At 39.1% G+C, this 123,896-nt stretch overlaps 2 protein-coding genes and 1 long non-coding RNA gene across 5 annotated transcripts; all 3 read left to right on the forward strand.

Annotated features, from left to right (window-relative positions):
- Nucleotides 1-17,120: 17,120 nt before the first annotated feature.
- CCDC112 (coiled-coil domain containing 112) lies at nucleotides 17,121-38,847 on the forward strand. 2 transcript variants are annotated; one of them, XM_008144462.3, is made up of 10 exons: nucleotides 17,121-17,268; nucleotides 20,933-21,054; nucleotides 24,651-24,772; nucleotides 27,239-27,328; nucleotides 30,632-30,707; nucleotides 31,724-32,114; nucleotides 35,248-35,655; nucleotides 36,896-36,991; nucleotides 37,525-37,643; nucleotides 38,234-38,847. In XM_008144462.3, the coding sequence occupies exons 1-10, from the start codon at nucleotides 17,152-17,154 to the stop codon at nucleotides 38,262-38,264; spliced, it is 1,572 nt and encodes a 523-aa protein (XP_008142684.2). In that variant the 5' UTR covers nucleotides 17,121-17,151; the 3' UTR covers nucleotides 38,265-38,847. The 2 variants fall into 2 exon arrangements, with proteins under 2 accessions (XP_008142684.2, XP_054570968.1); XM_054714993.1 differs by lacking the exon at nucleotides 37,525-37,643.
- Nucleotides 38,848-42,229: 3,382 nt separating this feature from the next.
- On the forward strand, nucleotides 42,230-90,168 carry PGGT1B (protein geranylgeranyltransferase type I subunit beta). 2 transcript variants are annotated; one of them, XM_054714994.1, is made up of 10 exons: nucleotides 42,230-42,404; nucleotides 51,271-51,389; nucleotides 57,761-57,828; nucleotides 60,096-60,247; nucleotides 61,740-61,872; nucleotides 67,832-67,877; nucleotides 77,614-77,798; nucleotides 79,854-79,962; nucleotides 84,077-84,159; nucleotides 89,931-90,168. In XM_054714994.1, exons 1-10 carry the CDS (start codon nucleotides 42,265-42,267, stop codon nucleotides 90,009-90,011), a joined length of 1,116 nt encoding a protein of 371 aa, XP_054570969.1. In that variant the 5' UTR covers nucleotides 42,230-42,264; the 3' UTR covers nucleotides 90,012-90,168. The 2 variants fall into 2 exon arrangements, with proteins under 2 accessions (XP_054570969.1, XP_008142685.2); XM_008144463.3 differs by lacking the exon at nucleotides 89,931-90,168 and having other exon boundaries at nucleotides 42,232-42,404; nucleotides 84,077-85,313.
- A 5,325-nt stretch (nucleotides 90,169-95,493) lies between these two features.
- LOC129148841 (uncharacterized) lies at nucleotides 95,494-98,495 on the forward strand. The gene is made up of 4 exons (XR_008555821.1): nucleotides 95,494-95,555; nucleotides 96,926-97,064; nucleotides 98,118-98,310; nucleotides 98,407-98,495. It is a non-coding gene; the product is annotated as an uncharacterized LOC129148841 (long non-coding RNA).
- The last annotated feature ends 25,401 nt before the right edge of the window (nucleotides 98,496-123,896 follow it).

A 123,896-nucleotide genomic window follows, 5' to 3' on the forward strand; every position in this document is an offset into this window, starting at 1 on the left:
GTCATTGAAGTCAGGGGGGCATCAAGATATGTCCTGTGGACTACATCCAGCCGCCCCGCCTGTTTTGAAAAATAAAGTTTCATTGGACCACAGCCACACTCATTCCTTACCTACTACCTGTGGCTGCTTTCTCACTACAACAGCAAAATTAAGTACTTGCTACAAGACCAGACAGCCTACCAGCCTAACACATTTATTTTCTGGCCCTTTACAGGAGAGGTTTGCCAACACCTGGTTTAGATTAATGCTTGGCAAAAACTGAGTTCTCAATAAGTACTGACTATCGTTGTCGCTGTTATTGTTAACGTTCACATTGAGGTTTTGGGGAACAGACTTGCCCCGTCTTTTTGAGGCCCTGGTACAATTGATACTTCAAATAGTTTATCCTTTAATCATAATTCTGGAGTCTCTCACCTAGAAACTCTATTAATTTTTTAGGCCTGTGTAATGAGAGCAGCAACCTGGCAAAACAGGTTTCCTTCTCTCTGAGAAAACTAGAGTCATTTTAGTGAATCAAGTACAACTGACCTGTCAAAAGCTCCTGGGTTTTGGCATAGTTGCAGCTTGGCTTTTCCAGGTCAAACAAATATATTTGCTAGGAAAGCATGAGGCAATAGACTAATTTTTACCCTTATACTAGGTCATCTGGCCAGAAAAAAGGGAGTCCATGGAAAGTAACCTCACAGGGTGGTCTGATCATAAATTCCTAACTGGGCAGGTCATGGTGGTTGGTCATGCCCCAGGCATATAACTTTTTAGTGAAAGGTCTTTTGCCAGCCCTGACCATTGTTCTTGTGCATCTAGGTTAACACATCTTTTAAAAAATATATACATATATTTTTTTCCTTTTCATTGAATTTATTGGGGGTGACACTGGTTAATAAAATTATATAGGTTTCAGGTGCACAATTCTACAACACATCTGTACATTGTATTGTGTGTTCACCACCCCAAGTCAAGTCTCCATCCATCACCATTTATTACCCCCAATACTGTTCTCTAACTTCCTTCCTTCCTCCACCAATCACCATGCTGTTGTTCCTGTCCCTTAGTTCTCTCTCTCTCTCTTTTTTTCTCAATCCCTCCACTCCCCCACCCCACCAAGTCCTCCACCCCCAATAGCTATCAGCCTGCTCTCTATCTTTGAGTTAATTTAATGAATGAAATGAACTAACAAGCCAAATAGAGACAGACTCACAGACTAACACAGCTTTGAAATGCCAGAAGTAATAATACCCCTTGAGGCCGGTTTTAACCCTCTGGAGAGCACATAATCTTAACTATCCTATAACCCACTCCCTACCTTGCTTCCTCCAATCTTCCTTACATCCCCTATTTAATTTCAAATGTGTAAAAGAGTCTGCAAAACTGTTATTCTTCAAAGCATTTGAGATCTTGCTCCCTTGTATATGTCATAAGTTTGGCTCAAATAAACTCTTATAAAAATTCACTATAGGTTTGGACGTTTCTTATGTAGGCAGTCATTATGGTCATGTTCTCTGGGGATAGGAAAGGTTATTACCCAAAGGCTCTACTATTGCTGGAGGTCACATCTAAAGATGAGGAAGAATAAGGGGAGGGATCATAAACTAATCTGGATTTGAAAATAACAAAAACAGAACAAAACAAAACATAATTTTTTTACTGATCTAGGTAGAATTCCTGGATTAATTGAAATAATTATAAAGCTAAAATAGAGCCATTCTTCACATAGCATGCAGAGTGATTTTTGAAAACACAGTCCCTCCTTTGAGTAAAATGTTCTGCCAACTTCTCGTTTTGGCATAAATTCCAAGATTTTTCTCTACCTACTTCTCTGACCTCCATCTGCCACCATTCTCTCCTTGCTCACTGAGGCCCACCACATACGCTTTCTTTTGTTCCAAGCTCATGCCTTAGGTGTTTACACCTGCCTTCCCCTCACTTCTCTCTGCCTGAAAGAGTGTCCCCACTTCTTCATGGGGCTGGTTCTTGCTCAGGAGTTGGGGTCTCAGCTCAAATGGCACTTTCCCAACCAACTTTCTCTTAAGATCACCCACTCACATTCTCCATCACATCTTCCTGTTTTAGTTTATTTGTAGCCCTCATCAGTAACTGAAATTATCTTGTTTACTTATTTGCTTAGTTGACAATGTCTGTGTTCCTCCACTAGTACATAAGCTTTGTGAGAGCCTAGAATTTCCTCTGTACATATTGGTAGTTAATGAATGAACTGGCAAGGTTTCTACCCCACAACTTAAAAAAAAAGAAAAGAAATAAAAAGCCTGAGGTAGAAAATAAGAACTGTTTTTGGAAAGTTAATTTAGGTCAGGGAGCAGTATGTCACTGGAGTGCAGTCAGGAGACACAGAAAGACTGTCAAACAGCTATTTAGAATGTGCTTTCAAAATGCATTCTTTTGATACTTGCATTCTATTTCCTGTCATTTAGGCAGGACTTTCCTACTTGGAAAGTCTATGGAAGTGTCTTTTAATTAGCAATTACAGTCCTCCTTGTTAATTTTTATCAAACTGCCTTTCAGGCCAGAAGACAAATGGAATTCCCTTCACTGTCTCTGGGATCATGGTGAAAGGCCAAGTCCGTCTTTCAGAAGAGAACAAAAATCACATCAGCACTCTTTGAACTTTCTGTCTATGGTTCCATTTCCAGGTGTGTGTTTTTTTAATATGAAAAGTTATCATCTAAAAGCCAATTAAGGAAAATAATGTTGCACCTGAGAGTGGTTCTTTAACATTTTCACAAAAAGTAAAAATAGACTTGTCATATGGAATAAATTATGTCACTAACCCTTGGAAAGACCTCTAGCAGAAGTTCTTTTGTACTAGAACTAAAATTACACACTCTACACAGAATGAGAAATCGAAGCAGCCCTTGAATTACCTATACTGGTGAGCCAAGGTTGCCGTGAAAGCAGGCCTCCAGTTCGTCAGGAGTCTCTCCTAGGACCAAACATGTCCAGTTCATTTGTCAATAGCACGTGAATATTATCATTTAAAATTTATTTAATTTAAATTTGCGTACAACATAAAATGCACTCAGTTCATACATGGGAAAGATTCCAGATCAATTTCATAAATAAAAAAGAGGGGAGAATGAAAAATAATTCTGTGAGTTTAGAGAAAAACTAAATTCAGTGCATTTAGATGAAAGAGGCTTAGCCTATGTACACATCTTATTTTCTAGCTCAGACTTTCTTTTTTTAGTTGTGTGGTTAAAAAACCTTGTTGGTTTGTTCATATATTCATTCATTCATTCATTCATCCAACAGTGACTTATTAAGTTCTTATTATATAGCAGGTGAAGTTTCAGATTCTCACAGAACTTATGTACTAGGGAAAGAAGACAGATACTTATCAAATAAAAAAAAAAATTTAATGTCATATTTAAATCTGGAAGTTCTAAATGTCAAGCAAAATATCTGAAAGAGTTGTCTTGACCAAGCTTTAATATTCTTCATATAAATTATTTAACATCAATCTAGACAGACCAAGAGAACATTAATTCTTGCAAAATTTCAGAATTTCATATAGACACAGATTTGAGTGAGAAATTCCAAATGGGACAGATGAAGAACATGGCTTTCCAGTAGGATTATATTTTTATTTAACTGAAAGAGGATTGGCCCAGATCTTACTGAAGCAAATTAAATATTGAACATTTGGTCTAATACCATAAAAATGCACTAAATGAAGTTTATAAAATAAAATAGCTTTTTATCTATTTGGTGGATTAGAAATATTAGTTTCTCATGGAGTTTCACATTTTGTCATTCTCACAAGATCGCTCTCTGAGATGGGTCTCTGAAGCAGAGCCCACGTGGACCCTGCTTGCTAACTGCTGGGTCTCTGCCAGGTGAAGGGACCTCACTAAGGACTTTGGACTCATGGCCTCGCTTAAACCTTACAAACAACCTGACCAGGCAGGGTAGGAAATGGACAGAAACAGAGAGTTGAGTAATTTGCCCTAGGTTGACTCAGCTAGTAGGTTAGTAGGTCTAGATTCGGATTAAGGTCCAACTCTAGAGTCCATAAACACTCAATCACTTCACTGGGGCCGCTCTCTCAGTTGAGAAATGTCATTTAAACTTGAATCTGAATCAAGAGTGTTATGGTCCATTTGGCTGTTATCCCTAAAGCAAAGTGCTCAGGTCCTCTGGACAAACTCCAGGGCATTTGAAGGGCTCCTTTTGAGCGTGCCCATTTTTCTTCAGAATGAGCAATGCTATAATTGATACATTTAGGTATATGTTTCTTTGTGCAAGAGTTTTTCTATGGTATATATATCTATCTATGTGAGTTAATAAATGCTAATTGATGTAACCCAAGTTCAGATAGATGCTGAAACCGCTATGGCTTACATAATGAAAGTTTATTTCTTGCTTATGTAAAGTCCAAGTACATGTATGAGGTAGGGGTGAGTAAGGGGGTAAACAGCTCTGTCCCACAGAACCTTTCAGAGACCCAGGCTGCAGGCGATCCTGCCTCCTGTCAAGGTTAGCCTCAACCTCAACATCCAGCTGGTAATGGAGAAAGAGAGAGTGCAGAAGGTATACTAGCTTTTCAAGCTCTTTGGCCCAGAAATTACACACATTATGTCCACTCAACTTCCATTGGTGATAATCAGTGCACCTAAATGCATCCTGGCTAGGAAATATTGCCCCTCGTTAGGCAGCCTCATCCCCCACACTACTCTATCTTCGGAAGTTGAAATAAATGTTTGGAGGATGGCGCTGACCATCTCTCCTACAACACCTAAAAGTGGTGTTGCTGGTTCTTTCAAAAAAGAGGTTTGGGTTTTTTCCCCCCTTTCATTCAAGTAATATTTATTGACGGTCTACACTGACTCAGACATAATGCTAGGGATGAGGGATGCCAGTGAGAGTAAAATTAACATAACCCTGTTCTTTCTGGAAATTTAATGTAGTAAATGAGACATATACCAAACAATGCCATTATGATACAGTGTGAAAATATTACAATAAGAGGATTTTAAGATGCAAAATTAAGATCACATAAAAGGGTCAAATCAGACTTGGGAGGTTTGGAAGGTTTAGGATGAATCCTCAAGTTTTGAGTGGCATTAGTCTGCTGAAGTACAGATTGGGGAAAAGGGAGGGCGGAGAGGACAAAGAAAGCGTGAACAGTATTACAGATGCTGGAAGGCAGGAGAAAGCATGGAGTCAGAGAACCTGTAGAAGCCCAAAGGACTCAACACCTGATTGGATTTTGAGATAAGTGTGAAAATGAAAGCAGCAGTACTGATACTTTGTTTGTAGCTTGGATAAATGGCGGTTTGAGGATAAAGATGACAGATTTGATCTTAAACAATTTGAATTTGTGGTATATGTTTAACATCCAAGTGGAGATGTCTAAGAATTTTGTGGCTATATGGGTCTTAAACATGGGGAAAAGATAGAAGTTAAATCTAATATATAGGTATGGAAATAATAAACACCACAATGATATTCTGAACCTGTGATGTGATGATATTGCACAGAACAAGAAGAGAATAAGACAGGAAGAACCCAAAGTAACAGCAATATGAAAAGAAAAGGCAGAAGTAAAGGAGGTAAAAGGATTTTGTGTTTGCCAGAACTTTGGATTTCTTAGCAGAAATAACCTTCTGATCTGGTTAGGGCTATTAAAAACTATCTATAATTACACGAAGTATTCCCTTTCATTGCCATCTTTCCTTCTGCACCTCTCATCAAAAAAAGAGAGTTATTTACTCTAAGGTTTTTATTCTCTAGACTTTTCTTTGTACTAAGGACGGTATTATAGGCTCATGAGTCTTGGTAGCAGCTGAAATACATAGAATTACAGGTAACTTTTCTCTCTTGCCATCATATTTGGTAGCATGATGAAAGAGAACCATTGTTAGTTGTAAATTATTGGTAGCTGGTCTTGGGAGGGAGGGGGAGGAAACGGGTGACACAGCAGATATCATTCATTGTCACTTTCCTGAACTTTGAGACTTTGAGAGATCCTTTGATTACAGCCGTGCTTAATAACTACATCAGGAAGAATTTTTTATAAACTTTAAAGGAATGGACGAGAAGACCAGATTGTACCAAATGTTAGGCCAGCAGGCATTCCAAGGACATGTGTTCTGAGGCCAGGAAAGCTAAAGAACCACTTGGGGCAAGGCAGAGAGGGAGCTTGGCTGCCACACCATCCTTCAAAAATTCTAGGCTACTTTCACGAACCCTGGTCACGAACCCTGATTGAAAATAGGAAATAGAATTCTATCAAAGGTACTTGGGAATAACATAAAACCAACCCTGCACGTATTTAGGATCAATAAGTAAAGGATCGGTGCCAAGAGGAGAGAAAGTATTTGGGAAAAGCAAAGCATATAGTCTTTCTTTTAAAACCAGGTTTTAAATACACAAAAGAAAACACCAACAAAAATATGTCACGTTTAGCAAAGTACCCTTCCCTCACCTAAATGGTATTTTCTATAGAAAGGTAAAACTGTTGGCTAATAGAAAATGCTGCTACATTACCTAATTACTTTAGAGTTGACAGTGAGATGAGACTGGGGGAAATAGAGTAATTTAGAGTATAGTTGAGAAATTATCAGGTTCTCTGTTACAGTCCATATTCTGCAGCCATCAAATAGAGTAATCATTTGTGCTGATATAGAATAACCTTTAAGATGTATAAACAGTGTAAATAGCATATAAATATTTGTGTAGCAATAGGAGAAAAAACATAAGTTCACACACAGGTATTTTCTTGTATAAGAAAGAATATTTCTGTTTTTAAAAATAAACTACCCTGCCTTGGCCAGATGGCTCAGTTGATTGGAGCATTGTGCTGTATACCAAAAGGTTGCAAGTTCCATCCCCAGGTGCTTATGGGAGGCAACCGATCAATGTTTCTCTCACATCTTTCTCCACCCCCTTTCTCTCTCTCTCTAAAAATAATAAAAATTAATGCCCTGACCGGCAGCTCAGTGGTTAGAGCGTTGGCCCTCACACAGAAGGGTTTCGGGTTTGATTCCCGACTAAGGGCACGACCCTGGGTTGCAGGTTCAATCCCTGACCCTGGTCGGGGCACAACCGACCCATGTGTCTCTCTCACATCAATATTTCTCTCTTCCTCTCTCTCTCCCTCCCTTCTCTCCTTCCCTTCCACTTTTTCTAAAAATCAATGGAAAAAATATCCATGGGTGAGGATTACCAAAAAATAAATTAATTAATAAAAACATATCCTCGGATGTGGGTTAAAAAATAATAATAAATAAGTATATTTCTAGGTGTTCTATTTGGGGCACAGTTCTCTGCACTGCCTAGGGCATCTTGCCAGCTTTACAGAGCTGTGTTTCTTTGCCATCCTCACCTAAAGGGCAGCATATGAGAACCATGGGGGAGGAGAGTGGTGGCAGTGTCCTCTAGTGATTCTGAGACGTACCCCAATCTGCCACCCAAACTCCCTCCCTCAGCCATCCTTGGGGAACAAATAGTTCTAAGGACCAAAATCAGTGCCCATTGGCCATTATAACCTTCCACTCAAGAGAGAAATCAAAACAAATCGAAAGTTTCATCAGATTTTTTTTGATGTCCTAAAAGGAAGAACGTTGCCATAATAATTCTTATAATTTATGATCCTAGTATAATACAGCTGTGACATACCTGGTTCATAGATGGCTACCTTATGGAGTGACACTTTCCAAAAATTCCTGAGGGTTTTGCCTTAAATTTTTGGTTTTCCTACAAATTTACTAATCAACTTTATCAAAAGGAAATTCGTGACAGAGCTAAATGCTAAGAGACCAGGGAACAAAATTAGGGCTGGAAATAGTGACCTGGTTTCACTAGATAGTGCAGGGAAAGTGCTGATTTATAGGTCACTGCTTTTTTTCTACCAGGAGTATCTGACTAAATTGGGTTACAGCCTGCAGGTTCTTCACCTGTCTGTCACATAAATAAAATGTCCCAAGAGTGTCCTTGCAGCCCTACTCACTGACTGACTGGCACAAGGACATTTCAGCCCGTGTAAACTTCTGTTGGTTTGTTTCAGGAGAAACTCGTTTCCGTCAAATGGATGTGGTATGAAAGTTTGTTCAAAGCCAAAGGTGAGTGAGAAAATCGTCTCTAAAAGGATCTCTCTATGTCTAAGATTCTAGAATTCTATGATTGTAGGTTACAGAATAGAAATTAATGAGATGTGTCCCACATAAATGAGCAGATCTAGGATTAGAAGTATGTCATAACTGGAAGACAATCCAGAATTTATTTTTAGGGAACATGAATCTTTATAGGTTCTTGATTTCAGAAACAAAACCCACTCTAGCTAGTTTAAGGGAAAGAAAATAATTTTATTAAAGGTTTTAAGTAGTTCTAAGAATCTCCGTGAGGGCCAGAGAATCAACCTCAACCACGGATGTTCTGAGACCAGGAGCCACATCCAGTTACACGCAGGATGGCTCCCGGGACACTGCGCTGTCCCTAGGCGCAGACACCCCGCTCTGACCACCAGAGGTGGGCCCTCTGGCGGTGGTCTCTGGAAGGTGCCTCTACCTGCCACGATGGATTCTTTGAGGTACCTCACTCCCTTCTGCATGGAGATCTGAGTCAGGTGGGTACTGATGGGCAGGACCTGGACGCTCTATACTCAAATCTAAGATGTCAAGAGAGTGTCTGACTTCTTTGGGGAGCAGACTCTCTGAAATTAGGACATTGTCCAAATAAAAAAATGAAGCCAAGGGTAAAGGGTGGCCAAAAAACATCTGACAAATGCCACTTCAATGCCATTGGAGTAGTATAACCTCAGCTTCCTCTAGGTGCCTGGAGAGACCAGTCACGCCTTTCCTGGGGCATTAACGCCCCATGGGGCAGACTCTGGACCAGTGGGAGGCCGGGAGTGGAAAAGAGCTGGCCGATAGAGTCCTTTCCCTTCCTCTCCCCTGGGCTACCTTGAGAAGCAGTACTTTATTTGGTCTGACTGAACGCACCCCATGAGCTGGAGTATTAACCACACTTGCTGCCAATAGCAGACTGACTCAAGCCTCCCTCACGCAGGTCCGGCCTCACGCTGGCCTCAGGCTTGCTTCTCTGGGATTGCACAGCCCTGAAAAGTGGCAGCTCAGCAACGTCTCCTTTAGGCTCTGGTTTCTCACAGAACCCAGGCTGCAGGAGCATCTTATTACAGATGCAGCATAATCTCACCAGATCTTTGCCTGGTTTCTAGGACCAGCTTCCATTATTTTCCCTAGAAATCTAGTAATGAAAACTCATGCAGATTTATAAACCTGCACTTGCCACGACTGTGACTCATGTTGAAAACAACTTTTCTACTGTCTCTAATTTTTTGCCTCATGTTAAAAAAATAAATACAATTATTTAATGGAGGATTGGGCTGTGAGAGTGAAGGTGAAGGAACTAACTTGTCAATTCTCAGGATCACTAAGAGTCTCCTAGCTTCTAGTTGAACTGGCCCCACGCTATGTGAGAGCATGCTGACATTTTTCTAGTTCCCCAAACAAGATTTTGTGTCCATTTCTCTGTGCCCTCCCTCAGGTTATTTTCTCTTCTAAGCAACTGTTTGACCCGCCCTTATTACTACAATTAAATGCTTCTTGTCCTTGAAAACCAAGCTCTGGTGTCTCCTCTTAAAGCTCTCCTGAGGACGCCGAGCCCCAACTCTAATTTTTAAAAAAATATTTTATTGATTTTTTACAGAGAGAAGGGAGAGGGAGAGAGAGTTAGAAACATCGATGAGAGAGAAACATCAGTCAGCTGCCTCCTGCACACCCTCTACTGGGGATGTGCCTGCAACCAAGGTACTTGCCCTTGACCGGAATCGAACCTGGGACCCTTGAGTCTGCAGGCTGATGCTCTATCCACTGAGCCAAACCGGTTAGGGCCCCAACTCTAATTTATGTTGAGCTGTGCATTCCTGTAACACCCTGTGCATTGTATTTATATGCGCCACACTGGGCTTCAGTTATTAGTCCACTGGCATGTCTCATTTGGTTTTACAGCCCTGGCTTTAAGCAGCGTAACTGGTACATAATGATTATTCAATAGAAAGCTATTGAATGAGTGAATGAATGGATGAATGAATGATAGTTGTGAAATAGCTGACAATTCCAGCTAGGGTCCCTGTGCCGTGTTGTGGCAGTACCTGGAAAAATCCCCTCTGCAAACGGTTTCTTGGGTGGAAAAGCTGTTCCACCCTTCTACCCACCTGTGAGATAATCAGTAATGGCACTGAAAAATATGCAACATATGCAAAGGGATGTTGCTACATTTGGGGATCTGAAAGAAGCCCAGGGTAGCTGGAGAACCAAGAGAGGAAGTGAAGGAGGCAAGAAAGGTGGTCAGGGCCAGATCGTACATGGTTTGTTGGTCATTTAAGGAGTCTTAAGGACACATTATGGAACAATAGGTTACAGAAGTCTGAATGAGATTGTTGGTAAAAATTGGTTCATGAATTAGAAGTTACTCATCTTTATGATTTTGGTTTACATTCTGGTAAGTAGTTGAGGTTTGTTATTTTAACTGTTTATATTATATAGAAATTGATAGTATTAAAATATTCTAACAACTTGAACTATGAGGAACTCTTAGATTTAGTTTAAAATTTAGGAAACAATCTACTTAAAAGACTGAATGTCAGTTGACTATATTTGAGAGTTTGACTCTGAGAATAAATGTTTTTATTTATCTGCCAAGGATTCAACTGGTATATGCTTTCTTACCCCTACTGCTGATATAACAAGAACTTCTAATTTTCATGCATAAAATATCAAAATTATTTTATTTTGCAAAAATATCAAATATAGACTGTACAGTTGTTTATTGTTTCTCAGATGACATCTGGTGGATAAAAATAGAAATGCAGTTTTATGTAGTTTACGAAAAGTGAGGTTCTCAAATTCCATGGTAGAAAATCATTTAAAAATATGAGATGAGTTGGTTGGAGATTAATTTTGCTTATCATTTTGGAATTATGGCATTATGGTGATAGAGAGAACACTCCAGTGCTCTCCTGGATTTGGCAGGCTTTGAGTTCTGCTCAAATCTCTGACAGTAAAGAGCTAAATGACTTGATTAGCTACAGACAAACAACAATCAGATGATATTGGACTTCTCAGTAGCAATACTAAAAAAAAAAAAAAAAGAGACAACAGAACAATATGTTCAGCATTCTGAGGGAAATTTTCTTTCTATCTTGAGTTTTCTACTGAGTCAAACTGTCCTGTTGTGAGCTAAATAATTTTAGACATGCATGAAACGTAACCTTTCAGAAGTCCTCTTTGGGTTGCTAATTTATTTTGTATTTATTTTTTTATATTTTTATTGATTTTTAGAGAGAGAGGAAGGGAAATGGAGAAAGAGAAACATCAATAAGAGATTGTGAGAGATTGATTAGCTGCCTTCTGCCTGCACCCTACCAAATACTGAGCCTGAAACCCACATATGCCCTGACTGGGAATCCAACCAGCAACCTTTTGGTACATGGGATGATGCCCAACCAACTGAGCCACATCGGCCAGGACTGGGTTGCTAACTTAAAATTTTATCTTTGTCAAATACTAGGTTTCAGTTTATTTGTAAGTATTTTCATTTTTGCTATTGCAATATGGGCCTTTATTTCTTTTCTTTTTTTTTTTTAATTAAGGTATAATTGACAAATAGTCATTATGTTTTCTAACTGGTTGTTCGTATAGATGAAGGCAATTGATTTTTACACACTAATTTGATACCATCCATCTCAAGTTATAATTGAGTTCCTTGGTTTTCCAGGTACACAATTATCTGTAAGCAGTAATAAATGTCCTCCTCTTCCAGTGTTTATACCTCTTATGTCTTTCTCTTGCCTAATTCCATTGGAAAAACCTCCAGAACTATGCTAAATAATACATAATTGTCTTGCTGTCGATTTTAATGGGAATGTGTCTAGGGTTTCCTCATTAAACATACTAGTAATGCTTTTAAAAACTACCTATCTTCCCTACTTTATGAAGACTTTCTAAAGTCAAATATGGATGTTGAAACTTATCAAATGTCTTTCCAGCATATTTGGATAAAATCACACAATTTTTTTTCTTGTAATCTATTTTATCAGCCAGGGTTCAATTGCAGAAAACAGAAAGGGATTTAATGCCGGGAATGAAAATCAGTGAAGAGCTGGAGGAGGAGGCTAACTCCCAGAATAACTCCCAGAGCCACACTGCAGCACTGGCCTATAAGAGACCCGCTCCCTCCCTCTGCTACAGTCAAGAAGTCAGACTCACACCCATCCCTTAGCTCCACGAGCACACCCATCCGTTAGCTCCACGAGCACACCATCTTTTTTTTTTTTTTTTTAATATATTTTATTGATTCTTTACAGAGATGAAGAGAGAGGGATAGAGAGTTAGAAACATCGATGAGAGAGAATCATCGATCAGCTGCCTCTTGCACACCCCTTACTAGGGATGTGCCCGCAACCAAGGTACATGCCCTTGACCGGAATCGAACCTGGGACCTTTCAGTCCGCAGGCCGATGCTCTATCCACTGAGCCAAACCGGTTTTGGCGAGCACACCATCTTGATGTGATCTAGGAATGAGAAGTTGCCACCAGAATTCTTAGCTCCAGCCGAAACCAGTTTGGCTCAGTGGATAGAGCATTGGCCTGTGGACTCAAGGGTCCCAGGTTCGATTCTGGTCAAGGGCATGTACCTTGGTTGTGGGCACATCCCCAGTAGGGGGTGTGCAAGAGGCAGCTGATCGATGTTTCTCTCTCATTGATGTTTCTAACTCTCTATCCCTCTCTCTTCCTCTCTGTAAAAAATCAATAAAATATATTTAAAAAATAAAAATAAAAAAAAAACACTGTCACATCATCTCATTTAAAAAAAAAAAAAGAATTCTTAGCTCCAGAAGAATACTCCTTCTTACCTATCACCTCTGGATCAGGAAACTGGTGCTTGAACTGTCAGCTCCAGAGTTTCATCGTGTCTGCTACAGCCCCGCAAAAGGTATGCCTCAGGCATCACCTTTTCTCCTATTTAATTGAGTTTGAAATCAAGTTTCACAGGAGTGCATTCTATTGGCAAAACGTATTTTACATCGAGGGCCCTAGCTGCAAGGGAGCTTGGGAAACGAGAATCCTGAGTTTCCCAGCCTATGTAGTGTAGGATGGCACGCTAAAAAGAGATAGGAATAGATGCTGGATGAGCCAACTGACTGTACCCAACCACTTCCCAACATAGTGAATAATATTGAATCATTCTTATGATCCTATGGAGAAAAGTATTTTTCTTTTCATTCCTCAGAGATGCTGCTAGATTTCATTTGCTAAAACTTTAGTAAACGTTTTTTGCATCAATATTCATAATTGATTTTTGTCAGGTATTTTGTGTGCAATTGCTGTTAGTTTTGAGTAAGAAGCATATGTCACTTTTATTATTAGAATTTGGAATTTTCTTTGTTTTGTCTCTGTTCTGGAACAATTTAAAAAACATTAGAGCCTACTCATTCCAAAATATTTGGTAAAATTAACCTGTGAAGCCCTCTGGGCCTGGTGGTCTTTGGGAGCCTATCGTTTTGACAACATTTTCTTTTTCTTAGGTTTTTAATGTTTAATGTTTGAATTTTTAATTTATCAATTTTAGAAAATTGTCTTTTCTTAGAAAAATTATTTTTTATTTAGATTTTCAAATTTATTTGCAGATAATTGAACAAAGTAGTCTTATAAATTCTCTTTTGTGTTTTTTTAATGTTATTTGTGCTGTCTTAATTTTAATTCTTCATCAGGTTAGCTAGTGGGTTTATCTATCTTAATTTGTTAAATTTATTCATTGGAATCACCATTTATCTGTTTTTTATTTTATTATTTTCTGCTTTAACACTTCTTAATTCATTTTTTCTTCGTTCCTTTTTTTGTTTGTTGATTTCCTCCTAAGCTGGGTAGTTAATTCATTTATTTTTATTCTTTCTTATTTATTAATATAATTATTGAAATGCTAATTTTCTTGTGAGGATTGCTTTAGCTATAATCCATGGATACTAATATGTAATGTCACCAATGTTTTCTAATTCATTTGCAGTTTTATTTTTTATATCCACTTTGACTCTAGAGCTTTAAAATTCCAGGTAACTCGGTCTTTTTGTCTTCTCAGTTAGTTTGATTGTGACCAGAGAATTATATCTGCATTATTTCTGCTCTTTGGCATTTACTGAGGATTTGTGGCCTAAATAAATGGCCATTTTTTGTGAATGTTAAAAAAGAAGATATAGTTCCTGTTTTCAATGAATAGAGTTCAATATGTTAGATCTATCTTATAAATTTAGATTTACCTTATAAAATATGTCATTTAAGCCACTCTATATTGAGAGCCCCCTCCTCCCCTTATTATGCTCTTCTCCGGGTAGTCTCCCCATGGCTTGGCAGCCTTAGAGCAGTTCTGCAATCTGTCTGAAAGCTATGATCCCGAGCTCTGCCAAGAGAGTGAACATCCCTGCCTCCGAAACTAAGAACCAGTCCTTGCAGAAATATTGATAGGAAATAGATCTACAAGAACTATTCATTATCTCTCACTCATTTACACCAGCAGTCACATCAAACACACACTTGAATTTACAAATTTGACAAAATCAAAACCTTTCTTTTCTTGTTTTTCCTTTCATTTTTTATCCCACCAAAGTTTCTACCAGATACTTCCCTCTGACTGCTCTATAACACCATCTGTGCAGTCTCTCAATACTGCCTACTTCCAAGCTCAAATCAGAGTGGTATTTCCACTTCCATGTACTTCCCTGTCCTTGGCAACTGGTTTGCTATCTACAGTCTCTCCCTGGTAATGGTTCTAATACTTGTTGATTTTTTTGTCAACGTGAGTAAGCCATAAAATATTTCTGTGCTCCAAATTATGCCAATCACTAGGCATTTACTATTTGTTATATTTTATAGGTATCAGTTAATGTTAAGCTGGCAGTGGCAGGATTATCTCAGCAAAAATACAAAAAGCAGTGCTTTTAAAGAATTGCTGGTTGTTTTTCTCAAATAAAAAGAAGCCCAGAGGTAGCCAGTATAGCTGCTCAAATCTATATATATTAAAGCCTAAGTGACCATACAACCAAACAACTTGAATGACTGGAACAACTGGTTGACCAGTAATATGACACCCACAGCCAACCCCAATTAGGGGGACAGCTGGCCAACCTCCCGTGGTCCCTCCCCTCTGCTGGCCGGGCCCCCATAGGTCTCGATCTCCAGCCAGGCTGAGGGACCCCACCCATCACCCATGCATGAATTCATGCACCGGGTCTCTAGTTAATACATAATAATTGTAAATAAATAAATAAATAAATAAATAACAACAACAAAAAACTCCAACATTACACAAGTCCCAACCACTCATTGTTTTCTTTATTGGTTCTTGATGTATAACTTGTTAACTTGTACGTTTATGTATAGGGATATTTTTTTTTTTATTTTAAATTCTCAAGCAAGAATCAATACTGAATTGAAAAGTTATTTTGTTCTTATGAATATGTAGATAATATGACAGTTTAATTTTCTATTTAACTATAAAAGAATGACCTTCTGATAACTTTTTCTGAAATTAATTTTTAAATGATAGGTTCATGTTCATCCAATGAGTTGGAATTCTCAGGGGAAAGTGCTCTATTGGGTCTAAGTGGTGTAGTCATAAAACTATCAACCACACTGAAGATTTTTCATTTTCCCAAGGCTGATCTAAGGAAGGTAAACCTGGGACTACCTACAAATGACAACAACCATTCAAACATGATTGAATGTCTTCTTTATTTTCTACTGGCACCCGGGGGCGGGGGTGGGGGTGGGGGTGGGGAATAAAAAGAGAAAACACTGAAATTGAACACAAATACAATCGAAAGAACCCAACTATATACAAATTGATTTTATAACCACACAGAGAAAAGACAGATTTCAGAAAACTTTTGAACATAACACTCTGTCTGGATATCCTGTCCAGAAGATATTCCAAGGATGAAAAGAACTGCAAAATGGTCTTAAACTTCCCTTAGTAAGTTTACTGTTAGTGGTAATATTAGAATTGTAATTTGAAACTACCTAATTGTGTGAGAAAAAGCAAATAAGTAAATATGCTGATATTCTAAGGAACCCAGAATTTCAGTGTAGGAGAAAAGAAATGCGTATAAGATATTAAGGAAAGACAAAAACCTCAAGTCCTTGATGCATTTCTGTCTCTCGCATCTGATAGTGTGAGGTATGCTCTGTTTATTTTTTCCTTCTTTTTAAAAAATATATTTTATTGATTTTACAGAGAGGAAGACAGAGGGATAGAGAGTTAGAAACATCTATGAGAGAGAAACATCCATCAGCTGCCTCCTGCACACCCCCTACTGGGGATGTACCCGCAACCAAGGTACATGCCTCTGACCAGAATCGAACCTGGGACCTTTCAGTCCAAAGGCCGAAGCTCTATCCACTGAGCCAAACCGGTTTCAGCAATGCTCTGCTTATTAAAAAGTGAAATATAGTTTTTGTTCAAGTTCATCAATAATACTTTTTCATTTAGATTCAGTCTCACCAGCACTTAGTAGGAACCTAGAAATAAGTTCTATTATGTAAACTATTTCTATATCTTAAGATAGATACAGATATTTCTATGTCAAGAATACATTTCAGTATGAGAATAAAAAACAATGAATTTTTTTGGTGGTCAGGGAACGGGTGAGGTTAGGTGTAGAAAGATTTTGCTGAGAAAGCTATACACCGCCCCCTCCCCCCGCACCCTCTCACCCCCGCAGCTCAGAGCCCCAACCCGGCCCCGCCCCGCGCTCCGGCCCCGCCCCGTATCCACGCCCGGCCCCGCCCCGCGCTCCGGCCCCGCCCCGTATCCACGCCCGGCCCCGCCCCGCGCTCCGGCCCCGCCCCGCGCTCCGGCCCCGCCCCGCCCTGCTCTCCGGCCCCGCCCCGCCCCGCGCTCCGGCCCCGCCCCGCCCCTCTCTCCGGCCCCTCCCCGCCCCGCGCTCCGGCCCCGCCCCGCGCTCCGGCCCCGCCCCGTATCCACGCCCGGCCCGGCATCCCGAAGGAGCCCCGGAACCCGGCAGCTTCGTGCAGCGTCTCCCTTTCTGGGAGCGTCCGGCGCCTGAACCCCCAGGAGGTCGAGGTGGTCGCAGCGGCCGGAGCGGCTCGGCGAGAAAAGATGGCTGCCCTGACGACGGTCGTGGTGGCGGCGGCGGCCACCGCGGTGGCCGGGGCTGTGGCGGGGGCGGGCGCGGCCGCCGGGAACGGCGTGGGAGCAGCGCAGGTGCCGCAACAGGTAAAGGGAGGAGGGCCGGAACCTGTGTGGCGGCGGCCGTGAGCCCCAAGAGTCTGAACAGGTGTCCGCAGCGCGGCCCGGGCGGTGTTCGTCTCCCGCTGCTCGAGGCCTGGCACAGCCCCGGCGTTGCGCTTTGTTCGCCTGTGCGTTTAACCGCTTTTGACTGGGAGCCACCTCCTCTCCGCGACTCGGGTTCTTCCCTAAAAAATTGCAGCTGGTGGCATGCACCTGCCCGAGCTGTGGCCACCGTGTCCGGGAGTCCCCCGGTGCAATGCCTGGCGGAGAGAGATTGTGTGCCGAGCAATTGCTTGGTGGCTGCTCTGTTACCGGACCTGACCGGGAGGGTCCGAGGCAGCCGTGTTTCCAGAGATCACTGGGGACCCCGTTCTCCACAGTGCGGACCGGAGGCTCCGTCCAGGAGCACTGCTGGTTCCCGCAGCTCCGGCCGAAGACGGGGGCCCCGCTCTTCTCTCACAGTCCGCAGCTGCAGCCTGGGCAGTCCTGCCTGTCCCACCTCCAGGATAAACCCAGAGTCCACCTCTTCTCACCACTGCCCTGGTCCACACCATCATTTCTTCCTGGCTGAAACCCTGTCCCGAGTGGTTTCTGTTCTTCCACTCTTGCCTTTCTAAAGTATTCTCCACGGCGGGGCCGTTCAGTCCAGGGAGGACGCGCTTCTGCCCAGGAGCCTCCGAGAGCGTCTGGATCTCGTTCACCATAAAAGCCAGCATCCTTACCCCGCCGATGAGCTGCCCCGCCCTCGCCCAGCTCCCTGTCGCGGCATCCCCAGTGCATCCCCTGCTGCAGCCATTCCGGCTCCCCGGTGGCCACTCAGACCTGCCAAGCACTCTCCTACCTCGGGGCTTTGGAATCGCTGTTCCCTCTGCTCAGAATGCTCTTCCCCACGCTTAGCGCTGTCACCGCCTTCAGATACCTTTGTTCAAATGCCATCGGCTCCATGGTTCTTCCTGTGCCCTCCCCAAACTGGATTCCCTTATCCAGCACGACCCGTCCCTTCTTCTGGTTTTCTTTTTCTTCATAGCACTTATTACCATGATACATTACATGTTTTATACCTATTTTTAAAATGTCTTTCTCCTTATACCATCCACCCTTAGGAATGTAAACTCTGTAAGGGCAGACATTTTTATTCACTATTGTCTTCCCAGCACCAAGAACTGTGCCTGTGTAGTCCTGGAGCGTAGTAGGTGCTCACTAAATCTTTGTGAAGGAAGGTTGTTGTGAGCTGAGGACATGTTCCGTCTTTTTCTTCCTCTAAGGGCGGGATGGGGAACGTCCAGCCCACAGCCATATAAGGCCGGAGAAATCATTTGGTCTGGCCCTGCCAAGGCATTAAGGGTGAGTTAGTTAAATGTTTGACCAAATACAGCAAGCTATTTTTTAAGTTGATAATTTTGTATGGCCCGTGAGTGATGTTATAAATATCCAAATGGCCCTTAGTAGTAAAAAAGTTTCCCACCCAGGTTCTAGGGAAATACAGTGTCTTATATAAATTCAAGAAATTCCCCCTCAAACAAATTTTCTCACACCTTTATAATTCTCTTTATTATTCTAACTCTGGCCCAAATGACTCAGGAAAAAATATAAAATATATAAAAATTCATAATCCTATATAATAAAAGGCTAATATGCAAATCGACCAAACTGGGGAACGACTGGTCGCTATGATGCGCACTGACCACCAGAGGGCAGATGCTCAATGCAGGAGCTGCCCCCTGGTGGTCAGTGCGCTCCCACAGGGGGAGCTCCACTCAGCCAGAAGCCGAGCTCACAGCTGGGGAGTGCATTGGCAGTGGCGGAAGCCTCTCCCGCCTCTGCAGCAGCACTAAGGATGTCCAACTGACAGGTCCCGGACTGCGAGAGGGCATAGGCCGGGCTGAGGGACTCCCCTCCCCGCCCCCCCCCCCAGTGCACAGATTTCATGCGCCGGGCCTCTAGTATGTAAAATATTTTTTAAACACTTTAAAAATATTTTTTTAAATGTATGACCCTTATGGTTTAGCCATCTTGCTAGCTTTCTCCATGAAACTTTTCTGTCTTACTTTGGTTCAAAGAGATTTCTTCCCTAAATTCTTACAAATATGTTTTACCTCCTGATTTGCAGTTCTCAAGTTGCTCAATATTATTATCAATGTACACTTTTATCACTTCACTACGGTAATTCTCAGAGGTTTGCCTTCCAGGCGTTTGCCTTCCAGGGTGATCAAAATCACCGTGGAGCTGTTTCAAATGTTGTATCAGTCCCTAACATTTTGCAATGTCTGAAGACATTTTTGGTTGTCACAGCTGTGGAGGGTTAGGGGGAGGTTGGTGTTCTACTAGCATCTAGTGAGTAGAGGCCAAAGAATAGCCCCTCACAGCAAAAAAATATTAATAGTGCTGAGGTTAAGACACCCTGCTTTATATCCTCTCACCACTTTAGGGGATGCAGAGCCTCATTGTTGACAGTTGCAACAGTAATGGGGTAGAACTCCTCAAGGGTGTTTGGGTTTTAAAAAAAGAATTGGAATCTCTGCTGTACTATATTGTGACTAGAGGCCCAGTGCATGATTGAATCATGCATGTGTAGGGTCCCCTACATGCTTTCGCTTTCGATCGCGGGGGAGCCGGGTGCCTGTCCGCTGGTGCACCAGGCCTTTCAGAAGCCTCTGGCTCGGTGGAGACTTCTGAAAGGCCTGGTGCTGGAGCAGACAGGCACCCAGCTCCCCCGCTTTTGATGGTCCGAGGCGGGACGTGAGCTCGCTGCCCCAGAGGCCCCTTCTGTTCTGCAGCACAGCCATGGTGCAGCCGCCGCTGGCGACGCGAGCTCAGCATCCCCCTAGCCCAATCGGCTACCCCGGCCACCCTGAGTCCCGCCCCCTGCGCCTCTTGCTGGCCCAATCGTGGGCATAGCGGAGTGATGGTAATTTACATATTACCATTTTATTGGTAGGATTTGTGAGGAGTGTATGTGTTAATCCATCTTTGTACTCCCCTCCCCCATACACACAATGATATGCTCAAATTCTATAGCCTAACAGTGAACTTGAATATTGTCATACAATTACATGAATGAATGTTCCTATGGACTCTTAACACTAAGAGCAACTAATGTTTTCTTAAGATAATTTTCTGATGACAACCTCATGATATTAGAGATATCTGCCAAAATATCTAAAGTTCCTGTTTTAGTCTTTTAGGGCTCCATAACAAAATAACACAGACTGGGTGGTTTAAAAACAGGAAAAAAAGAAAAGATATTACCTTACACTTGTTAGAATGGCTACTATCAAAGAGACAAGAAGCAACAAGTGTTGGTAAGGACGTGGAAAAAAAGAACCCTTGTGCACTATTGATGGGAATTGGTGCAGCACTATGGAAAATAATACAAAGGTTCCTCAAAAAATTAAAAATAGAACTACTATATGATCCAGTAATTCGACTTCTAGGCATTTATCTGAAGGAAACAAAAACATTAACTTGAATAGATGTATGCACCCCATGTTCATTGTAACTTTATTTACAGTAGCAATCAATAGATAAATGGATAATATTATCCCCTGAGAAACTCCATCATTGACATTTCATCTCTGAAAAAAATTCCACCTTCATCTTTTACCATTTTTATTATTGAGGATAAACTTTTTCTTTTTTTTTAATGCAGAATGATAGCTGTTTTGGTACTTCAGGTGGAATTCGTTCTTTTCACCTTCACAACTGGAAACAGAAAGTTAGTCAGCCTAAGAAAGCAGAATTCATACGCACAGCAGAAAAATTTAAAAATCTGTAAGTATAAAAACACTGTCTCCAAATAACATTACTAGCCATTTTATTATGAACAATGTATAAAGTTAATTCTACTCCACCCTGTCCAATCTCCACAGTAAGTTACAAAATTCTGGTCATTAGAGAAAGGTGGAGTGTGTACAATAGACAAATGATAAGAGACTATTTAATATAAAGTTAATTTTAAATGCAGTTACTTGAATTTTATTTATTTTTACCATTTGAACCAATGTCTTTCAAAGGAAACAATATAGTTATTTCTTTAGATCTCATATATCAAATAACAGATTGAATATATTTTCACTTACCAAGGTTAGCATTTGGTAAATATTTCTGAGTGAGTGAACAATTTTAATGAAAAGTCTCTACCTCGAGTTATTTTTTGAAATGTCCTTTTATTTGGTCTCCCTCTTATGGTCTCTGCCCCTTTCAGATCCATCCTGCACGTAATGATTAGGCTGAGAATTTTTAATTTGTGGTGTACCTGTATTTTTTCTTTGAATAACTAGTGATATGTACAGGATGTCTTCCCCCCCCCCTCCACCCCCGCTAAGTGTATACACACTTTGAGTAATAAATATATGTGTATACATTTTTATGGGACACCCTATATTGAATGTTCAGTGTTATGATATATATCATGAGGAATAATAAAAGAATTAGAACTCAGAGCAGTCAACCCTACCCTACAATTGAGAAGTTTGTCAAAACACTTCTTTGAAATTATAAAGTATCAATTTGCTTAAGAACCCAGAGAAAAGGAAACCTGTAAAAAAAAAAAAAAAATGGTCTCTGGACCAGAATTAGTGGCAGTTGTCTGTTTAGAAATTCTACCAATAAAAAAATAATACTGTTTGAAATTTGGAAAGTTGTACTATACTATAGCTTTGGGAGATTGAATTCTCAATTGCACTTATATAATACTTATATACTACTTTTAATACTCAGAATTTGAGAAAATACAGTTTTATTTTCTTTGATTTCTAAGATGTATTACCTTGGATAGCTTTAGACTCTTGGTTAGGGGTTCTGGTTTATGTTCCTCTCTAGACAGGTAATGTACCAAGCAGTTAATGTCCATATATATATACAGCAAACCAGTAGATTACGCCAGTCTTGATACTTGTCTACCAGTATGTGCTGGTTTTACAGCTCTGAGTAGGCTTTCTTCATCTGTTAAAAGGTTTTGGAAAAACTCATTGGGAGAATGTTATAAAAATCCATTGGAAGAATATTTCTATCCAGCAATTCTCATTGCATATAAAGAAAAAAACACAATTTGTAATATAACGGTTTTATTTTCAGAATAGATAAAACATTTGCATGGTTTAAAAATCAATACATATCAAAAGGTACACAGTGAAAAGTCTGTTTCGCCCATTACCCCAGCTACCCACTTCCCCTCCTCTCACACAGCCACTATTTTTAGTTTCTTGTATATCGTACCACAGATATTTTATAATCTGTGCTTATAAGGAAATAAAAGTACATATTCATAGTTTGTCTTTTTTATATAAATTTTAATATCTGTTCTGGACCTTGCATGTTGGTGTGTTTTTTTTTAAACTTAAGAGTATATCTTAGATACTAAGGGATTGTATCTTGTCAGGCATGATTGTGGCATTTTAGTGATATAAGTCAATAATCTCTAGAGATGCACACTGAAGTATGTTGGGGTGAAATTAAATAATGAAATGGGCTTAATTTAGAATACTTAAGCTAAAAGTAAAAAGAAAGATAGATGAGCCAAGAGAGAAAGAAGAGGTAAAATTGTTGAATCAGAGTGATATGAGGGGAATAATATCATTTGAAGGTATACAATTTAGCATTTTCTACTTTTGGGTATGACTAACATTGTCATATAAATTCTTTGTTATAAAAAGTGTGTGTAGTGGAGATCTTTCCTTATCAGTACATGTAACACAGTACCACTGCATTGTATTCCAGGTTAAATAAATTATAATTGTGACATAATTTATTTAACCTGCCCCTTAGTGATGGACATTTAGGTTATAGTCAACCTTTTATTATAACAAACAATGCTGCAATTAATTGCAGTATTCACATAGGTCCACATCATTTTGCATATGTGTGGGTATATTTTTAGGAAATATTCCTAGAAGTAGAAATTCTGGGTCAAAGTTATATGAATATGCACTGATATATTGCCAAATTGTCCTCCATAGACAATTTACCATTTCACCGACAATGTATGAGAGGACCTATTTTCCCACAGTTTTATCACTAGAGTTTAAACTTTTGAGATTTTTTTTGCCAGTCTGATAGGTGTACAGTGTTACCATGGTATAGTTTTAATTTTCATTTCTTCTATTGTGAGTGAGGTTGATCATCTTTTCGGCAATTTGTCTCCATTATTATCCTTTGAATGTCTTTATAGGTTAATATTTCTAATCCAGGAGTGGCAAAGCATAACTTACTGTCATAGTACATCCTGTGTCAGTGCTAGACATTTCCCCATCCCCAGTTGGAGCCTAGATGGGCTTCCCAGTCCTCAGCACAGGACTCCAGTAGCCACCATCAAGCCATTAGAGTGGACCTGCAGGCTGAAATCTATTTGACATCTCTGTTCTACTCATTGCTTCCTCTCTGAAACACACGTGCTAAGTTATGATCCCCTCAGTGTTTGGGGCAGCCAGGTAGGGCCTGCAGCAGTCTCATCTGCTTTTCCAAGTATGCCTTATAAATATCAAACTTTTCTCTATGTGTGTCAAAGTGAAAAAGATTGGGAACTCTACCTTAGATAGTTGCCCCCCACGTTATATGAAATTAAGTCAATGGCTAGAGATACTCCATCCAGGATTAGTGGAGATGTATTCTTTTTAATTTCCATCTTCTGGGAGAAAGAGAACAGGTATTAAGAAAATAAATTTTTTTGTCCAACCAAAAAAGTTTCTTGTTAGTACAATGTTTGTTTTGTTTTACCCCAGGATTCAAACTAACAGACCTTCTTACTGGCAGATGAACTAAATCAAAGAAGCTTTGAAGTAAATGTAGACAGTATCCCTTAAATACAATAAAATTTCTGTATTCATAGATTGTTTGCCTCTTGAAGTTTTAGTTGTAGTAATAATATTAATGACTTGCATTTCCATAGCACATTTTTACTGTATAAAGATCCCTCATACATATTATCTCATATAATGAAATTACAGCCCTGTTGGGTAGTGGAGAACTATTATTCACATTTTAGTGATGAAGGGTAAATGTCTCGGTTCAGGTTATAAAGTTAACAGTATCTTCTGCTGAAAGCAGCCATCACCAGTGGCAGCCACTTTCAGGCACAGTGAGATTGAGTTGGAATCAACAGTCAAAGGTTTATGTATTTTAAAAGCAAGTCTGCATTTTTTTAATTAACATTTTATAATTTAAATAATTCAAATTACTTGTGTTAGTTGAACTTAACTCTTTTCTAGCTACTATTTTGACTCCTTAGCCTTATTATTCAAGTCATTATATTTTGATTCCTTAGATGAATGAATCCAAATATAAAGTTCTGATTATAAGTGTCTTCATATTTTAAACAATTAAAAAATATATTTAAGTCATACTTATACCATTTATTTCTTTTTCTAAAGAGTTATTAACATAGAAAAAGATAAACACAGTCATTTCTACAACCAAAAAAGTGACTTCAGAATTGAGCATAGTATGCTGGAAGAATTGGAAAATAAATTGATTAACAGCAGGAAAACAGAAAGTAAGTTGAGTTCATGATGAACAAAAACTGTTGAGTGACATAAAGTTGTAGTTTTGCCCTGTGCTTTGTATCTGTGCATTGACTTATATTTTCTCTCAAGACATTTTATAGTTAGTAATGCGTTTGTCTTTTAGGGATATGTATTTATTTTGTCAGGTTACTATTTAGTGATTCTATCTGGATTGTTTTCTGTGTGTATTTATCTCAGTTTAATAGGAAAAAGAGGGTTTTGTTTTTTGGTTGACAAACTAGATAATGTTATTAAAATTTCTTAAATAGAAATTAATTCCTGGGCTATCTGGTCTTAGCTCATCATAATAATATGAAGTGATCAGGTCACATAATCCTGTAAATTTGAGTTTACTTGTCTATGATACAACACCTACCATTTCTACCTCAGGGCATTTGTTCTGTACATCCCATGAGATAATATATGAAAAAGTGCCTTATAGATTACACAGAAAATGTTTTATTGTTTGCTATGAATATCAGTCATTGTTTATAGTGTACTAAATGTTGATCTTAAAGAATTCTACAAGAATACCTTCTTTCATTGAAGAGTAGATTTTATATGTTGAAAAATTCTTAGGTTATAATAATAAAAATTGCTTAACATTGTTTAAAGGAAAAATAATGGTTATCAACTAACTAAGCTTTATAAAATATTGACTTATAAATCCCTTATAGCTAATTAAAAGAAATTCTTAATAATTTTTTTCTTTCAGAACATAAGATTGCACTATTTTAAAAGTCATCTTTTGTTGGATACTGGCAAGAATCATTCTCCCTCTTCTATTTGAATGACAACAGGACCTAATATAAAACCAGATTTTCAGTTCTCCTCTTTGATTCATAGAGAAATCTAAACATCCCTAGTTTAATATTTCTTAAATTCCCTCAGTTCTCTTATAGACACTGAGAAGCTGATCTTTATATCTGTCAGTGTTCCACTATGTATAGTGTCTCCATTCTCTGCATTTTAAGTCACTTCATTTTCTCTTTTTAAGGCAACTTTATTTTTATCTTTTTATTCTTTTCTGCTACACTTTTGCCTCTCTTTATTAACACTTTGTGTTTATCTTATCAAGGAGAGGAAGGAATGCACTTAATATAAGGATATAGAGGCTTTCCCTCCCCATTAGAGCCCAGAAGTAGTAAATTTCTTTTCCTTACCTCAAACATCATGCCACAATTTTAGCCTGCATTTATGTATTTAAGTGGTTTGTACTTTAATGGTTTGCCTAATAGAGTGGCAGTTCCAAATGAAGAAATAAAAGATTATTTGCCCTATAGAGATGTCACTATAACATCAAACTGTGGCCCAAAAAAAACCACTCTCCTAATTGCTTACATTACTAAAGAAGTTTCTTGATTTTAAGTTCCAACAGTGAATAAGACCCTTTAAAAATACAATGGATAAAGTTTCTGCTCTTCTGGAACACTTGAATTTTAATTAAGAAATAACAAGCCAAAGTCACATACACATATTTTAGGTTTGTTTTGGATATTAGCATTGGCTCCAGGCTTACTGGTAACTTTAAAAAAAAAATTATTTTAAAGACTTTTGGACATAGCTGTTTGGTTTTTCATGTGAAACATTAAAAAAATGGAGGGGCATAATAAAGTACCCAAAGATGATAAAATAATATTACTGTTATATATATTACACAAATGTAGATGTATGAATGTAAATATATGATTTTAGCCTATATAATTGAAATAAATACTAAAGTAAGATTATTACTTCAGAAAGAAAATTCAAAAGAGGAATCTAGGATTTCTGCTGCTGATACAGAACAGCTGAAAATGTCTTTGAGACCCTCCTCCATTTTACAGGCTTTTATTGCGGGCCCAACATTTTCAGGCTGATCCTTTGGATGAGCTTGGCAGCCTGTGGTGTAGATATCACTGAATGGCACCTGAAAGCACTTTGTCAAGGCTGTGACAGTCAGTCACACAGGATGTGGTTAGATGAAATTAATTCTCATTAGGAAGTTTGTCAGTATTCATAGAATTAATATTCAGTTTTAATATTCTAAAAATAGAGTTGAGATCTAGCCCAAATACTATTCCCATAAAATTATAACAAATTAAAAAAAGAAAACTCTGCTGAAGAATAAAATACGATTAAGCCTAAGCTATTGATCCATGTATTTAAAAGAGTGTCCAATAACTCAATCTCCAGAGAGTAAAGAAAAAGACATTTCCTTGGCACAGATTATAGTAAGATTTACCCCACTGTGCTTTTAAATATTGGAGGAAATTGAGAGATGCTTTATTTAGAGCAAGGGTACTTATTAAAAGGTTCAGGCTGTATTAACACTTAAGTAACCATCTTTTGTTCATTATTTAATTCCTCTTGGCTATCTTTTACCAAATGAAGATGAGCTGTCTCAGGTGTAGAATCCTGAACTGTAACCATGTTTGTCATTGAATTATTTTAAAGTACATACTTCTTCCTTATAGGATCAAAAATCCAGCAACAATTGGCCAAAATACATAATAATGTAAAGAAACTTCAGTATCAGTTAAAAGATGTGAAGCCTACACCTAGTTGTAAGTACATTTAGATTTTATATTCTTATATATTAGTGTTTTTTATTGTTCATTAGAAACATTTATACTTTTCTAATAAGAATTTTTCTCTTTAGCATTAATGGAACTAAACCCTACTTTATTGGTTAGAATACAACAAAGTACATTAATATTATTATCAATGTACACTTTTATCACTTCACTAAAGTAATTCTCAGAGGTTTACCTTCCACGGGTTTGCCTTCTGGGTGATCAAAATCACCGTGGAGCTGTTTCAAATGTTGTATCAGTCCCTAACATTTTGCAATGTCTGAAGACATTTGGAGGTTGGTGTTCTACTAGCATCTAGTGAGTAGAGGCCAAAGAATAGCCCCTCACAGCAAAAAAATATTAATGTTGCTGAGGTTAAGACACCCTGAATTAGAGAACTGTATTATCTGACGTTTACATAGCTTTTTATCTTTAAAATGCTATAAATCCTGCCCAAGCTCAGTTGGTTGGAGCATTGTCCTGTACACCAAAAGGTTGCGGGTTCGATTCCCGGTCAGAGCACATACCCAGGTTGCATATGCAGTCGATGAAGAGGAAAAAAGACTGATTTCCTTATGTTTACATAAGTAGAGAAGAAAGGATACAATTTTATTTTTTTTACAAATGACTAGTATTTGTCCTAATATTATTTAACCATTTCTTTAGGCATTTGAAATGCATCTTAAAAGGCAATTATTTCAAAAAGCAAATGATGGGAAAACCACTAGGCTAAAAATCAGGAAATCAGTCTTTTTTTCCTCTTCATTGACTGCATATGAATCTTTCTTTATACATATAGATAGATAGATAGATAGATAGATATAGATAGATATTTTTATTGATTTTTTACAGAGAGGAAGGGAGAGGAATAGAGAATTAGAAACATTGATGAGAGAGAAACATCGATCAGCTGCCTCCTGCACACCCCCTAGTGGGGATGTGCCTGCAACGAAGGTACATGCCCTTGACCGGAATCGAACCTGGGACCCTTCAGTCCGCAGGCCGACGCTCTAGCCACTGAGCCAAACCTGTTAGGGCTGCATATGAATCTTTCGTTACCACCGATTCTCCATTCTATAAATGACCCTAATATCTGTTCTGCCCACTCCATAATTTATAAAAATTTATAGCATTTTTTAAAAATCCTCACCTGAAGATATGTTTCTATTGAGAGAGAGAGAGAGAGAGAGAGAGAGAGAAAAACATCTATGTTAGAGAGAAACCATAAAGTGCTCAAGATGAATAGATTTTAAGAATCAAACAGATGTGGAGTCAAATTCTTGATCTACCAGTTATGTGGTTTTAGGCAAGTTACTTGATTTTTCTGATCTTTCATCTCTCTGCTCTAAAATGAAAATAACCACAGGACTTAACTCAGGGTTTTTGGGGGATGAAGTGAGACAGTGTACATAAAGCACTTGTGCCATGCTTAAAATTTAGGAAGCACTAAAAATGGCAAATATTAATATTATAGTTAGTTAAATTAATATAAAAAACCATAAAAATACTAGAAGAGAACATGGGCTAATCCTATATAATAAAAACGTATTTGCAAATTGTCCCCTCGACCAAGAATTGTCCAAGAGTTTGACCAGGGGGTGGGACTAGCAGGGGGAAGGGAGGAAGTACCTGGCCAGCAGCCAGCAGCTGCTAGGGACCCTTGCCAGTGCATGAATTTCATGCACTGGGCCTCTAGTATTTTTATAATTTTACTAGAGGCCCAGTGCATGAAATTTGTGCGGGGATGGGGGGGGTCTCGCAGTCCAGGACCCCTTGGGGAGTGTCCGCCTGCCAGCTTAGGGAGCAGGCCTAAGCTGGCAGTCGGACATCCCTCTCACAGTCTGGGAACGCTCACTCTTTACCACCCACCTGCTTGCTACTCCTTACTACTCAGCTGGCTGCTCCTTAGCACTACCACGGAGGTGGGAGAGGCTCCCGCACCGCTGCTGCGCTCACCAGCCGTGAGCCTCGCTCTGGCTGAGCAGCGCTCCCTCTGTGGGAGCGCACTGACCACCAGGGGGCAGCTCCTGTGTTGAGCATCTGCTCCCTGGTGGTCAGTGTGTGTCATAGTGACTGGTCGTTCCGCCAGTTGTTCTGCTGTTTGGTCAGTTTGCATATTAGGCTTTTATTATATAGGATTATAGTTTATAAGAATGACAAAGATCAGAAACCATAAAGAAAATAGTGGGCAAAACAGACTGCTTAAAAAAACATAATACCAAGAAAAGCCCACAAACCCTTATATAAGCAAAGTTGAAAGACAGGAAAATATTAGTGATATATGTAACTTAAAAAGCTAATATACATCTATATATGTAAATATATAAAAGGCTAATATGCAAAGTGTCCCCTCAGGAGTTCGACTGTGAGACGGGGAGTTCGATTGCTTGCTATGACATGCGCTGACCACCAGGGGGGCAGTGTGGAATGAAGGAAGGCCCTGGCTGATAGCTGGTAGTCAGGGAAGGGAAGCCATGGCTGGCAGCCAGAAAGTCCCAATTGGCCCTGATCTCCAGCCAGGTCTAGGGACCCTACCCATGCACTAATTTCGTACACTGGGCCTCTAGTAATATATAAAGAGTGCCTACAAATTAGAGTAACAAAGGTAAATAACCTAATAGAAAAATGGGCAAAGATAATAAGATCCATTTTACAGTGAGAGAAATACAAAACGAGAAAAGGCTTAAAAAATGTTGGTTAAATCAGGGACAATAAATGTTTGCCTTTCACATTGGAAATGATTAAAAGTACCTGGGAAGGAGCTCTCTCAGGATCTTTAAGTTGGTGGAGCTTCTTTGAAGGATAATGTGATGGTATCTAGCATATTGGAAAGTAAGCATACTTTTTTATATAGCATTTCAAGTTTTATCAGCTATCCTCTAAAAATACTTACTTGAGCATGCAAAAAAATACATGCAAAGATATTTATTACAGTACTGCATCTATTTAAAGGTTGATTATTGGAGAATTACTTAATGAATTAGGGTAGATTTAGATAATAAAATAATATGTTAGTTAACCACAACATTTTGTTAAATAAAAACTATAAGTTACAAAACAACATATGTAGTATGAAACATTTTTGGTAAATAATAATAATATTTAATGATATATGTACATAGGGAAAAATTTGTAATAAAAAATTATAATCATAAAAATTAGCTTTTTATAAGTACATTTTTTCTTATCCTTTAGGCTAAGAAATGTTTTTAAATTAAGGGAACAGTCCATTTTTCCCTAATATTTAATTCTTAGTCATACTGAAATGATATAATTTTTCTGTTTTTTTTATAGTTGTTGAAAAGCTCAGAGAAATGATGGAAGAAATCGAAAATGCAATTAACACTTTTAAGGAGGAACAGAGATTGATGTATGTTTTAAACACATTTTAATATAAAATTATTAACATATATTTCCAATAACCCTCCACTAGGTTGTTATATATAAACCATTTTATTGTTATACTTGTGTCCCGGTGCACAAAATTTGTGTGGGGGTGGGGAGGGAGAGGGGTGTTCCTCCAGCCCGGCCTGCAACCTCTCTAAACTGGCAGTTGGACATCCCTCTCGCAATCCGGGACCACTGGCTCCTAACCGCTCACCTGCCTGCCTGCCTGCCTGCCTGCTTGCCTCTAACCACTCTGCCTGCCGGCCTGCTTGCCCCCACCTGCCCCCGCTTGCTGGCCTGGTCGTCCCCAACTTCCCCCCCCCCTTGCCGGCCTGCTCGCCCCCAACTGCCCTCCCCTGCTGGCCTGATCACCCCCAACTGCCCCCCCCCCGCCAGCCTGCTCGCTCCCAACTGCCTCCTCCTGCCTGCTTGCTCACCCCCAACTGCCCCCCCTGCTAGCCTACTCGCCACCAACTGCCCCCTCCCCGCCAGCCTGCTTGCCCCCAACTGCCCCCCCTACCAGCCTGATCACCCCCAACTGCCCCCCCTGCTGGTCTGCTTGCCCCTAACTGCCCCCCACTGCCGGCCTGATTGCCCCTAACCGCCTCTGCCTCAGCCCTGCCACCATGGCTTTGTCCAGAAGGACGTCCGGAAGGTCTCCTGGTCTAATTAGCATATTACCATTTTAGTAGTATAGATATTTAACATTAGTCTTACACAAAGGCAACAACACTTTTCTAATTTTGTTTTAGGTTATAAATTGCTTTTCATGTTTAAAGTGAATGTTCATTTATATATGGATACTATAAAATCTCAGATAAGAATTTGAAAGATTGTCTTATTCTCTGAGGAAACTCAAGTCTTAGATTTATAAATGTTAATAGTGCTAAGTGGAAAAGATGACATGAAAAGAGCAATAATTTAAAGAAGAGGAAAAATAAAGGGTTAATATGGATTGATTTGTATCTTATTATTCAAACTTTATTTTTGAAATTTTAGATATGAAGAGCTTATTAAAGAAGAGAAAATAACTAATAATGAGTTGAGCGCCATATCAAGGAAGATTGACACATGGGCTTTGGGTAGTTCAGAAACAGAGAAAGCTTTCAGAGTGATGTCAAGCAAAGTTCCTGTAGACAAAGTAGCACCAAGTACTCTTCCAGAAGAAGTGGTGGATTTTGAAAAATTCCTTCAGCAAACAGGGGGGCGACAAGGGGGCTGGGATGATTATGATCACCAGAACTTTGTAAAGGTGAGAAACAGACATAAAGGGAAGCCAACATTTATGGGAGAAGTCCTAGGACACCTTCCTGGAAGAACACAGGATGAAGTTGAACAGCATGAGAAATGGTATCAAAAGTTTCTGGCCCTAGAAGAAAGGAAAAAAGAGGTAATAATTATTATTATAGCTATTATTTGTTGTATTTTTCTCTGTTCCAGCTACTGTGGTAAACTCTTTAACATTTATTAATTTTACAACTACTCCATGAGGTATATTGCAGTTTTCCCCCCATCTTACAGAAGGTGCAACAGGCATTGGGAAGTTTTAAGTAACTTAACTAAAGGAACTATAGTTGGACTTTCTGAAGGCCAAACATTTCTACCCCAAGAAATAATATAGTGGGCCAGAAAACTTCTGATTGTGGGCAAAACCCTCTATGTCCACCAAGAAATGTGGGAAATCCAGATAGACTCAGGCTTTTGATAAAAGGCAGCCTACCAGCAAAGGCCACATGGTTTTCAATAAAATATAAAGAGGCAGTAGAAAAACAATTTTCACTCTTCAAAGTTTCATTGAGGTTTGGAACTTCAGACCCATTGCTTATTTTAAAAGACTCAAAATTTTGACTACCCCAGAGAAAAGAGTAACTCCTAAGTGTAGCAATTATCTAAAAAGTTTCCTTTTCACAAAAATATTCTTCTGGCTTTGGTTTTGTTAGAACTTCTCGACCTTGGCACAGTTAACCATTTGGGCTAGGACAGTGGTCGGCAAACAGCAGCTTGCGAGCCACATGCGGCTCTTTGGCCCCTTGAGTGTGGCTCGGCGTTAGAACCACTTCTTCAAAATAGACTCGCCCAGGCCGAAAACTGACTTCTGCGCATGGGCCACGAAGTTTCAATCGCACTGTACGTGCGCGCCCGTATGTGGTATTTTGTGGAAGACCCACACTCAAGGGGCCAAAGAGCCACATGTGGCTCACGAGCCGCTGTTTGCCAACCACTGGGCTAGGTAATTCTTTGCTGTGACTGCTATTGTGTGCATTGTAGGATGATTGGCAGCATTCCTGGTTTCCACCCATTAGATGCTAGTAACACTTCATTAGTTGTGATTATCAAAAATGTCTCCATTGGGCAAACATTGCCCCGAGTTGAGAACCATGGGTTCAGATACTCGAAGTTTGAGTCACATTTTTTGTAGAAGTCAGCTGTCATAAACTTTAACTTGCTTGAGTATGACTATTCAACAGATGACATGCCCAAGGAGTATTAAAGAAATATTGACCCCATGTTTAGTCTAAATTTTTAGAGGAAATAGCTTGTGTTTATTGTTTTATTTCTCCTTAAATAAGTTAAATGTAAGAAGATTGAAATTTGGGACTTTAAGAAAAATTTTGAAACATACGGAAGTAATTTTTTAAAACTCAAAAATAACAAGCTATTAGGAATTATTTGGGCTTTTTTCTTGGATACTGAAAACATGGGGTCCCTAGACCAGCAAAATGGTTCTTGGACTAGCAAAGTCAGCATCACCTGGGAGCTTATTAGAACTTACCAGGCCCCAGCCATAGACCTAAGCCAAACTCTGGGGGTGGGGCTCAGGAATTGTGTTTTAACAAGTACTCTAGGTTATTCTGTAATAAGCTAAAGTTTAAGAACTACCTCTCCAGGGAAAAAGAGTAGACACAGTACCTCATGTAGTTAAGGTAAAGCACCTTGATTCTAGCTTGTTCCCGACCACTGTTTCCTGATATTTGATGACTGATTGATTGAAGGGGTGAGGTAGGAGGGGGTATGAAAATGGAGGTAAAATTACTGAAGTAGGACATGGAGGAGGAAGAGGAAACTTGGGAAATCAAATATAGCATCAAAATATAGTTTTAAACCGACTCAGTTTAAGATGCTGAGAAGGAGATTTACCATTTTTATTACCATTTGTCTAAAGATACTTATTTTCAGATATGCCCTGAACTTTCTGGCCTGAATACCCTTGTTTATCTTATTTCCACTTTCTGGAACCTCCATTCCTTCCCCTCAACTCCCAGTTATCAAAATCTGCCCAGGTAAGATGCTGCTTCCTTCTTGTCCTCAAACATAAGTAGTCCCTCTCAGAATTTCCTACTAACACGTTGTTTATACCTCTTTTATGGGTACTATAGCACATCATAATATATTCTAGAATATATTCTGGTACTTATGCATTTATCTTATCTCACCTAGAACAGTGCTACTCAAACGTGGTCCATGGACTGGCTGTTAGGTTGCAAACTGTTACTGGTCTTCAGTGAGATAAAGTGACTGAACTAGAATCAGCTACCCAGTAAGCAGACTAGTTCAGTTTTGACTTTTTTTTTTTTTTTTAATAGAAAACCCTCTCTTTGAAGGAAGCAATACATTGATTTACATTCTGGCATGAATCTCTGTATTGTTGTGGACTGGAACATTGAGTAGCACTGTACTAGATGACATTTGGTATTATTTTAATCATCTATGATTCCTATCACATTGCCTTGCATAGAGTACACATATGATAGGAATGTATTGAATGAATAAATGAATGATACACCATGAGGAAAAGCGAGGGAACAGTTTCCTGACTTGAGGGTAAAGGAATTCAGTGGATGTACCCTTTATGGCATACAGAAGGCTGCTAGCATTTTAAATAATCTTTACATACCTTGTGTAAAGCAATGTAGCTAATTTGCTTTTTTTTTTAAACAGTTATGAAGCACTACCTCCCAGGGACTGACTCATTTAATATTTACAATATCCCTGCTTGAGAGGTATTACCTACCAGTTGAGCAAAATGAAGACAGTAATTTAGTAACTCATCCAAGGTCACACCTAGTAGATGGTAAAGCCATGATTTGGTTCTAAATGGTCTGACTTCAGAGCCCATACTCTCAACCACACCACTCTTAATTCCTCTTCTGATATTTGAACAAAGAAGCGTCACTCAGAAAGGATTTTAAGCCTTGAAAGAGGATTTGGAAGCATAAGTAAGATGATCAGAGGAAAAGAATGTTTCTCATGAACACAAACAAATGAGGTGCAATCTTTGTGAAACTGGGGGTTAAGAGAGGACAAGAAAGGCCAAAAGAATAAATCATTATTCAGTGTTTTAAGAGACATTAATTTTTAAAAACAAAAGCAGAAAAAACTGTTCTGGTTAAAAAACAAACAAAAAAACACTTGGAAACCTAAGCATCCTGTAAACAATATTCTTTATAGAAAGATGGACTTGAGGTTGTATTTTAAAGTGCTTTTGGTTATTAACTTTTCCCTTACTATATTTTCCTCATCAGTCTATTCAGAATTGGAAAGCTAAAAAGCTGCAAAAAAAGGAGGAAATTTTCAAGGAAAAGACAGAGAACATACCTATGCTTTTTCATAACAAACAAGAAGATAATCAAAAGCAAAAAGAGGAACAAAGAAAGAAGCAGAAATTGGCAGTGGAAGCTTGGAAAAAACAGAAAAGTATAGAAATGTCAATGAAATATGCTTCCCAGTTAAAAGAAGAGGAAGAGAAAGAGAAAAGGCAACAGAAAGAGCGCCAACGCCAGTTTAAACTAAAATTACTACTAGAAAACTACACCCAGCAGAAGAAAGAACAGGAAGAATTTTTAAGACTTGAAAAGGAGATAAGGGAAAAGACAGAAAAGGCAGAAAAAAGGAAAACTGTTGCTGATGAAATTTCCAGATTTCAAGAAAGAGTGAGTAAATATGTTTTCTAAATAATTTTAGAAATTATTTAGTGGTATTACTACAAATAGAGGTACTACTTCCAGATTTAGTTCAGAAAAAATTGAGTACTTTTGTTATATTAGGCTTCTACTTACCGATGCTCCCTCTTTTTTCCCCCCTCATTTCTTGTATATTATAGTCTAGTGGGAAAGATAGATGGGCAAGTATATTTCTGTATGATGTTGTAAATAGTGTCGTGATTGAGGTGATTGTGGACAGAATTTCAGGAGATGGGTATGCAGGGAGGGGAGCTTATTACCATAGCTATTAGTGTCCGAGAGACACTAAGTGATATTTGACTCTTGAACAAGGAAGGGGAGATCTTTCCTAGCGAAGGGAACAGCATGAATGACAGCTTGCAGAAGTGTAACAGTGGTTTGTGGGGGAACCCATAAACACTTCAGTATTCTAAGGGCATCAGATGGAAGGTGGGAATCAGCAGGAGACAAGGCTGGAAAGGTAGCCACAGGCTAGACTACCTTTTCTTTGCCAAACTAACTGGCTTTTCCCCACAGATGATTTCCTTACTTGTTCACGTCCATCTCGCATCATAACAGAAGCTCCACAAGGGCAGAGATTTTGTCCTTTTGTTTATTCCTGTAACCTGTACATTGTAGATATTCAATGTATACTTAAAGGAATCAAAGTTATTGCTGAGAGGTAGGATCATAAATGATTTAAAAACAAATATATATAAGAAAATGCAATCAAAGAGATTATAATCTTATCAAAGTGGAATTCAGTCCTAAGAGTCTCAAAAAGACAAAGAAGTATATATACCTAAAAACGAAAAGGAGTGCAAATGAGATAAAACATAGCAATATCTATAAAGCAAAAAATAAGGAAGGTACAAAAAATTAGGCAAAAACACATTAGTGGAATTTTAGTCTCTATAAAAATATCTCCCCAAATAACAAAGTGCCCCAAATATGAGAGATCTAAAACCAGACATACCTATACTGAAAGTGGGCTTAACTCACCTATTAAAATAAGAAATAACCAAGTAGAAAATGATTCCAAAAGATGTGCATGTATCACACTTACTTTCAAGGAAAATAAAGCTTTTACTCTTGTTGGAAAAGGTCAGTATTGAAGGAATATTGATATTTAAGGTGATTTAATTTTACATCCAAGCAACTAAAGTTTGAAACAAATTTTAGTTGATTTTACTTTCTAATGTTATACTTTTTGTTGGCATATGTTTCTTAGGATTTGCGTAAACTTGAACTGAAAATTCTTGATAGACAGTCAAAAGAAGATGAAAAGGCAGAAAAACAAAGAAGATTGGCAAAATTTAAAAAAAAGGTACTCTGTACTGAGATTAATTTATTTTTGTTATCCTAATTCCTTGGTTTGTAAGGATACAAACATCCGTTTTCTTTATATCCAGCTTGATTTCTGTATCATCTTCTTTAAAATGTACTTATTTAGCATAGCTTAGTACAATTTAAACTATTGTTTGAATTCTACCATTTCACATTATAAACACATTGCTTAATCTCAGTTGGTGATACTAATAGCTAAGATGTAGGTGACTCTCGACAAAACAAATAACTTACTGGTGGATATTTATCCTAAATTTATTGCCTGGCTATGCCACTATTTGCTGCATCATATTTCCTTCATAATATAAACAGAATAAAATAATTGAACTAGAAAAAAGAAACTAAAGTAACAGTTTATTGATTGATGTAGTCCCAACTTTTATTTTAGCTATATGAGCACAATAAAAAGTTTACAGAAGAGGTTATTAACAATTTTTAATATCAAGTATTTTTCTTAGTAAGGATCACAAATACAATGTTAATATTTCAGATTCATTTTACTTCTGATTACAGGTTGAAAACAATGTTAGCAGAGATCCTTCTAGGCTTTACAAACCTACCAAAGGTTGGGAAGAACGGACCAAAAACTTAGGACCAACAGGCTCTGGGCCACTTCTACATATCCCACATAGGTAAAAAGGAGTTAGAATGAGTGTTAACTTTATAATAATTTAGTAACTGCATGTTTCACCTGACCAGCATGGCTCAGTGTTTGAGCACTGACCTATGAATCAGGAGGTCATGGTTTGATTCCCGGTCACAACACATGCCCGGGTTTCAGGCTCATTCCCCGTAGGGGGGTGCAGGAGGCAGCCAATCAATGATTCTCTCTCAGTATTGATGTTTCTCTCTCTCTCTCCTTCTCCCTTCCTCTCTGAAATCAATTAAAATATTTTTCAAATAACCATGTTTATATTTTGTGCAACTTTGATATGTATATTATATTTTACAGTAAAAAGTGATAAAAATAAATCTACATATATTTTTTAAAATTAACATTTAATTGGCATAATTTGAGTTGGCCCACCTCCACCTGGATGCATACTTTTCACTTGTTTCACACTGGCTCCCGCACCATGGCCTCTTACTTTTTCTCTACCTGAATAAAACTTGCTTTATAAAAAAGTTCAAGTAAAAGAAATAGAAGTTAACATCTAATCAGTTAGGATTTTTATAAAAATTTTCTGTGTATTTATAATTACTCTTCTCTTCTTCTCCTTAGGGCTATTCCAACCTGGAGACAAGGACTTTAGAAAAGAATATGAGATAATGAAATTGGTATTCAGTTGATGGGAATGTTAGCATATTCAGCTTGAATAGGACAGAGTGACTAACGGCATGTTTTTTAAATATCACTAGCTAAGACAGACTGATTATGGTGTTGTACGTGAATTGACAGATGTTAAGCTCCAAGTAGTATTGTCATTAGTATTTCCTGTTTATACCAAGAGGGTATGTAATGTGTATGTTGGCCTATTATTATGTAAAAGTTTTTTTGAATAAGTTTATGTTACAAATATTATTTCATTTAAATACTCAGAATATTTCAAAGATACTTTGTTTTTGGCATGGCATAGCAAAATAAGTTGGGACAATCACAGAATGACATTTTCAAACCAAAATTTTGTAACATTTATATTTTGGAGGTAAGTTAGCTTGAGTAACAAAAATATAAAGTTTTTTTTGGTTTGAATTATGAAATAAGTTAGTACTTTTTCTAAGTTTAACAAATTGGTAGTTTATCAGTTACTACATTTTTATGTAATAAATATTTTGTATTTGTTCGAAGCATGCTTTGTTTTATATAAAGTATTTATATTAAAAATATGCCTCACATTTCACACTTCATTTATACTCTCTTATTTGTATTATTGATAAAATCTTTTTGGTTTCCTTTAGCTTTTCCAGTTTTCCTTTCAGCTTTTCTGGACTTCACACATTTATAAAATCTTTGTGTCTTTCATATCTTCCTGCCTGATTCAATTTTCTGCTTCTGTTTGCCTCAAAACATTTGTTCAAAATAGTTACTTTTAAAATTTACAAGCTTTGGTACATGAAAACACAATGTAACAATTTGGCTCAACTTTTTATATAAAATCTTAGTTCCTAACTTTAATTAGTTCTCACCAGCTTATAGAAAAGTTACAAGAGGCAGCTGATCGATGTTTCTCTCTCATCGATGTTTTTCTCTCTCATCGATGTTTCTAACTCTCTATCCCTCTCTCTTCCTCTCTGTAAAAAATCAATAAAATATATTTAAAAAAAAAAAGTTACCATCATATCTAATGAAGAGGGAATATGCAAATTGACCATCACACCATCGCAAATATGGCATTGCCCATAGCCACAAGATGGCGGTGCCCAGTCCCCTCAACCCCGCTGAAGTCCCCCAGTCCTTTCAGCCCTGCCGGGGGTGGGGAAGGCAGGCACACGGTGCAGCCGGACCCGCCCTCAGCCCCCCAGCTGTCCAGGGCCACTTGAGGCTCAAGTAACCAGGGCCGGCCAAGGCTTGCGCTGCCAGCAGTGGCAGCAGCAGAGGTGTGATGGGGGCGTCACCTTCTCCTGATCGCCTGGTCGCCTCCCACCCCTGAGGGTTCCCAGCCTGTGAGAGGGGGCAGGCCAGGCTGAGGGACCCCCTCCTCCAAGGCATGAATTTTCTTGCACCAGGCCTCTAGTATACATAATAAACATAGGAAAGTTATTTCTTATGACTTTTATCTTAGATGTAACTTGATACATTTAGGTCAAATGACTCAAATTTACTATGAGTAATAGTAGTCAAAACTTTTTCTTATTTCACACTTATGATTCAAAGTAAATATAATTTCTAAAGGGAACTGAATTATTATTATACAGTTATTGTTGCAAAATAGGAGAATTAATGTAAAACAACCTTAATCAGGAATGCACATTTTATTTGTAGCACTCATTTTCCATGAATTTTAAAAATGACTTGAGGCAGTTTAGAATAAAATGTAGAACAGGACAAGGAAATTTAAAAACAATTGAATAACTAAGAAGATACAGAAAAGTAAAGGTTTTTATGTGCTACTTACTAACATGTTGCTTTTTTTTTTTTGCACACAAATGCAGCTTTCAATTTCCTGCATCTGAGGTAAGCATAGTGGGCAATGCTGTATGGGGGTTTTTTGTTTATTTTTATTTTGTTTGTTTTTTTAATAATAGAAAGTGTATGGAAGTTTCTTTGAACAACCAGTCCTTAATTGAATGAGGAATTTGTTATATGGCTCTTTATACAGACTATGTAAAATAAACAACATAAATGTCTTCAGTTGCAAGCTCATAGAAGAGATGTCAAGTAAACACTTCTTAAACTGGTTTAAAAAGTATGTTAACAAGAAATTTAGAAAAAAACACACACACAAATGTTATAAAGCACCAATTCAACCACCCCCGGGGTAACTTTTTCCAAAAGTATACCTACATATTTTTAAATAGCTATAGTCATAGAGTAAGTTAGTTACTATACTGTAAGCACTTTACACATATTTTTCTATCTTTCTACATAATTTAGACATCACTTAATGGCTAAATAAGATTCAATTATAATGAGGATGCTCCATCATTCTCATACTTTAAAGACTTGAGCTATTTATACTTCTTTAATTTTCTAACAAAGCAATTAAAATTATACCCAAATTTCTATTAGCTCAATTGATTATAAAACAAAACAAAACATAGCTAATAATGTTGAGTGGCATTTTAAGTAGGGGTTAGATTCTGTCATGGATATGTCAGAAACCTTGTATGATCAAAATCACCCATGAAAAGCCTTTTCTTTACCTAGAAGTACATAATATTACTTCTCACTGAGCCCATCATAGAAATATTTCCTCCTGATTTGGATCAGATTGCTGGTTCTTGAGCTGAGAATCAGATGAAATATTTGGCTTCCTTTTAAGGGCCAGGTTGAAGATTGTCTTTCAAAGCATTTATAGAGTATGCATAGTTGATTCTAGTAAGTTAAATATATTTTATATGACTCCACTTTGAACATCTTCAGATATTTGATGTGTGTGTGTGTGTGTGTGTGTGTGTGTGTGTAAGTGAGAGAGAGCGTAATTGTAATAATGTAGTGAAAACTCTCTAGATAGGGCATACCTCTCTAGATAGGGCAAGGATTATGGACTCCATAGTTGTAGAGAAGCACCAAGGACAGCCCTCTGCTTATACCCAGCCATTTGTTACTGCTGTATTTGTTGACATTCAGGAAATCTGTAAGTATACCTAAAATTGTGCAGGGCACTTTGGATTGGTGAATAAGTATGAGATAACTCCAGCCCACATGATACACTTTTTAAGAAATAAATTTTCTAACAAAGCTATTAATTAAAATTATACCCAAACTTCTATAAGCTCAATTGATTATAAAACAAAACAAAACAATCTAGTTCAGGCCTGATCGTAGGGTGCGTTTCTTTTTCTCTCAATATTTCATTATGAAGTTTTAAAGGGAAATGCTGAAGCAACTTAAATCCCTCTTTTTGAAAAAAAAAGGAGCATGTGATTTCATTTTTTAGTATATGGGTAGTTGGAGAATAGGTGGAGCTTACTTGCTGTTGCAAATTGATAAAACAGTGATGCTGAAGTCAAAACATTGATTCAAGCAAAGAGTAAAATCTTAAAAGTTGTAAAAGAAAAATGCAAGCAGTCACGTGTGTGAATATATGTTGTGCGTGCATATTGCATTTAGATATATTTAAACGTGATTTCTGGTATTCTCGAGAACTGGGAACAACTCAACTTTTGTAGTGTCAGTAATCACTTAATAAACATTTGTTTCTGTCCATAGATTGAACTGTAGGTTTAGTTAACATATCCATTCAGCTTAAAACTGTGGCCTTCCCAGCAAAATGAGTCTGTTGGAAAATTTGTACCGAGCCATTCCTGTTTTCATCTATACCATCCCATGACCTTAGGGCCTGATTTCCTCAAAGCACACTGGAAACCATTGACATTGCGCTTCCTCCCAGATACCGGAGGAGGATCCAAGTACTGGAGAGATTTGTGGGCCGAACTTGACGGCTTGCGCGGTGTTTCCGAAGCTCTGGGGTTTAGAGTAGGAAAGGTTGGGTCGTGCTCTACCTAGGAAGAAACCCGGCGATCAAGTGCGGCGCCCGATTTCCCAGTGACGGTCTCTTCAGTAAAGCCAGCCTGTCAAGCTCCTCGGGATTCCTTCGCGCCGCTCGCCAATTGCTTCCGGGTCACGGCAGGCGTCGCTTCCGCAGCAGCATGGCGGCCACGGAGGACGGGCAGCTGGCGGGGGACTGCGAAGGAGAGCGGCTGGATTTCCTGCGGGACCGGCACGTGCGGTTCTTCCAGCGCTGCCTCCAGGTTTTGCCGGAGCGCTACTCTTCGCTGGAGACCAGCAGGTAACTGGCGGCCACCGTCCACAGGGCCGGCCCGGCGTCCGGGCCCCGGCGGAACCGCGCCGCGGAGCCAGCCGGCTAACTAGGCGCCGGAGGGGGGCTGCGCCGCCGCCCACCTGGCCCTGCCCGGCGCCTCCCCTCTCCGCTGGGCCTGCGATCACTCTCTTTCCTCCGAGCTTCGGCGAGAGGGTTTGGGGGAGCTGTACGTCTAGGGCTTTGGCAATCTCCAGTTTCCGCCTTTTTCACTTCCCGACCATTTACCCTGTCAGCGCTGAGCTTTTTTACTCCGTCTTCCCGGCCTCAGTACTTTTCGAGTATAAAAGGAAAAAGACAAAGCGTTTGTCATTATATTTTAGATAAACAGCCTCTCCTGTGTTTCCCTTTCCTAATTCATTGGCTCTTTTTTTTTTTAGCCGAGGTAGCATTGGTTAATAACATTATACACATTTCAGGTGTTAAGCATTATAATTCGATATCTGTATACGCTGTTGGGTGTTCATCACGAAAAGTCTGTTTCCATCGTTTACCATGTATTGGACTCTAACTCATAACTGAATGACTGTCTTGTGTTTGATGTGTAGGAGCAGCAGAGATCCTCTCAGGTTTGAGTAGAAATTAACTTTCCAGGAACTGTAAATCTAATGACAGGAGAAGATTGGCGAAGGAGGTGCAGTGTTGCTTGAAGCAGCCTGGAAAAGTATATTTGCAATAAGTGTGATCTGGCAGAGGCTGAGAAGCTATGAATTAGTCATTCAGAGAAAAAGTCTGGGGAGGAGAAGAACGGGAGGAGGAGGCAGTCTTTGCTCTGCATTGCTGTTTTGAAGTGCGGCCCCAAAGCTGCATGAGACCGGATGGGAAGAGCAGATTGTTTTTGCTCTGATCTCGCTCCACATTTTCTGAACTCTGGGTCTTTAATGCACACTGTCTGACTGGGTCAGTTTTGGAAGTTTTATAGATTACTTCTGCATTCTGGTCGGGAAACATTTATGTTAGTTGCTGGAATACAGCTGACCAAGATAAGCAAGCAGTTTGAGTAGAGTTCTAGGCTATTAGTGTAGGTAGGATTCATGGGAGCTAATTGGGAGGGCAGGTACCTAATCCAGATGCCTTCTCTAGTCACCCTTTCCAAAAGACACCACTTCCAATCACCACCCAAAATTATATATTTATTGGCTTAGTAGCTTAATATATTTTTTCATACTGGATTGTAAACTTCATGAAGGCAGGGTCTTTGTCTATCTTGTTTATTTCTTTAACACTAGGGTTGCCCTGTTCAATATGGTGGCCATTAGCCACATTTGACTATTTAAATTTGAATTAATTAAAATTAAATTAAATTTAAAATTCAGTTCTGTTTGCAGTAGCCACTATAGTTCAAATGCTCAGTCACCACATTGGCAATGGCTTTTTGCTCCTATTTCAATACTTCTGTCATCTCAGAAAATCTTATTGGACAGCATTGTACTGGGACATTGAGCAGTTTTGGGCACACGAGAAGCATTAAGTAAATATTTATTGAATAATGTGAGCTGAGCCCTGGAAGATGAATGGATTCTTGTTCAAAAAGAGTAAAGCATTATTTTTATTCCTTTCTCTATCCATCAGTATTGATTGACTAGCAGAGCCCATGCCTAGACTTAAGATTTTCATTTATATAATATCATTAACCAATGTTACCTCAATAAATTTAATTTTTTTAAAAGAGTTCCAAAATTGTATGGTATAGGATGTTAAGAAATATTTTGATAAACACATTTATATCTTATTGGGATTAATTTTATGTGAATTCATAGCAATTGATAAAAAAAATCTTCCTATTTTGACTGTTGAACTTTGTAGCTATTATTATAGGTCTGTGGTTGTGTTTTCAAAATGAAGGTGTGTTTGATTGGTTTACCCTTTAAAATTTCAGCATGGACAAAACCACATAGACTAATGCATATTGACAGTAAATTGTGTAATCCTGGTCACAATATAAGTAAGACAATAAAAAATGTTTGGTTAAACAGCCAATTTAATACTTGATTTAATAACATTAGTATAATCTTAGGATCTACACCAGGCATTACATATTAGATAATAGATATATAATATCACGGTACATTACATTAGTTAAGAGATATTAATTATATATATTTTATGCCTTGGGTTTGTCACTTGAGTAGAATGTTTAAAAATCATTTTTCGTTTCTTATGGCTCAATTAATAATACATTTAAGATAATCTGTACAACCCTGGCAGGTGTGGCTCAGTTGATTGGGTGTCTGGTACACTGAAACATTGCTGGTTTGAGGCAGCCAGTGTTTCTCTCTCCCCCTCACTTTCTCTCTCTCTAAAAATCAATAAAAATATATATTTTTTAAAACATAATCTGTACATATCAGTTTTTGTAGTGATTTTTTTTAAAGTTTTCAGTTTTTCTGTTTCCTGATATACAGTCTTTTCTTAGTTTAGCATTAAGTCCTTTTGTGGTGTATATGATTCATATTGACTTTAAGATACTTGTGAAGCCCTGACCGGTTTGGCTCAGTGGATAGAGCATCGGCCTGTGGACTGAAGGGTCCCAGGTTCGATTCCAGTCAAGGGCATGTACCTTAGTTGCGGGCACATCCCCAGTGGGGTGTGTGCAGGAGGCAGCTGATCAATGTTTCTAACTCTCTATCCCTTCCCCTTCCTCTCTGTAAAAAAAAAATCAATAAAATATATATATTTTTAAAAGATACTTGTGAAGAAGCTCCAACCTTTTAAGCAAAGGTAATTGGTCACAAAATTTCTACTGATACTAGAGTTTTAAGATAAAACTGTGTGTTGACAAAGACGTTATTCTTATCCAGTACTGCAGTTCAATTCCACAGACATTTATTGAGTGCCTGTGTGTGCCTGGGTATGGGGATATGGTAGTAAACCAATGATTCAGGTGTTCCTGTGTTCATTCCTTTTTACTGATAGATATGAAATAGTTGACTCTAAAGAAGGCTAATATTGGACCTAGACATTTAGATTCTTATTTTCTGACCCACCATTTTGGCAGAATTGTTTCATTTCCCTGTTTCCTTTAGTCTAACAAATAAGACTAAATAATTTTTACTTTTCCAATAACAATTGCTCTATGAAAATTCAAATGTACATTGTTTGTTGTTTCACCTGAGGTTTTTCTTTTATATTAGCTTCTGAAAAGTAGTTACTAGTCAACTCAAATGGATATTAAATCTTGGATTGTGAGCTTTGTTCTTAAGCCTGAAAATTGAGATCTTTTGGAGACGTCATTTATGCTCCACTGGTGAAGCGATTTGATGTAGGGACAAAAAAATGTTACTTTTTCATTCATGTAAGATATACCTTTTATATGTATTGTTCAGTGTAGAAGAGGCAGAAAGACTTGGCTTACTTTGGTTTTTCAGACTACATACTCAGAGTTCAATTTTAGGGGAAAGAAAGAATAGAGAAAAATCCTCCAAAGAAATAATAAAATAAAAATAACCTCATTGGCCTGATTTTAGGTACTCACATGACAAGATTACCTCTCTGTATACCTGCAACAAGGCAAGTTGCACAGCAATCTATACTCCAAGTAGCAGTCATCTGGTCAACATAAAATCCTACATTATTTCTCCCAGAGGCCCACAGCCCTAAAATTCCTTTCTATTTCCTGTGACCTGTTTCATTTTCTTCCTCTCAGAGTTTTAGGACTACTTGGGAACCCTGGCATGGTCAGAAAAGGAATACTTCCCTAATCTCTCTCAGGGGAAGGCCCAGATGACTTCTTGGTCCTGTCTGCCAGCCACTGCTGAGCACTTCATTTTACAAACATAAGCTTTGCTCTGTAGCTGTTAATTCTATAAACCATAGTCGCAACTGCTATGAATTGAAAATGCTGGACATTTAGAAGCCTTTAATAATTAAGTATGCAAGATTTTAAAATAGGCTACCACCAGATGACTGATTTCTGGTATTTGTCTTCATATCCAGGAGCAAGTAAAATGAAAAACATCATTCGGGTAACACTTATAAACAGATAACAGTATGACTTTAAACAGGGTTTCTCAACGTCAGCACTGTTGACATTTTTGACCAAATATTTATTTGTTTGTTTGTTTGTTTTTAATCCTCATGTGAGGACATGCTCATTGATTTTTAAAGAGAGGGGAAAGGGAAGGAGAGGGGAGGGGAGACAGACAGACCAACAGACAGATGTGGGTGTGAAAGAGAAATATTCCTAAAGGTGCCTGACTGAGGACTAGGGACCAAACCTGCGATCTAGGTTTGTGCTCTGACCAGGAATGGAACCCGAGGCCCAAGACCTTTCAGTGTACTGGATGACACTCCTACCAACTGAGCCACACCAGCCAGGTCTCCACCAGATATTTCTTTTTTTTCTTTTTTTTTTAATTGTAAGAAATAGTTTATTGATTTTTAAAATATATATTTATTGACTTCAGAAAGGAAGGCAGAGATAGAAGCAACAATGATGAGAGAGAGTCATTGACTGGCTGCCTCTTGCACACTCCACAGTGGGGTTTGAGCCGGCAACTCCGGAATGTACCCTGACCTGGAATCGACTCATGACCACCTGGTTCATAGGTCAAAGCTCAATAACTGAGGCATGCCAGACAGGCAATTTTATTTATTTTTGGAGAGAGGAGAAGGGTGAGGGAGAGAAACACAATGCAAGAGTGCAACATAGACCAGCCATTTCCTGCACACCCCATTCTGGGAAGCTAGCCCACAACCCAGGGACACGCCAAGCAATTCACCTGGCAACCCTTCTGTACATGGGATCGCACCCAAACAACTGAACCACAACATCCATGATGGTATATTCACTTTAGACCACAGTGTACTAATCTTTGTAAATTTAAACATTCAAGTACTCAACAACTCAGATTATGCACTCACTTTTTGACAACGGTAAATAAAACATATCTATATAAAGAATTATACAGGAATGTTGACACCAACTTTATTAGAAATAACCAAATATTCGTAAAAATGGATAAGCTATTGGCGATATATTCAAAGGTAAGAATATTTATCAGAAAAGAAGATGAGTTACTAATATATCTTTAATGAAACTCTAAGTATTTATGAAACATCAGATATTTATTTAATGAGGTTGACCTGTAAACCATAGGACATTTAACAGAATCCTTGGCCTTTACCGACTGGATGCCGGTAGCATCTTCCCCTATTTGTGAGAACCAAAAATCTTCAGAATGTTCCCTGGGGGGTAATATTGCTGCCAGTGGAGAACCTCAGCTATGGGAAAGCCTGGCTGCACATTAGACTCACCTGGGAAGGTTTTTTTGTTTTGTTTTGTTTTAAATACCAGGTTCCCAATTTTCTCCCAGAATTTCTGGTTTTACTGTCATAGAGTAGGGCCCAGGCCTCTCTAGGTTTGTTTGTGGTGTTTTAGTTGCTTGTTTTTAAACTGATGGTAATGTACAGCCAGATTTGAGAAACACCCCTGTGGAGAACACCACACTGCCACTCAGAATTCCTGAATAGTTTTAGTTTTCCGGCATGGAAATCTTAAGCAAATTACTTTAATTCTTTGAACTTCATTATCTTGTGCTAGAAATTTTAAGAGATGGACTGTATTATTTCTCAAGTTCTTAACTTAGTAAAGAATACCAGCATATTTTAATCGCTCTTTCGATATGTTTTCTTAGTATGTATTTTTTTACTAATTGGAAGATGTTTATTTTATTCAGCCTCAACAGGTTGTTATCAACAATCTCGTGTTGTTCTCCATTTTTATTTCTGTCTTCCTTTTTTCTATAATAATGCTTTAATAAGCTAAATTATTAGATGTTTAATTTTATCTGATTGTGATCATTCACTTTCTGGATTGTAGTAAAACTGAAAACCCTGTGAGAGCTCTCCAGGAGGGTTAGATGTAGTATTGCAGGTCTTTTATTTGTTAGTTAATTCAATAGATATTTGAGTTCATACCAGGAATAAGGCAGACCTTATCTCGTGAAATATACTTATTACCAAGAGCAGTGATTTTCAAACTTGGCTACTGATAGGTAGAAGTTTTCCTCAAGTCTATAGTACCATTTTGTTTTAGAGAAGAGCTATTCCCTGGGGGAGAAAGGTTGCCAACCCAAATCTGGAGAAAAGACCTGTAACAGGAGACTGTGATTGTAGTCATTGCTACTCCTATCCCTTCGAAACAGAGGAAATACCAATAATAGTATCTTCCATTTATTGAGTGCTTGCTTATGGGTAGGTAAGCACAGTAACTATGTGAGGTGTAACAATAATTTACAGATAAGGACTTAGAAAGATTTAGAAAAGGTTAGGTAACCTGCCCAGGTTATATATGGCTCTAAATTGGCCAACCTAGAATTTGAACCTAACTCATTTGACTATGAAATCTGAGCTCTAAATTACAGCTTCCGATATGAAGGTGTTCCATTCCCCTCTATTTAATCCTGATCTTAACCAGATAAATCACCTCCCTAATTAAGGTGGATCTGCAGTGGGTTGTTAGAATTAAATTCAGATAGTGTATGAGAAATTTCTAGCTCAGTGTCTAATATGCAGTAATCTCAATAATGTAAGTCTCCCAAAATTTATTGTTCTTAAGTGTACCAATATCTTTGTTAGTTTTTGCCCTTAAGCTTCGATTGGGATTAAGTTCATCTTTGGTTTATCCCTCCATTAGCTAATAGATGCCAGCTTTTTTCAACCAGGAATCAGAGAGAACATTACAATCTAAAAGAAAAGTGATTATTTTCTCATTTCTCTTCAAGTTGGTAATACCATTCTAGATAATACCATTCTAGAGACAGGGAAGAAGTCTATATACAATAGGTACCTTAGGCATTAAGGCTTAATTCTCTTTTGGAATCTCTGTTAACAAGGTTACAGAATGACTCAAGTGGCTCTGTTATAAGATTTTAGACCAGATAATTTGAAGTATTAATTTATCTATATTAGTCATAGAAATTACTAGAATATGGGAATGGCCATACTCAATCAAACAGCATTGTAGAATGCATCTCAACATGAAAGGAGTCCTACCTAATAATAGACAAATATGCAAATTGACCATACCTCTGACACACCCACAAGCCACACCCACCATCCAATCAGAGCGAGTATGCAAATTAACCCATCCAAGATGGCTACAGCCACAGAGAGCAAGGTTTCCTAGGTAACAGAGGAAGCCAAGCTTTCCGCCTGCCCTTGCCAGGCCTAAGCCTCCACTCAAGCTACAAAGTTTCAATTATAGAAGGTAAACAAATTCAAACAGAAATGGCGGCAGAATGGAGCTTGAGAGAGCAGGCCAGGGTTGCCCCGGCAACAGGGGAAGCAAAGCTTTCTGCACACCCTGGCCAGGCCCAGGCCTCTGCTTAAGGCTACAAAGTATCAATTATAACCCCAACAGAAATGGCTGCCGGCCGCAGAGGGAGCCCCAGGCTTGGCTCCGCTCCAGGCTACAAAGTTTCAATTGTAGAAGGAAAATAAATTCCAGATACCAGGGCCTCCACTTTCGTTGCCAGGGGACGTGGCCCGCCTGCAAACCACCACAGGCCCCTCGCTCAGGCCGCCCCACGCCCCAAGGGAACCCCACCCTGATCAGAGACACCATTCAGGGCAAACCAGCTGGCCCCCACCCCTGTACAAGGCCTCTATCCTATCTAATAAAAGAGTAATATGCAGATTGATCATCACTGCAACACACAATATAGCTGCCCCCATGTGGTCAAAGATCCTGCCCCCATGTGGACACAAGATGGCCACCACAAGATGACCAGCAGGAGAGGGCAGTTGGGAGGCACCCTGCCTGCAAGGGAGGGCAGTTGAGAGGGACAGGCCTGCAAGGGAGGGCAGTTGGAGGTGATCAACCCTGCACGGGAGGGCAGTTAGGGGTGACCAGGCCGGCAGAGGAGGGAAGTTGGGGGCAAACAGGCTGGCAGCAGAGTGGTTAGGGGGTGATCAGGCTGGCAGGCAGAAGCGGTTAGGGGCAATCAGGAAGGCAGGCAAGCAAGCAGTTGGGAGCCAGCAGTCCTGGATTGTGAAAGGGATGTCCGACTGCCTGTTTAGGCCCGATCCCGGGAGGATCAGGCCTAAACGGGCAGTCAGACATCCCTCCAGGGTTCCCAGATTGGATAGGGTACAGGCTGGGCTGAGGGACAACCCCCCTCCGTGCACGAATTCTGTGCACTGGGCCTCTAGTTATATATAAGAAGCTCTTTATGTGAAAAGCAATCACTAAGATAGTGTTTTTATATGAAAGCATAAGGTTTAGGTTTCTGATTTAGTACACAATCTTGGAATGAGTGCTGTTTTATAGTTTTTCATTCCAAGAATGATCTCTTTGGGAGAATGAATTTGAAATGCATTTGTATTTTTTAAAGTGTTCTTTCCAAAATTCATTACAAGTTTTTTCTAAGAGGTCACATTATTTGTAAACAAATTTGAATAAAAATTGATTTATTCTAACTTTTTTTAAGATTTAAGCAGCAGCGATAAGCATAATTACTTTTGGCAAATTAGTGAAAATTGAGATTTTTATATCTTTTTCCAGGCTTTTGACTTTATTTGTACTGAACAAGTGTGGGAAATTCTTTTTTAAGTCTACTTTTAGCCTTCAGGTTACTAATATACTGGCTTCAATAAATTCAGATGAGTGGGATTAGTTTTTAACCCCAAAATATCCCTTTTTTAAAAATTGAAGCAAAGGTTTGATTGATATTACTAAATTATGAGAATATATTGGGTTTGTTTTTACTTTTGCAAGACGGGAGATTTGTTTAAATTATTGGAAAATTAGAATGAATTTATTATGTTTTTGATTCAGAAAGACTTCAGTGGTTCCCTAGTAAAGATGGAATCTTACATTTTTTTTTTCTTTTAGGTTGACAATTGCATTTTTTGCGCTCTCTGGGCTGGATATGTTGGATTCCTTAGATGTGGTGAACAAAGATGATATAATAGAGTGGATTTACTCCCTGCAGGTCCTTCCCACAGAAGACAGTGAGTGAGTTTTTAGCATTTTATTTTTAGTGTGACTAGTTGTACCTGGCATTACATGTGTTTTTGGATTAGCACATCGTCATATTTATTCATAAACTATTAATATATTTTATTCATTTATGTTTTTATTGTAATGTAACACTCCATTTTGTTCAAGTATAACACTTAACAAGTCTTATATTTACTCTTTTGGGAGAATAATTTAGAGTTGTCTAGGATTAAAAGATTCACAATTGTGGCACCATCCTGTGTTGTGCAATTCTACATTGATGACTGTTTGTTGATTATTTGTATTTGATATTGGCAGAAATAATGCTGTACATTATTTAATATTTTATAATTTTCTAAAGCATTGTCAAATACTTTATTAAATTTGATCTGCCTATCCCATAAGAGGAAAATGAGAGGCAGAGTGATTAACCAGTTAACTGTCAAGATATTTTGAATTTAATTAAAAAGGTCCACTGCTTGCGTCTATAGATGCTTATGGTGTACAAATGGTTAAGAGACCTGCCCAGAGGCCACATACATGTTAAGTAGTAGAGCCAGCATGAAATCCCAGGCTTCTGACTCAGAGTCCCAATGCTGCTTTGAAGTATATATATATATATATATATATATATATATATATATTGCCATGTATGGCACTCAAGTACATTGTGAATAATTAATCAAAATTAACCCTGACCTTCCACTTAACTCCAGAGTTGTAGTGGTATCCTAGTAATTTGTGTGTGGTCAGACCATTGGAGGATTGGGACCCTTCTTATCAACCTGTGCAAGTATTTAGAAAACACGAGGGAGCAGGCTGGGAATTGTGTGCTCCTTTTTCTGATCAGGGGCACAACTAGAGAATTTTAAGCTAGTATAAAGCAAGGTATATTAATCCATTGTTTTACAAATGAGGATATTAAGCTCCAGAGAGATTAGTCATTTGTCCACAATGTATGTAATGGCTCTATACCCAAGCAGTTAAGGCTAGAGGCAAAATTAGAATACAGTTTTCTGTTTTCTAGTCCTTTGTTATTTTCATTACTGGTATATGTCCATTAATAGATCTCATAAAATATTACGATTAAGTGTTTGGGAATGTAGATAAGGTGGTTTAATATTAAAAGGTAAATTGCTTAATGATTTTATTTTTAGTAGATTTTTCAGTCAGATTGTTGTCTTTTATTTAAAATATATATATATTTAAAAAAATAAAAAATAAAAAATAAAAAATATATATATTTTAATCCTCACCCGAGGATATTTTCCCATTGATTTTTAAAGAGAGTGGAAGGGAGGGGTAGAGGCAAAGAGAGAGAAACATCGATGTCAGAAAGACACATCAATTGGTTGCCTCCCGCACGTAATTGAGCCTGCAACTGAGGTATGTGCCCTAGACTGGAATCCAACCAAGGACGCTTCAGTCCGAGGGCTGATGCTCTATCTACTGAGCCAAACTGGCCAGGGCAGATTGTTGCCTTTTTAAAATAATATGCTTAAAATGTAAATATAATTTTCTGTGACTAACTTGAGCATGTTGCAAGTTTAAAAAATTGTAGAGCACCTTTTTAGAAGCACTGTGATCAAGAGTTTGTTGCCAAGATCCCACAGAGGTTGGTTTATGGTCCAAACTGTCCCTAGTCATAATGTCTGATGGGCCACACCACAAATCTTTTCACAGTCCAACTGTAATTCTAAATTCTCAATTTACTATTTTGTTGGATGAAACACTGTTAAATCTCTAATTTCTATGAAAGAAAGTCTTTCACCTGCCTTTTCTTTAATTGGTCTAGGTCCAATTCTAAAACTAATCTGTGAAATTTAGAAAATAGGTATTTACAAAAACATTTTTAAGCTACTGAATATTACATTTGCCTTGTCTGTGTCTCTCTTGACATCCTGAAAAAGATTGTATAAGGCAGTGGTTCTCAGCCTTTCTAATGCTGCGACCCTTTAATACAGTTCCTCATGTTGTGGTGACCCCCAACCATAAAATTATTTTCATTGCTACTTCATAACTGTAATTTTGCTACTGTTATGAATCGTAATGTAAATATCTGTGTTTTCCGATGGTCTTAGGTGACCCTGCTAGCAGTTCTCAACCTGTGGGTTGCAACCCACAGGTTGAGAACCGCTGCTGTAGAGCCTAAGACCATCGGAAAACACAAATATTTACATTATGATTCATTAAGAGTAGCAAAATTATAGTTATGAAGTAGCAACAAAAATAATTTTATGGTTGGGGGTCACCACAACATGAGGAACTGTATTAAAGGGTCGCAGCATTTAGAAAGGTTGAGAACCACTGGTATAAGGTGTGTCCTTTTACTAGGAAACCTCATGTTTCTAGAGACCTATGAAGAATTATTTCCATAGTCATAAAATATAAATGTCAAATTTCACATAAAAATTGCCATATTCTTCACTTGAATTCTGCTTGCTTAGTGCAAAAACCTAACTTTTAAAATAGGGATTAGAAAGTTAGGAAAATGACCAAATCACTTTTGAATTATATTTAAGTGGCATGACCACCATTAATAGTGTCATGGGATTGTTTTTTCTTTTTTTATATGATTGTCCAGGCCCAATTCTCAGAGCTTTGATGTGGGCTTGGGTTAGGACCTAAGAAGCATCTATTTTTTTGAAACTATACAATTGAGTCTGTTAGGCAGCTAGGCCTCATTCATTTTGCTTTGCTACTACTGAATAGGAACACTAGATGGTGCCATTTAATAATCTCCAAAAATTTTTAAACTATGCCCTATGCATCCAGTTGTAAATTTGGAGTAAATGGGAAGTTTATACTTAACATTTGCTTAGTAACAAAAAAGGACCTAGTATCCTAACTTGCCATCATCCAGTGTATATTTTGTTTATTCTCTTCTGGGCTTTGATGATAAGTACCATTTGTTTAATTATAAGCATAATGCACATATTTTTATATTTTCTCTTGGCAGTATACATTTCTCCATGTTGCTACATAGTTCCCCCTAATTATTACTTTAATAGGAGTATAGTATTCCTTTGAGTATATATAGTCTGTTATCTTTGACCTGTCCAACAATCCCTGTGTGATGCACAGTAAAAATGGAGAACCACTGATTTGGTGATCCTACACCATGGTAGAGCCATAAAGTCAAATTAGTTTATTTTGTTACATGGAAGCAGTTTAGATAGCAATATATCATAACAATCCAGATTACTTCAGAAAGTGAAATTGGGTAGATGGAAAGAAGCAGCAGCAAGAATGGGAATATGTACATGAATGTAATGTGTATATGTGAGCTTATGTGTGAGCATGTAGAGAGATGTGTTATTATAGATATATTAATAGAGAATATAAGTGTCTAGCTATCGACTGTAAGGAAAACAATCCCTTTATTTGTGTGCCTGCACCTGAAAGACAATTATGCTACAAAACTAGCTCCTGCCTGATGATTGGGTCATATCTCAGAGAAAAACTTAAAGTTTTACTATTAAACTCATAATAAATGCCAACAATATGTCAAGCATTGTAAAGACACTACATTTGGAGTCTTTAAAAAACAAAAAGTTAAAAACCAGTAAAATGTAAAACTTTTGAGAGTATTTATTTATTCTAAATTTTCACCATTATAATACTGCAGCAAGTGTTTCTGTGCACATGATGTATCATTACTGGATTGAAGGAGATATGAGCATTTTTATGGGTCCTTATATAATGGCAAGTCTTTCTTTGTGTTTTGTTGTTGTTGTTGTTGTTGTTGTTGTTGTTTTTGTAATGGCAAGTCTTAAGTTCTTACCAATTTAAAAGTCTTCAGCAAGGATAAGAGAATCATGTTCATCAAAATTATTGTCACCATTAGATAATATTTTTTTTGTTGTTGTTTAATGGGAGAAGATGCTTGGTGGAGAGTTTTAAATTTGTGGGTAAGGTTTCCTAAATTGTTCAAAGAATTAATGTATAAGGTACTATTCTATGTATTTTAGGGGATATAAAGCTGAGTAGAGAATAGTACCTGATTTAAAGAATAGAAGAGTAAAAACCAGTTATTATGAATTAGTCATGTACCAGTCATAAGAGATATGAAGCTGGTTTCCTCAGATCAGAGCCTATTTTTAAATCAACTTGATTTTTTATTAGCTATACATGTCCACCCTGTTGATACTACACTCCTACCTAATATATGTATCATGCTGATTTTCTAATAGCTATCAAAACTATAATTACTTTCCTATTGTGGGTGTGACCATTTTTTAATTTTGTATTTTTTCAATTTACTTTATTCCAGTTTTATTGAGATGTGGGTACAACTGCTGATTTTTATGCATGTATATGTTACAAAATGATTACCACGTAAGGTTAGTTAATACCTCTATCCCCTCACATAATTACCTTTTTTTGTGTCTGTGTGACAATAACACTTCAGACCTTCTCTCTTAACTTTCAAACATACAATACAGTATTGTTAACTATAGTCATAAAGCTGTATATTAGATCCCTAGAACTTGTCTTATAAGTTTGTATGCTTTGGCCAACATCTCCCTACTTCTCCCTAACTCACCTCACAGCCCCCGTGCGCGCGCGCGCGCACACACACACACACACACACACACACACACACACAGTCCCTGAAAACCACTATCTATTATTTCTACTATTTCAGCTTTTTTATATTTCACACTAGAGGCCTGGTGTACAAAATTCATGCACCGGGGGGGAGGGGGGGTGTCCCTCTGCCCAGCCTGTACCCTCTCCAATCCGGGACCCCTTGGGGGCAGTCAGATATCCCTCTCACAATCCAGGACCACTGGCTCCTAACCACTCACCTGCCTGCCTAATACCCCCAACTGCCCTCCCCTGCTGGCCTGGTCCCCCAACTGCCCTCTCCTGCTGGCCTGATCACACCTAACGCCCTGCCAGCCCAATTTCACCCCTAACTACCTCTGCCTCTGCCCCCACCACCATGGCTTTGCCCGGAAGGAAGTCAGATGTCCAGAAGATGGCCGGTCGACCCGGTCTAATTAGCATATTACCTTTTTATTAGTATAGATATAAGTGAGAACAGTATTTGTCTTTCTCTAACTTGTTTCACTTAGCACAGTGCCCTCAAGGCCCATCCATATTATTACAAAAGGCAGGATTTCCTTCTTTTTGATGACTTAATAATAGTCCTCTGCATCCGTGCGTGGCATTTTCTTTATCCATTCATCTGTTGATGGATATTTAGATGAGTTATTGTGAATAATGCTGCAGTGAACATGGGAGTACATATATCTTGTTGAGATAATGATGTCATTTTCTTTGGCTTTATACCCAAAAGTGGAATTGCTGGATCATATGGTAATTATATTTTTAAATTTTTTTAGGAACCTCCATACTGTTTTCTATAGTGGCAATACCACTTTACATTCCCACCAATGACAGTGCACAAGAGTTCTCTTTTTATGAATGTAACTATATTCTTTTTTTTTTTTTTAAATATATTTTATTGATTTTTTACAGAGAGGAAGAGAGAGGGATAGAGAGTTAGAAACATCGATGAGAGAGAAACATCGATCAGCTGCCTCTTGCACACCCCCTACTGGGGATGTGCCCACAACCAAGGTACATGCCCTTGACTTGGAATCGAACCCGGGACCCTTGAGTCCGCAGGCCGACGCTCTATCCACTGAGCCAAACCAGTTTCGGCTGAATGTAACTATATTCTTAAGTTCCCAGTTATATTCCATTGATACCTTGAAAAATGAAAAATTTTAGATAGAAAAAAATTTGTATTAGTAAACATTTTGAATGAGTAGAAAGAGACTAGTTGCTAACTTATAGTGTTCTATCTACTTCAAAGAAAAGTGGGTTATTGAACTCAGAATGAGATCTGTCTAATAATAAAATACAAAGCACATATATTTTCTGTGACTAGATCAGTTTATATCTTTAGCTTGCTCCTCTGTAAAGAGCAATGAGTTAAAGTAAAGACACTGGATGGGAAATTGGGATTCTAGATCCTTTTGTGTTACTAACCAACAGTTAAATTGAACATGTCACTTCTGGGTTTCTGCTTTCAGTTCTGTAGAATGAAGGATTGAATATGTTGATCACATGAAAATGGTCAAATAGGAAAAGTAGAAAAGCATTTTGTAATAGCGAGTTGGGTTGTAAACTAAAGGTACCTGGTAGAAAATCATTATTTTGACCTGACTGGTTTGGAAATTTCCATAAAGTACCTAGGAGAGACCAGGCACATAGTAAGCATTCAGCATTAGCTAGCATGAAAATGGAGGTAGTGACAAAGTTTTGGTACTACAATAGTCTCTTTCTGAATGATTATGTAATTGAACTGGTTTAGCATCTGTACAAAAGTAAGGGATACTTTAAATAAGCCTAAGTTTTTATTTTCTAGGGTCAAATCTAAATCGCTGTGGTTTCCGAGGCTCTTCATACCTGGGTATTCCATTCAATCCATCAAAGGTCAGTTTTCTTTGGGTCAGAAGGAAAGAGAGGAGTGGTGGGGAGATTTTAGTGAGAAAGAATACTAAGCCAGGATACAGAAAGAACTAAGCTTCCCAGTTTCAATATGGCTGAAAACTATCTAATCCTAAATAATAAAAGGGTAATATGCAAATTGACCCTAACAGTCGGAACAATCAGAACGACCGCTCAACCAGTCACCATGAGGCATACTGACCACCTCTTGGTCACTCCCCCTGGCCAGCAGGCTTCCATCACCCAATGGCAAATGGGGAGCTGGGGGTGGGTGGCAGGGGACATGGGTGGTGCTATGCCAAGGCCCCCACCCCACCGGTCGCCCCACAAACAGAGGGCAACTCGTGGCGGGGGGCGGGGCCGGCAAGTGGGTGGGAACTGCCAACCTCTTGGTCTCTCCCCCCAGCCGGCAGGCTCTGATTGCCCGATGGCAAATGGGAAACGGGGTGGGTAGTGGCGGGGGGTGGGGCCAGCAGCTGGGAAAGATGGCCCTAATCACAGGCCAGGCCTAGGGACCGTTTAATAAAAGGCTAATATGTAAATCAACCGAACGACAGAATGACCTGTCGCTATGACATGCACTGACCAACAGAGGGCAGATGCTCAATGCAGGAGCTGCCCCTGGTGGTTAGTGCGCTCCCACAGGAGGAACGGGCCTAAGCCGTCAGTCAGACCTCCCCCGAGGGCTCCCAGACTGCAAGAGGGCATAGGCTGTGCTGAGGGACTCCCTTCCCCCCCACCACCAAGTGCACAAATTTCGTGCACTGGGCCTCTAGTAATGTATATTATGAACTGAACTCTTTTTCTTTTTTAAATATATTTTATTGAGCCCTAACCGGTTTGGCTCAGTGGATAGTGCGTCGGCCTATGGACTGAAGGGTCCCAGGTTCAATTCTGGTCAAGGGCATGTACCTTGGTTGCAGGCACATCCCCAGTAGGGGGTGTGCAGGAGGCAGCTGATCGATGTTTCTAACTCTCTATTCCTCTCCCTTCCTCTCTGTAAAAAATCAATAAAATATATTTTTTTAAAATAAATATGTTTTATTGATTTCAGAGAGGATGGGAGAGGGAGAGAGAGAAACATCAATGATGAGAGAGAATAATTGATCTGCCTCCTGCATGCCCCACACTGGGGATCGAGCCCACAATCCAGGCATGTGCCCTGGACCAGAATCGAACCCAGGACTTTTTAGTCCACAGGCTGACACTCTATCCGCTGAGCCAAACCAATGAGGGCATGAACTGAATTCTTTAAGGGAAAACTATGCCCACCGTACTTACTGGAAGAATGTACAATACATATACACTGAGATTCCTGTTGTCACAAAAATTTTGTCTCACTATTTTGTGTGTGTGTATTAATTATTGATTCCTTGGAGAAAATGAAAATAAAGCACTCAGGTGCTGGATACTTGCTCGCTAAGAAGCCCATGAACTTGTATGTGTAGAGAAGGATTTTATATTTAGTTCTCACTTTTTAGTAATAAAAGAAAAACTCTTACTAAGGCAGTAATTAAAGACCTAGGTTGTGATGAATTTGTTGACCCTTGTGGCAATAGGCAAAATATCTTCAGCATTATAGCTGTAGGCTTTGGTACCAGCACATGCAGGTGTAGAAAGCAGTGAGTCCTAACAAAGTGAGAAACATTTTTCTTCAAAGAAGCAGAACCAGCCCAGGCTTTGTAGATGTTTCATCTGTGCACAAAATACCAATATTTTTCTACAGTAGGAAGCATAGCAAACATCATTTTGTCAAAAGAGGTTTCACAAAATAGAAACTATTTTCTTGCTTATATAACGGTTACAAGCTAGTATCTGGCTACACTGAGTATGCTAAGGTTTATATCCAGTTGCAATCTGAAGGTAAATGGCATGCTACTAGTTTTGCTATCATCTGCTTCAAAATTTTGGGAAAAAATAGCAGTGATTTTGTAGAAGATGATACGATGTGATAAGAGGCACTACTTCAACTTTTTTCCTCTGCCTTTGGCCATACACCAACTTGCCTATGTCACAGTCATGAATTTGCCAAGGTGTCTCCAACCATGTGTGCCCATTGCTTTTAGCAGGGAATCTAAAAACAAAGGATTCATAAACTGTGAATATATATAAAATTGATGTTTGCTTTTCTCAATCAGATGTCTACACAAATTAGTATAGACAACATTTTAATTTTACCTATTTACTGAAATTGTTTAATGAAATGAGTTTTTATTTAATTTTACTAATTAACCTATTCATTTTTAATTCAGAATCCTGGAATATCTCATCCTTATGACAGTGGCCACATAGCAATGACCTACACTGGTCTTTCATGCTTAGTTATTCTTGGAGACGATCTAAGCCGAGTAAATAAAGAAGCTTGCTTAGCAGGCTTGAGAGCTCTTCAGCTGGAAGATGGAAGGTATGGGTCATTCTTTCTTACCTTTTTTTTTTTTTTTTTTTTTAAGAAAAGTCTTTTGAAACTAAAAATGAATGTGATACTATACTAGAACTTTATAGTTTATCACAAATTATTATTAGTCTGAACTTTTATTCCTTAAGACATAGTGATAGGAGGAGAAAGGGATGAGCATTGAATATTCTAGTGGAGGTAGTTTTCTTGACATTTTTAAAGGATTAAAAAAAAAGAAGTTAATGAGTTCATTAATATTTGATAGTTCGTGTGGTGTATCTAACTAAAGAAGAATTTTCCTAGAGTTTTACGGTGAAACTTTTTTAAGCCCAGGAAGTGATAAAGCAGTAGCTATACTATCTAAAGAAAAGACTTTGCAAACAATTCCTGCTATGTTGTTATTTCTCTGTCCCATCTACTATTATCTCTATTTTCCTGTCAGTATTTTTAAAATGCTGTTCTTGATGAGGGGGAAATTAATGTCAACATGTAACATAAACTGACATTAGTTGGAAATACTATAATACTAAACATTTATCTCATCAGATACATGTGGCTAATTTCTCAATACTTTTGCATAGTCTGTTTACTGCTACCTTATCCTTATCTATATATATATAAAAGCCTAAGCAACAGTTCGACCTTCCAACAGGTAGCTATGATGTGCAATGACCACCAGGGGGCAGACACTCAGTGCAGGAGCTGCCAAGCTGTGGTGACTTGGCAGCTGCAGTTCTCGAGTGATGCACCCGGAATCAGAGAGGAGGGAGCCTGATTTCGGGGTGCATCACCTGAGAACCGCCCTCTCGCAATCCAGGATCCCTCGGGGGATGTTGGAGAGCTGGTTTCAGCCCTATCCCCACAGGTCAGGGCAAGGGACCCCACTGGTGCACGAATCCGTGCACTGGGCCTCTAGTTTATAAATAAAGGAATAGATAAGAGACAGGCGACTACCTCTTTAAAACTAATTAAATAGGTAAAAATTAAGTTCAAATACCATGATCAACAAACTAATTACTGATTATTTATATGCTAGTATATATACTGTAGTTAGAAGAAATTCTGCATGGCAAAACTTGGATTTGGGAATTTCTTACTACCCAATAGTTTTCAGGTTTTACCTGCTACTTTTTTTTCCCCCCCCCATTAATTCTCTACCATAGTGTGCCATAGCTGTTTCTGGCTGAGAGCAACTTACTCTGACTGGTGGCATCTGGGAGGAGTAACTGTGGTAGTATGTAAAACTACCCAGAAATCAGAACTTTGGAATAATGATTTAGAGATGGTTTTATATTATTCAATAAGTTAATAGACCTATTCTTTATTGAACAATGCAAGTAGTATGTGGTTTTTAAATCTGTTTTTAGATTTTTAAATCCTATTTGTGATAGGTTTTTCTGTGAAAAAAGATGTGAAGTAGGTGTTTCTAACCCCTCTGCAAAAAAATAAATAAAATTTATTGTACAATGTTAATAGTAAATCATATTGTTATTATTTCCAGTTTTTGTGCAGTACCTGAAGGCAGTGAAAATGACATGCGATTTATATACTGTGCTTCCTGTATTTGCTATATGCTCAACAATTGGTCTGGCATGGATATGAAAAAAGCCATCAACTATATTAGGAGAAGTATGGTGAGTTATGTGGCTAAATTGACTTTTTAAATGTTTTTATTAATTTTAGAGAGAGAGGAAGGGAGATAGAGAGAGAGAAAGAGAAACATCGATGAGAAAGAAACATCAGTTGGCTGCCTCCTGCACACCTCCTGCTGGTGATTGAGCCCACCACCCAGCCATATGCCTGACTGGGAATCAAACTGGGGACCTATTGATGCATGGGACGACACTCAACCAACTGAGCCATACTGGCCAGGACTAAATGGACTTTTTAAAATGTTATTATTGTTGGTATATTGGGGCTACAGTGTATTGCATACCTCATCTCTTCCAGCAAGAATTTGGAAATAAGGGTAATAGATTGCTTTTTGGGTATGTCATATATCAGACCAGTCATATAGAAATAGTCTTCAAGGACAGATTTTCTCCTTGACCATTAAAATTAAAATGTGATCTGATTGTACCTGAAGAAACATTGTCTTTTTCAGAAAGAGAATGGTCTGCCTTAGAAGCAGGAAAAATAGTAAAATCTCAAAGGCAAATAGTAATAGTCCATCCTAGCAGGGACCACTGAGGAGCCTTGGCCAAGCATAATGGGAAATTATGGCATCCTTGGTGAGATGATTCCTGTATTGCATGTGAGGTGTGAGTTCCTTAAGCCATTTTGACTTGCAAGACCCAAGTGTAACAAGATTGACTGGGCTGACAATGTTTTTGGTTTCTTAGTAATTTTTTAAAATCTAAGGTTTATTTTAAGGAGAATACCAAGTAGATATGTTTTTCTTTCACACAATACAATTTAATCTTTTTATCGATAGCTATAAGGAAATCTTAATCTCAGCTAGAATTATTTTTTGTTCTACTTTTTAGTCTCTCATATAAAACTGGATAAATGGAAGTGCTGCTTCCCACGTTTATTACTTCCCAATATTTTGATGCTCAGATTGTCCCAGATTTGGCCAGTGAGAAACCCTTCAGCAAGCTCTTTGCCTTTTTGACATATCCCTTCATTCTTTGAGTATCTCTTTGCTTTCTCTGACACAAGATATTTCTAGGTTCATCTTTTTCTTTTCCAGCCTCAGCTCTGGACTTAGTCATTTCTGCAAGGAGCCCTGGTTCTTCTTATTGGAGAGTGGGGTTTAGAAACCAGGATTTGTCCCAATATCAATGTGCTCATTGGTATTAGGACAGTATTGCTTCTAGCCCCTTTCTCAGCAAGCAGAGGTAGGAAATGTATATATGTATGCATGTATACACAGACGCTCCCTTAAACACATCTATTTCTATTTCTGTATCTGTTTATCTATATATTAAAAACCAGGAGTTCATACTGATACTTCAGATTTCAATCCAACATCACAAGATTCATTTTAATCCTCCTCTTTTCATTTGTAACTCCCTTCTCTGGCACTGACAAAACAGAGCTTCATTATCCAGGATGAGTCTTTTGGTTTAGAGCCTGAGGGTATATATTCAGATTATTATACTTCAGAAATACTTAGTTTACTTCTTTTATTTTTCCCCTTTAATTTTTGGTATTTATTGGAGAAACAAGTTTGTTTCAGTTTGGGTTCCTTTTTAGGACATACCCCCTCCCCCATCTACACACACATACACACACTCTTTGTTGACTTTATATGTTTAATATGTGAAATATTAACCTCCCCTGGCCAGGTGGCTCAGTTGGTTGGAACATCTTCCCATATACCAAAGGTTGCAGGTTTGATTCCTGGTCAGAGCACTTACCTAGGTTGAGGGTGCAATCCTCGATTGGGACGTGTATGGGAGGCAACTGATAGCTGTTTCTCACATTAATGTTTCTCCCTCTCCCCATCTCTTCCCCCCACTTCCTATCTAAAAGATTAATAAAAACATATCCTTGGGTGAGGATTTTTGTAAAAATGAAATATTAACCTAGTTCTGAAAGTCAGAACTATACAAAAACGTATATTCAGAGATTGTAACTCATGGAGGCCTCCTGTCCTTTTCATCATCCACTCCCATTTTTAACCACAATGTTTATCACCTTATTCTCATTCGCTCTGTAGGTAACCATTCTTCTGATTTTTTATTTGTCTTTCCTGTAATTCTTTTTGATGAGCATATATGTATATTTTTATCTCTCTTTCAGTTTCTTACTCAAAGGTACCATACCGTAAATACTTTATTGCAGTTTGCTTTTTTAACTTAACATAGCTTGAAAATCATTCCATATCAGGTCATAGAGATTGTCTGCATTCTTTTTTTAGGTATAATAATGGTATTCCATTGTGTACAATGGTATGCCATTGTTTCTTTCAGCTATTCTATGTGTAGAATACATATTTTCCAAATACAAACAATGTTGAAATTAATATGATTTTCTGCATATATGTTTACATATTGTTCAAGATATACCTCTAAGGTAAATTCCTAGTAGTGGAATTGCTTGATCAAAAGATAAATGCATATGTAATATTATTAGATATTCCCCATTTTCTTTACCAAAAGTACAGACTACTTTATTTCCATCACTGTATGACAGTACCTGTTTCCATACAGCCTCACCAATGAAATGTGTTATCTTACTTTGATTTTTACCAGCGGGGTTTTTTTTTAATTTGCTTTTATTACTAGAGACCTGGTGCATGAAATTTGTGCATGGGGTGGGGGGGTCCCCTCAGCAGGAGCCCTCCAGGGCTGTCCTATTGACAGTGCTGCTGCAGATGCGGGAGAGACTCCCTCCACCACCGCTGCGCTCACCAGCCATGAGCCTGGCTTCTAGCTGAGTGGTGCTCCCCCTGTGGGAGCACACTGACCACCATGGGGTAACTCCTGTGCTGCATGTCTGTCCCCTGGTGGTCAGTGCGTGTCATAGCAACCAGCCATTCGGTCAATTTGCATATTAGCCTTTTATTATATAGTATGAATAAGATTGACCATTTTCTTAACTTCAGGACTATATAAAACAGAACCACAGGCCAAATTTAGCCTGCAATCCTGGTTTGGTGACCTCTATTTCTAGTCCATTATTTGCTTTTTCTTTAGGGATTTCAAATTTGTGTATGTTTTTTTCATTGCTTATCTTTCATTTCAGCCACTTTCTCATTGGCCCTTTTTACTTCTTTATCTCATTTTTATTCGCTTGGCTATTTTTCAGTCTTTCTTTAATGTCCCTTATTGTCTTTTCATTTGAGACTATTATTCTTTAGGCATCCTGTAATTTAGTCTTCATTTCTCAATTTATTTTGTCTTTTTCTTCCCTCTCCTGAAATCATTTAACTTTTTATTTCTTTTTACTGATTATCCTTTTCTGGTTTTTATTTAAATTTTTCTCTTCACATTCTCAAATGCTTGTTTGAAGATATGTAATTGAGTTTGGGGTGCTGTAAGAGTTTTCCACTTTATCACTCTTTGCGGGGAAGGAAAGACAGATTTTCATATATAAGATGTTTTCATTTCAGTTACTGTGTTTCAGCTTAGTTACTTTGCATAGATTTGCCTTGTTTAGTCATTTAGTGGATTATGTTTTCTTTCAAGAATTCCTACTTTGATTGCCATTTTTTCAATGCAAGAAACAATGTTTGATTTTTTTTTTTTTTTATGAGTGTTGGCTGTTCTTTTCTTTTTTAGTGATAAGGAAAGGATTGTGAGTTCTATGATTTTCTGGTGGAAAATAGGTTTTTTTTTGTTTTCCAGGTCTCTAAATTTTGCTCTTTTGAGTTTTCCTTTGCACACTGCCGCCTTGACTTGCACACTCTTAACTCCCTTCCCTAAAGTTAATGCTCAGTTTTACCAGAACTCTTTTAGTTCAGGCAGTTCTTGCTTTGCATGGTAGTGCCAGACTGTAAATGATGATCATGCAAACTAAAATGATACAAAGTGATCTTTTTTGTTGTTGTTAATCCTTACCCAAGGATATTTTTCCAATTGAGTTTTAAAGAGAATGCAAGGGAAGGGGAGAGAAAGAGAGAGAGAAACATCGATGTGAGAGAGACACATGGATTGGTTGGCTCCCGAATGCACCCTAACGGGCCAGGGATCAAACCTGCTACCCATATATGTGCCCTTGACTGGAATCGAACCTGTGACCCTTCAGTCCATAGGCTAACGTTCTAACCACTGAGCAACAGGCCAGGGTGATACCAAGTGGCCTTAATCATTTATGGGGGGAAATTACAATTGTTCTGTGACCTTTGCAATTTTTTTCAAAACATTAAAAACTCCTGTCAGTTATAAATGTATAGAGAATTTTTTAATGGTAAAGCCAATATTTATTTACTACACTGTAATTTAAAATATTAGCAAGATTGAGAATTAAAGTGTTTTTTCTTGGTAAAAAATTTATCAAGAATAGTTTGGACAGTGTTTTGCTTCTTATATAAGTTACAGTGTGGAGCAAGCATCTTTTCTGTCTTGGTAAATGATCATACTTCTTTATAAGTTTGTATCAACTTCCAACATTTTATCTCTTGCATTTTCATTATATGCAGTGAATCTCTGTGTACCTCTCAGAGTTCCTTCTATGTGAAGTTTCTTGCCAGCATCACTTTTCTAGAATATCTTCATTCTTTTCAACACAACTGCTTTGTTCATCCATGTAGATATTTTGCCTTTACTTAGTTCTTCTGACTGTAGCACTGTCAGCATTCCCATGATCAGCTGTTTCTTCTATACTCTATGTTTGATCTCAGTTTCACTTCCAGTGTTTATGCTTTTCATTTCTTTACTTTCATCTTTGGTGAACACTATCATACCTCTTTTTATAAATTGTCATGTGGATTTATCACTAAGAGACACTTGCTGTATCTGCATGAACTGAATAACATGTGCAATGACAAATTACTAACAGATTTTGAAAAGGGTAATGTGATTGGTCACTTGTCATGATGCATATCTATTATTTATGTAGTGATTTGTGGACTGAGGAACTAGCAGCAAGTTTGTATTTTATGCAATTGCTCGTAGTTAATGTATAAGTGGTTACTGGAATTTGAGTCATATTGTGTTATTTAAGCCATGGAACCTTGAGTTTGTGCATATTGGAACTGTGCAAAGCCAGGACTGCCTGTATTTTGCACTTAGGGTAGACTCTCTTTCAGGTAGTGAGTTTCGATCAGTCTCAGACTTGCCACTATCTCCCCTCCTCTCACTTCCTCACTATTTTTCAGATTGCCCTTGCTCTCTGCAAAAGTGTCAGGAGTGGGAGAGATGACTTGCTAGGATTTGATGTTTCTTTTTCTATAGATAGGTAATTTAAAGCTTGAACATGTCTTCAAAACAAAAACTTAGCTTTGCTAAGGTTTTGTTTTTCTATAGTTGTATTGTTTTGATTTTGTAGGATATAGGGAGATTAAATTTTAGGCAGGCATCATTATCCTAAGCTATCTAAAAGCCTCAAAATAGTTTTATTTTGTGTTTATAATGATTTTTTAGTATAAAATCTTTACATTTTTCTTTTTCTTTTTTTTTTTTAATATATGTTTTATTGATTTTTTTTTACAGAGAGGAAGGGAGAGGGATAGAGAGCTAGAAACATTGATGATAGAGAAACATTGATCCAGCCGCCTCCTGCACACCCCCCACAGGGGATGTGCCCGCAACCAAGGTACATGCCCTTGACCGGAATCGAACCTGGGACCCTTCAGTCCGAAGGCCGACTCTCTATCCACTGAGCCAAACCAGTTTCGGCTACATTTTTCTTAAACTCGTATATTCTTGCAAGTGGGAGAGGAATAAGAGTTGGGTCTTTTTATTGAGTAGAAATTTTATATGTGGGTGCCATCTTTGAATAATCTATTTTCAGAATGTGCCTAATGTATGCATTTAGTAATTTAGTGTTGTTAGTAAGACAAAAGCAAGTACTTGAAAATGCCTACATCTATTCTTTGTGGGAAAGAATGCATATTTTGGAAGATATAAAGGAGACAAAAAAATAGCATGACAACTTATTTATTATTATTTCCCTATTAAACCAAATAATGTTTTTCTTTTTCAGTCCTATGACAATGGGTTGGCACAGGGAGCTGGACTTGAATCTCATGGTAAGGCATCTTAAAATAAATGAACATGTAGTTTCTTTTGTTTCTTCAAATAACATCATGGTATCTTCAACATGGAGGACCTCAGAAGTTTGTCTCAGCCCTTGGTGCAGCCTGACCGTCTTCCTTCCTACTTCTTTCTTTTGACACTGTTGTGCCAGTTTGAACCTCTTCTAGGTCAGTAATCATTTATAAATTACTCAGACCAGAATTTTCATGAAAATATTTTGGGGTGATTTTTTAAAACATTTTGCCTCATAACATGTTCAGTATATACACTGATCAAATCTCTCCTTCCACATTTTTTTCCTGCTTTTGGCAGAACCAGAATAGAGAGATAATAGTCACTTAGTTTGTTAGCACATCAGGAGTCAACTCTTTCAGATTGAGTATTTCCACGTAGAAGTAAACAAGCTTCCATGCTCCTTTTTAAAAAAGAAAGAGGCTAAATCAAGCAGACTCTTTGAACTCCTTGTTTCCTCTTCATCACAGCAGTTATTTTTGTACTCACCTGTTGTGTCCATCCCTCTACCAGCGTGATACCATGGAAAGAACAGGTCAGTTTTCAGGTCTCATCCCTGACCCCAGCTGTGTGATCTTGGCTCCTCACTTAGTATCTCTGAGGGCTTCCTCATCAACAGAGTAGAAATAATTGTCTTTTTATATTGTTATTAGGATTATAAGAGGTAAAGTGGGTTGTAAACTATAAAACATGTATAAAAATATTTTTTTAATATATATTCCTCGATCCCATATCCTTATACTTTCCCTGGAACCTTGTTCTATCGGCTATCTTTTTCACTCTCTCACATCTTTACTCCCTCTTTTGATGTAGGTATTTGTAGTGTGAGTCACTAGAACTGTATAGAAGACTGACTTGGATTTTCCTCTGAGGCCACATTGTAATTAGGACACCATAATTCTTGTGTGTGCCTGAGTCTATATGAGATTGGTAGTGGGGCAAGCTGGCAGTAGCAGTTCTGTCACTGGTCATCACTACTTGGTAAAGAAGGATGTACTTGTAGCCCAAATAGAAAATCTGGCATCTATAAGAATTTCTGAAAAGATATGGTCTGGTAATCATTATTATAAAGGTTGTTAATGGGCACTAGCTAAGGAGACACCTTACCAGTATAGGACACCTGTGGGACAGACACTTTTGCCAAGAAATTGGGATTACATTCTGTGGGATGTGAAGCAGAGAGGGGTCCTGTCAGGAAAAAAATCTTGCTGAGTCACACAAGTAGTGATTTTGAGTCAGTACGATTTGCCTAGGATTGTACCCATCAAGATAATCAGTGATGGACTGTGATTCATGCCAAAAAGTTTACATCCTTCTAGCTCTAAATTCACCATGGTAGGTTTGAGGCCTGAAGCCCTAGAGGAGAGCTTCCTAATCAGAGTGCTGCAGTACCATAAATGGGTTCTTGGTGTGCCAAGCTATTGCTCTATTAGCCTTTGTGGCAGCCAAGAAGAGCTGGGTGTCTAGAGCCCCTGGTAAGATGGCCTTTGGCCAGGAGCACCCTCCTCAGGACACCTCAGGATGTCCTACAAGTATCAGATACTCTTGTTCTTTTTGTGCTCTGAAGTTAGATAGGATGAGTACTATTCTAGAGGTCTTTTGTATAGCCTTCCTTCCCTGTCTCATTTTATCACTATCTATTGTGGTAAGTAAAACCTCTTCCTAAATAGTAGTCCTGCAATTTGGTCTCCCTGCAAAGTCATTGTATACTCCCTTTTTCTTCATTCTATTGTTAATCTTTTTTTTTCTTTCTTTTTTCAAATTGTAAGGGAAAGTTTATTTAGAAAATGACAGGTGTAGTAGAAGTGAGACAGCTGGGCTGCGTAGGCTCAGGAAACCAGTTACAGAGGTAGAAGACAAGCCCTTGGAGCTTAGAGAGAAAGGCAAAGGTAACGCCTGGGGAAAGTAGGGGAAACAGAAAGGCGTGGGCGTGCTCCCTAGAGGGAGAGGGAGCTCTTTCTATTGTTAATCTTTTTAGAATAGTGGTCCAAATATACTATTTGCCTTTCTACAAAAATGGCTTGTTCTTTAATTTCTGTGTGAGGCTTCGGCAACTTAGGAAGTTTCTCTTTTAAAGTTATGAGTGGTCTTTATTTCAAATCTAGTGTCTCTTTCTCATTCCTTATCTTTATTGAAGCATTTGAAGCTATTAACCTCTCCCCCTTCTTTCTTGAAATATCACATTCTTTTTGTCCCACTTCCTGACAAGTTGTTTCTGGCTCCTTCACCATTTTGTTTCTTCCTCTGATCTCTTTACCTCAGCCCAAGTTTCTTCTTTCTAAATCTCAGGGTTCTTGTACTTGCTGGGTTTTTTATAGACTCCTCCAACCCCAGCCCTAGCATACACCTGGCTTTATTTCACATCCTTTAGGTTTGGGTTTATATGATATTTTTGGATAAGCCCCCTGTTTACGGTAAAATTGCAAACTACCAACATACCGCCTATTCAGAATCACATACCAACCACATATTCATACCCTATCCCCCTTTCTGGCTTTTTCTGCATATCACTTTTTTATATTTTAGTTATTTATTCACTGTCTCCTCACATAATGTAAGCCTCATGAGAACAGAGATTTGGGCCTGTTCTATTCACTATTGTATCCCCACACCTATAACATGTGTGGCACACAGTTGAATGAACCAACAGATGGTTGTTTATCAATCATCCCTGTGTTGATGGCCTCCAAACTATGTTTCCAAACATGTGCTATTGCTTCTGAGCTGCATAACCCCCATTCTGTCTCTTCAGCATCCCAAACTGCACATGTTTAAACCATTCCTCTCCTCTTCTTCCTCCCAAGCCTGTCCTTGTTATTCAGGAATGTGAACTGCTACTACCAGAGAAGCCAGAAATCCAGAATGTTGGGTGTGTAATCTGTTCTGTCACTATTTTTTTGTAATTTGCTAGTCATACCTGTTGTCCCACATAAGTTACTACCAGTTTATAATGTTTGGTCTATAAACTAAAAGGAAAATAATGTTTTTTTATTAACTGCTACTCTGTGCCAGCTACCATTCAGTATCATTTAATCCTGACACCAGCCCTCTGAGAGTAGTCATCTTTGTATTAGATTCAGAAAAGCAAAACCCTATGGATAGGAAAGAATAAGGTTTATTATAAGAATAAGATTTTCCATCACTGTAGAAGAAGACTGAGTAGTAAGGTCCTAAAATGAGTAGTTGATGGATTGGGGGAAAGTCACTGACAAGCCCTTCTGAAGCACCGGCACAGGTGGGCAAGCGAGACCTTGCAGGGGAATCTGGGAAGCCAGGCACATCCAGCTGCAGAGTGTGACTGGTGGGGAGTCTGTGGAGGGCTTTTGCTCCTGCATCTGTTTATGGGCCTGGTGTCACAAGGGCCAGATGTAAGAAAAACTTGGATTCCAAGTGTATGGAGAGTAAGTAAGGTCAAGTAGGAATCTGCCAGCACTTCTGCCTTTGTCTCCTTCCGCCCCTAAAAACAACCAGGGCACTGGCTGCTGCTTCACTTCCATCTTACAAATCTTACAGATTTTCTCTAACTTCAGGCCAGACAGGAAGTTCTAGCGTAGCTAAGTTATTACAGTATAAAATCACTGCAATAATTATTGCCATTTTATTCAGAGAATTTATTATAGTTTGTAAAGAGAATGTATTCACTAGTGCTCCTTCATGCCTCTTCACCTCTGGACTTTGCTAGTATGTTTATTTATTTATGCATGCATGCCTGAAATGCTTCCCCTCCACCTGCCTTTTCTTGATTCCCTCTTCTTAACCTTCAGAGTTTTACCCATCTTTCTTTCTTTTTTTTTTTTTAAATTTATATTTTATTGATTTATTACAGTGAGGAAGAGAGAGGGATAGAGAGTTAGAAACATCGATGAGAAAGAAACATCGACGAGCTGCCTCTTGCACACCCCCTACTGGGGATGTGCCCGCAACCAAGGTACATGCCCTTGACCGGAATCGAACCTGGGACCTTTCAGTCCGAAGGCCGACGCTTTATCCACTGAGCCAAACCGGTTTCGGCTACCCATCTTTTTATGCCTGGTTCCAGTGTCACATTTTCTGAAAACCTTTCATCATCTGGTGTCATTCTTCCACCATCCCCCAAGCCCTGAGCAGTTTCTCCCTTGTCTATATTTCTGTAATACTTGGTTCATACCATTTTCATGGTACTTACCTCAGTTTATTTGATCTTCTCTGCTAAATTGTAAGCTGACCATGTCTTATTCATGTCTTACTCCATATGTGCTTGTATATCGTAGTTGTTCAGTAAGTATTTAATGAATAGCTTATCCGGTATTCCACTCTGCACCTCAAAGCAAAAAAGGCTGAATTTGTGCTATGTACTTCTGCTACAATTTAGTAATAATTAAGTTTCTTCATGTACTTTTCTTCCTAATTCTGCAATCTAAATGTTATTTAATACACTGTTATTTTGTTTTGTTTTATTAATTCATCTGCTCTTCTCCAACTACTGCTTAGCCTGGAGCCCATTTGTCATGAAAGCTAAACAGGCACATTATACCCTTCTAGGCCATGATCATGTAATGGTTATATTTACCTTAGTGATTCTCTCATAATAGCACAGTTCTGGTATTTGGAACGAATTGGATTTACCTGATTTGCTAGGATTAAAACTATTTTTTCTCTCTCTGGATGAATAATATAAATGTAAAAGTTCAGACAAATTTATTTGATTCCATGATTCTTTTAAAATATCTCTACTCTTAATCCAGAAGAGAAGTAGTAAACTCTCTTTGGCTTAATTTCATCTAAGCATTCAACTTCTTTGAATTTACCTCACTTGACCCTTTTCATGTGATATTGAAGTGTAAAATGGTGTTCTTCTTTACTATTAAGCTTTCTACTTTATATCTAGCTATATGTTAGTTGACCATCTTAAATTATACATTTCAGAGTACATAGATTCTTTCAGATAATTTGGTATAATAGATACTAAGAGAATGCTTAAGATTGAGCTGTAAAACCTTATGGGAGCAATAAGTTAACTTATAACTGTGTTATACTTTTAAAATATTAGTAAATCATAGCATAAAAACTAGAGTCAGGAACACCTTTAGCCTGAACCTGGAAGAACTTAAGAGGTTGTTAAAAGAGAATCTCTATGGTCCCTTCCTGTGATGTTTTTTTATGATTGAGATATTGTGCATACATTAATTATTTATACAACTGAAACATATCGCTTTAGGTGGCAAACTTTTAGCAATTTCAGGTGGGAATATTTCTCTTTTATTTGTATGTGCCTCAATATTTTTACTTTTATATGCCTCTGATAAGGAAGGTTATTTTCATACCTTCTTCAACCAAGGCATAATAAACATAATTTAACCTTTTCTTGAGGAATTCAGATCATTACCATGAGAAGCATTTCTTGTATTGTACTTTAATATAATAATGTAAAATAATATTACATTATTAGCAGAAGAACATAGCACAAATTCAGCCTTTCTTGGTTGTTGTTTTTTTAAGCTTGTGGGAATCATTGATCTAATCTAATCCTATTTAACCCCCAGAAGATAATTCTATTTGAGTTCTGTACCTGCTATTTTATAATATTTGTTAATTTACTTATTGTCAAGATGTCATTGTGTTTCTTTCTGTTTTTATGTCTTAACATAAGGCTTTTAATCCAGGTTTTTAGAACTAATTTTTTTTGGAATTTTGTGAAATAAGAATCTCTTAGGGGTAAATTTTGGCAAATGAATTTTAGCTTAAAGTATGGACTTTGTAATTACTGTTTTTGACTACTCAAAACCCAAACTTCAGACATTAATATTTTCAAAATCTGGTGATTTGAACAAAGTAAAGATTATTTTTACTTTGAGTTGTGCCGTTTGCTTTAAGAGTCCTAACAGAGTAATTTGTATAGTAACAGTTAAATGTTTCATTTTACCTTTCCGTAGTTTTAAGGATAATATACTATTAATATGTTTAATCTATATATATAAACTAGAGGCCCGGTGCACGAAATTCGTGCACAGAGGAGGTTGTCCCTCAGCCCAGCCTGTACCTTCTCCAATCTGGGACCCCTTGAGGGATGTCCGACTGCCCGTTTAGGCCCGATCCTGGTAGGATCGGGCCTAAACGGGCAGTCGGACATCCCTCTCACAATCCAGGACTGCTGGCTCCCAACTGCTCGCCTGCCTGCCTTCCTGATTGCCCCTAACCGCTTCTTCCTGCCAGCCTGATCACCCCCTAACCACTCTGCTGCCAGCCTGTTTGCCCCCAACTTCCCTCCTCTGCCGGCCTGGTCACCCCTATCTGCCCTCTCCTGCAGGGTTGATCACCTCCAACTGCCCTCCCTTACAGGCTTGGTCCCTCTCAACTGCCCCCCCTTGCAGGCCGGGTGCCTCCCAACTGCCCTCTCCTGCTGGTCACCTTGTGGTGGCCATCTTGTGTCCACATGGGGGCAGGATCTTTGACCACATGGGGGCAGCTATATTGTGTGCTGCAGTGATGATCAATCTGCATATCACTCTTTTATTAGATAGGATAGAGGCCTGGTACAGGGGTGGGGGCCAGCTGGTTTGCCCTGAAGGGCGTCCCGGATCAGGTGGGGGTTCCCTTGGGTTGTGGGGCAGCCTGAGTGAGGGGCCTGTGGTGGTTTGCAGGCCGACCACGCCCCCTGGCAACCCAAGCAGAGGCCCTGGTATCTGGAATTTATTTTCCTTCTACAATTGAAACTTTGTAGCCTGGAGCGGAGCCAAGCCTGGGGCTCCTCCGAGGCCGGCAGCCATTTGTGTTGGGGTTATAATTGAAACTTTGTTGCCTTAAGCGGGTGGGCCCCGCCAGGGTTTGCGGAAAGCTTTGCTTCCCCTGTTGCCGGCGGCAACCCTGGCCTGCTCTCTCAAGCTCCATTCTGCCGCCATTTGTTTGAATTTGTTTACCTTCTATAATTGAAACTTTGTAGCTTGAGTGGAGGCTTAGGCCTGGCCAGGGCAGGCAGAAAGCTTGGCTTCCTCTGTTACCTAGGAAACCTTGCTCTCTGTGGCTGTAGCCATCTTGGTTTGGGTTAATTTGCATACTCGTTCTGATTGGATGGTGGGCGTGGCTTGTGGGTGTGTCGGAGGTATGGTCAATTTGCATGTTTGTCTATTATTAGATAGGATGTCTAATATGCTATGTGTCCCTCCACCCATCCAACTGGTCACTATGACACGCACTGACCACCAGGGGGCAGACACTCAATGCAGGAGCTGCTGTGACACACACTGGCCATTTACAGAGAAACAGCACAGACCTTGTGCCAACAAAGCAACACTCAGCTTCCCCCAAGTGGGACACAAGCCCCACCACCACCCCGGAGTAACAGCCCACCAAATTGCAGCCAACACTGCCAAGACCCCAAGGCACAAAATGTGGCCCACAGCCCAGCCCAACCCAGAAACAGTCACTGTGGGTGCCGGGTAATGACATCATATAGCAACGCCCAACTTCCTCTCCCTAGCGACTAGCCTCCTTGGAGTTTCTTCAGCCCAGGAACCCGACTTGCTTTATAGCCAGGTGCAAGTATTTTACACTTTAACCAAATGTTTGTGAAGCGTTTTCCTGTGCCTCATGTCGTTTGATCCTCACAAGTCCTGGAGTAGGTAGATTAGGAGACTTGGTAAAATCCTATTTTCTTTTCATTAGCTGGAAAACGGAGATTTAGAAAGTTTAGAAACTTGACCCAACTGAAAAGAAGTAAGTAATGGTGGACCTTGAAAATGATTTCAGGTTTTCTCACTGCGCAAAATATAGTTAAATACTGCTGCAGTTAAATATTTTGCCCTTTGTTCTTCCTTCATGATCTACAATAATAATCTGCTTTGTGTTGATATTTACTGCTGTGTTATTGACAATTACCTGAAAGAGAAGTTGGGGTGCTTCACTGGGCTGGAAAAAGTTTAGCTACATCAGAAAGCAGTTCTAATTAAGCAAGTTTATTCTATATCTATAAAAGGCTAAGTTGACTTGCACATGTGTGACACATATAAAGCTCTCACTGGCATCAGTCACACACACGTTTCGATATGTCATTGTCCATCGTGAATTTGGTTGACACTTGTATTATAGAGAAAGGGTGAATAGCGGTATTAAAATACTTCTTCTAATTAATTTCCTTTCAGTGTGCACGAATCCGTGCACCAGGCCACTAGTGATATTATAATACCTGAGGTCATTGCCAGATTTTTATGAAAGAAAAATTGAAACTAGTGGGTTATTGAAGAGGAAATAAGATTGAGAGTTGCTTCCTAGAAATTATTCTAAAAGATTATGATAATTTTTTTACTTTTCTGTTTTAATTCACTTAGGACTAACATAGATCACCCAGCTAATTGTGGAAAATTCTAAAGATTAAATAGTTTCTACTTACAGTGATAGATGCCTTAAGTTTTCTACAGGGAATGCTCACTTTTCCTTTTCCAGAGAACATATCCAAGATTTGTAACACCAAAAGGAAAATTACAGGATGAGGAATATTAGGAACTATCATCTGTTTAAATAGCTGAAATAAAAATTACTAACTGAGGTTGTAATAAATTGGAAATACAAGGATTTTTTAATTGTTTGGAGTTGACAACAAATAGTGCCCATGGAAAGTGTTGTTTCTTTTCTTTATGAAATAATACTGATTTTTCATTTTCTGAGGAAAGTAATTACCTTTATGAGTATATTGGTTTCCTATTGCAGCTGTAACATTTTACTGCAAACTTGGGGGTGTCAAACAACAAAAATTTATTCTTATAGTTCTGGAGGCCAGAAGTCTGAACTTCATTTTATGTGGCCAAAATCAAGATGTCACCAGGGCTAGTTACTTCTGGAGGCTCCAGGGGAGAACCTGTTCTTTTACATCTTCCAGCTTCTGGTGGCTGCCAACATTCCTTGACTTATTGCCACATCTCTCCAGGCTCTGCTTCCATAGTCACATTGCCTCCTCTTTCTGTAGTTTAATCTCCCTCTGCTCTTATGGGTATATTTAGAGCCCAACCAGGTGACCCAGAATAATCTCCCCATATCAAGATCCTGAACTTAATCACATTTGCAAAGTCCTTTTTGCCATATAAGGTAACATGCACACGGTCCTGGGATTAGGACCTGGATATCATTGAGGGGTATCTATTCAGTCTACTGTAGTGAGTATGGATACTCACTGTGCATCTACTTCCAACTTCAGCTTTCTTCTCCCCTGCCCACACACACACTCCCTTGCTCAAACTTTTCTTCCTTAAATTTCTTAAGCTGACTAGATACCATATCTGCATACCAGCTTCTAGCTTGTTTATGTTATATGTTAAAATTAGTTGTAGCTTCAGGCAGATAAAACCTCAATTCATAAGTAATACACTATCTTTAAGGGAATTAAAATCAGACTCAGGTGGTAGAATCCTAGACAGGGAATAGTAGTCTGTCCTATGTTTTAGTTTCAGCTCTGCTATTAACTATATAACTTTGAACAAGTTTTTTAGTCTCCCTAAGCCTTACTTGTTTTCATAAGTAAAATGTTTCTTATAGCTTTAAATTATTTTAAATCTTGTTTCATCAAATTAATATTGAAGGCTTCAGTGTTTAGTGGCTATTTAAAATTATAGTTGTCTTGAATTTAAACGACTTTTATTTCACTATTTTCTAGAATTATTTAACCACTTTTTTTCCTCCGACCATTTTATATTATTTTCCTAGGCATCTGTTTTGAAGTATAAAGAACTATGTGGTTTTGATTAACAGGAGGCTCAACTTTTTGTGGCATTGCATCGCTGTGTCTCATGGGTAAACTAGAAGAAGTTTTTTCAGAAAAAGAATTGAACAGGATAAAGAGATGGTGTATAATGAGGCAACAAAATGGTTATCATGGAAGACCGAATAAGCCTGTAGACACCTGTTATTCTTTTTGGGTGGGAGCAACTCTAAAGGTAAGAGAAATAGTAAAAATGAGAAACCTATACTCTCTGTTAATATTAGCTGTGTTTAGAGGGTTTGGTCTTTGTACTATTCATTAAATATTGTTAGGTTTAGGCTACTGAGTTTTTCTGTTGCTCTGGCAAAGCCAGTGTCTATATGGTTTTTTGATAGAATTCAGTTATCTGTTGTACTACTTGAAAATTTCCATTCTTACAAAATTCAAGTGGCCCAGGTAAGGAAGTAGGTATAAAAAAAAACTTGTTACTGAAACTGATCGGTAGTCCATCTAGGGCACGGATCTGTCTAAGCACTCCAGTAAAGAATTTATGGGAAGATATTAATCCTAAAAGATAAACCATGGGTCATTTTTTAAAAAATCATTTAAGGTTTTCTATTTTTGTTTATTTATGTAAACCATCTGCAGTGTATTGATTGGTACGTTTTCCCCCATCTCTACAACATTTTATGTATGAGACTGACGCGCTGCCTACTGCGCTAAGGAGGCAGGTCTACAACATTTTGATACACCTAATTTCATAAGGTTGTTAGCTACCTTCAGGTTTTCTCTTTTTAAAGTATCACCTAGTTATGATATTCTAGAATCTAACAAAAGTCTCTATTCATCTTCTATATAATTTCCTAATTTTTTCTCTTAGACAAAAATTTATACATATGGTTGAAGTAAATTCAAAAAACATAATGATTTAAAATGAAGGCAAGAGCCCCCTTCCTCTCTCCTGTACCATTTTTTATTTTTATTTTTAATTATGGAAAATTTCAACATATTCAGAAGTAGAGGGAATAATTTGACGGAAATGTTTCCAGCATCAGGATTGTAAACAGTTTTTCCTTATATTCTACTAGAGGCCCGGTGCACGAAATTCTTGTACGCGTGGGGGGGTGTCCCTCAACCCAGCCTGCACCCTCTCCAATCTGGGACCCCTCAGGGGATGTCTCTCTCACAATCCGGGACTGCTGGCTCCCAACCACTCGCCTGCCTGCCTGCCTGATTGCCCCTAACTGCTTCTGTCTGCCAGCCTGATCACCCCTTAACCACTCCCCTGCCAGCCTGATTGATGCCTAACTGCTCCCCTGCCAGCCCGGTCGCCCCCAACTGCCCTCCCCTGCTGGCCTGGTTGCCCCCAATTGCCCTACCCTACTGACCTGGTTGCCCCCAACTGCCCTCCCCTGCAGGCCTGGACACCCCCAACTGCCCTCTCCTGCAGGCCTGATCGCCCCCAACTGCCCTCCCCTGTTGGCAATTAAATCAAAATGAATAAGTTTATTTTTTATTTTTACCATAACTTTTTTATTGGTTTGTTTTTATTTTTGAGAAATAGTGCTTTTTCATTGATCACTTATACCCTCTGTGCCTCTCGTGAGTCATTAATACACTTTCAGTTGCTTTGTGTCTTACAGAAATGTCTTGAACTCTCTTGCCTATTGCTTACCACTCCCTTCTCATTACACTTTGATTTATCCTTTTATTTTTTTTTCAACTTAATGGCATCTTAAGAGAGAGAACAAATAATACATGTCATAAATCTTTAAGCTACATAATTTTTAGGCTAAAATTATATTTGTCTCAATTATATTTTATTTTTCCTAAAGATCTGTAATATTTTTACTATTCTCAAAACTGTCTCTAGCATCTGGTTAATAAAGTTTTGTTGCTCTTTTATGAAATATTTTTAGTTCTAGTTACTACCAGTTTGTAACTTAATAGCAGCTCTAAAGCTTATCATAAGAGTTAAAATATGGTAGATAAAATTGCACTTTTTTAAATGACTAAAGAAGTTGAACAGATTTGGGAAGTTGTGATGCAAAGAGGTTAAGTGGGCATGGTTCAAAAGAAGGAAACATTGAATGGGTCAAGAAATCAGGAGAGTACATTTGATACGATAATATAAAAGATAATGTGGTTGACTACTTTTAAGTGCTCAACCCCCCAGAGGTTTGCTCTGAGAGCCTTAGCTTGAGAAAAGCGTATTTAAATGATATAGATCTGAAAATGGTCAATATGAAAGTTTTATGTCAGTAAATTTATATTTCTCTTGTCATTTCAGCTTCTGAAAATTTTCCAATACACTAACTTTGAGAAAAATAGAAATTACATCTTATCAACTCAAGATCGCCTTGTAGGGGGATTTGCCAAGTGGCCAGATAGTCATCCAGGTAATTTATTTTTTTGTATGAATCCAGAACTTTCCTTTTGTTTATTTCTTGACTAAACCTTCAAGCGTCTTTTTCAGAAAGGACATATAGGAAATTTAGCCTTGTTGTAAACTTACATTAAATAATATGTTTTTTAAAAGGTAAGTAAATTGTTTAAGTTTAGGGTAGATTTAGGGTGTTGGGGGTATAAAGGAAGGGTTTGATTATCAAGATATATTGGTATAGTTTACATTATTTTCTAAATATTTTACTTAGCAATGTTTTATTTCATTTGAGGCAGTAAGGCAGGTAGTCTAAATAAGCCCTGTCCATATTACAGAATCATTTGATCCATCCAAAGTCTTTAGGTTATTAGCTATCAGTTGAGCTACATAGAATAAATTGCTCTTAATCCAAAAGGAGGAACCCATTTTTGCTCTTTTCAAAAATTATTAAATCAAAAATCTCAAACCCTGAAAACAGGTGTCCCTCACTGTCCAGACTTTTCTTACCTGAATTTTGGCAGATTAACCTTTTGCACTCAGATGTCGAGTGTGACTCGACACGGTTAGCATCGAGATTAAAATTACTCTTTGAATGTATCAATAATTTGAAATATAAAAAAATCCAAATAAATAAGTTTGTATGAAAAGAAACTCCAGTTTTTTATTCTACTGCCGCGCTTTGTAAAATCTGGGGTATTTAAAAAATTAAATCCCGAGTAGAATAAAGGAATCGAGAAAAAAGCAAGCAAGTGCAACGGGTTAAGTTTCTTCTTTAGATGAATACTTTGCTGTGTTAACTCTCACCATTCACTCACTATCTAAAACTCAGGAACCCAATAGATTCAGACAGTATAATAATCTATGCTTTCCAAATTCAGGAATGATATAGATGTGAAGAGTAAAAGATTCTTGAATTTCATAAGTACTTTTAAGTGGGTTTTTTAAAAATATTGAAAACTCTGTATTAATAATGACATTTCTTCAAAATATGTGGATATTTCTGATATTTTCCAAACCTTATTATAAGCTGCATACTCTTAATATAAAACTGCTTGCTCAGCCCTAACTGGTTTGGCTCAGTGGATAGAGCGACGGCCTGCAGACTGAAGGGTCCCAGGTTCAATTCCGGTCAAGGTCATGTACCTTGGTTGCGAGCACATCCCCAGTAGGGGGTGTGTAAGGAGACAGCTGATCAATGTTTCTCTCTCATTGATGTTTCTGACTCTCTATCCCTCTACCTTCCTCTCTGTAAAAAATCAATAAAATATATATATTTTTTAAAACAAAACTGCTTGCTCAGTAACTACATGGATGCCATCTATAGGCCCTTCAGACCTCACCTGCCAATTGAACTCATTATTTGCATGCTCCACCTGGCCCAAAACTCTAGTAGCACTAAACCCAAGTCCATGCCTAGGATTCTGCAGAAGTCTTTTCATTAGTCTTCCTGCCTCTAGCCTTGTCCCCCTCATATTGACACCTTGTATGTGTGTATGTACGTGTGCTTAAAGAAGAGGAGAAGGGACCAAAGCTTTTTTCAATCTCTCAAATGGATCTCTGATGTAAAAAAAAGTTGAAAACCTCTAATCTAAACTCTTCTATTAAATCTATTTTAAAAATTCAAGACTTTCTTAGCACTTAGTCAGTTCTTTGGCATGGCACACAGGCCCTCCTGGGATTTGGCTCCTCTTCCACCTCTAGCGTCATTCTTCAGGCTACTGCTCGCGCCACCCCCCCCCCCCCCCTTATGTTATTACCTCCAGCAAAATGAATCTATTTACAGCTTTAAAAAAAAATCTCTTTGAGAGTTTGTTAAAAATAATTCAGAACACTGACATTTTTAATAAGCAAGTTGAAAAATTATTAGCTATAAATATATGAAACTAGATTCAAGAAATGATTGTTTTGCAGCATTGTAATAGAATCATGGTTTTTATTATTAGCCTAGAGCCTCTTCAGTTCATCTCCTATTATTGCTGTTGTCGGAACATGTACTTGAATCAAAATATAAATAGGGGGCTCATAAAATTATATATTTGTACCTGAAATGAGCAGGAATATGTCCTTAACATCCATACTTGTATTTTCATGCAAAATATTCTCCTTTAGAAAAAAATGTACAATGTTTTTAATTTCTAAAGCAAAATAATATTTTTAAAGTTTTGGTATCTATAACACATAGCCATAGATATGTTAGAAAAGGGACTTAAGAAAATAATTATTTTGGTCTTGATGCCATTTTTTTCAGCTAGTGCATGGTACTATTTTAACAAATAATGTACTATTTTAACAAAATGGAAATAGGGAAATGACAATCTCTTGGAAAACATTTCTTGTATAAGCATACTTGAAATACATTTGAGTATTTATAATAGCTTTTTAAAAAGAAGATTCTTGAAGCTTTTTTCTTGCAAGATCAGTTTCTATAACATTTGTGTGAATACTTCGAAGTAATACTTTTTACGGATATGTGACAATGTCTTCAGAGCCTGTACACTACAGAGCATAGAAAGTCTTTGTATGATAAATTGAACTTATGTGGATAGACCTGAGACCTTTTCCTAGAGATTTTATAAAAATTATTTTAACAAGTCTTTAAAATTATCTTATTATCTAATAACCAATTTGACAAGGAGATTTTATATACATTTATAGAGGACACTTGAGAAGAGAATGTATTTATAATGTATTCTAAGTGCTTGAATACTAAGATTTTTTTAATTATTTTTTTTTACTATTTGAGGTTTGAAACAATTAACTGCTGGTTCACTGGATTTTACAAGAATCCTTTTGAAAAAAAAATGTGTTTGTACATTAACTGTAAAGTGTAAGGCACAATTTTATGTTATTCTGGATGTATTTTATTTCTCTTTCTATTGCATTCTTTTCTGGGAAAGTTTTCTATTGTCTAGATAGTAAAAGTTAATGTTGCTCTGTGTCTTTTGTAATTTTAGAATAACTTCAAAGTACATTCTAACATATAATAGTACAGGGAAAATACAAAAAAATTTTTTATGGTTTGAAAATTAGAGGAAAATGATCCAGAAGAAACCTAAGCATTCTGTGAAAAGACAAAGAAGGGCATTAACATGGGCCTCCATTATTGAAATAACTTTTTCACAAATAAGATTGAGTAAGCACAACTATTTACCATTCTGTTTTGAAAAGTAAATTATACTTGTCTAAGTAAAACTTATTCTTTAATTCTTTGTCAAAGTTTGACTTGGTAAGATGTTTTGAACTTTAATAGCTCTTGAGGTCATAAATGATGGCCAGATCAAAAATAGAAAAAAAAATTTACTGCTACAAAAATCTATTTTTTGTAGTGTTCTCATAACTGCAGAGCTCTGAGCTCTTTAGAAGTCCATATAAGGCTCTCAGGCAGGCAACAGCCATGTGACTTCAGTGGCCACTTTAATGGAAGAGGGTTGCTGACCCCTGAAAGATGGGAAACTAGTGAGAACAGTGTAGAAGAATTGTTATGGTATGAAATCTCACATTATTATAGCCAAATAGAATGTAAGCTTGCTTTTATTTTCAGGTCAGATATTTTTAGAATGACTGACAGTACCCTATTTTGGAAAATTAAATATGGTACAGCATTCCAGAATGGATTATTTTGCTTAAGTGCCTTTCTTTTAACACACCGTTAGGATAATATATAGCTTGGGTACTATCAGAAATAAAACTTAGAGGGTAAGGGTGCTACTACCTAGGTTCAGGGGTTTATTTTTATTTTTAAGAAAATATTTACCTGTTATGATGATAGAGTTAAGCCCCTTGTTTCCATATTCTAGAGTAAGCAAAGGGGAAACCCCACTACAGTGAGAAGACTCTTACTAGTATATTACTGCTACTTTTCCTCTTTGTCCTTCAGTCCCAAAGTATGTTGGAAATGTCACTTCTTCAGCTAGGAACTGTTTTCCTTTGTTAATATTATTGTCTTGAATAAAATATCAGATTTTGATCATCTGGTTTTTTAAACATTGGTGTCTGAGACTTTGTGAAAGCAAATATTTCAAAAACTATAGAATTTTAATGTAGTGATGGGCTGATAGATATGTAGCTACAGTATTTTGTAGCATGTACAAATTAGAATGCCTATTGTGACAAAAATGCCTCATTTTCAGATGCTTTGCATGCATACTTTGGAATTTGTGGCCTGTCTCTAATGGAGGAAAGTGGAATTTGTACAGTTCATCCTGCCCTGAATGTAAGCACACGGACTTCTGAACGCCTTCGAGATCTCCATCAGAGCTGGGAAAGCAAGGACTCTAAGCAGTGCTCAGAGAATGTACACATCTCCACATGACTGACTTTAGACTGGGAGGGTGGGGGGATTTGTAGCATAACTGTAGCTCAAGGTTAAAAGCCATGTATAACCAAGTGTGCTCTTTTTTTAAGAGGTAGAGTCTTACAATCAAATCTTGTGCTGGTGTCACTTTGGAATATGGTCTTGAGCCAGTAATTTGTAATGGGTTTCAAGAAAATCTTTGAAGTTTGAACCACAATGGACTCTGTTATGGTTCTTAAATGTTTATACTGTATTTCTAAGAAGTTCTTTGAGGAAAATTAACTGTGTGTATGTAGGTTATCTTTTTTTAAACTCTTCAGTACAAATTATATCATATTATAAAATAGAAATCTTCAAGTTTACAGTTCACATAGCATTGATAATCTTTGGATGAACACTTAGTGATCATTTTAAATGCTTGATTGCTGATGGTAGAAAATTGCTTTAAGAATTAAGTATCTGGGATTATTCTTTGAAAACAATTGATCCCATAATTTTTAAAAAAGAAGAATGATTTATTTTGTCTCATTCATAAGTGTGTGCCAATTAAACTTGTGTGGGCTATACCAGTATAAGTGAAATTAACCTCATAGCAAGAATGAATAGGCTTAACTAATACAATAATTTTTGTGAAGGGAGATTGTTTTAAGAAGACTATTATGTAACTGAGGGAAAAGTAATTTAACTGTATGTGATAGTGAATGGAAAAGTTTTGTGCTGTTCAGATCATTTATTTAGATGTTGCTGGGGTAAATTAACAGTTATGTTTTACTTTAATCTCAAATTATTAGTTCCTGTTTTTTTCTTTTTCTTTATGGGGAGAAAACAGTATTATCTGGAAGAAAAGACATTTAGTAGTTTTGTTTCTTTTTCTGAGATATGTAATATCATAATTTATCCTAGTACTTTTATAACAGTTATTTTTAGCCACTTGGATTTTATTTTTAGTTTGTTGCCCCATGCTTTAGCTTTTCTAATTTCAAACTGATAATTTTCTAATTTTTTCAAATTTAATAACTAAAAATTTAATTAAAAAATAGGTCTGCTCAAGTAAATTAAATGGCTTAGCTCCATATGTGGCCATTTATGTTTTTATATTTTCAGCTAAGTTGGAGGGAAATGTACTATTTAGGGGTTAAAGACGGAGGTTTGGTTTTGTTCTTTTTGTTTTGTTTATTCTATGAACTTGCTAATTGTAAAGGACGTAGTATAAAAACTCATCTGGTCAATAATAAGTTATTCAGTAAATCACATCAATCACGATTGATGATGACGTTCAAAGATATGAAACTAGTACTGAAATGGAGAAGGAAAACGCTTCACTTAAGGGGCTGGATTTAAGTTAAAATCGTGGTGATAATAAATGTTGAATTATTGTTCTGCAAGTATCAGTATAAAAACTAAATTACTGGTATCGCTATTTAGGTATAGTAACATTTAACATTTTATTTTAATTTATTTCCTAAATTGGAGGAAAAATAGCCTTAAATTATGGTTCTTGCCAAATAAAGGGAACGCTAGTATATACTTGAAAAACTGATCATGTATTATTGGTATGGACAGTTTTAAACTTTAATTTGCCAGAGTAAATTTTTTTTACATTAGAAATAAAATCAATTTGCTGATGATGGGAAAAACATAAGTTTAACTACAGATGTCATCCTTCCATGAGTTCCTTCTGTTTAAATTCAGGCATTTTAAAATATCCACTTCTCAAACTACATAATCATTTAGCCATCGGAGTTAAAATAACATATGTAATGGCTTTAGAACTATATGCAAAGCCCAAACTGTTTTTCCTGAATCACCATTAGTCGTTGGAAGGTGGGAAAGTTAGTAACAGTAAGTGTATTCATAAATGAAAGAGAATGCCAAGGTAAAATATTTCATAAAACTATTAAGAAATATTTTCTGACTCCTTCTATAATTTAATAACATAAGATTATGGATTATAATAAGATTCTAATTTATATACTTGAGAGGGGCCTGCTTGTAAAAATCTATGGCCTGGCTGGTGTGGCTCAGTGGGTGAGCATCAACCCATGCACCAGGAGATTGCTGGTTCTATTGCTAGTCAGGTCACATGCTCCATTGTAGGCTACATCCCCAGCAGGGGGCGTGCAGGAGGCAGCCGATTGTTGATGCATTGATGTTTCTATCTTTCCCTCTTCCCTCCCTCTCTAAAATCAATAAAAACATCTTTTTAAAAAAGTTATCTATAAAAATAGAAAAAAACTTTATGAGCCAGTGATTGTCATGTTCCACAGCAGCATACTGACCAAAAAATACCAGACTAGTGTGAATTGTGGAGAAACTATTCCTAACTTTCTCTAAATAGTTATTTACAAGAAAAGTATTTATTAGGTAAATTATAAGTAATATTTTACATATATACTTTGTTTTTTAGCAATGGTGATACAATGAGAAGAGAAATATGAGCTCCAAAATCTCAAATAACTATTCCCAATGCTGTATCCCCACCTCTAATATGGTGTATTCTCTCTCTCTCTTTTAATATGGTATTTTTTAGGAGATAGTAGAAGCTTTGTTTTGAGCATCTCATAAAAACAAGGTTAATCAGGTCATACAATACAGTTCAACCTATTTATCATATAGTGTTTTAGATTTGATTGTAATTTGTGTACATTTTCATTAGATGGTTAAACAGTTATTTGTAAATATTTAAATTCAAATAGAAGTTCTGCTGGCAGTGGTACATAGTTTGAAAACTATTGGACTTGATAGGATGAGTCAGTTTAGTAAAGAGGTCCTCTCGAGTCAGATGATGGGCTTAAATCCCAGATCTGCCAGTGCAGCAGTGTGGTCTTAGACCCTGACTTCCCCACTGATAAAATTGGGGGAGGGGGCGATATCTAACTCATATGGTTGTTTGAAGATTAAATGAGGTAATACATATAAAGTACTTAGCATAGTAACTGAAGTACAGAATATTCCCAATTACAATTTCTGTCATAACTACCATAAAATTATTATTAAAACCTCTTTTCTGCAATAGAGATCTCAGTTTAAACTCAGAGAAAATGATGGCAGCAGTATAATTTTTTAATCTCCCCATATGAAATATTGTAACTAGGATAGCCACAGACCCTATTCTACAAAACTAAAGGACAAGGTTTCCCCATGAATGTGAATATCCAAGTAAGTGACAATCACTGCCCAACATGGTCTCAATATCTATGAATGGAAGGCAGGCAGCTGGTTTCTGACAGTCTTGAGAATAGAACTCTAACATTGCCCACAGTTTCTCACTAGAAGGTGCAGCGGGCCAATCTGAGAACAGAATCGGAAACTAGGAGGGGTTCTATAAGTTCCCATTTTCAGTTGAGTGTTTCAGCAATACAATAAGATGTGATGATTGTGCTAGAGCAGTCTGGGGCCTATCCTATGTAGCTCTTAAAAGTAATGAGACAGCCCTAACTGGTTTGGCTCAATGGATAGAGCGTCGGCCTGGGGACTAAAGGGTCCCAGGTTCTATTCCAGTCAAGGGCATGCACCTTCGTTGTGGGCATATCCCCAGTTGCGGGGGTGTGCAGGAGGCAGCTGATCGATGTTTCTCTCATTGATGTTTCTAACTATCTCCCTCTCTGTAAAAAATCATTAAAATATATTTTAAAAAACAAGTAATGAGACAGCATCAATTGTTTGCCTCCCATACTCACCCCTGGGGATCTAGCACCGAGGGAAAACAACTAGAATTAGAACCCAAATTGGACAGGATAAGTACAATAGGACAAAGGGAAGAGAAAGTCTAGACTCTAGGTAAATATTGGGAAGGAAGATCTATACAGACCCATATAACCTTTTAAATCACTTGGTAAAAATGAAAAGGGAGTGTTAGGACCATGGATCTAAAAAAAGGCATCACCCTCCCTCCTAAAAGTTCAGAAAACTAATTTTTTTTCTAAATGAGCAGCTGGAAAGGATTACAATCAAATCCCATTCAGAGTTATAAGAAGCAGACCAATATCACCATAGACAATGAAAGCACTCCAGAAAGACATCACCATGAGACTGATGAGAACTTAATATTTCTTATTTAAATGTTTTTTAAGTTTTTTATTTCTTAATCCTTACCCGAGGATATGTTTTTGTTGATTTTTTTTTTTTTTTTTTTTTTTTAGCAAGAGATGGGTAGGGAGAGAGAGAGCAAGAGAAACATTGATGTAAGAGAGAAGCATCAATTATTTGCCTTCCATACTTGCCCCAACCAGGGATCAAACCTAAAACCTAGGCATGTGCCCTGACTGGGAATCGTACCTGCAACCTTTGATGTATGTTACAATTCTCCAATCAACTGAGCAACACCAGCCAGGGCAAACCTAATATATTTTTAAAGCAGTTATGATAGGGAATATATAGTATTTAGAACTATATCAATAAAAATGGGGAAAGCTGAAAATTAATCTACCAAGTCTTAAAAATGAGGAAAAAGGCCAAAAGAAAGCAGAAGGAAATAATTAGTAAAAAGTGGGGGAAAGGGGAGAGAGAATAAGACAAACCACCATCTAACCTACTTAAGGAAAAAAGGGAGGAAACAAATTTAAATGACATAGAAATAACCATAAAACAGGGAAATTTTTCAAAATTATAAGACCACTTTGAATAACTGCATATAATAAATTAGAAAAGTAACTTTTTTAGAAAAATGCAAATTGCCAAAATTTACCCTAGTAAGATACAAAAATTCAGTATGAACTATTACCATAGAAACTATTACCATAGAAAAAACATAGTTAAAGGACTCCTTACAAAAAAAGCATCAGGCCCAGATTGTTTTAAGATTTCTACCAAATCTGTAAGATTAATAGTCTCAATGTTTAAAGAATCCCAGAGACTAAAAAAAGAATGTTGAACCTCAAAGTGCCAAAAAAAAAAAAAAAAAGACTCAAATTCATTTTATAAAGTGAATGTAATGGCATTGTCTCTAAAGCCTGACAAAGAGAAAATTATAGACTCTCAGGAATATTGCAAAAATTTTAATCTATTAGCAAACAATCCACTAGCACTTTCAAAAAGTAATAAATCATGACTAAGTTGAGTTTATTACAGGAATGCAAGGAAAATTCAATATTAGACAATCCATTAATATTTATATTTTAAAAGTTAATGAGAATAATCCAGGAAAGGTATTTGAAAGAATTGAGCACTAATTCATGTTAAATATAGTCAAGTAGAAACTGATGGTAATTCATTAACATTGTACCTCTGCCCAAAAACCAGCATCTTAATGTTGAAACAAAAGAGGCTTTCCAACTAAAGTCAGGAACAAGGCCCACTATCTTCTCTACTACTTAACATTGTGTTGGGATTTTAGCTAATGAGGTGTGGGAAGGAAGAGGTGAAACTATTTGCAGATATGATTTTCTATCTGGGAAACCCAAGGAATTTGTAGGAACACTCTGAGAACTTAGTAAAGTAGCAATTTATTAACAGATATATCAGTAGCCTTCACAAGACAAAATAGAGTACATACTCTGATTCCATTTAAATGAAGTTCAAAATAGGAAAAACTTACCTATGGTGTCAGAAATCAGCGCCCCCTTGCAGTCACTACCTCCCTCCCCAAAGGTAAGCACTACCCTGACGTAATCGCCAGTTCGTTTTATCTGGTTTTGAACTTGATGTAAAAGATTCATAATGTATACTTTTTTTTCAACTGTCCTCTTTAGCTCAACAAGGACTGGAGAGTACAAGGAAGCTTCCCTGGTGCTGGTAATATTCCGTCATATGATCCAGGTGCTGGTTCCTAGGTGCATTCACTTTATGAATATGAAGCTGTCCACTTACGATTTATGCACTTTTCTATATGTATAATCATAGTTCAATAAAAATGTTTACTAAGAAGAATAAAAGACTATATATATATATATATATATATATATATATATACACACACACACACACACACACACACACACACACACAAACCTAAACTAGTTAGGAAATATACTTGTAGAGAATTTACCTTTTATGATTTCAAAAAAGATGTGTAAACTTAAGACATGTCCAAAACCTACGAGGAAAGCATAAAAATAAAACACGTAAAAGACAAAAATGTCTTGAACAAAATGAAAAGATTATACCATATTTTTAGGTAAGACTCAACATCAAAACATGTTTTTCCCTTAGGTTAATTTATAAGTTTAAGCTATCCCAATAAAAATTACCATGGTGTTATTTTTGTGGGTTTTTTTTTTTTTTTTTTTTTTTGTGTGTGTGTGTGTGTGTGTGTGTGTGTGTTTTAGAGAACATATGAGAGTAACTATGAAACGCGGAGGGGGAAATAGAGGGAACTAGCCCTACCAGACATTAAAACATACTCTTAAATCCTCCCAATACCACATACATACGTAACCAAATACATATAAGTATACATATGACTATGAGATATGCTAATATATTCTGTACTATAACTTTCCGTTCAACAATATATTATGAATGTCTTTCACTATCCATACTTTGCTTTAAACAGTTGCATAGTATCTCATTGCATAAATGTACCAATTGGTGCTTTTGTAATTGTGTTTTACACAATTACAAAAATATTGCTATAAGATCTTTGAAAATGTATCACTGCCTACATGTAATTCGTTAAGCTAAATTTATATCTGTGGAGTTGCTGGGGCAAAGAATACACACATTATAAATTTTTGATAGCTTTTGCCACACTGCTTTCTAAGGTTGTACTGGTAGACAGTACTTTGATACAGATTTTAAATGTGATCAGAAAGTAGTCTTAAAATTCACTGGAAGAAATATGAGTTTAGGCTCAAAGCCAGTTTCCCTCATTTAATCCTAGATGAGCAAGTCAGGGAGTTTGGTAGAGCTATAAAAAGTCTCTAAGGAATGAAGGAAAATAATCAATTTGACAAAGTGTACATAAGTAGCTTGCTCTAGAATGTTAATGGACTTTTTTACCTTGCCATCTGAATTTCAGCAGTTGAGTACCATGCTAGAATTCTGTGCTACAAAATGTGTTTTTTTGTCTGCTGTAGGGTGTACTATAGAAAGTGATTCAGTCGTTAAATTATAGAAATATGCATATAAGAATAATTGTTCAGGCAATACCTTTTTTTCTTTTATAACTGATATTTATTTTAAAATATTTCTCATCTTAAGGTTATTTCCAACTTACAAATGTTGCTGTGAAGATCATATGTTTTTCTGTGGCTTTCCTAGAAAGAAATTTCTGGATTAAATAATGTATACTTTAAAAGTATTGGTAATAACTGTTAAATTGCCACCCAAAACCAGTATAGCTTTTCAGACACCAACAGGATTTCTTTTTTTTAAATATGTTTTTAATGATCTCAGAGAGAGCAATGGAGAGGGAGAGAGAGAGAAAAAAAAATCAGTGATGAAAGAGAATCATTGATCTACTGCCTCCTGCAGGATCCCTGCTGGGGATCAATCCCACAACCCAGGTATGTGCCCTAACTGGGAATTGAACCATGATCTGGTTCCTGGGTATATGCTCAACCACTGAGCCACACCTGCCAGGCCAACAGGGTATTAGAGTACCTCTTTCCTCATATCTTCTGCAACACTGGATGTTATCAACCTTAAAATTGTTCCCTTCTGCATGAAAAGAAGAAAAGTATTCATTTGTTGATAAACAACATTTGTAGAAAACAAGTTAAGTTTTGGGGGCAGTTTATTTTTTATGTGTTATATGAATGAATACTAATTGGGCTATGTCTGAGATAGTGAAATCAAAATAATGTCTTTATTTTTTTAATATATTTTTATTGATTTCAGAGAGGAGGGAGAGGGAAAGAGAGAGAAACATCAGTGGTGAGAAAATCATTGATTGCTGCCTCCTGCACAACCCATACTAGGGATCGAGCTGGCAAGTGGGGCATGTGCCCTGACCTGGAATGGAACCGTGACCTGGTTCATAGGTCAAGGCTCAAGCACTGAGCCGTGCCAGCCAGACAAAATAATGTCTTTATTAACATAGACTTAGCACAATAGTTTTCAAAGTGTGGTCTGCGGACAGGAGCAGTGGTGTCACCTGGGAACTTTCAGAAATGCAAACTCGCAGGTCTCACCTTAGACCAACTGAATGAGAGACTGGGGGCGGGGCCAGCCATCTGTTTTATCAAGCCCTCCAAGTGGCTCTGGTGCACACTCAAAATCTGAGGACCAATCACTGATTCAGAAAAAGCAGCTTGGGCAGGAGAGACAAGAGAGAACCCCATAAATTTTAAATGGGGGTGTTAGTTAAAGCTTAGTATGATTCAACAATGTGATCTTTACTCCTGCCCGAAATAACTAATATGATATCAGTTTATGGTAATAAATGCTCACATATGCAAAGAGAATATTAAATTTATTTTCTCAAATGGACCCAATCTTGATTTGCCTGTATTTTTTACTATCAAAGGGCAGGGCTAGGAGCGGCGCCATTTACACTGGTCAACTGACAATTTCAGTCTTTTAATATCAGTATTTTGTTTTGTTTTTTCCTCCTGCTCCTCGTGTTCTGGGTATTGGTGGAGGCCTCTGTTGCAGGTTACTGCCCTAGTTTGATTCCGGGGCTGGTGACTATGGAGGTGTCTGCTGCTGGCCTAGTGGGGCCTTTTGAGATGGGCTGCCTGCCGTTTGCCTCTGATTGCACAGTCCCAGCGCTATGGCCTCTGCCCTGATGTCAGGCCTCCAGCAATCTACCTGACCTTAGCAACTCCATATCTACACCCCTCAGCCCCCTGTACCCACACACATCCTTGGCATGTACAGAAACAACTAGCTATTAATGCCTGAAGCACTATCTCCATTTCATATACCTAGGTACTTCCCTTCCACTCCAATGCTGCTGAGCCCTCCTGGATGTAGAAGACAAGCTGACACTCCCAGGACTGCCGCCCTCCTAAGCAATGCCTGGAGAAGCAGGTCACAGGGCCATCTCACATACCACATGTCTACATGTTTGAGAGTTACAAATCAAACTAGAAAATTACGTTCTATCGTCACAGGTTGGCAAATACATCAAATAGCAGATCATACCAAATCATTGGTATAGAATAGCACAACCCATAATTAACTTCATGTTCCACCCCGATTTGGCAGTGACTGCTGCTGGGCAGGAATGAAGTGGACAAAGGGAAAAGATTTCTTGCTGGCTTGCCATTCTGGCTCCCTGCAATCATTGGGAATATCCACAGAATAAACATCCACTTTCTTTTGGAGGGAGAGAGGAAGGGGTGTTCTTTCATCCCCACTTGATCTCTCATTACCCACCTGGACCCCCTCCATCTGATCACAAGATTTCTCTTTATTCCACAGTCTGAGTCAGGTGATCTTGGCTCACAACACATGCCCAGCCTCCGTGTCCAACATCACTCAAGCACCTCAAAGGAGCCTGAGGTTTAAAGGCCAGGTTCAAATTTAGAAATCTTGGCCTCCTTGGAGTTCCTACCCTAGGCACTGTCGCACACCGTGAGGAACTCCCTCATGCTGTGACAAGCTCTGTATCACCTCTAGCTCCCACAGACAGCTGTTTGGTCTTCACACCTGTACCTAGGGATATACACCGTGGCAGCACGGACTGTAAGGGAGCCAGGCGAGAGCCCCATGCAGGCTCTGGAAGTGGGTTCAGGTTAGAATGCCAGGATCTTTGGTATGTGAGGCATGCTCTACAAGGGGCCCCACCAATTCCGCATCTTATGGGGAGCACTGGAATGGGGTCCTCTAGAGTACCTCCAGCCCCTCTGCTCTTAGGTTTTTTTTTTTCATGCCTGTCTGGACTTCACTACTCAGCAATTTGATTACGGATCAGAAATTAAATAATTATTTTAAATTTTGTTGTGATAATGGTTCGTGTTGTATAAAAATGTTTTATAGAGATACATTCAGAATTTGGATCGTCAAATTCAGAGCTTTGCTTTAAAAACATTATAGTGGCACTCACCTCCAAAACTTCTTATTCAGAAGGACAGGAATCTTGTTGTTTTAGGCTCCATGGGAATTTCTGATGAAAAGCCAGGTTTGGGGATCACTTCTTTAAATAACTCAAAAGGTCCCTTCTTACATGAGAGTACATGATCTTAAGGTGACTTCAGGCTGGTTAATGAATTTCTCATAAAAATTGTTGAAAGCCACATCTTTAGGAGGCAATTAAGTTTCTAGCAAAAATGTTTTTTTCCGGGGTGGTTCATCAGTAATTGGAAGCCTGGGGATTTGAGAAAGAAAAAAAAAAAAGTCGGCTCCATGTTAATTGACTCCTTAGTATATTGAAAATATTTCTATTTTACCTCTACATCCCTCATAGATGAAATCTAAAAGTGTAGGAAGAATTACTAAATGTAAGGCCTCTTAATATCTAAGTAGACAAATGAGTTTCAGGAAGCGCTGCTTTTAAGTTTTTTTCAATGTTTTACTGCCTACTAGGAGGGGAGGAAGCACAGATTACAGAATGTAGAGCTCCAAAATTATTTCAGCTTTCGTCTCTATAACAGGCACGTACTAACATTACTTTAGTGTCTAAATGAGTTCATAGAGCTACTCCACCTTATTAAAATGAGGTTTTACCTAAGTCATAGGAGATTGCAAACTAGCTAATAACTGTTGAATGTTTAATACTCAGTGTATCTATGGGAGGCACAATAACACTTCTGTGCTTATAAATATATAATAACATAATGGAAGTTACCCATTAAAATGTTAATATTGAATAAAGAGTATATCTGTAATGCGCTTGTCCCCAGCGTTCTGTGATGGTACATTTGGGGAGGAGAGAGAAGTTGGAGGGAGGGGCATCAGTGAAGATGCTTGACTATTAAAATGAAATGCTTTTCCCTCCATTTCCTTTTTATTTTGCAATGTTACATCTCATTTCAGTTATGTTTCACTATTGTCTGAGAAGAAGGCAGATATTGTCAACTAAGCACAGCTGCAAAATATTCTGATGACTTCTAGCAAGCCATTCCCTAAGCCAGATTTATGGGGAACTTTTTTATTTCAAAGATTTATTTCCTTATTAACAGCCTGGGTAACTTAGCAACCTGGCTTTAAACACAAGGACACCTAATGATTTTCATCTTTTCCCCCTGAACACACAGTACAAGAAGAATTTCAGACTAGATGCCCATGAGGAAAGTGATTGTCACCACCCAAACAAGTGCCTCAAGTATCGTCATACTTTTAAACCATTGATACAACAGGACAAAAGAGGTACTGTGGACAGGAAGGTCTCCCTGTCACGCCCAACCCCTCATTCCCTCGTCCTCTGCAGGAGCAACAAGTGTGGGCAGTTTGTTTTCTAGAAATGGACCTGTAGATACAACTACATATGTGTGAGTATGTTTATAATCATACACTTACATATAATAGTGACCCAAAGACCAACTGACTCTGCAGAAATTCAAATTTTCATTCATTTGACATAGCCTGGCATTTTTCTATTCCAGATATCTAGTACCAATTATTAGGAAAAATGGTGAATTTAATAATCTTTATTATATTTGAGAAAGGGCCCTTTCAAATATAATAATCTTTATTATTATTATAAGGGCTGAGGAATGACTTAATAAAATAATTTATAAAACCATAAAATAATTAAACAATAATAACTGGAAGATCACAGAACAAGATTCTTATTTTTTAATTCCACCATTCCTCAGTTGCCACTGCATTGCAAGTCTCCTGGGGACCATTAGAGTTTAGGAGAGAGACAGCAAAGATAACATGCCTGAGGAAGGAAGTGGGGGAAGGTGCAGGTGTACTCAAGAGAGAGAACATGCAGTGGGTCCTTTATCTTAAGGGTTTTGATCTGTTTTCTAAAAGTGGGAATTTTATGGGAGGTCTCAGGAATATCTCAATAGCATATTCATCAGCTTTCCCAGTGTGTCCTTTAATATGCTGATTCATCAAAATGAGCATATGGGGGGGGGGGGCGTTTAGGGTCATTCTCTGGTAAGTTTCACCTTCAAAGAATGTCATCAAAGAGGGACCGGGACCAAGGTGAGTCTGTCCCCATAGGATCCGAATGTATAAACCATTTGCTCCTAAGTATCCTTAGTTAGGGAAGATAAGACCTTGCAATTTATTACCTGGCTGTAAATTGCTCTGCTGACTTATTATCTGGCTATAAATTGCTTGGCTGTTTAACTATTTGTCTCTGTTTCCCCATTCCACTCATCAAGGAACTTTCCTAGCTTCTTACTATCCTGCCACAGTACTGGGAACGGTAAGCAAACAGGGCTCCCCACCTAGCTAAGTCCCCATTCTGATGACTTCTAGCAAGCCATTCCCTAAGCCAGATCCCAGTACTGTATGACACAGGAATCATAAAATGTGCCGCCTGGATCAGTAGAAATAGTAACAACTGATGTGTTCCTATCTCTAACACACCCAAAGCTCTTCAGAAGAGAGGAGAGGCTGTTTGGTTCAGAGTTTGTATAACTGAGAGGACATATATCAGACGGCCCAGTAGAATCTCACAAATATGATAGGACTTTGCTACATTGCCCATGTTTTTATCACCAACTTTATTTTACAGGTTTTAGATTTACAGAATAATTGCAAAGATGGGACAGAGAGTTTCCAAATGCTCAGCATCCAGTTTCCCCTATTATTAACACCTTGCATTAGTATTAATATTAATGCATGATTAACTATATTCAGATTTCCTTAGGTTTTACCTGGTGTCCTTTTTCTGCTCCAGGATCCCATCCAGACCACACCACATTCAGTCATCAAGTCTCCTCTTGGCTGTGACAGTCTCTCCGCCTTTCCTTCTTCTTGATGACTGACAGTTTTGAGGAGTCCTGGCCAGGTGTTTTGTAGAACGTCTCTCAAATGGGGTTTGTCTGATATTTTACTCATTATTAGAATGGGATTATGCGTTTTGGCAAGGAAGATAAAAGTATAGTGCATTTTTATACCTTTCTACTTTTTAAAAATTCCATGTCAGTCCCTCCCTATCTCCCCCAAACCCGTTATACTGATAGTGCCTGTTAGGATCAAGGAAATGGGGCTTCATTCTGGTACATATTACAGGAAGTCATTATTTTTTATTTTATTTTTATATTGATGAAGGTATTACATATGTGTCTATATCCCCCTGATTGGATATCACTAGTGGGAATAGACTCCTCAGAGAGAATTTCCCGGAATGAGTTGCCTTAGAGCCACAGACTTGATAGCGAGTGAACTGATAAGAGGGTCCAAGCAAAGGCAACAAGTCTGGCATAGAAAATAGAACCATCCTGGCAGCTGACCTGGGAGAAGACACTGCCTGTGGGATTTTCCTCCCCCCCCCTCCCATTCTGTTTTTTTTCTTTATTTATTGATTAAGGTATTACATATGTGTCCTTATCCCTCCATTGCCCCCCTACTACCCCCCCACCGGTTATACCCTCACCCCCCTGGTGTCTGTGTCCATTGGTTAATCTTACCTGGTATATGCATGCATGCAAGTCCTTTGGTTGATCTCCTGAGGGATTTTCTAATCCTTTGTGAGTAATAAAAGACTGGAATGTGGAATAACAAGTGATAAAAGTATGGCCACAATCAAAGGCACCTGGTCAAAGAAACACCCACGCCCTATTAGTGGAGTAAAGGCAGGAAGTGGAGAGTTTATGAATATGGCAGGTATCAGGTGGTGACTAAGATTGAAATGTAGCTAATCCTGGAAGTATCCTGAAGTTAAAATCCTAAGGCTCAGAAGGCTTCTAAATAAGCTAGCTGACAAAACAAATGTTCTGGGAAAAATCAGGAAATTTCTCTCTTAAAAAAAAAAAAAAAAAAGGCTTTATTGCCATCCGTATGCACCTGCTGGCAGGTGGAGAGGCAGATACTTAGAGTTTCTCAGGAGCGTGTCTGAGTTATACTTCCACGTGTCTTCTCCCATACAGTTTAAACTTGGAATCATGTTCAGAGAGCGATTAGCCAGGGCTAAGTATGCCTCACTGTCTAGGGCCATGAAATGGAACCATGCCAACTGGCCCTTACTGGAACAGTGAACTTGGACTCTGGCCACTCAGCCAGTCAGCTATTGACCTGTCAACACAAGCAAGCTTCAACATTCACCTTCATTTTAGAACTATGGTAAGGATTAGAGGAATTTAGTTAACACTATTGATAATCTGTAAAGTGATTTTCATTGAGAAGTATTGTCACTGTTCTGTTACGCTCTTTGCCCAGGTCTCTGTTTCTGAAGAATGTGACAGCCCTAGCTGGTTTGGCTCAGTGGATAGAGCATCTGCCTGCGGACTGAAAGGTCCTGGGTTGGATTCCAGTCAAGGACACATGCCTGGATTTCGGGCTTGATCCCCAGTAGGGGGCGTGCAGGAGGCAGCGATCAATGATTCTCTCTCATCATTGATGTTTCTATCTCTCTCTCCCTCTCCCTTCTTCTCTGTAATCAATAAAAATATATTTAAAATATAAAAAGAATGTGACAAGAAAGGAATGTGGTGATTTCTCTTCTTAATTTACCCTTTTCTTTTACATTTATACTCCTGGCATTATAGTATAGATGTTGCAAGTGAAGAATAATAACAACAGAGGATTCATTGAGCCCTCAGTGTGCTGGTTACAATTCTAAGCTCTTTACAGGTATTAATTCATTTAATCCTTATGACAGCTCTCTGTTATTATGCCATTATTACTGATGAGTAAACTGAGATACAGAGAAGTTAAATGAATTGCTAAAGGTCAAATAGCTCTAATGTGGCTATATAACAACTCAAATGACATGGTTTAAACAAATTAGAGTTTAATTTTCTCTTGAGTAAAAGAAGATGGGAGGTAGGTAGTCAAAGGCTGGAATGGCAGTCTCACCATTCTTAGGAACTCAGGCTCATCTTTCTCCTTTCTCTGGATATCTTAGCACATGGCTGTCCTCAGGTTCTCCTCAATAGTCCACGATGGGATTGGAATGCCAGGCGTCAAAACTGTTTTAGTTAGAAGAGAAGGAAGGAGAGGGCCAAAGGGCATTCCCAGAAGCCCCACCCAGCAACTTCCACGGACATTTCACTGGTTACCCCTAGCTGCAAAGAAAGCTGGGAAATGTGGTTTTCTTTGTCCTTTTTCTTTCTTTTTTCTTTTTCTTTCTTTCTTTTTTAAGTTGGACACATTTCTGAAGGTTCTGTAAAAGAAAAAAAGAGACAATAAATTTTAGACTCATGCACCACAGAATACAGTTTCTCAGAATAGAATTGTGGCTTTTGTTGGCAGGTGAAAATAAGGCTGTATTACCGTTTGTATTTCCCATTTGCAGTAGTCATTTAAAAATGCAAACAAGGTGGTGTATACAAATTTTTTTTAAGTTAGAACTTTACTTAGATTCCTAGTTTTCCCTTATCCACAACTTAGTTATAGTTGATGAGATTCTGTAACTTCGTAGTATTCAAATGAATATTGTAGACTCTTACAATGAAGAATAAAAGAAAGAAGTGGTTTTAGAAGAAATACTTTTCTTATTTTTATTCTGAAATTTTATCTGGAGGTTTTTCGGTTTTTTTCTGCAAGACATTACTCTCAGATTTCCCTTTCAAAGAGCAAATGTCCAATATTAAAGTTTTCATTTGTCTTTTTTTTTAATATATGTCATTGATTTTTTACAGAGAGGAAGGGAGAGGAATGGAGAGCTAGAAACATCGATGAGAGAGAAACATCGACCAGCTGCCTCCTACACACCCCCTACTGGGGATGTACCCGAAACCAATGTACATGCCCTTGACCGGAATCGAACCTGGGACCTTTCAGTCCGCAGGCCGAAGCTCTATCCACTGAGCCAAACCAGTTTCGGCTTCATTTGTCTTTTAAGGAAAGAAAGGAAAATAATATTGGAATTGATATTTAGACAATTACTTAGTTGGGTTATACTGTACTTGATTATGGCTAAAACCTTTCTTTTGATCTCAGTTTCTCCAGTTATAAAGTATAGTCATTCATTTATCCATTCACTAAATACTCTGGGTTTAAAAGGAGTTGGATGCTTTATATGTGATAATCATTTCTGCCTCATTGTTAACAAAATAATTGGGTAATGTGAAACAAATTTTTAAAGTTTGTACTTCAACAAGTACTTTTACAATTAAACATAAAGTATTTCTTTTCATACAGGTAAACCAAATTTGGTGTATTAAAAAAAAAGAAACCGAAAACTTTTGAAATCATGAGTTAAGAATATTTCAACTATGTAAACATTACACATAGAAAAACATATTATGAGTCTTTACATATAAGGATACTAAAAGGTAAGTATTGACAATTTTCCTTTTTAAGAGTAAACAATATATTGTGAAATGCCTTTGTGACATACAGTGCTCTCCCCTAGAGCTGGTACAACTCTAAAAAAGATATATTTGCAGAAAATATTATTCTCATTTATATTAATGTAGCCATATTGCTTCTCTAAGGAAATATTTATAAACATTGCTACTGTGTTCCAGAAATGTTTTAAGAAGGAAATCATTGTATATGAATCCTCTACAACGGAAAATATTATAATAACATTTCCCCTGATAGAATTCAAAATTGTGCATGTCACAGTAAACAAAGTGATATGAGTTCTGCATCAGAGCCTAAGGCTATTGCTGGGGTGTCATGATTTATTTTCAGTTTGTTATTAGTACTGATTGCCTTCTGACACCAGACAAGCTATTCAAACTAGAATACTTCCCTTTATTTTATTTTCTTTTCTTTTATTTATTTATTTATTTATTTATTTATTTATTTATTTATTTCTTGCCAGAGTACACAGCCAGCATTGGCTGTGGCAAGAAACTCAGAGCACCCAGCAGCTTCAGTACACCAGTTGAAGACTTGTCTAAATGAGTGAGTATTGGGGAAAAGGGCCACAAACGCCATTTGAGTCCTTCAAATAACAGAAAACACAGAACCTTCCACTTCAATTATGGATTCACATAAGAAGCAAATGAAGTAAAGCAGAGTCAATGGGCAGAAAGGAAAGCAGCAAGAAGAGTAAGATTTTGAAGGAGTGTTCTGTGCAAAGATAGTAAATATGGCATTTACAAAAAGCTGAAAATAGTTAATAAATAAAATTCTCAGCATGCTTTTCCCATTGTGCCCTTGATCTTATTTAGAATAAGATGATTTAAAAATTTTAAACATGCACCATAGCTTTATTGTATGCCTTGGCTGGCTAGTTTGGGGACAGGTGGTAATATGCCTCCCTCTTGGCCAAAAGCTTGTCCTTCCTGCTCCTCAAAGTCAATGTTATTTTTATAGTATGATGCTTATAGAATCCCTTCCTTAGCATTTTTTTTCTACTCTGCAAATTTCTTCCTAGATACTTCTCTCCTCTATAATAGAACAACAGTGCCAAGTCCTTGCAAATACTTAATAAATCAGTAGCCTATATTGGTGTTAACATTCTTAATTTAAATTCACGGGGATTTCAGCTGAGTTGTTTGTTGAGGAACACTGACATAATAAGAAAGAGATTTTAAAAGTATGCCTTGGTGGCAAAATAGAACAATAGACACACTTCATCATTTTTGCCAGAGCCAATCATCTCCTTGTTTGATAATCACATAGCAGCCAATCTTACACTACGTACTACCTCTTGCATACCCTGTTCTTCTCACTCACTGCTGTGAAAAACCATACTAAATCTGACTCTGAGATCCTGTAAATTCTTCCTCTTTCCTCCTCATATCTTCCCTCCCCCAACTCTCACCTATCAAACAACCTTCTAAAATATACAGCAGGAAGATGGCTCTTAGAGTAAGCCCATTTATTTTATTACCAGCACTAATAAGTAACTCCTTCATCTCTGGCTTATACCATCTCAAAGTAACAACGTGTTCAACATCCTTCAGGATGGTAAAACACATGGATGCTTAGCTCTAAGGTAGGAGGAATGATACAAGATGATGACTAAAGTGCTGAGGGGAGGTTCTTCAGCCTGACAAAGAGCAAACTTGTGTGGCAGAAACACAGCCAGGCTTGATGAGAGAAGCAGACCAAAGAAACTAAAAGCAGAGAATGTGGTTAAATTATTTATAATGATGCTGCAGCTGTATTGATCAGAGGGAGTTTTCTCTCTTAACCCTACCTTCCCCGAACCTTAAGAAGCTGTCCTCCCTCAAAGAATTATGCCCCAATGTGAAAGGGTGTGGGGTGGGTTACTGGTGAGGATCTTAGTTAAGAAAAGACTGGTTATCCAATATAGTTCTACCATATCTAATGACAAGCAAACTGATGATCTCTTTGCATATCTCATTTCCTAGGAAAGAAATGGTATATCATTTCACAGTGTACCCTGCAGGAAAAAGGTTCTGCCCTCCCTACCAGCATCATATTACCTCAGCATCAAAAAACCTAATACAAAATTGAAGCTTTCAAAGCATAGCATGGTATTAAAAGAGCATTTATATTTTAAGAGTCTTGTGTACTGTTGAATCTGAGCTGCCAGAACACTACCAGGCCCATAGTAGGTGGTCGGTCATATTGAATACATGAATGAATATTCTTAGCATATTTGGATTCAATGAATGGATTTGGGATTCAGCCACTAAAGGCCATGTGCTCAGCAGTGTGTTGGGGGGATGCTGGCTTCTATGCTAGCCTAAGTTGGCCATTCTAGCTTCCTCCTGGGTAGAGTCTTGCTTGCTAGAGAAATAACATGTTCTGGGGGATTAAGGATTAATTTAGAATATGTGCACACAGTTCCAACTTTGCCACTGGGAAACTCTAGGACAAGAATCCATTCTTTGCCCTTAAATAAGCCCAAAGCAGTTTGCCACCCTCTTTAGGCCAAAGATTGTGTGTATAAGCTTCTGAGGAAAACAAACTGTTAGAAGATACAGTGTCCTTTTCACCTCAGGAGAGAGGGGGCTTGAAAAGAACATGCTGCTTAATGCTTCTAAGCTCACCAGCACTTCCCTTGAAAAAAACAAAATCCTGTTCTGATGTGGAGGAGAAAAACAGTATTGGTGGCATACCACGCTGGCTCATTCCAAGAAGAAATTCTAGGCATTTGTTCCAAATGGGTGTTGAAAAGCCATCTGGGACAGGTATAATGTGACATATCTACATTACAGACAACTTTGGCTAATGTGCCACCTTCCTAATAGTTAACATTTTATGGAATTCAATCAAAAAGCACATTATTAGAAAAGGAGGAGACATTAGGTAGATGTGCCTCATTTTGTTTTGTTTTGTTTGGTGATATTTCATCAGATCAGAGAGTACTAGAAATAATCAGGTTCCAGCAGGAGCCTAAAAATGACATCAGTCTTGGATTTGGGATAAGAAGGGAGCTGGAGCCCCTGCAAAGGTTCCTGTCCCTCCATCCCAAATTCCCATGACAGATCATATGCTTTTTGCTTCTCTTTTTTTTTTTTAATTAATAGCAGTATTTGAATAAAGAAATAGATACTGTGTGAGCCAGAAATTATGATAAGGAATACTGAAATATGCAAAGCAGATGGAATAATGTTAACAGAGATAAGCTATTACCTAAAAATGGGAACAACTTCCAATGTGCTACAGGCTCAGAAAGGGCAGATTCAGGGAACAGGAAGAGTCCTAGGCCACCAGGAAGTACTGAGATGGGACAAAATGTAGGCAGTAGAGCAAAAATGCTGGAGAACGTGTTATTACATCAGACTCAGTAATGTATTAATAGAATTATATGTCATAACCGAGCAGGATTTATGCCAGAGATGTTCAAAATTGGGGAAAAATATTAATGTTATTTGCTCTATTACTAGATTAAATATGAAAACCATACAGTCATGCAAATAGATGTTTCAGAAATGCATTTGATGAAATTCAAAATGTATATCTAATTTAAATTTTTTAGCATAATATTAATAGAAAGAACCTTCTTAACCCAAATGAAGGATATTATTATTGTTTTTTTAAATATATTTTATTGACATTTTTACAGAGAGGAAGGGAGAGGGATAGAGAGCCAGAAACATTGATGGGAGAGAAACATCGATCAGCCGCCTCCTGCACACCCCCCACTGGGGATGTGCCTGCAACCAAGGTACATGCCCTTGACCGGAATCGAACCCGGGACCCTTCCGTCCACAGGCCGACGCTCTAACCACTGAGCCAAACCGGTTTCGGCTCAAATGAAGGATATTATTAATCTGAAGCCCTTATTCTCCAAAATCCTCAGGTACAAAGATAAACTATTAGAAAGATTTCCATTAAAGTCAGAAATAAGACAAGAATGACTATCACTTCTGATATCCAACATTATATTGGATATTTTAACAAATAAAAATAAGACAAGAACAAAATAATCTGTAAATATTAGCAAAGTAGGGGAAATAGCCTATATATTCAGATAATATATTTGTCCTTTTTAAAATCTCAGAAGCATCAGCTAACAAACTATTACAAACAATAATAAAATCCAACAAGGCAACCAGAAACAAGATCAACAAAAACTATAGCATTCAAACTTACTAGCAAAATACACGTGAAGGATATTACTATGGACTGTGTGTGTCTCCTCAAAAACTCATATGTTTGTGAAGACATGACCCCTATGACATGTATTTTGAATCCTAACCACAGTGGCGTCAGAAAGTGGGTGGGCCTTTGAGAGGTTATTAGGTCATGACCGTGGAGCCCTCAAGAATGAGATTAGTGCACCTGTAACGAGACCCTGGAGAGCTCTCTCACCTCTCATGCTGTGTGAGGAAACAGTGGGAAGATACGCCACTTGTTTGTGTCTAGGTGTGAACCTCTTTGTATTTGACTTCCTATGGGTTTATTGAGTTCTTGGATCTGTAGATTAATGTTCTCTATCAAATTTGGGAAGTTTTAGCCATTATTTCTCCAAATATTTTCTGTGCCTTCCTCTGTTTCTCCTCTTTCTCAACACACACACACACACACACACACACACACAAACACACACACGCACACACATTTTGTATTCTTATATGGAGTCCAAAATATGGATACAACATAAATTATTCAAGCATTTCTTAATTTGTGGAAATTAAACTGCTTCCAATTTTTTTACCATTATAAACAATGTTACAATTAACAATATGTATATATCTCTTTGAAGGATGCTTCTTCGAACAGATACTGAAAAGTGAAATTGCTGAGTCATTTAACATTTTAGACACTGTTGCCAAATTGCCCTCCAAAATAGCAATATCAATACTCAAAACCAAAAGTTCTTAAAGCTACACACATTTCCTTACACTCTTAAAAATTTGTATTATCACCCTAGCCGGTTTGGCTCAGTGGATAGAGCATTGGTCTGCGGACTGAAGAGTCCAGGGTTTGATTCTGATCAAGTGTAGGTATCTCCTTTGCAGGCTAGGTCACTTGTAGGAGGCAACCAATCAACACTGATGTTTCTCTGTTTCTCCCCCTCCCTTCCACTCTCTCTAAAAATCAATGGAAAAAATATCCTGAGGTGAGGATTAACAACAACAACAACAAAATTTGTACTATCAATTTATTTTAATTGCTGATAACCTGATGAATGAATGATGGGGTCTCAATGTTTTCATTTCCGTTTCCTTTGTTACTATTATGGTTGCCCACCGTTTCATGCTTATTGGTCATTTGTTTTCCCCCATTTTAAAATATTTTGTTTTTAACCCTTATCCATTTTTCTATTCGGTATTTGTTTTTTCCTTATTGATTTATAAGAGGTTCTTTATATATTCTTAAATGTATTCCTTATCTGTTGTATATGTTGCAAATGCTTTTTCCCAGTCTCATTTCTTTCAACATTGGTATCTTTTCATGTACAGAAATTCTCTCATCACCATTTGACCTATGCTCTCATCACTAATTGGAAATGTCACTGTTATTATTTAGTAGGTGAATATAAATCATGTAAATTCTAATCATGAGTTTTTTTTCTAGATTTTCTGTTTTAATTATTTATTTGTTCATTCTTATACCAATTTTTCTAATTATTATTGCTTCATTTTTCTATTTGCTAGAACATTGTTCTTTTATAAATTGCCTTGGGCATTTGTGTGCATTTCTCTTTTGAATTAATTTTATTTATTTATTTATTTTTAATTGAGTTTATTGGGGTGACATTGGTTCACAAAACTATATAGATTTCAATTGTACAACTCAACAAAACATCATCTAGACACTGCATCGTGCATTCATCATCCCAAGCAAAGTCTCTTTCTGTTCCCATGTCCCCATTTCCCCCCTTTGCCCATGTCCACCTACCCCCTAACTCTCTTTCCCTCTGGCTATCACCCCACTGTTGTCTGTGTCTGTGTGTTATAAATATACTAGAGGCCTGGTGCATGGATTCATGCACCAGTGGGGCCTCTCGGCCTGGCCTGTGGGGATCGGGCCAAAACCAGCTCTCTGACATCCCCCGAGGGGTCCCAGATTGCAAGAGGGCACAGGGGAGGGACTGCAGGGCTGGGGAGGGACCAGCGGAGGGCTCCAGGGCATGTCTCACCCAGTCCTGATAGGCTGGACCCCACCAGCAAGCTAACCTACCAGCCGGAGCATCTGTCCCTGGTCTAATGATCAAATGAACAATCGGACACTTAGCATATTAGGCTTTTATTATATAGGATATACAGTGTTTTATTTTTGCTTAATCCCTTCACTTGAGAGTTTTATTGCAATTGTTTTGGATTTACAGATTAATTAAAAGATTGAAGAAATTCATTGTTAACAGATTGTCTTACGAGAGATACTAAAGGAAATCTTCAGAATAAAAGGAAATGACTATCCTATCTAATAAAAGGGTAATATACAAATTGACTGTCACTCCAACACACAAGATGGCCGCCCCATGTGGACACAAGATGGCTGCCACAAGATGGCCAGCAGGGGAGGGCAGTTGTGGGTGATCAGGCCAGCAGGGGAGGGCAGTTGGGAGGGACCAGGCCTGCAAGGGAGGGCATTTGGGGGCAATCAGGCCTACAGGGGAGGGCAGTTGGGGGGAGACCAGGCCAGTAGGGGAGGGCAATTGGGGGGAACCAAGCCTGCAGGACAGAGCAGTTAGGGGCGACCAGGCCTGCAGGGGAGAGCAGTTAGGGGCGACCAGGCCAGCAGGGGAGGGCAGATTGGGGCAACTAGGCCTACAGGGGAGGGCAGTTGGGAGCGACCAGGCCTCAAAGGGAGGGTAGTTGGGGGCGACCAGGCCTGCAGGCAAGGGCAGTTAGGGGCGACCAGGCTGGCAAGGGAGGGCAGTTAGGGGTGACCAGGCCAGCAGGGGAGGGCAGTTGGGGGCAACCAGGCCAGCAGGGAGGGCAGTTAAGGTGATCAGGCCGGCAGGGGAGGGTAGTTGGGGGCAATCAGGCCAGCAGGGGAACAGTTAGGCATCGATCAGGCTGGCAGGGGATTGGTTAGGGGGTGATCAGGCTGGCAGGCAGAAGCGGTTAGGGGCAATCAGGCAGGCAGGCAGGCAAGTAGTTGGGAGCCAGCAGTCCTGGATTGTGAGAGGGATGTCCGACTTGCCTGTTTAGGCCGGATCCCACCGGGGTCCCAGATTGGAGACGGTGCAGGCTGGGCTGAGGGACACACACCCCCTCTCCCCATGCATGAATTTTGTGCACTGGGCCTCTAGTAGATAATGAGAGATGATGAGCATCAGAAATGATAAATTTATGAGTAAATAAATAAATACTATACATATATTTTTCTCTTAATTTCTTTAAAAACATGCATTTTTGTTAGATTGTGTAAAGCAATAATTATAATACTGTATTGTTGCATTTATAACATATGTAGAAGTAATATGCATGACAATGAGGGAGGAGAACTGGAACTACTACATTTTGGCAGAATTAAGTCAGTATAAATCTAAAGTAGACTGGGATCAGTTAAGAGTTATATTTTAGTCCCTAGAGTAACTATTTAAAAATAATAACTTTGTTAAAAGTCAACAAAAGAATGAAATAGATATACTAATAAGTATTTAACACAAAAGACAATAAAGGAGGAACAGAAGAACAAAGACATAAGACATGGGAAAACAACTCTAGCTAACTGGTATTCATGGAACACTCCACCCAACAGCAGAATACATGTTCTTTTTAAGCACACAGGGAGTATTACCCCCAAACAGATGATATAATAGGCCAGGGTCAGCAAACTACAGCCCAAGGGCCAGCTACATAATTTATTTTTTAATCTTCACCTAAGGATATGTGGGGTTTTTAAAAATATATTTTTATAGCTTTCAGAGAGGAGGGGAGAGGGAGAGAGAGATAGAAACATCAATGATGAGAGAGAATAATTAATCAGCTGCCTCCTGCACATCCCATACTGGGGATCAAACCTGCAACCTGGCATGGGCCCTGATTGGGTATCGAACCGTGACCTCCTGGTTCATAGGTCAACGCTCAATCACTGAACCATGCCAGCCTGGCTAAGGATATGTTTTTATTGACTCTAGAGAAAGAGGAAGGGAGGGAGAGAGAGACATCCATGGATTGCCTCCATATGCCCCAGGGCAGGGTTTTAACCCAAAACCTAGGTATATGCCCTGTCAGGGAATCAAACCCACAATCTTTTTGATGTATAGGACAACATTCCAACCACCTAAGACAAGCCACTTGTCTGGTTCCCAGCCACCCAATGTTTTTAAAACCTTTTAAACCATTAAGTGTGCAATGCAGTGGCATTAATTACATAATATTGTGCAACCATTATCTATACCCAAAACTTTTTTCATCATCCCAAGCATAAAATCTGTACCTATTAAACAATAATTCTCTATTCCTCATTCCCTTCAATCCCTTAAATCTACTTTCTGTCCCTATGAATTTACCTATTCTAGTATTTCATATAAGTAAAGTCATACAATATTTGTTCTTGTGTGTCTGGCTTATTTCACTTAAAATAATGTTTTCAAATTCCATCCATATTGTAGCATATATCAGAAGTTCAGCCCTAACCGGTTTGGCTCAGTGGATAGAGCGTCAGCCTGCGGACTGAAAGGTACCAGGTTCAATTCCAGTCAAGGGCATGTACCTGGATTGCGGGCACATCTCCAGTGGGAGGTGTGCAGGAGGCAGCTGATCGATGTTTCTCTCTCATCGATGTTTCTAACTCTCTATCCCTCTCCCTTCCTCTCTGTAAAAAAATCAGTAAAATACATTAAAAAAAAAAAGAAGAAGTTCATTCCATTTTATAGCCTAACAATATTCCATTATTTGTATATACCACATTTTTTTATCCATTCATTTATTGATCAGCACTTGGGTTGCTTATATCTTTTGGTTATCATGAAAAACGCAGCAGTGAACATTAGTGTACAAGTACCTATTTGAGTCCCTGTTTTCAATTTTTTTAGATATACTTAGAAGTGGAATTGTTGAGTCACAGAGTAATTTTATGTTTAGCTTTTGAAGGACCACTGAACTGTTTCCTACAGTGGTTGCACCATTTTATATTCCCACCAGCCATATACAAGGGTTCTAATTTCTCTCTATTGTCACCAATACATTACTTTTTTAAAAATTATAGCCATTCTAATGGGTATGTGAAATGATATCAATTGTGGTTTTGATTTGCATTTACCTAATGACTAATGATGTTGAGCATCTTTTCACATGCTTATGCAGCTGCCTATTTTTGTAAATAAATGTTTATTTATTTACCTATTCTTGATGATTGCCTTCATGCCATAACAGCAGTTGAGTAGTCAAAGACTATATGGCCGCAACTGTAAAATGTTTACTAGCTCACTGAGTCAGAATGAATTTGCTCACTCTCATGTTAGAGCATAAAAAAGCTTCAATATTATTTTTAAAACATTGAAATCATTCAAAGAATGGTCTCTGTTCAAACTAGAATTCAATTAGAAATCAACATAAAGAAATATGGGCAATCTGGAATTACTTAGAAATTTGGGATAATTTTGAAATTACAAGGGGATTTTGAATATTTCTAATTGAATGAAAACAAAAAGACAGCGTATCAAAATGTATAGAACGTAGTTAACCTAATACTTAATGGGTAAAGACTGAATACTCCCCTATGACTGGGAATAAGGCAAGAGTGTCTACTCCTGTCACTTTTATTCAGTATTATACTGGAGGTATCTAACCAGAGCAATAAGGCAAGACAAATAAATTAAAAGCATATAGATGGGAAAGGGAAAGGTAAAACTTCTTTAGTTACAGATACAGATGGTGCATGAAATGATTTGAACTTCAAATTTTGAATCTTGATATTTTCCTGGGCTAGCAATGTGTGGTATGGTACTCTCTCTTCCTGATGGGAAGTGGCAGCAAGCTCCCAGTCAGCCACCTGGTCATGAGGATAAACAGCCCATACTGTACAGTGTAGTATTAAATGCATTTTTTACCTAAGATGTTTTCAACTTACAATGGGGTTATCAGGACATAAACCCATTGTAAGTTGAGGTGTATCTGTAATATGATAAGGAATCTACAAATAAAATCTACTGGAATAAATGAATTTTGCAATACTGTAAGATATAGCTCATTATGCAATTCTTAGCGATATCCTATATAATAAAGAGGTAATATGCAAATTGACCATCACACCCTTGCCCAAGATGGTCGCCCCCATGTGGTCACAAGATGGCCACCACAAGATGGCCAGCAGGGGAGGGCAGTTAGGGGCAACCAGGCTGGCAGGAGAGGACAGTTGGGGGTGATTGGGCTGGCAGGGGAGCAGTTAGGCATCGACCAGGCTGGCAGGAGAGTGGTTAGGGGGTGATCAGGCTGGCAGGCAGAAGTGGGTAGGGGCAATCAGGCAGACAGGCAGGCGAGCGGTTGGGAGCCAGCAGTCCTGGATTGTGAGAGGATGTCTGACTGCCAGTTTAGGCCCGATCCCTGTCGGGTCCCAGATGGGAGAGGGTGCCTGCTGGGCTGAGGGACACCCCGCCCCCCAGTGCACGAATTTTGTGCACCAGGCCTCTAGTGTCTATATAAAAGCAATGAACAACCCAAAAATGAAATTAAGAAATCAGTTTCATTCACAATAATAAAATACTTAGCAACACACTTAACAAAACAAGTGTAATATATCTGATCACTAAAAGCTATACAGCAGAGCTAAGAAAATTTTTTAAAAATCTGAACAAATGGAGAGATATTCTAATGTTTTCAAACTGGATTATGAGATGATTCCACAACTCCATAATTTAATAAAAATCACTAAACTGTACACTTACAATTGGTGGGTTTAATGGAATATAAATCATACCTCAATGAAGCTGTTTAAAAAATGGTATTTTAAATTACCATTCTGGGTTCAGGTGTTAGGATGCATTTGTATCAGAAAGCTACATTTAATGTTGGTACTTTTCAAATAAAAACTACTGAAGTAAATTTGAGGGTTTATTAAAACCAAGATCTTTTTAGATTATTCTAGTCTCTAATTCTTACATTAAACTACTAAACATTGATCATTATAGATTTCAATTGCTAAACCTTCACAAACGCAATTATTGTCTGTGTCCACAGTTTTAAAAAAACTTAGAATGTGTACTTTGTTAATGTTATTTGTTGAAACTATTATGTTATGTTGATTACCATTAGATAGAGAAAACAGGGTGTTGTGGATGAAAATGAAGTCAAAAGCCGTGGATCTGGTTACAATTATTTCTATAATTGGCATGGCAGTAGAGCAGTTATATTGGAAAATTTTGTCCTTTACATAGAAGTTGGAAATTAGCAGATTTCCCACAGCAAGTGACCCTTTACTATTGCTAGTCTTTTGTAGACTGTGTGACTCAGAGGTTGAGCGTCAACCTATGAACCAGAAGATCACAGTTTCATTCCCAATCAGGGCACATGCCCAGGTTGTGGGCTCAATCCCCAGTGAGGGACATGCAGGAGGCAGCCGATCAATGATTCTCTCTCATTGATGTTTCTATCTTTCTTCTCCTCTACCTTCCTCTCTGAAATCAATTAAAATATTTTTTAAAAAATATATATTGCTGGTCTTCTCATTGTGAAAAATTCACACATGACATAATCTCTTTATTAACAATCTTTCTTCTAGGTGAGGAAGTCTTTCATGAAGCAGCTTGTGTTATGTTAATTTCATGATTTTTGAGAAATATGAATTAATCTTCTAAAAATGTTGTTTCCTTTGTGGAATGAAGTTTGACATTAATCTGTTTGATATTAATCTTATTTTGTTCTTAGAAGTAAGAGAAATAATAAAGCAACTTTTGTTTGGCACCTATTAACTGTCTTACCTGTGTCTTTGAATTCCATGCATAGAATTTCAGGGGAAATTTTTTTTTAATATATATTTTATTGATTTTAGAGAGGAAGGGAGAGGGAGAGAGAGATAGAAACATCAATGATGAGAGAGAATCACTGATTGGCTGCCTCCTGCACACACCCGACTGGGGATTGAGCCCAAAACCCAAGCACATGCCTTTGACTGGAATTGAACCTGAGACCCTTCAGTTCCCAGGCGGGGGCTCTATCCACTGAGCCAAACCAGCTAGGGCTTCAGGGGAACTTTTAATGTGGTCTTCATTTTATATGCCTGTCATCTTTGAAAGGTCTTTACTGCTCCGTAGTGCTCTTTGCACACTGACAACAATGAAGAGTGGTAAATGCCACCAGGCATCTGAGTAAATGCTCAGGACCCTATCTGGGTCCTAACTTCTGGACATGGATCTAGACTCCGACAGTTCTACTTCCTGCCACTGCAGCAGCTGATTCTAAGAGCCATTCCAATCCTCCCAACTTCGTCTTGGGTAGCAATCTAAGCAATTGATAAGGATAATTTTGCCTGGAGTATTTCCTAGTAGAAAGTGATCAAGTGGACAAAAAGAGTGGTGGCTAATGTTGTCCTATGACGGTGGTCGGCAAACTGCAGCTCGCGAGCCACATGCGGCTCTTTGGCCCCTTGAGTGTGGCTCTTCCACAAAATACCACGGCCTGGGCGAATCTATTTTGAAGAAGTGGTGTTAGAAGATGTTTAAGTTTAAAAAATTTGGCTCTCAAAAGAAATTTCAATTGTTGTACTGTTGATATTTGGCTCTGTTGACTAATGAGTTTGCCGACCACTGCCCTATGGTAAAGGGATCCTAGAGTTCTTCGAATTAAGAGTAGGAAGGTTTGGCTCAGTGAATAGAGAGTTGGCTTGAGGACTAAAGGGTCCCAGGTCCGATTCCAGTCAAGGGCACATGCCGGGTTGCAGGTCGATCCCCAGTGGGTGGCAGGCGATCAATTGTTCTCTCTCATCATTGATGTTTCTATCTCCCTCTCCCATCCTCTCTGAAATCAATAAAAATGTATTTTTTTAAAAAAGAGTAGGAAGGGTTAGATACCATTTAATTCAAACCCAGTCATTTCACAGAAGATAAAATTATCAGTTACCTACCTGATATCTCTCTTTCCTTATAAAAACCCTTGATTTTGTTTAGAGTAGCAATCAATGCTCCCAGAGTAAAATAGTCACCTTCTAGCCTTCCTTGCAGCCAAGGGTGGACATGTGACCCATTTCTCACAGGGAGGTCATTGAATGGAGTTTGGGGGGAAGTTTTTAGGGAAAACATCTGGCTTGTATGCCTCTTTGTCTCTACTTCCCTCCTCCCTGCTTGTAAAACAGGCGTAAGATTAGTTGTTCAGCTCCAACACTGTGATTTTTATCATGCCCAGAATTCTGGGCATGAAAAGTTTCACTTTTAGAGCAATCTGTCAAGTATTGCTAATATTAAAGAGGAACCCACTCAGCTACAGATCTCGTTTGGATTCTATTCGTTTTCCTTATGAAAGCAAAGAGCATGCACAAGGTTCTACAGAACTTGAGGAGAAGCAGCTTCAAAACAAAAAGCATATGATTGTGTCTTACCTCCTAATGAGGGCCCCCTCCCCCCAAAAATGAACACTCAGCACGTTAATTCTTGCTGCTTGTTCTAATAGGCTATCTGGGCCAACCCAGAAGGAAAGCAACACAGAAGAGGGGACCAAAGTTCTGGTACAACAGTCAGGGAGTGATTATTGGACATATAAGGAGAGGTGTAGCAGGAAAAAAATATCATATACTTTTAGGCTTCTGGGCCAAAGAGGAAAAAATTTTAAATGACCAGAAGAAGAGGCCAATAAGAAAAACCCCTGTCTCATCAAGCCTGCGAAATCCTATGCTCCCGTAAATTAGGTCATTTCCACACTGCACCCTGCCGCTGATGCTGAGCCCAGTGCAAACGCTGCCAACCTGCTTAAGGAGAGCGGTTCGCCCCTGTAGTCAATCTTACATTTGTGCCTCATCTCATTGTCGTTGGCAGAGATATACATTTAGTAGGAAACCTCAGCCCTTATCGCTCTCCACCTTTTCAGGAAAGGTAAGACTATAGACCAGAACCGACTTTGTCCAGCCAAGTTTTCTTTTCAAGAGCAGCAAAGAAAGTCAGGTATGAATGAAGCGGGGAGAAGGCTGAAAGGCCATTTGCTGCTGCAGCCTCCTAGGGGAGCTGCTATTTCAAAAAGAAGTGTAAAATGCGAGAGACATGCACTGAATGTTTAACTCAGTGAAATGAATGACTGGAAAGTGAGTTAGTCGCATAAGTAAGGGTGACAGTGTTTGTCCAGGAACCTTGCTGGCAGGAATGCTTTTTTTTTTTTTTAATTTAATTAAGGGAAGGTTGAGTATCAAGAGGATATAGAGATACAATCGACCTTACACACTTAGCGTGTTGAAAACACAATCCTGGTATTTGTTCTCATCTCAGAGCGCCGGGTTTGGTCTTTGTTACCTATTGGGTTTCAGGAAGGCTGACTTGAGATGCGGCGTTGCCCATTTCCTGGGCCCTCACTTATTTATTTATTTTTTCTTTTCTGTTTTTCCGGCGCTGGCAGCCGGATCCTTTGTTGTGCCTCCTCTGCATTCATTCCCTCTGCCCTCGCACCTCCAGACAGGGTGATGGGGGTTTTCCCCGGCCCTCCCGCTGGGAGCTCCGGACGGCCACCTTCCCGGGCATCGGGTACAGCACCACGTTAATCACCCAGGGGGCGGGGTCCGCTCTTTTGTGCTGGTCTTGGTCTCGGCAGCGGCCGGACCGGCGGGAGGCGTGGGCCACGACCCCCGAGGAGGCGGGGCCTGGGCGCGGGCTCCGCCTGGTGTGGATCTCGCCGCGGCCGCCCTTGTTTGTTCCGTTACCTCGCCCCGCACCGTCCGTGTCTCCGGGAGCCGGGCACAGGGCGGCCCAGCGCTGCCTTCTCCCCACCCAGTCCCGCCTTCTGCTTGCCCCGCGTCCCCCTGTTCCCTCCTCCACAGCACGCCGGCGGGGCGCTTGGCCAAACAGACGGAAGAGCAGAGGAAGAGGGGGGAAAAGAGCACAGTTGATGCACCTGCCTGGGTCTTCCGGAGTTTGCGAAGCGCCGTAACCATGTCTGACTCGGGGGAGATGAGTGAGTTTGGCTACATCATGGAGCTGCTGGCCAGGGGCAAGGTAAGTGGTGGGGCGCGCGGTGCGGCGGCCGGCCCCCCCCCCCCCCACTTCGGGCACCACCTGGCCGCCAGCTGTGGGCGCCCCGCTCCATTCCGGGGCGGGGCTGGGACCCCGCGTCCACCTTCTCAGCCCGGCGTCCCGGCCGCTGCAGAAGGCAAAGCAGTGGCTGCCTTGTCTTCATTGTGCGGCATCTCTGCAATGTGCCAACGGGGAGTTTCCAGCGTGTTGGGGGCTCGCTGGGCGACGGGAGAGGCCCCCGGGGCCCAGAGGAGCGAGCTCTCAGCCCGCGTAGGTGGGGGTCGCGGTTGGGGGTAGTGGGGGGGGGGGGGGGAGGGCCGGGCGGTGGCCAAGGGGGCGCTCCTGGAGGCACCCAGGGCTGCCCAGGCCTGGTGACTTGGAGTGCGTGACCTCGCCTGTCCAGGCGCCGAGCGCGGAGGGAGAGGGTCCGAGCAGCGAACAGGTCGGGAGGGCGGGGCAGGCTGGAGCCTGAAGTCCGCCCCGGCGGCCGGTCCACGGGGCAGAACCCCGGAGCGCCCCGCCTGGGCGCGCGCAGCCTTCCTGCCAAGTCCCCAGCGGCTGCCCAGGCCCGGGATCTTCCGAGCCGGTTTCTCTCGGTGGGGCGGCGGGGGGACACGGTGCCGAGCTGGATGTCCGCCCGGCACCTGTCCCGGGGCCGTTTCCAAATCCGGGCCAGCGCTGCCGGCGGCGCCTCGCGACCACGCCCTCGGCCGGCCGGTTGGCGCCGCGCCGGGGCGGAAAGCCTTTCGGGGAGCCGGGCCCCCACGCTGCGTGCGAGAAGCTGCCCAGAGGGGCTCCTAAGTGGTTTCCCCGAGGGCGGTGTCGGGAAGCGCAAAGGCCACCCTGTGCGCGGTCCGCCGGGGTCTGCCTGCTGGAACCGGGTCTGCGTTCTGCCCTCTGCGCCTGGAGTTTCGGGAGGAGGCGATGGCACAGAGGAAAGGGGACTCCCTGCGCCCAGGCATCAGAAAGGAGAAGGATGGTTCTGCAAGCCTGCTGTGAACACCCGAAGCTTCAGCCCCAGACCTCACCCCCGCTCCGCGGACAGAGAGTATGGAGTGGTTTTAGCGTCAGGCCAGACCGTCCTGCGGCTGGTTCACTGCACGTCCAGACTAAAGCGTCCCGGGCGAACCGCGCTCCTCCCCGAGCTCTCTCCTGTTCTGCACACAGGGAATTCACTCATCCAAGATAGAATACTTACTAACATGGGAAGGTAGGATCGCCCCTAGCAATTACAGCCCCAGACCAGAAGTACAAATGTCACACTCTGCTTACCCTGGGCTCCAGTCTGCTCCTCCAGGGGCCTCCCACTCATGTCAGTACATCCAAGCGCCTGGTCACCACCCATAGCCTCCCATTGGCCACCCCGCAGGCCTAGGGTGCATCCCATAGTCCGCTCCAGGGGGAAAAAGTCCCCAGGGAAGTGCTGGTTCTGAGCGAGGAGGCTTGCACCCAGAGGGCCAGAACCAGGCCCTCAAAAGCGCACAGCAGGACCCTGGTGCGCAGGAACCCGGGCGGGTGGGGCCGGGAGGGGGACGGAGGAAAGAGGATGCCATTTATTGATTACAAAAGAAATAGACCACTCTCACCTGAGATATGAGTTTAGGCCTGTGGTGCTCAGACGTTCTTTTTTTTTTTTAATATATTTTATTGATTTTTTACAGAGAGGAAGAGAGAGGGATAGAGAGCTAGAAACATCGATCAGCTGCCTCCTGCACACCCCCTACTGGGGATGTGCCCGCAACCAAGGTACATGCCCTTGACCCGAATCGAACCTGGGACCCTTGAGTCCGGAGGCCGACGCTCTATCCACTGAGCCAAACCGGTCTCGGTGCTCAGACGTTCTTCAAAGTAAGCCGGAATTGTATTAATACCTTCAGCAGGCAAAATTTTAAATTCTGAGAGAATAGTTTAGGGGTGGCACCCAGGGATCCCCATGTTGGCACCCCAGGTGATCATAGAAGATATGGGTAAACTTCCCATAATGGGGAAGGAAGACAGAACCATTAGTGAACCCTTAAAACTCAATCAAGTCCGGTAAACAAAAACAAACCTCTCAGAATTCGCAATGTGTTCACCACAATATGCCCACTGTAATGGAAAAAAATAATAAAAACAAAATAACCTTTGGTTCCAACCACTGAACTTCTCTGCCTCACTCTCTCCTAGGCTTCAGCAATGGGCCTGCGCAAACAGAGAGCATGCTCAGCTGACTTCCCAAGTTAGCGAGGCCCGGCCTCCCTGTGAAATCTGAGTTGGGGAGCAGGCTCTCTCAGTAAGAACTTGGGACAGTTCCTCCCTACGACTTTTTTTTTCTTCTTGGTGGTGGTGGTGTGTGTGTGTGTGTGTGTGTCAGGAGTAGCCTTCTAACCAAGCTTACTCCCACTCTCCTGACCTAACCCCCCCCCCCCCAACTCTATTTAAAACCCTCACTTTGTGTGTGATTATACAGGATTTGAACACTGAATACCTACCTCTCTGAGTATTAGCCATAGAGAAGCAGAGCTTCGAGATTTCCTTGCTTTGTTTCCTGTGAGGAGTTAGGTTCCACCTTGCAGTCCAGGTCGGTAACGTAAAGAACGATGTGAAGCTGGTCTAATTACACCAAGTTGGCTGAGTTCGTGGGGAGCAGAGGCCAGTTATCCTCTTGCCCCTTTCCTCCCTTCCTTTCCTTCAAAGCTGAGACCAGTGAGTGGGCAGTTATTAAAACTTCTTTCACTTTTCTCTGATGGCTTTACAATCTTACAAAATTAACATATGCTTCTTCAAAATAGCCAACCTTTCCAGAAAGTTTTACAGAATAAAAGGTGGAACTTCACTCCCACCTCCAATCGCCAGCGGCAGCAGTTTGCTGTGTGTCTGTTTCAAATGAAATTAGTTTATTGTTTGTTCCTTGAATGTGGGAGGTGAGCCTTTCATCTTAGGGTAACCTAAAACCCACCTGACCAACTTGGTCAGCTTATTTTACTCTATTGTGATGATTCTTTAATATTTAAAGCACAGAGTGATCTCTACCAGTGTGGTCTTTCTGCTCAGCAAAAAAAATACACTCCAAAAGTATCGCTAATACCTGAAATAATTCTCAAGAGGCTTAAAAATCAATGTAAATGGAATTCCTTATATTTCACTATCAGAGAAACTTGTATTTCTGGAAGCTGCTTTTTGTTTGTTTTTTAACTTGTCTATTTGGTCTAAAGGGGAGCTTTCCAAATCTGTGGTCAGTATTGGTCCCTAGAATGGTTTGCCTTGCTAATTTTTTTTTTTTTTTTAAAGCAAGTTCATACAGCTCTTGCCTTCACATTATTATACACTCTTCTGGAATCATACGACCAAGATTTGATGACAAAGAACATTGAAGGACTTAAATCTAGTATACCTCTTTATATTTAGAGTAATTTACATAGTTATATTTATGTATAAATAGCCAGAAAATGCTTCTTGTTTCTTACAGTTCAGTAGTTACTGTTTAGGCACTTCCAAAGAGCACCTGAATGGTTTGTCCAATGGTTTGAACAAAATAAAACAAGCTTTGGAATGTTACATTTCATTTTGATAGAGAAACAGGCAATGATTCCATTACTCAGTGAATTGTTACTTTTAACTTTGAACATCTTTTGGACACAAAAATATTCACAGACTTTTATAAATCTAAATTTTGCTTTAAAACAAGAAGGTACTTGTACACTGAAAGAATTCGGTTTAGAAAATCCTCAAATCTAGACTAATATAAAATCTTAAACATCTCGTGGGACCAAAACTAAAATAATACCAAATGGTCTATTTCAGAAGGCTCAACAGATAGCTTCGGGCACAATTGAAATCTAAACTGGGTGATAATGCTAAGGTTGTGGTCACTGCAATATAGATATTGAGATTGGGTAAAACGTGTGTATTATGGGGGTAACTGAAGGCAAACAGAAGATTTAGACTGAAGAAAATTCATTTGAAAACAGCTAGTTTCACAAATTACATTATAATTTCTCTGTGATGTTTTTACTACACAGTTCAAAAAATAATTTGGAAAACATGTACCTCAAACTACTTTGTAAAAGAATGTTTAAATGAGATCTTTTATGGAATTGTAAACTTCATGTCTTATACTTAACCTGTGGGCAGTACAGGAGGGATGCTGGAGTGAGACCCAGATCTGAACCTGGCTCTTAGGTATTTAATCATATGACCTTGAGGGAACTGCTTAATCTCTGGGTGGAGGAAGGGAGGAGTTGTGGTTGTTACATGTGCCCTTTGAAGGGAATTATACCTATTTCACAGGGTTTTTGCAAGGCTTCTGTGAATATTTTATGCAAAGCTCCTGATATTGTTATTGGCACATTAAGTATGCTCTCAATAAATGAAAGCTATTATAGCTAGCTACTATGACAACAGGGTTAGGGCTTGAGACACCCTATATCCAAACTGGAATCATTAGCAAGTAGAGACAAAATTGCCAGATAAAATACAGGAATTAGAGTTAACTTTGAATTTCTGATAAACAACATGTAATTTTTTTAGTATAAGTATGTCCCATTCAGTATCTGGGACATACTTATACTAAAAATTTTCCAGTATGTATCTGAAAATCAAATTTAACAGGGTATCTATCCTGTTTTTATTTGCCACCCTAAGTGTAGAAATAATAAGATGCGGTCAAAAGGGACCTGTTGACAACCTCTAAATATTACCAATGTTGTTCACCTCAAGGTGGCTGAGAGACCCCTTTGCTTACCAGTCATGCGGCCAGTACAAGTACACTCCTGCCACTAATGTCTGCCAGAGCAGCACTGTGTTCCTCTTCTCAAATTTCAAATTGTTGGTCTGGTGCTACCATTTAGTAGATAAATGCCTACCAGATTTTCTCTTAAAACAAACAAAAGCTTAGCCCTGGCCAAGTAGCTCAGTTGGCTGGAGCATTGACCCGATATGCCACAGTTTTGGGTTCATATAAGAGTCACATATAAGAGTCAACCAATAAATGCATAAATAAATGGAACAACAGGTCAATGGCTTTCTCTAAAAATCAATAAAAAATGTAAAGATACTTGGTAGATTTAACATAAAAAAAGGGAAAAAAAGCTTAAATGGATGGGAAGATAAGGCTTATAAAACATCGAACATTAGTGTACAAAATGAGAGAATGGAAGCATGTTAAACGGAGTGGGAAGAGTCCTAAAGGAGTTCAGAGTAAGGGGAGCTAATCCATGAAAACTGGACTAATGAGGAAGGAGGCTCTAGATCTGCCGCTTGAAAGATGATAGGATTTGGCGAGGCAATGGAAATCTGAACTTCCTGGCTCACTGGGCTCCCTCCCCTGAGGCTGTTCCCATAGAAACACTTTATGACAGGTGAGCTTGGCCTGTCAGAGGCTTGAGTCAATAATTGATAAATGCCATTTATTGTCCCTTCACCTATAACCGTCTGATACCCAGCAGCACAGGCAATGCGTGTGCCAGTCACTGTGAAGCCCTGTGATTTACTTCATTGCCAACTTCCTTCTTTCCCCTCAGTCCAGGCAGGACTCTTAAAGTTGTACCAGGTTGTTCACAGCAGGGGGCCAGGTGTAGGGGTATGTGGCCATGTCACCTTGTCACTTCTTGTTTAGGCCATACTAACAGTATGAGACCCTGGCTGTTTGATTTCAGACCGAACAGATTCAGCGGCAGTGGTGCCTAAAGCACTTATGAAATATGCACCATGGTGATTAGGACTTGACTCTGCCAGTAATTTAATCCCTTGTTGGGTATTAGGAGTCAGTATGGAAAGAGACCTGGTCAGTTTACTGAGTAGGGGATAGCCTAAAGGGTAACAGGTTTATATTTTAAGGTCAGGTAACAAACAATTATTGAACCTGCATTGTGTGTGTGTGCGTGTGTGTGTGTGTGTGTGTGTGTGTGTGTGTGTGTGTGTTTGGGGAGTGGCAGTTTTTGGCAGGTGAAGTTTTTGGCAGGTGAAGTAGGAGACAACTGATGACATCATTTCTTGACCTTTTGGACTTCCTGAAGTGGATAGATTCGAGACAGCTCATGCCTCTATGACAGACGAGCAATTAAACTACATCAACAAGCGCAAGATATCACAGTGTAGGCAAGAGTACTGAAGAGCTGTGGACTGGGTGGAGGGTGTTAGCCATGGAATAATAGGCTTCCTTGTGTTGAATTTTGACCCATATTTTAAAAGAAAGCATTGGAAAAGGAGATGCTAGGATATTCCAAACTAGAAAGGGCTGGGCAGGCACTAAGGGATAGCATATGAAATGCAAATTAGAGGAATAATGACTTAAAAAACAAAATAATACAGATCTTTAATGTCATTCCCACTTAAAAGCCTTCAAAAGCTTTCCAACATCCATGGAAAAGAAGCACTTTATTCCAGGCCCTCCATACTACAGTAGACTCATTTTGTGTTATATTACAAGTTTACCTCTCTGCCCTGCCCTGCCCTGCCTTCAAAATTCTAATATGTTCACATGCACTGAAGAGAAAGGATTTTTAAAATATAGTGATTTTGCCCTGGCTGGTTTGGCTCAGTGGTTAGAGTGTCGACCTGGGGACTGAAGGGTCCCCGGGTTCGATTCTGGTCAGGGGCACATGCCCGGGTTGTGGGCTTGGTCCCCAGTTGCAGGAGGCAGCCAATCGGTGATTCTCTCTCTTCATTGATGTTTCTCTCTCTTCCTCTCTGAAATCAATAAAAATATATTTAAAAATATATAGTGATTTTAAAAAGTACAAAACCATATTTTTAAAAGTACAAAATCCACCATATGGTTTTGCACTTTTAAAAAATCACTATTATTTTTTTAGAAATCCTTTCTCATCAGTACATTCATCTTATCTGCTGCCTAATATTTCATGGTATGGATGTACATTGTTGATGATAGAAATTTAGTTTCTATAAATAAGGTCCCAATTAAGATCAGTGTACTGATGTGAGATTACAGCCAGAGGGGAATTATTTGAGCCAGACCAACAATGAAAACAGAAACTGATTTATAGATGCTTTTTAATGGTTGAGCTTTAAAAAATATATATATGGGAACATGGTGTAGTGCTTGTTGCATGTAACTAAATTCCACAGGCATTCCTTATTTCCCTCCTGACCAGGGTGCTTCAGAACCCGTAGGGAGAAAGCAGCCTCAATTCCAGCATGTGGGGGGGGGCACACCACAGGCTTTCAGCGGATCAGAAAAGCCCAGTCATTCCTTGGCAGGGCGTTCATCCTCTCTGCACCTCACCTGTAAATGGAGGGTTTCCATGATTAAGGACAAGTGCCCTGGAGAAGAGGCCACCGCTGCTGACCGTGCCGCGGGAAGGCCGCACAACTTTCCGCAGCGAGAGGCTTCTTCCGAACCCGGAATCAAGTGGGAAGCATTCCAAAACCCGAAGGGGATGCCGCGCCCCAAGCTGTGGCCCCGTCACCCAGCAGTTCAGAGCGCCTGTTTTCTCCGTCTGTACATACAGATGGAATTACCAAGTCAGCCGGGAGGGCGGTGGCTGATGGGAGGCGGCTTCCAACAATCCCAGGTTAATTTGTTTCCCGTTGGCTTTGAAAACAAGACCGAAGAGCCGCGCCGGAGCGTGGCAGGTGGATTTTGCAACCCTAGCCCCGGATCTGTGGGAGCCGCGCCTTACTCCCCCGCCGGCGCCCACCACGTGGGTACCCGGGAGCCCCCGCAGCTCCGGGCCAGCTGTCCCGATTTCCCCGCGCCCTGGTCCCCGGGGGCTGGGGAACCGCAGAGCAGCTGCGGGGCCGGAGGCAGGGCTGACTTTAGGCGCGGCGGGCCTCCCCGGCTGCCGTCTCCAGAATTCAGGTCCTGGCCAGCCCCCGGGAGAGGGACTCCTGCGGTGCGGTCTGTGCTCGCGCCCCCGGGAGCACGTGTGGTGCGTGCGGAAAAGCAGAAGCAAAAAGCGGAATATGAATGGTTGGCGATCAGTCAGGGACGGTGAAGTTCACCCTAGGAATCCGCCGGAAGAGGAGGAGGAGAGCGGGGCGGGGACAGGGACCCACTACTTAGGGGAACCCCCGGCCGGTGCGGGGATCGGATGGGCAGGGTCTCGTCCCGGTCGCCTCCGCAGCGCGGGGTTCTGCGGACTTGGGGCGAGGGCACTGCTCCGCCCGCGCCTCGCCGCCCCGACCGGAGTCAGGAAATGGGACTTGTCGGTGGTGCTGGGTGCCGCGCTTCACCACAGACCAGGAAGAGCAAAGCGAGGCGCAGGGCGCCGCGGGGGCCCCAGGCCGGGCTGCAGGGGGCCGCCCCGCGCTGCCCTCCGCCTCGCCACGCCCTCACTTCCGC

Source organism: Eptesicus fuscus, chromosome 4 (genome assembly GCF_027574615.1).
Source record: "Eptesicus fuscus isolate TK198812 chromosome 4, DD_ASM_mEF_20220401, whole genome shotgun sequence".
Taxonomy (NCBI): domain Eukaryota; kingdom Metazoa; phylum Chordata; class Mammalia; order Chiroptera; family Vespertilionidae; genus Eptesicus; species Eptesicus fuscus.

Coding starts and splice junctions, on each gene's coding strand:
- CCDC112 (XM_008144462.3), top strand. CDS start 17,152: ATGGCTGCCCTGACGACGGTCGTGGTGGCGGCGGCGGCCACCGCGGTG. Junction 32,115..35,247: donor TAGAAGAAAGGAAAAAAGAG/GTAATAATTATT, acceptor TTTCCTCATCAG/TCTATTCAGAATTGGAAAGC. Junction 35,656..36,895: donor TTTCCAGATTTCAAGAAAGA/GTGAGTAAATAT, acceptor TATGTTTCTTAG/GATTTGCGTAAACTTGAACT.
- PGGT1B (XM_008144463.3), top strand. CDS start 42,265: ATGGCGGCCACGGAGGACGGGCAGCTGGCGGGGGACTGCGAAGGAGAG. Junction 42,405..51,270: donor TCTTCGCTGGAGACCAGCAG/GTAACTGGCGGC, acceptor TTTTTCTTTTAG/GTTGACAATTGCATTTTTTG. Junction 57,829..60,095: donor TTCCATTCAATCCATCAAAG/GTCAGTTTTCTT, acceptor TTTTTAATTCAG/AATCCTGGAATATCTCATCC.